The sequence below is a fragment of the Xenopus laevis genome, chromosome 1L (assembly GCF_017654675.1).
Source record: "Xenopus laevis strain J_2021 chromosome 1L, Xenopus_laevis_v10.1, whole genome shotgun sequence".
Classification (NCBI taxonomy): domain Eukaryota; kingdom Metazoa; phylum Chordata; class Amphibia; order Anura; family Pipidae; genus Xenopus; species Xenopus laevis.
The window spans coordinates 22,899,268-23,021,163 of record NC_054371.1 but is presented as its reverse complement, the minus strand read 5'-3'; the positions used below and the strand labels follow the sequence as shown (position 1 = coordinate 23,021,163).

Genomic DNA, 121,896 nt, shown 5'->3' with positions numbered 1-121,896 from the left:
GTTTTTTTTAAAGAGACAGTACTTCGACTATCGAATGGTCGAATAGTCGAACGATTTTTAGTTCGAATCGTTCGATTCGTAGTCGAAGTCGTAGTCGAAGGTCGAAGTAGCCCATTCGATGGTCGAAGTAGCCCAAAAAACACTTCGAAATTCGAAGTTTTTTTAATTCGAATCCTTCACTCGAGCTTTGTAAATGTGCCCCCAAATGTCAGGAAGGCTATTTACATTTCTAAATTGCTCAATGGAGCTCTGCCATTGACTCGACAGGTTTTAGGTGGCAAATATTCGAATGAGGACTGTTTCCATGGTCGAGGTGTGATAAATTTACATTTGAATATGGGGATTAAAATTCAAATGTCTGAATTTTGACACATGAAAATTAGAATTTACTATAGGACCCTTGATAAATCTGCCCCTAAATGTTTCATAAACATGAAGAAGCCAATCCTACACCTGGCCCACAATTTTTTTTGCCAGTGTCTTACCAACTTGTTGACATGTCAGACCAAAAAGTTGTTTTTTTTAAATTATAATTTGTTACAAAAATAACGACGAAATACGTCATTTTAGTAGAGAAAGCAAGTGATTGGATTTCTTAAGAAAAATAAATAAAAAGCCGATCTCTCTCTAAAGTCAAAGTCTCCACCATTCCCTGATGGCCTCGATCAGCAGTCCAGCCCATACTGAAGGTGATTAGCCATAAATTAGCCATTTCTGACAATGATGCGCCTGCAACTTGAGTTGGTTTATCAACGCAGTAATGTCAGCCTTTAACCGCTGCCCATAGTCTTCTGTTTCAGCATCCGGACTATATGCTCGGCTCATAACCGCCTGTTCAACTCCAGGACTCTTCCGTGCTCTCTTTGTGTCACCTGGGAAAAGAGCAGCCATAGGCATGCTGGAGAACCAGAGTACTGTGACTTGGTAACTTGTTTGTGTAGTAGTGTTCCACCAAACTCTCAACGTCTGGGAAAAGCAGTTCAGCCTCTAGGAAATATTTGGAGTCCTACAAGAAGAGAAAAGATTTTTATGGGACCAGTAAAATAGAGAAGCACATCTAAATGTCAATTGTAATTTCATTAAATTTCTTCTGTATTGAGCAATATGGAATCAAAAGCGGGAACAGACCCCTTCTTGGTTAGAAACAGAACTACAAAACTGCGGTAGCAGGTATGGAGCCTGTTATCCAGAATGCTAACAACATGGGGTTTTCCGGACAACAGATCTTTGCGTAATATGGATCTTCATACCTTAAGTCTACTAAAAAAAATCATGTAAACATGAAATAGGCTGATTCAGCTTCCAATAAGGATTAATTATATCTTAGTTGGGATCAAGTACAAGCTACTGTTTTATTATTACAGAGGAAAAGGAAATTTTAAAAAATGTGGATTATTTGGATAAAACGGAATCTTCTGAAGACGGCATTTGAATAATTCTGAACTTTCTGGATAACGGGTTTCAGGATAACGGATCCCATACCTGTACTACTAACTACAACATGGCAAAAAGACTTTACAAGCCTTGTACAGACCATGTAGATATTAAAGGGCTACCTTTTCCCAGCAGTCAGCTGTGCCTAAAACCCCTTTCAGTAAAGGTACTTGCATCCAAAGTACCCTCAGTCCTTCCTGCCTTTTGTTCCAGATCAGATGCTGCTGCACCTCTTGATACAGAGGAACCCTGGAGTTGCTGCCACCTCAGAACCATGTAATAGTTCCAGGGCTCCCTCAGCTCCCTGGGTCAATACTTACAGTACGTCTGCAAAGCTAAAGAATCGGCCACAGACACTACTTGCAAGCAAACACCACAACGGATGCCAGACAGACTTCGCAAATAGTCAGTGCTGCTGTGCCTGATTTGCAACAAAGTACATGTAAAGTTGCATCTATTTTGGTGAAACAGACGCAATTGCATTTTGCCAGGCCAATGGCCGTGTTGCAACTGTAATGTCGTGAGAATTCGGTGGAAAAAAATGCTGCATTGTGGGAAAAAGACATGGCGATTGTGCTCGTAATTGCTCACTACATGCCTATATATATATATATATATATATATATATATATATATATATATATATATATATATATTTATTTATTTAAAGGGGAACCCCATTCAAACATAACTTTTTGAAAGTAAACATAATTTCAAGCAACTTTGCAATATACACAATTAAAAAATATGCAGACTTTTCATGATTTTTAATGGTTTGGAACAGTTCCCTAAGCCTAGTCCCCTGCTCTTCTGCTGATCTGTCTGACTACTTTGCTGAGCTGGCTGACTACTGTTACTTTGTATCAACAGCCATCTGTCCTTAGCCTGTATCCTCCAAACCCCACAATTCCCTGCACACGTGATTTCAATAAGGAACAGAACATGACAGTGCAATGCATTGTGGGTTATGTAGTTCCTGCATGCTGTCTGTAAGCTGTGGAGAAGTGTTTAGTCCCTCCTTCCCTGCCAGGATTTCAAATGATGCAGAAAGAGAAGAACTGTTTAACAGCTGGATTTCAGCATAGAAAATTTTATTTTATTTATTCATACTTTTTGAAGAAATAGGTAACTGCGATTGATATATTAGAGGTTTTTTTAAGTTCTTAATCTAGCCCAAATGTTTACCAAATTTTCTTAATAAATGTACAGGGATCTGTTATCCGGAAACTCGTTATCCAGAAAACTCCAAAATACAGAAAAGGCCATCTCCATTTTATCCAAATAATCCAAATTTTTATAAATGATTCCCCTTTCTCCTATTGGGTTTATTTAATGTTTACATGATTTTCTAGCAGACTTAAGTTATGAAGATCCAAATTACAGAAAGATCTGTTATCCAGAAAACTCCAGGACCTGAGCATTCTGGATAACAGATCCCATACCTATATATTGTTTAGCATTGTCTGATCCCATGTTTTTGATACAGAGCAGAGAGCAGTGAAAGAACAGCTGTACTAGAGCACTGGAACATACAAGGGAACAAAAGGAAGGCTCAGTAACTTTAAAAGTTTATCGAAGCTTTCACTTTCTTTTCTTAATTTAACTCTGATTATAGCTGTCTCTTTAATAAGTATTTCTGTATGGTGTAAGCACCCCCCTTCCCCATGTTGAATTGACAGAGGCCCCTCTCTGATATTTCTACCCACCTTTTCAAATATCCTGTAGTTCCTTGTTTTCTCAGTGGCTGTATCCCAAACAACTAGAACCTTTGAAAGGAAAAACAAGTGTATTGCAATTATCTGTGAGATAGCAGATACTCTGCACTTAAAGGGATACTGTCATGGGAAAACATGTTTTTTTTCAAAATGCATCAGTTAATAGTGCTGCTCCTGCAGAACTCTGCACTGAAATCCATTTAACAAAAGAGATTTTGTTATATTCAATTTTGAAATGTGACATGGGGCTAGACATATTGTCAATTTCCCAGCTGCCCCCAGTCCCCTCCCTTCCCCCCCACAGCAGCCTAACAACAGAACAATGGGAAAGTAAAGAGATAACAGCTCCCTAACACAAGATAACGGCTGCCTGGTAGATCTAAAAACAACACTCAATAGTAAAAGCCATGTCCCACTGAGACACATTCAGTTACATTAAGTAGGAGAAATAACAGCCTGCCAGAAAGTAATTCCATCCTAAAGTGCAGGCATAAGTCACATGACTGGAGCAGCTGGGAAACTGACAAAATGTCTAGCCCCATGTCAGATTTCAAAATTGAATATAAAAAAATCTGTTTTCTCTTTTGAGAAATGGATTTCAGTGCAGAATTCTGCTGGAGCAGCACTATTAACTGATGCGTTTTGAAAAAAACATGTTTTCCCATGACAGTGTCCCTTTACAGGATCGCTGCAAGGCAATAACAATGAGACAATATTTCCAACACACAAACTGCCATGAAAATATGAAAACATGAAGTGTACTGGCCCCTTACTGTAATGACTTGATCTATGGTTGCCGTGGAACTTTGGATAAAAATAACACATGATACATATTTCAGTGCTGTCAGCAACAGTAGATATTTATTATTGGAGCACAGGCACTTCCCCTTTTTAGCAGTATACAGGAAGCAGTGCTTATATAAGCTCCAGTTGGTGTAAAGCCATGCAGAAAGGTGCATTTTAGTTCATAAACTGTAGGAAAGCAAACCACTAAAAGCTGCACAGCCTGTTGCTCTCCACGTCTAGGTAGGGTTGCCACCCGGCCGGTATTCTACCGGCCTAGCCGGTAAAACACCTGCCAGGGCCGGGGCCGGTATTACAAATTTACAGGCAATGTAGCTGCTGGAAATATGTAATACTCTTTACAAAAGCCCTTGCCCTCCAGTAAAAACATACATTTCCTTTGGCTTCTGCGATGTGGCCCTTTTGAGGCGCTACCCTGTGGCTCCGCCCCTTTTACGTCGCTGACCGCCGGCTCCACCCCCTTTTGCATCATGGCCCACCCCTTTATTATCCGCCCCCACCACTCGCCGGTATTTTTTTTTTTTTTAAAAGGTGGTAACCCTACGTCTAGGATGTGTCTTGCTAAACTACAACAGCCTAGTGTTAGACCTGGCACCTAGGGTCCACTCTCATTACACCAAGATGTAGATAGTGCTAAATGTTATAAGTGGTGTGGTGTCTTTATACATTGTTTCTATCATGGAAAGGGCTCAATTGTCCTTGGAATGGGTCCAGTATCAGGCCCAGACTGGCAATCTGTGGGTTCTGGCAAATGCCAGAGGGGCTGCTATAAGCTCCCATAGAAAGTCAGTATTTAGTGGGCTGGTGGGGCTGTTTGGGCCTCTATGTGGGCTGATTGGGCCTCTATGTGGGCTGATTGGGCCTCTGAGTACCTGAAATGCCAGGGCCTATTTTAATTCTCAGTCCAAAGTCGGACCTGCAGTAGGTCCTAAGCCCTTGGGTAGGCCCTGGCAGGTAGGGTTGCCTGATTAAAAGGATCAGTAATAAAAAGTAACAATACATTTGTAGCCTTACAGAGCATTTGTTTTTTAGAAGGGAGTCAGCGACACCCATTAGAAAGCTGCAAAGAGTCAGAAGAAAAAGGCAAATAATTATAAAAAAATAAATAATGAAAACCAATTGAAAAGTGGCTTAGAATTGACCGTTCTATAACCTAATAATAGTTACCTTAAAGGTGAACCACCCCTTTAAGTCATTACAATCCTTGGGGGAGCCCTAACATTTGGCAACCCCATAGCTTCGACCTTTCCTTCTCCTTTAAGATGGATATTAAATATCACAGAATGGCAGTTTGTAGCTTTTAGTCGTAAAGCCAATGGCATATAGATGTTTTCTCTGCTGGCATATATATACACGAGTAGAGAAAAGTCTGCTGCCCTCCCAGCTACATCAGCCTGTTTAGAAACACACAAAGCAGATTTAAGGCTGCAGAAAAAACAACCAATGTGCCATTAGCCTTATTCTTCATGACATTATTTTTGCCACTAACCATGTAGGACACTGGACAGCCCTGCAGCTTATTTATTATCTCATTTCACTCTCTTCCTTCCCCCACAGTAAATACAGGAAATAACGATGAGTATGAGCTGCTGTTTAAAAAACATACATGAAAAGGAAGATGCATGTGTGTGTATGTATGTATATATATATATATATATATATATATATATATATATATATATATATATATATATATATATATATGGGAAGAATTACCTTTCCAGCCTTAGCGGAGTTCCGTATACAGAATAAGCCATTCTGGGGGGTTCCTCCTGGGCTTGCAGCTTTGAATATCCTAAAAAAAGAACAATTCTCTGATTTATCTACAGAACCAAAATAGTGCATAAAGCAATTCTGTACATTAAGGGGCACATTTACTTAGCTCGAGTGAAGGAATAGAATAAAAAATACTTAGAATTTCAGAGTATTTTTTTGGCTACTTCGACCTTCAACTACGACTTCGAATCGAACGATTCGAACTAAAAATCGTTCGACTATTCGACCATTCGATAGTCGAAGTACTGTCTCTTTAAAAAAAACTTTGACCACCTACTTCGCCACCTAAAACCTACCGAGCACCAATGTTAGCCTATGGGGAAGATCCCCATAGGCTTTCCTACCAATTTGGGATTGAAGGAAAATCGTTCGATCGATGGATTAAAATCCTTCGAATCGATCGTACTAAATGCGGTAAATCCTTCGACTTCGATATTCAATAGTAAATGTGCCCCTTAGGGGCAGATTTATCAAGGGTCGAAGTGAATTCGAGGGAATTTTTGAAGTAAAAAAATTGGAAATTCTAACTAATTTTTTGGATACTTCGACCATCGAATAGGATACTATGACTTCAATTTTGAATTCGATTCGAAGTAAAATAGTTCAAATATTTGCCAAATGAAACCTGCCGAAGTGCTGTGTTAGCCTATGGGGACCTTCTAGAGCAGTTTTCTACGTTTTTTGAAGTCGAAGAAAAATTGTTCGATCGATCGCTGAAATCCTTTGAATCTTTCAATTTTACTTCGACCGCAAATGGCCAAATCAGATGAAAAAAAAACTTCAAAGTCAAAGTAATTCAATTCGATGGTCGAATTTCGACTCTTGATAAATCTGCCCCTAACTGAACCTATTTTATGCACAGAGCTCAGAATATCATTTACAACGAATGTTTATACATTTATATATTTTTACATATCTGCAAACTTGTAATAAACAATTGCAACTGGTCTTCATTTTTGTGGCTTTTGAGTTTTATTCATTTATTTCATTCAGCAGCTCTCCAGTTTGCAATTTCAGCAATCTGATTGCTAATATCCAAATGAGCCTAGCAACAATGCATTGATTCAAATAAGAGACTAGGATATGATTAGGAGAAGGTCTGAATAGAAAGATGAGTAATAAAAAGTAGCAATAACAATAAATGTATAGCCTTACAGAGATTTTTTTTAATGGGGTCAGTGAGCCCCCATATGAAAGCAGGAAAGAGTCAGAAGACGGCAAATGAAGGCCAATTATAAAGTTAATAAGAATTAACCATTCTATAACATACTAACATACTAAAATTTTAATTAAAGTTGAACCACCCCTTTAGTGGAAAGAGGGGACTCTGAACCTAAAAAAAATCCGAAAACCTCTTCCTTATGTGCTACTAACTAGCAGTTTTTTTTCTCATTTCATTGAATAGCAAGTAATTTGCTAGGGCCAGAACTAGGGATAAGCAGCAAAGATAACTGCCTAGGGTGTAACTATTCTTTGGATATATATATATATATATATATATACACACATACACATATAATTCACAAAAGCCATGAATTATATCCTTATAAACGGTGAGTACTGATGTCATCAGTTATAAACGGTGAGTAGTGATGTCATTTCTGTCACATGACTTGTATTATAATAAATAAAGTACCCCCTGTTGCAAAATATGAGGATATTAGAAGTAACCTAGTACTTTATTCACTATATATATATATATATAATATATATATATATATATATATATATATATATAGAGAGAGAGATATATAGAGATATATATATATATATATATATAGAGATATAGAGATATATATATATATATATATATATATATAGATATATATATATATATATATATATATATATATATATATATATATATATATTTGTAAATGTACACAGGGATTTACAGACAATATCCCATTGAGCAAACATAAAAAATTGCTCTCCCCCTTGAAGGAGTGGTTCACCATTAAATTAACTTTTAGTATGTTATAGAACGTTAATTCGAAATAACATTTTAATTAGTCTTCATTATTTATTTATTTTTTTACAGGTTTTGAATTTTTTGCCTTCCAACTTTATAATGGGGGGGTCACTGACCCCATCTAAAAACATATGCTCTATAAGGCTACAAATGTATCGTTACTACTACTACCTTACTACTACTCTTTGCTCATCTTTCTATTCAGGCCTCTCCTATTCATATTCCAGTCTCTTATTCAAATCAATGCATGGTTGCTAGGGGAATTTGGACCCTGGAAACCAGGTTGCCGAAATTGCAAACGGGAAAGTTGCTGAATAAAAATCTAAGTAACTCAAAAAGGACAAAGAATAAAAAAAGAGAACTAATTGTAAATTGTCTGAGAATAACTATCATCAACTATAAATACATTATATCAAAAGGTGAACCCCTTTAATATAAACAGCACAACACAGTATGTGCAAAACCAATATATTAGGGATGCACCGAATCCACTATTTTGGATTCGGCCGAACCCCCGAATCCTTTGTGAAAGATTTGGCCGAATATCGAACCGAATCCGAACCCTCATTTGCATATGCAAATTAGGGATGGGAAGGGGAAACAATTTTACTTCCTTGTTTTGTGACAAAAAGTCACGTGAATCCCTCCCCACCCCTAATTTGCATATGAAAATTAAGATTCGGATTCGGTTCGGCCGGGCAGAGGGATTCGGCCGTATCCGAATCCTGCTGAAAAAGGCCGAATCCTGGCCGAATCCCGAACTGAATCTATATAATATATACAGTTTATATCCAAATGAACATGTGCCCCAGTCAGCATCACAATTACCTTTCCACTTCCACTGAATCATTGGTGTCAACAAATACTGAGACAGGTAAGGGGACCTGAAAAAGAGGGTTACAGTTTAGAACTAAAGCAGAAACATAGTAAAGAAACCTTTACACTAATTCAGCAAAATAGACAAAGCTGACTCTCCAGAAGATGATTATGGACTTTTTTTAGTCTTGATGTAAACGATGGGTTAACCCCATGCAGATTGGTAATAACTAGAGAGTATCCCAGCTCAAGTTAAAAATCTAGTCTTGGAAAATGTTATATGTCATTGTAATGAACATTAGTGTCAGGCTTAAAGGGACTTTAAAGCTTATTATTTTAGACTTGTGTTTGCAGTGAGAAGTGTAATCTAGGTATGTTTTCCTTGTTGTCTCACTACACAGCAGTTCTGCCTTGCTTTACGACAGAGACATTAGATCATCTTTTAACAGAGCATTCAGACCACAATGGTCAGAGAGTGAATATGATGTCTGTAGTTAACAAGAGCACTGGGTTATGAGCCATTAACAGGACTAAATAACTAGTGAGGCAAAAGAAACAAAACCAGCAGCACTAATAAAAAGACAATTATTTAAAAAAGGGGAAATTGGGGCTGATGACATCTATTAAAACGAATGCATAAAAACAGCATCTGGTATATAAGGACTTTAAGGGGCCGATTCACTAAGGGTCGAATTTCGAAGTTAAAAATACTTCGAAATTCGACCCTCGGATTGAAATCCTTCGACTTCGAATATCGAAGTCGAAGGATTTAGCGCTAATCCTGCGATCGATCGATCGAAGGATTTTCCGTTCGATCGAACGATTAAATCCTTCGAATCGAACGATTCGAAGGATTTTAATCCAACGATCGAAGGAAAATCCTTCGATCAAAAAATCACAGGCAAGCCTATGGGGACCTTCCCCATAGGCTAACATTGACTTCGGTAGCTTTTAGCTGCCGAAGTAGGGGGTCGAAGTTTTTTTTAAAGGGGAAGTACTTCGACTATCGAATGGTCGAATAGTCGAACGATTTTTCGTTCGATTCGTTCGATTTCGTTCGAATTCGAACGAATTTAACCAATTCGATGGTCGAAGTACCCAAAAAATACTTCGAAATTCGAAGTATTTTTCATTCGAATCCTTCACTCGAGCTTAGTGAATCAGCCCCTAAATGTCCATTCTTAGACTTTTGGGTTGGTCTTTAGGGTTTCCCCAATAATTTGAGGCTTAGTAGTTGGGGGTTTTAAAGGAATTGTTCAGTGTAAAAATAAAAACTGGATAAATAGATAGACTGTGCAAAATAAAATAACATTCTAATATAGTTAGTCAAAAATATAATGTATAAAGACTGGAGTGATTGGATGTTTAAGGGCTCTTGCACACGGGCGTTTTTTTCTGCACTCTCTTGCTTTGCGCTTTCTTCCGTTCAGCCACAGGGGAGCGCAGGAGTAGACACACTCAATTATTATGAAGGGGGCTGTACTCACACAGACTCATATATGCGCCGAACACAGGTGAAATGCAACATGCTTCGTCCCAACCTGTGTTTGGTGCTTACATGCGTCTGTGTGAGTACAGCCCCCTTCACAATAATTGAGTGCAGGATTTTTAATAAAGGGTTGAATTCTCCTTTAAAGTCGCGGACTAGAGAGCTGAAAAGCAGGAAGTAGTGTTCTGTTCTATTATGTTACACATCCAGTCACTCCAGCCTTTATACATTACATTTTTGGCTAACTAACTATATTAGAAACAATTGTTTATTTTGCACAGGTTATCTATTTACCCAGTTTTTATTTTTACACTGAGCCTTTAATATCTATATTTCTACTGGTCTCAGGCTAAACTGCAAAAAGTTTCATATGCTGTAACTTAAAGGGCACCTATCACAGCCAAAATCAAAGACATATTAAAAATCTGACCAGTACAACATAAACACGTTTAATCAAACTACATATATAGTTTTTTGAAAAAAAATGCAGGTTTTAAAAAATCCTTTACTTTGTCAAATGGGTTCTTTCACTGAGGGAGGCCATACTGAGACTATAGTATGCAAATTTCAGGAGCATGCTCAGATTGTAACACTGCTTTGAGTATTCTACCCAGAATGCCTTGTTTTAGTAAACTCCTCCACTAGAAGTATCCACTAGAAGTGCTGCCACCTGCTAACTTCCAGCAGGTGGCAGCACTACTGTACAGCAGCTAACACACAGGTTTGGCTGATTTGAAAATAGCTTAGAAGGGTTGATAAGCAACAAGGAATTTGAACTGAGCATGTGCGAGATGTCAGAGCTACAGTTGGCTGGGAAGATATAGGTAGGAGGAGCCAGTGAAATCCAAGATGGCTGCCTCAGCTAGAACTGCAGGGGAGATAGGGGAGATCTTGCAGAAGGAATAGTGAGCTGATCATTTACATTATACAAACAATTCTAACTGTTTTAAAAATCGGATTTCTTGAACTTTCACATAGTGTATTTACTTAGGAAATGATTTTAGTTATGATTGGTGCCCTTTAAAACAAATAAGGAGACCTATATGTATGTAGAGGAGACTAGACCAATATACACAAAAGACCATTTCTGATTGATCCAGGGAATCCGCTGCATTGATGTCTCCTCGCCCATTCGTTCTATTTCTCTGTGCTGTGTATGTTTCACTAAAATACACATTCACTATAAAAATTACACTTGAGACACCAATATATATTTATAAATATTTTCCATGATCCCACCTTCTCATAGTCCTCATCACTGTCATTCCTAGTCAATTTTCTTTTAGGCTTTATTGGATGAGCAGGACCCTCCGTGCTGAGACCTCTGAAACTTTGCCCATCAGGTGGTGATCTCCTAGAAAAAAATATCACAGACTAAAACAGAAGCCGCACAATGGCAAACCCGAGGCATCAATGAAGACTTTTGATCACTTCTGCCTACTCTTACCACTATCTGTAGCCCTGAGAACAATACGTAAACGATATGTCTTCTACTTGCTACTGGCAAAAGAACAAGCTGTGGGGAACTGGAGAAGAGGGCCCAGCACTGGTGGTGAATAAGCATGGGGTGAGGCTGATAGGGGGTAGAGTTTACAGTGAGTAGAGAGAGGGTTGGTGACGGGATTAATAACATTGCCTCGGGTGTAAACCCTACTTGGTCCATCTCTGCCCTAGATGATGTGTGAAAGAATGCAACAAACAAGAGCAAAGCACAAAAGTAGGTGCTATTCTGCACACACTTAAATCCCGGCTCCTGCAGGATATCCCTTAATTAAAACATGCCCTTGTTTTTCCAAAGCAATTGATCAGTCCTGGACCTGCACTCAATGGCCCTATTGCCAGTCTTCTGCCCTGCTTGATTATTGTGAGAAATTCTCCTTAGACCACAGTTTCTTCTCTGTGTGTGTTTTCCCCTCCACTGCTTGTTCTGACTATTTGTACCATTAAAAACTTTATTGGTAGCCAGTTCCCTCTAGCGAAGACTTCTAGTTCCCAGAATGGCTTGCATGCTCTAAAAAAAATGAATATGTTTTAAAGTAATAAAAATATAATACAGTGGGGGAGATTAGTCGCCCGGCGACAAATCTTTTCTTCTTCAGGGCGACTAATCTCCCCGAACTGCCTTCCCGTCGGCGATTTACATTTTAGCCGACGGGAAGGCAGTTCGGGGAGATTAGTCGCCCTGAAGAAGAGGAGATTGGCACTCAGATCGATTCATTTTCCAAAGTTGCCCGAAGTTTCCTCGTCAAGCAACTTCATGCGACTTCGGAAAACGAATCACTCCCAGTGCCAACCTGCCGGCGATATACATTTTAGCCGGCGGGGAGGCAGTTCGGAGAGATTAGTCGCCCCGAAGAAGAGGAGATTTGTCGCCGGGCGACTAATCTCCCCGGATCTGCCTATGTGCCCTGACCCTAAAACTGCTGTGCTTGTTTCAGAAACAATGGGGGCAGCCATTCAAAGGAGAAAAGGCTCAGGTTACACAGCAGATAAGCTCTGTAGAACATAATGGTGTTATCTGTTATCCACTATTTAACCTGTGCCATATAGACTTTTTTCAATTTCCACCATTGCTACACAGCAGCTTGTTTATATGAACTTTACTAGTGTTTCTGAAGCAAACAAACCAGTTTTACCAGTGCACTTCCAACACTTTCATTTTTTGGTGTTACTGTTCCTTTAACTGACAGCAATTACATGTTCACATAACACATGCAAATTTAAAATAACTTTAAAATAAATTAACATTTTTAACTAAGGTATATTAAAACGATGCATTGAAATACACTTTTATTTTGGCATTATGCAAATAAATAATACAGTTTGGGCAGACAAGCCCTTTTTTTACAGAAAATGTTCAATTTACCTTCTTCTATAAATGACCTTAACTCAATGTCACTGGTCTCTACTTGATAATTGTCTGCTACTCCCTGCTTCTTCAACTGGGCCCCTTTGCTAACCTTGCTGCCTCCTCTCAAGTCTCCGCAGAATCTGTCAGGACTCGGGATCCTTCTGTCTATGTGAGCCACATTTCTCTTGGGGAGTCCCGTAAGTATTGCACTTCATTCTGTTTTGTTGCTTGTGCGCCTTCTATCTCCATTTTAGCTATGTGATCCAGTGCACTGAATACCCACAGCATCATTTGGCTTGCTCTTCGCTTACGACTTGTCCATTGACCTTTGTAATGGCTCTGCTAAAACTGTGTCGACTATTGACTTGATAGGAACTCTGATTACTCCAAACTACTAAGCTGCAACTCCATACTCTCCTAAGTTAACCCTTGCCTCTGCGTGTTAACTAGATACTCTAGTTCAGTGGCTTGGGAGCAACATGTTACTCACCAACCCCTTGGATGTTGCTCTCAGTGGCCTTAAAGAACAAGGAAAGTCTAAAATAGAATAAGGCTAGAAATGCTGTATTTTGTATACTAAATATAAACATGAACTTACTGCACCACAAGCCTAATCAAACAAATAATTTATGCTTTCAAAGTTGGCTACAGGGGGTCACCATCTTGTAACTTTGTTATACATCTTTGCAAGACTAAGACTGTGCACATGCTCAGTGTGGTCTGGGCTGCTTAGGGATCGTCATAAACAAAGCTGCTTGAGTTCTGCATGGCTGGGAAGTAAGGCGGGGGCTCCCCCTGCTGTTCATAAGTATGATTGTTTCCCTGCTCAGCAGTTAGGGACCGTCTGACAATTCCTATCCACAGCAGTAAATGAAGGGAGAATTTCACTGCATACAGTCAGGTTTCTTATAAAAACGGTACAAATTTTTTAATTAAAGTGTATTAAAGAAAGTAAAAATGGTATTTTTTTTTGCCTTTCCTTGTCCTTTAAAGCAGGTGCTTATTTTTGAATTCCTGGCTTGAGGGGAAGTTTTGGTCGTATAAAAAACAGATTTATGGACAAACAAAGCCTCCTGTAGGCTGCCAGTCCACATAGAGGCTACCAAACGGCGAATCATAGCCCGTATTTTGCACCAACCAGGAACATTTTTCATGCTTGCTTTGTTCGGCAAATTTTTTTAAATCTGAGTTTTGCTCATGGCGGGTAATAAAAGTTGGGGACTCTGTTCTAGTGTGTATGTGGCTGTAACAATTCTTTGTAATTGAATATTCAGGATTTCTAACTATCACTGTTGGTGGCTTCATACAAGGGTTGTAACAGGAAAGTGAGAAGATAAGGACACCCTTACAAGAAGATTAGGACTGATGTGGATTGCCAACCTGAAACAAGTGCTTACAAGAAACCTCATTGCTAGCATATAATAATAGGATGCATGATGAATGCTTATACTTACAGCTTTGGTGAAGGCTCAAGTTTATCACTCTCTGACTTTCTTCCTGGCTGTCGGGGTATTGGGGGTGGCTTCTGTGGTATCCTCTCTGCTTTCTGATCATTGAGCATTCTGGGTTTGATTGGTGGGACTGGAGGGCTTATAGAAGCTATTGTAACAGATGGAGGAGTAGACGGTGGAATGGAAGGTTTCACTGGAGGGGGAGGCGGTGGTGCATTGGAGGAAGAGCTTGGTTTTACAACTGGGCTTAAAAAAGATGGTTTAGGAGGTGGGGCGGGTGAGGGAACAGGCATCATTCTAAACTTGTCTGTAAGTTCTTTGCTCACAGTGTTAGAAATCAGCTGTGTACTGGGATTTGTCATAGGCTTACAGCTTGAACCATTTTTCTTTGGGTAAGAAACAGGCGGCGGTGCGGGTGGATCTACATGGCGAGCTCCTAGCTGTAGTGATGGTGAAGGTGGTTTAATAGTAGGCCCACACAGATCGTAACCTGGAACAGAATCTGATGAGCCAATTAAATCTTCCCTCCGAGGTGGCTCTTTTCCAATTAGGTCAAATGAAGTCTTTTTGTGAGGAGGAAGCTTTGGAGTAAACTCCTCTATTTTGTGAGGTGGTGGCCCACATGAAAAGCCTTGATGGATTGCCGATTCCTTCCTCGCCTGGTCAGAAAGATGAGGCAATGTCTTTATTAATGGAGGGGTTGGAGGAGGAGGTGGCCTATAGGGCAGTCCAACATCAGACATGGTTCTTGGCTTGACAGAATCATTGCCGTTTCTCGGATTCCGTGGGACGGGTGGTGGTGGGTATGTTGGTGCATTCTCTGCATAGCATAAAAACTAAGTTTAATTATTGTAATGTATAACAATATATCTAAGTTGCACTAGTTAGTATTTTGTCATTACATACAACAATGAAGTCAAATGATGTAATATAAGGTAGACATATATATATTTGTTACCAGCACCCAGGCAGACAATGGGGTTTTGTGTGCGTGCTCCTCCTTAGGGATCATATATACTGTATACCAAATCGAATTGGCGGCACTTCGCAGGAATTTGCACAACAGTAGTAATAAACAAAAATGGAGGTTTCAGTTTTGCACAGGAACCTTCCTCATTTTCCCAGATGAAGGTTCCCGTGCAGAACTGAAAGGTTGGACACAATAAACCTCAATTTTTGTTTGATTAATACTACTGTGCAAATTCCTGCGGAAAACTGCCATTTACAGCACCTCCACAATGATCTCAAATGAACTTACCATCCGCGCCATCGGGTTTTACATAGTCATCATCCTCATCGTCGTCATCTTCATAGCTATCTAAACGTACAAAAGCATTCCGCAGTAAATCACGTTGTTTTCTACATTTGGGAATAACACACGGGGGTATTGCTACAGTAGGGATCTACAGAGTTTTTAATGGCTTCCCCAGCTGAAGGCTCAAAGCAGTGCACCCAAGCCCTCCATCTACACTCGTGCGTTTCAGGTTTACACAGGGAAAGGTTAACAATTATTTTGACCAGTAGCTATGGTTGGATTCTTGTGCTTTTATTGGGCTACTTCAGGTACAAAATATTGCTCCAGCACAAATTACTTGTCAGGTAGAATTAACTGGTCCACTGTTTGAAAGCAAACCTGACTGTATTTATATTAAGGGGTAATTTAATAACAGAGCTGCAGTTTGCAACAGCTCTACTAACCGATAGTAGCCAATCGGGTTATATTGGATTAAAGCAAACATCTGGCTGCCATCGGTTAGAACAAGAAAAGGGCCACTGGTTGTATAGTCCTCCTCCTTATAAATAATGCCTACAAAGTCTGTTTTATCCTAGGCCATCACTTAAAGAGATTGTTCACCTTTAAATAACTTTTAGCATGATACAGAGACAATTTGCAATTGGTTTTCATTTTTTATTAGGGATGCACTGAATCCAGGATTTGGTTCGGGATTCGACCAGGATTCAGCCTTGCCAAACCCGAATCCTAATTTGCATATGTAAATTAGGGGCGTGCAGGGAAATCACGTGACTTTTTATCACAAAAGAATAATTTTTTTCACTTTTTCCTTTTCTGTCCCTAATTTGCATATGCAAATTCGGTTCAGTATTCGGCCGAATCTTTCACCATGGATTCGGGGATTCGGCCGAATCCCAAATAGTGGATTCGGTGCATCCCTGTTTTTTTTATCATTTGTGGTTTTTGAGTTATTTAGCTTTTTATTCAGCAGCTCTCCAGTTTGCAGTGTCCACATTACCCTAGCAACAATTTAGAAACTGGAATATGAATAGGAGAGGCCTGAGTAGGAAGATGAGTAATAAAAAGTAGCAGTAACAATACATTTGTAGCCTTACAAAGCATTCATTTTTTAGATGGGGTCAGTGACCCCCATCAGAAGAAGAAAAAGGAAAATAATTTAAAAATCAATAAAAAATAAATATTGAAGAAGTTGCTTAAAATTAGCAATTCTATAATATGCTAAAAATGTACTTAAAGGTGAACCACCCCTTGAATGTATCCCTGCAGGGAAATTACTCATAACAAGTCATGTTTGCTTTCATTATTCTACCTACGTGATCCTATGAGTTGCTGAAACACAGCAGACTTTGCCCATGATAACACGATCACCCCCAATGATATAGAATTCAGAGCTATTATATATTTTTTTTTACCATCAGCCGGATTGTGAGTGTAATTAATGGGCACAGGGCGTTCCACAGAGCCATAGAAGCTGTCAGAATCAGAGTCAGGGTCGCTGAAATATTAGGGAAGAACAAGTTGCTGTGTTTGATCATCATTGTGAGGAACAATACGTTTAATTTAATTTATGTAGACTGTACGTGTCATACATAGACTGTGCAGATATTACATCATCATTCTTTTTTTTAAAAAAAATATCTGCCTGGTATTCTGGAAGGTGAGCGTGAGATAGTTACCTTAAATCTGTCACCGTCTCCTTCTTCTCATGGTAATGATCGATTTCTTTCCTTAAGGACAGCATCCATTTCTACAAGAGAAATATTAAGGGGCAGATTTAACAAAGGTCGAGGTGACATTGGTGCTCGGTAGGTTTTAGGTGGCGAACTAGGGGGTCGAAGAAATTTTTAAAGAGACAGTACTTCGACTATCGAATGGTCGAATAGTCGAACGATTTTTAGTTCGAATCGTTCGAAGTCGTAGTCGAAGGTCGAAGTAGCCAATTCGATGGTCGACGTAGCCAAAAAAATACTTTGAAATTCGAAGAATTTTTTATTCTATTCCTTCATTCGAGCTAAGTAAATGTGCCCCTTAATGTACAGAATTGCTTTCTGCACTATTTTGGTTCTGTAGATAAATCAGAGTATTGTTCTTTTTTTATATTATATTCTTTTTTTTATATTTGATATTCAAAGCTGCAAGCCCAGGAGGAACCCCCCAGAACGGCTTATTCTGTATACGGAACTAAGGCTGGAAAGGTAATTCTTCCCCTAGGAAGAGAGTGAAATGAGATAATAAATAAGCTGCAGGTCCTACATGGTTAGTGGCAAAAATAATGTCATGAAGAATAAGGCTAATGGCACATTGGTTGTTTTTTCTGCAGCCTTAAATCTGCTTTGTGTGTTTCTAAACAGGCTGATGTAGCTGTCAGTGTCGAATGGTCGAAGAGTCAAACGATTTTTAGTTTGAATCGTTCGATTCGAAGGTCGTAGTCGAAGGTTGAAGTAGCCCATTCGATAGTCAAAGTAGCCATATTCGACCATTTGAAATTCGAACTATTTTTCCTCTATTCCTTCACTCGAACTAAGTAAAGGGGCCCCTTCATGTACCTCGACTAGGGAATAGTCCAAATTCGATTTGAATTTGAAAAAAACTAGAATATCGAAATTTATCATGTAGGGACATATTTATCAAAGGTCGAGGTGAATTTTCGAATTGAAAAAATTCGAATTTCGAGCTATTTTTGTGTACCTCGACTAGGGAATAGTCCAGATTACATTTTGAAAAAAATTTGTTTCCTTAAAAAATCGACTTCAACCATTCGCCATCTAAAACCTGCCGAATTTCTGTTTTAGCCTATGGCAAATTTGCACAGATGTAAATGCGTCCTATTTAGTTAGCTATTTCTAAGGGTAAGTTAGCCTAGGAGACAAGTTCTAATACATTCCAAACAACAAAATGATCAAAGCACTTCATTTAATGCGCCATGATGGTAAGGAAGGCTGGTTAAGACCAGTTTCATGTTTTATTCAACTTCAAGCCATTTACCTTAGGTTATTGGTGCACATTTTATTTCTCAGAAAAAGAACCCACTGCTTTATAGTCTTCTCCTTTTCCAGCTAGAGCAGAGTCATAATGAAACTGACACTTGGCTAAATGTGACATTTTCACAGTGGTGTCAATGGACAAGGCCAATGTAATGGTGCTACTGGACTTTGTATTTTTTTCATGTTTTTTTGTGGTTTGGTTGAATTATTCTCCTTTTGAGTACATCCCACATCTAGCAAAGCCCCATACCTTCCTCTCCTCTTCAGAGGCTGCAGAGAAGTACCATGTGCGCTGCTTCTTGCTGATATGGACCATTTTGAAGGGAAACACGTTATTTGATGTCGTCTCTTCTGCCGCCCTCATCACCCTACAAGGCAACAGGGGCATGTGTGAATGGAAGTGGGAGATTCCCAAGCAAAGTTTACATTGAATAAGAATATAAACAACAGAGCTGATCTGAAGAGAGGCAGGAGGTTCCACTGGAGGTACCTGGCAGCAGGGCCACCATTAGAAATCACGGGGCCCCGTACAACAACATTTTTAGGAGGAGGAAATCTGCTTCTGGATTGCTCTCCTCATTATCTTCAATTTATGGTTACATTAAAGACCAGCGGTGAGGTCTAAGAGGATAGAAGCATCGCGGCATTTAAAATTTGGGCAGTGCGCTAAAGCATTTAGTTTTGGCAAGTTAAAAAGAAACATTCGGGCGCCAGAGAATATATTTTTTTTTTTTTTAAAAAAACATTGGTGGCAGGGGCCTATAGAGTATTAAAATAATACATTGGTGGCCAGGGGTTTAATAAAATTAAAAAAAACACATTAGTGTTCAGTAGAACTGAACTTCGGCTCCTTTTGTGGCTTTGGGTCTTTTTGCGGCCATGGGACTTCGGTGGTTCGGGACTATGGAAGATGCGGCACGGTTTCGGCCAGGCTGTACTGCACTTTTCAAAATAGCCGGGCCCCCCTTGACAGCACCGAAACCGTGCCGCATCTTCCATAGTCCCGAACCACCGAAGAGCCACCCCTTTAGGCCCGAGCCCGGTACAGTAGTGCTCCCCTGATGGTGGCCCTGCCTGGCAGACAGCATTTACTACTGTCTAGTGGCATCAAAACTTGGTCTACCCAAACTGCCTTCTGCTGTGATCCTACATGGAAAGGGCATCTCATCAAATGTATTCAAAACTGAACTAGCCACCATATTTCTCCATATCTGACCAAAACACCCAGCACAAAGCTCTCCAACACCAGAGGAACCCCCATGAGCAATAACAGTGTGCAACCACACAACCTCTGTAAATTTAAAACTGGACTCCCACCATAAATGGAGTTGGTTCACTGTTGCCCACCATTCCTTAACCACTTATTTAGGATATTAGGGTTGTGTGTTGGCATCATTGTGACAATTGTGGGATGGAATAACACTTAGTTACCAACCTGTTGTAGCCATTAAGTGAGAAGGCTCCTTGCGACGTGGCTGAAGTGCTGGTTTTGAAGTAGTAAACACAACCCTTGTGGATGATCACAAACCTCAGGGGCCCTGGAGAAGGACAAGAAGACTCCAGCATTGGTCATGGATTCCATGTAGCACTGAGTCACGTGTTAGAAGATCAGTGTTACATGAGACATTGCAGTTATGATTGATAAATCCCTATAATATATATATAAGGACTCCAGCATTGTCGCTGGATAATAGTGTGCTGCTCCACAGTTCAAAGAGATCCCTATATGGAATGCCGCAGGTCCTAAGTATTCTGAACAACAGACCCCAGAACTAAATGTTAGTAAATAAGCATGCAATGTAACTGATACTTTCAGAATATAAATCAGTAGCGTAATGCACAGTGGGACAGAGTTTTCTGGAGGGTTTCTTAAACAAAGTGGCCACAGAGAGGCAGCAGGTGCTGTATGTGTAGCTTGAGTATCTGCACCTTTTCATCACACACAAGTCTGTAGTCAGGGGCGTAACTATAGAGGAAGCAGACCCAGCGGTTGCAGGGGGGCCCAGGCAGTATAGGGGCCCCATGAGGACCTAATTCATATACAATTTCAATAAATATTGGTCAAACATGTCAATCTCTAGACATTTTGGGGGCTGAAAAATAATTTGCTGTGGGGCCCAGTAATATCTAGTTACGCCACTGTCTGTAGTTTGTCAGTAAGTTCCTCAGGAACCTTTCTTACATGTCCATGCAAATATCCAGGGCTCTGGGCTCTGAAGTCTGGTGACTTACTGGACATCTTAGGGAGCGATGATAGGAAGCAATGGGCTACATTTAGTGGCTGACGAAGACGAATGGAAATGTTTTAGAGCAGACAGGACCTAGGGCCAAATAAAGGTTCCATCTCTGTGGCAGCTTGCTTTACCGTACCACCATTATCATCATACTCTGTTGCTGGTTTAAAAAAAAATTCATTCCAAGGGTCTTTCTAGGGTCGATTGGACCCTGCATGTGGGTGGCCTCATTATACTAGAAGATCTCCAAATTAATGGGCAGCTTTAATCCATCTCTGCCCTAGGGGTAGAAAGATGTGAACCTAATAATTAATCTGATAATGTTCTGTTAGGACCATTAAAACAGCATATGACAACAATCAAGGTGCTAGAGTTAATGGCATAATTAGATGAGCCCCCTAAACTTTGGCAATAAAGGTGGCCATAGATGCAAAGATCCGCTCGTTTGGCGATGTTGCCAAACGAGCGGATCTTTCCCCGATATGCCATTAACAGGCATGGCTATATCGGGGGTAATCTGATTGTTTGGCCGTATGGCCGAATGATCAGATTACGATGTGCCATGAGCTCCGGCGGGATCGGTCGGGTCAAAATCAAACCTGACCGATTGTCCACACGACCGATCTCCGCCGGACGAAAGATGTCGGCACACGCCACACACGATCCAAAAATCGTACGAATCCTCGATTCGTACGATCGGATCTGTGTGTCTATGGCCACCTTAAGACATATATTGAACCTGATTGTCAGCACCCTATTGGGCCACCTATTACTCCACAGATTGCTCCAGCATGTGTTTTGGAGCGACAGAAGCAGATGTGGGGAAATCCTATCCCACTGAAATAGATGCAATATGTGTGGTGTGATCACTGCCACAATCAACTGTTGAATAACCGCTTTGGTCACTGCCTCAGTCAACTGCTGAATGACAGTTTTGATCACTGCCTCAGTCAACTGCTGAATGACAGTTTTGATCACTGCCTCAGTCAACTGCTGAATGACAGTTTTGATCACTGCCTCAGTCAACTGCTGAATGACCGTTTTGATCACTGCCATAATCAACTGCCGAATGGCCGCTTAGATATCACTAAAGCTTGATAAAGGGCCCAGGTGGGCTGAAACTTTGCCCTTTTTGTATGTTTTTGGGTTAAATAAACCTTGTACTATTTCAATTTTCAGTGTGCTGCAAGTACTGAGTGTTTCAGGAATGCTTTGCTGACTCAGTGGTAGGTTAATTAGTGATATATTTAGGAAAATACCAAGGACTGAACAGGTTACTATATGCTGAGGTATTCGGCATGTGCCCATGTGGACTCAGAAATGCATTGAAAAAGCTCTGTAAATAATGGAAGGGAAAAACCCCTTCACCATCATGAAACATGGGTAATGTTTATATGGCCGACGGTGATGGGCTTTTTCTAAACATGTGATCATGATGCCCATAACAATCCAACAAATAAACAGAAACAGCCAATGCCTGGAAATCCCCAGTCCCACGGAAAATATGTTAGGGAAAAATAAAGGAGCGTTACTTGTTTTTTCCTGTATTTGTGCATTTCATGGCTAAGCATCACCGTTACTCACATTTCATGATCTGTAACTGCGTGCCTCCCTTTTTGTGCAGGTATCCTGAGATCGCGACTCCTCCCGGCATTGTCAGTAGATTCTGGGCCCCGATGGCTTTCATTGGAGTTGGCCAGCTGGGCTCGTCTGACGCCATAATTCTGAAACACATATTTAAACAGAACTGGAGATCAGGGACAAGAGAAGCTTGGTGAGTTGGACCATGTCTGCTGGAGGCTTATTCAGTGGTGGCAAGTCAGAAGACAATCAGCCATTCACACAACTGATTATCAATACTTTTTACATTTAAAGAACCAATTGTGGTTTTTCAACAGCAGAAGTGCCACAAGCTGCCTGTAATTTGGACTAGACAGTTAGGGCAGAGACACGCGCGAAGATTCAGGGAGATCGCCTCTTCTTCGGGCGACTATTCTCCCCGAACTGCCTTCCTGCCAGCTACAATCAAAATCGCCGGCGGGATGGCACTCGGATGTTGCCTCACGAGGAAACTTTAGATTATCCAGAAAGTTATCCAGAAAGGCAGACACACGCGAAGATTCGGGGAGATTTAGTCACCCGGTAACAAATCGCCTCTTCTTCGGGCGACTGATCTCCCCGAACAGCCTTCCGGCCGGCTACAATCTAAATCGCCGGCAGGAGGGCACTCGGAACGATTCATTTTCTGAAGTCGCCCGACGTTGCCTCACGAGGAAACTTCGGGCGACTTCGGAAAACGAATCGCTCCGAGTGCCATCCCACCGGCGATTTAGATTATCCAGAAAGTTATCCAGAAAGTTCCGAATTACAGAATGAACATCTCCCATAGATTCCATTATAATCAAATAATCCAAATTTTTTTAAATGATTTCCTTTTTCTCTGTAATAATAAAACAGTAGCTTGTACTTGATCTTAACTAAGATATAATTAATCCTTATTGGAAGTAGAACCAGCCTATTGGGTTTATTTCATGTTTATATGATTTTCTAGTAGACTTAAGGTATGAAGATCCAAATTACAGAAAGATCTGTTATCCGGAAAACCCCAGGTCCTGATCATTCTGGTTAACAGGTCCCATACCTGTACAGTAACTGTTGCCTTTAAAGGAGAAGGAAAGCTACAGAGGCATTTTATTGCCAATAGATTAGCGCAATAGTGCAAACTAGAATGCTATATTTATTCTGTAGAATGTTTTACCATACCTGAGTAAAAAGCTCTCTGTTTGTTTAGAATAGGAGCTGCAGCAATAACGTGGTGTGACATCACTTCCTGCCTGTGTCTCTCCCTGCTCTGGGCTCAGATTACAGTAGAAATGGGAGGGGGGCAGGGGAAGAGGAACAAACTGAGCATGCTCTTGCCCAGGGCAATGAGGTTTAAACTGAAGGCAGGAAGTCTGATACAGGAGCCCATGTGTACACAATAGAAGGAAAGAAATGCAGTGTTTCTTTTGACAGGGGACTCAGAGCAACACTACTTTGGGGGTTTACTGGTATATTTAGATGGACCTTTCTGATAAGGCTAACTTAGTTATAACCTTTCCTTCTCCTTTAATCAAGTTATGAGCTAGGAATGGTTTCTTTTCCGTTCTCAGTTGGTGCAACAGAGTCAGGCCTCAGGCCTAGACTTGTTACTAAGCTGTAACTACCTGATACTTGTTAGAACCTGTTCTATCATTTTCTGGAAATAAAGAAAGATGAAGTGCTGGCTAACAGATGTCCCGCGGCCATGCTCTGAAATAAAGACAAATCGTCTCGGGGGAAATATATAAAAATAAAACATACAATTTCTGTTATTCTGGTTTGGTAACTGCCATCTGGTTCTAACACATTAATCCTATTGTCAGAATAGCAGTAAAAACCTTGTATCCTGGTTGCTGGGGTCACCGTAACAATCCAGAGAAATTACTTGAAGTTTATTCCTGACATATAAATACAGGTGTTTGGGCTTGGCCGGGGCAGATTTGGTGAGATTTTTAGGAGTTGGAGTAGGAAAAACGAAATCACCAAACCTACAGGAGTAGAGCCTTAACTCTGCAAACCTGAAATAAGTCCTTATGAAACAGTAATTATACTAAATAATGCTGCCAAAGTAATGATGTGCCAAAATGACAAGTACAGAGGCCAGAAGATCTCAGTGATGTTACCCCAGTGACACCAGAGTCCCCCCACATCAGGAGTCAGTGTGAATCAGTGCAAATGGCACAAGTCAATAAGTGTCCGATTAGCCCCAAGAAGTGGATTCCTCTATTAATAATGAAAGCCATACTTGTGCTCTCCTGACCCATCATTAACTTTAATTCATGAACTCTGATTGAACTGACGACTGCGATATAAAACAAAGCTGAATTATCTCCCGACTTCTATCAGGCGCCAGCGCGATGGGAAGATTCCACTGTGTGATTCCATAAAATTATTCCCTGTTATCTGTTTTCATTAGAAGTGATTAGTGCAATTAGTGCGTGCCTTGGAACTATACGACTCTATCATTGCTATTCCTGTCATCCTCATGCACAGCTGCAAACACTAACGTTTCTAATATAGACTCAAGTACAGTGGTCCCCAACCACTAGCCCGTGAGCAACATGTCGCTCACCAACCTCCTGGATGTTGCTCCCAGTGAACTCACAGGTGTTTATTTTTGAATTTCTGGTTTGGATGCAATTTTTGTTTGTTTAAAGACCAGGTGTACTGCCAAACAGAGACTCCTGTAGTCTGCCAGTCCACATAGGCTACCAAATAGCCAATTACAGCCCCTATTTGGCACCCCAGAGACTGTTTCGTACTCATCTGATTGTTGCTCAAGGGTAAAAAAGGTTGGGGATCCTTGCTCTAGTACATAACCAACAATCTCTCCCTACTATACCTGCTATCCCACAGTCACACTCCCTTCCCAGAGACTATTATCCCACTGTTACTATAGGCACCATCTCTCCCTACTATACCTGCTATCCCACAGTCACACTCCCTTCCCAGAGACTATTATCCACTGTTACTATAGGCACCATCTCTCCCTACTATACCTGCTATCCCACAGTCACACTCCCTTCCCAGAGACTATTATCCACTGTTACTATAGGCACCATCTCTCTCTACTATACCTGCTATCCCACAGCCACACTCCCTTCCCAGAGACTATTGTCCCACTGTTACTATAGGCACCATCTCTCCCTACTATACCTGCTATCCCACAGTCACACTCCCTTCCCAGAGACTATTATCCACTGTTACTATAGGCACCATCTCTCTCTACTATACCTGCTATCCCACAGCCACAGTCCCTTCCCAGAGACTATTATCCCACTGTTACTATAGGCACCATCTCTCCCTACTATACCTGCTATCCCACAGTCACACTCCCTTCCCAGAGACTATTATCCACTGTTACTATAGGCACCATCTCTCCCTACTATACCTGCTATCCCACAGTCACACTCCCTTCCCAGAGACTATTATCCACTGTTACTATAGGCACCATCTCTCTCTACTATACCTGCTATCCCACAGCCACACTCCCTTCCCAGAGACTATTGTCCCACTGTTACTATAGGTACCATCTCTCCCTACTATACCTGCTATCCCACAGTCACACTCCCTTCCCAGAGACTATTATCCACTGTTACTATAGGCACCATCTCTCTCTACTATACCTGCTATCCCACAGTCACACTCCCTTCCCAGAGACTATTATCCCACTGTTACTATAGGCACCATCTCTCCCTACTATACCTGCTATCCCACAGTCACACTCCCTTCCCAGAGACTATTATCCACTGTTACTATAGGCACCATCTCTCTCTACTATACCTGCTATCCCACAGCCACAGTCCCTTCCCAGAGACTATAATCCACTGTTACTATAGGCACCATCTCTCCCTACTATACCTGCTATCCCACAGTCTCACTCCCTTCCCAGAGACTATTATCCACTGTTACTATAGACACCATCTCTCCCTACTATACCTGCTATCCCACAGTCACACTCCCTTCCCAGAGACTATTATCCCACTGTTACTATAGACACCATCTCTCCCTACTATACCTGCTATCCCACAGTCACACTCCCTTCCCAGAGACTATTATCCACTGTTACTATAGGCACCATCTCTCCCTACTATACCTGCTATCCCACAGTCACACTCCCTTCCCAGAGACTATTATCCACTGTTACTATAGGCACCATCTCTCCCTACTATACCTGCTATCCCACAGTCACACTCCCTTCCCAGAGACTATTATCCACTGTTACTATAGGCACCATCTCTCCCTACTATGCCTGCTATCCCACAGTCACACTCCCTTCCCAGAGACTATTATCCCCACTGCTACTATAGGCATCTTCTATCTACATTATTTCTTCTACAAGCACCACTGAACTATCTGCACTGTTTGGAGGTAGATTTTGATGGATTACTTTCCCACACAATTCCTTTCTGCTGTAATTGAGTAGAGTAAAAATGAGGTCTGATGCCAATGTGATGAATAGGGCAAAAAATACAAAACTGATAGGAAGGCCACAGGGTCTGCTATTCCAGGAACAAAAAAAGGACGGAGCACCGTGAGAATTCAGTAAAATGTTAAAAAATAAAGATTTTATTCAGTAGACATATAAAAACAGGTTACAGCAGCAGTGAACCCTTGGCTGCCCGCTTGACGCGTTTCGTGGCGTCCTGCCACTTCATCAGAAGCTTCTGATGAAGTGGCAGGACGCCACGAAACGCATCAAGCGGGCAGCCAAGGGTTCACTGCTGCTGTAACCTGTTTTTATATGTCTACTGAATAAAATCTTTATTTTTTAACATTTTACTGAATTCTCACGGTGCTCCGTCCTTTTTTTGTTCCTGGAATTCTTTTTGACCGCGTGGGATGGCGGCTAGCAGTGCAGCACGTTTGAATTCAGCGTCCGGTAAGTGCTCCCACTAAAATACATTTTTTCTGCACAGGGTCTGCTATATATGTGGTTCCAGCAGTTGAGTCCACCCACCCAGCACAGCTCTATTACTTAATTAAATAACCAGCTATGGGAAATCTCCATATTGCTCAGATAATCCAGAGAACTGTAAGACTTTACTACCAAACAAGGAAATAACATGAAGCATTACTTGGCACTCAATTGTTTCTGACACTGAACTGTCCAAGTACACATGAAAAACAAGAATTCGGAGCCTTTTTCCTGAATTGTACCTGAAAAGGTTAAGTCTAACTGCCTAAAACTTTATACTGCAGCCAAGGTCCAAGTTGCTGATTTTCTGAATTGTAACTCACATTCTCATAATAATCCACAGATGCAGGGAGGATAAACATTCATAGGAGCCATAGAATACAGGACTCAAAGCATTTGTACATTAAATTGAAATTGAAAGTAGAGTCTGATTGTCCTTTGCTATTGATTTCTCAGACTACAGAAACAATGTACAAGTTTGGGATCTCTTATGTGAGGTTTTAAAGTTTGAAATTCTTCTTGCATCACTAGCCCAAATGCTGACTAGTCACATGACATCTTGCTTCCACTTCACTCTGACTGACAGGCTCAGTTAGTTTTTTCTCTGTAATAATAAAACTGTAGCTTGTACTTGATCCAAACTAAGTTATAAATAATCTTTACTGGAAGCAGAATAAATTGTTTATTTAGTGTTTAAATTATCCTTTAGCAGACTTGTGATACGGAGATCACATTACAGAAAGACCCCCCATATCCAGAAAACCCCAGGTCCCGAGCATTCTGGATTACAGGTCTCATATCTGTATCAGAGATCAGCTCTACTATTGTCAAGACTCCAGTTCTCATAATGCCCTGCATACATCCGTTTTTCTCCTTCTCATGTCTGTTAAAGGGACGGTAAAAGTGTTTTAAAGTAATGAATATATAATATACTGCTACCCTGTTTGCTTCAGAAATACTACTATAGTTTATATAAACAAGCTACTGTATAGCCATGGGGACAGCCATTCAAGCACAGGATACACAGTAGATAACAGATAAGTACTACTATAGTTTATATAAACAAGCTGCTGTGTAGCCATGGGGGCAGCCATTCAAACACAGGATACACAGTAGATAACAGATAAGTACTACTATAGTTTATATAAACAAGCTGCTGTGTAGCCATGGGGGCAGCCATTCAAACAAAGGATACACAGTAGATAACAGATAAGTACTACTATAGTTTATATAAACAAGCTGTTGTGTAGCCATGGGGGCAGCCATTCAAACACAGGATACACAGTAGATAACAGATAAGTACTACTATAGTTTATATAAACAAGCTGCTGTGTAGCCATGGGGGCAGCCATTCAAACACAGGATACACAGTAGATAACAGATAAGTACTACTATAGTTTATATAAACAAGCTGCTGTGTAGCCATGGGGGCAGCCATTCAAACACAGGATACACAGTAGATAACAGATAAGTACTACTATAGTTTACATAAACAAGCTGCTGTGTAGCCATGGGGCAGCGGTTCAGGATGGATAAAATGAGAAATTTCACAGGTTACACAACACATACCAGATAAACCCTGTCCAATACAATGGTGTCTTATCTGTTCTCTGCTATGTTTGTTTATATAAACTATAGTAGTATAGTTATCTGTTATGTTTGTTTACATAAACTATAGTAGTATAGTTATCTGTTATGTTTGTTTATATAAACTATAGTAGTATAGTTATCTGCTATGTTTGTTTATATAAACTATAGTAGTATAGTTATCTGCTATGTTTTGTTTATATAAACTATAATAGAATTTCTGAAGCAAACACTTGAGCAAACACAGAGCAGCAATACATTATAGTTGAATTACTTTGATAAACTTTCATTTGTTGGTGTTACTGTCCCTTTAATCACAGAGCATGCAAGGCATTGTGGTAATTGGCTGGAGGAGAGCCAGGAAAAAGACTGGTCCCATGGGCCCATCAGACCTAAACTTCCCCGACTCAAACCAGAAGCAGCGATGCCTTATATACCCACTTGTAAATGAAAAAAAAGAAAGAGAATTGTTTAAGAAAGCAAAGTTGACCCTTGAAAAGCCACAGAGTGTTCTAAACAAGCAGAGGACGTGTTTCTTGTTGAGCAAACAAATAGGTCAGTGGGGTTTTTGTTTGACAAGTGAAGTGCGGCTTCCCACAGCTCTAAAATGTCAGGTATATGTGTCTAGAGAAAATCAACACTCGTCAGTAATGGGACTCTTGTCTGTTCCACAGACACTGCGAATAAAGCTGCAGATTTATTACCTTCCTATCAGACGAATGATCGTTTGGTGCCATCTCCCGACCTGCCACTAACCATACAGATCAAATAAAGTAGTTAAAGAACAGATCAGCCGATGTTCTGCCCCTGACAGCAATCGTACGATAGTTAAAGCTAGTGACAGTCTCTCACTGAAAATCATACGATCGGCAATAAACGCAGAGATATTATCAGCAGCCGACAGAAATTTTCCAACCTTTTCGATCAACTGAACGTCCGATCGCCATGGCATGAAAAATGTCGGAACAATCCGATCAAATCTGTGCATCTATGGCCAGCTTAAGTAGAGCACAGTATGTATAGTCATCTTCTCTGTGCTGTCCCTTGATTGAGGAGCCAAACATTTAGGGCACAAACACACGCTCAGATTAGGGGAGATTTAGTCGCCCAGTGATAAATCGCCTCTTCTTCGGGGCGACTAATCTCCCCAAACTGCCTCCCGCCGGCTAGAATCTAAATCGTTGGCGGCATGGCACTCGGATCGATTTGTTTTCTCCGAAGTCGTGAGGCAACTTTGGACGACAGGAAAACAAAAGTGCATTCCACCAGCGATTTACATTCTAGCCGGCTGGAGGCCGGGAAATTAGTCGCCCCGAAGAAGAGGATTTGTCGCTGGATGACTAATATCCCCGAATCTGAGCGTGTGTCTCTGCCATTAAGGGAGTGATTCGCCTTTAAAGGAAAACAATACCCCTCACACATTGTAGGTCTCTATAAAAAGATATCACATAAAACAGCTCATATGTAAAACCCTGCTTCATGTAAATAAACCATTTTCATAATAAGATACTTTTCTAGTAGTATGTGCCATTGGGTAATCATAAATAGAAAATTGCCATTTTAAAATATAAGGGCCGCCCCCTGGGATCTTTGAATTCACGGTGTACACAAACAAACCAAACATGTTAGGTCACATGAGCCAATTAAAAGACAGAATTCTGTGTTTTACTCCCACACTTCTTCCTGTTACAGTTAGAGCTGCAGTATTTCTGGTCAGGTGATCTCTGAGGCAACACACAGACCATCACAAAATGGTGGCTCAAGGCAAGAGATGTAAAAGGGCAACATTTACTTATATATATATTTTCCAGTTTGATAAGATTCTTTAATATGCCACTTAATTTGATATAAACTATCTGTTTCTCAAGTATTTATTGTGGGAGTTTTCCTTTAAGTGAAATTTTAGTATGCAATACAATGGCAAATTCTAAGCAACTTTTCAATTGGCCTTCATCTTGTCTTTTTTTTTTTTTATAGTTTTTGAATTATTTGCCTTCTTCTTCTGACTCTTTCCAGCTTTCAAATGAGGGTCACTGACCCCATCTAAAAACAAATAATAAAAACAAATAAAAAAACAAATGCTTTGTCAGGCTACGAATGTATTGGAGTTGTTACTTTTTATCACTCGTCTTTCTATTCAGGCCTCTCCTATTCAGACTCCAGTTTCTCATTCGAATCAGTAAATGGTTGCTAGGGTAAATGGGACCCTAGCAACCAGATTGTTGAAATTGAAAACTGGAGAACCGCTGAATAAAAGTGAAATAACTCAACAACGAAAATCAGTTGCAAATTGTCTCAGAATATCACTTTCTACATGATACTAAAAGTTCATTTAATGTTGCACATCCCCTTTAACATGGCTGGGTCCCAGTTGGCTCTCAGAGGTTTTGCTAGGAACCATACTTAAACATACTGAGCATACACAAAGGAATCGCGTTGAACCCTTTCAGGCCTACCCTAATACTGGCCCAGCCTTACTGGGTTATTTCAAATATGTTCCAGCTCACGTGCCTTTTATCACTCCCCAGAGGCACGAAGGTGACATCAAGGTAAGAATGTACTTCCTATACAGATATAAATTCATCATAAAATGTAGCAGAGCAAAGACTTTCTGCCTTTTATACAAGCCTTCCAACAGGAGGTCAGAAGCAGCCTATATTTCATAATGGCTTTTCAGTGAGAGCTCAGAAGCTGCTATTTCTTTATCAGGAGAGGAATTGACAAAATACAGAGGAATTTGGTGTATGTTTTTTGGTATAAAATAACAAGCGATACATTCCTGATAGCAGTCATATCTGGTTCCACTTGTTCCACCTGACCCCGTTACTTGGGAGAAGCTTGTAGCTGAGTTTCCCTTTCACTGATTTCTGTAGTTTTGTTCATTGTATATGTATATATTAGGGATGCACCGAATCCAGGATTCGGCCTTTTTCAGCAGGATTTGGATTCAGGCGAATCCTTCTGCCAGGCCAAACCGTATCTGAATTTGCATATGCAAATTAGGGGTGGCGAGGGAAATCAAATGACTTTTTTTCACCAAACAAGGAAGTAAAAAATTATTTCCCCTTCCCACCCATAATTTGTATATGCAAATTAGGATTCAGATTTGGTTCGGTATTCGGCCGAATCTTTCAAAAAGGATTCGGGGGTTCGGTCGAATCCATAATAGTGGATTCGGTGCATCCCTAGTATATATGTATACACTTCTCTCATACCCGACCTCCGCTCCCTGCCTGTGCCACACAGTTAACCCTGACATTACCTAACAGCACAAACACACGACACTGACATCATTTATATTTCATATTATATTTCAGCAGCTCTGCTCATCTTCTGCTTGTGAATATTTCTATTAGAGCCCATTTAGTGTTTAACACAAGCGTTTGTGCATTGGGGGGCTAAATTCATGCTCCCGTGTTTTGTAGCTCTACAGGAAGAGGACAAAATGCGTCAAATGGCCCGTCCCCTATTCTGTGCTCGAATGGCTGCCCCCATGGCTACACAGCAGCTTGTTTATATAAACTATAGTAGTACTTATCTGTTATCTACTGTGTATCCTGTGCTCAAATGGCTGCCCCCATGGCTACACAGCAGCTTGTTTATATAAACTATAGTAGTACTTATCTGTTATCTACTGTGTATCCTGTGCTCAAATGGCTGCCCACATGGCTACACAGCAGCTTGTTTATATAAACTATAGTAGTACTTATCTGTTATCTACTGTGTATCCTGTGCTCAAATGGCTGCCCACATGGCTACACAGCAGCTTATATAAACTATAGTAGTACTTATCTGTTATCTACTGTGTATCCTGTGCTTGAATGGCTGCCCCCATGGCTACACAGCAGCTTGTTTATATAAACTATAGTAGTGCTTATCTGTTATCTACTGTGTATCCTGTGCTCGAATGGCTGCCCCCATGGCTACACAGCAGCTTGTTTATATAAACTATAGTAGTACTTGTCTGTTATCTACTGTGTATCCTGTGCTCAAATGGCTGCCCCCATGGCTACACAGCAGCTTGTTTATATAAACTATAGTAGTACTTATCTGTTATCTACTGTGTATCCTGTGCTCGAATGGCTGCCCCCATGGCTACACAGCAGCTTGTTTATATAAACTATAGTAGTACTTGTCTGTTATCTACTGTGTATCCTGTGCTCAAATGGCTGCCCCCATGGCTAAACAGCAGCTCGATTATATAAACTATAGTAGTACTTGTCTGTTATCTACTGTGTATCCTGTGCTCAAATGGCTGCCCACATGGCTAAACAGCAGCTTGATTATATAAACTATAGTAGTACTTATCTGTTATCTACTGTGTATCCTGTGCTTGAATGGCTGCCCCCATGGCAACACAGCAGCTTGTTATATATATACTATAAACGATATATATATATATATATATATATATATATATATATAAATAAACTATAGTAGTCTTTCTGAAGCAAACATACCCATTTTAGCAGTGCAGTGCAACAGTATATTATATTTTCATTACTTATACAATTAATTTTTTTGGTGTCACTGTTCCTTTAAGCACCCGTTGCAGAGAAGTGACAATCCCTTATTGGTATTTAAGTGTTTGTGGATGATTCCATTCAAAGGGGATGGGGGGGGCAATTTGGATGATTTGGAGAAGTTATTCCTATTCGAACATATGCAAAAGATTTGGGCCGAAACAGTAGTTCTATGCGCTTGCACTCTCCCTGCGATATGGGACTCAGAGTTTGTATTAGCCCAGCCTCATTACACCCCCTGTTTCAGAAAACTTGCTCATAAGAGGCAACGCATCCTCTTTCAATCTTTCAATCAAGGGGAACCTTTCTGCACCCACAAGTCACCCATATGAATAGCCTATAAATAGCTGATGTTTCTCAAATCCTCCCACTCATTTGAGGCTGATACGTGTGCTAGTGAGTGGGCAGGATACAGAATCGAGGAGCAAGAGTTTGGGAAATGCAGAGTGGGCAGTAATGCAGAGAATGCACCGACCATACGAAATGTAGGGGTGGATTTCCTAAATAAAAACAACTCTCAGCCTGCTTGACATACACACATCCGCAGCCTGCTGGCTACCACAATCTGTGCTACAAAGTCAGCAAGAAAAAGTGGAGGTCAGACAATACCATTTCTCTGAGACCTTCCCTCTCCCCCTTGTAATCTGTTTTCTTATCAGTGAACTCCAAGAAAAAACAAATACCAGATGCTGTGTCAGCACAATGTTCTTTCAAAAAGTAAAACACTATATACGGATACTTTCTGGTTATTTATTTTCTGTACTGAACTTTAATTAGATTGCATATCTGAATGTATACACTTGAGTGGGAGCTGCCATATTGCCTGCTGGGTAAAAAAGAATATTCTTTATAAACCATATTATTAGAGGAGTGTATTAGTGAAAGCTATTGTTCATGCTTTTACATACAGAACAATTCTATGATATAGACTAACTATATATATACCCTACAACGAAGCAGAACATTAGTCAGACGTTACACCGACCAACAGGACTATTTTCATTGGTGAAAAATTGTTGGGTATAGCAGGACACCTTAGCCAATCTTTCCAACATACAGGTATTGGATCCTGAGTAATAGAAAGCCCGTCTCCCATAGACTCCATTTTAATCAAATCATTAAAATTTTTAAATAATGATTTCCTTTTTCTCCGTAATAGAAATATAATGCCTTGTACTTGATCCCAACTAATATATAATTAATCCTTATTGGAAGCAAAACCAGCCTATTGGGTTTATTTAATGTTTATACGGTTTTTAGTACACGTAAAGGTTCACCTTTAAGTTAATTTTAGTATGTTATAGAATGGCCAATTCTAAGCAACTTTTCAATTGGTCTTCATTATTCATTAACGAGCATTTGTTTTTATTAGATGGGGTCAGTGAGCCCAATTTGAAAGCTGGAAAGAGTTAGGGTGGTGACTAGGGTTGGCACCTTTTGCCAATAAAAATTCCGGCTGGTGGGGGTGGGTACACAAAGGGGGCGTGGTGTCAAAGGGGCGGGGTTGTGCCTCAACGGGGCGGGGCCACGGCACGGCCAGGACAAGAACAGAAGTACAAGGTAAGTTTACAGGGATTGGGGGCTGGCCGAGGGGGTCTTTTTAAGGGTATTACAAATTTACCGGCAGCTACATTGCTGGTAAATTTGTAATACCGGCCTTGGCAGGTGTTTTACCGGCTAGGCGGGTAAAATACCGGCCGGGTGGCAACCCTGGTGGTGACACACATAGCGTTCGGGGGAGATTAGTCATCCAGCGACAAATCTCCTCTTCTTCGGGCGACTAATCTCCCCGAAAAGCCTTCTGCTGGCTAGAATGTGAAACGCTGGCGGGATGGCACTCAGATTGCTTCGGGAAGTCATCCGAAGTTTCCTCATGAGGCAACTTCGGGCGACTTCGGAAAACGAAGCTATCTTTGTGCCATCCTGCCAGCGATTCACATTCTAGCCAGCAGAAGGCTTGTCAGGGAGATTAGTCGCCCGAAGAAGAGGAGATTTGCCGCTGGATGACTAATCTCCCCAGAACGCTACGTGTGCCACCACCCTTAGAAGTAGAAGGCAAAGAATTAAAAAAATATTTAGAAAAATTAGTAATGACAACAAATTGAAATGTTGTTTAAAAGTGATCTACATCAAAGTGGGTCTACCATATTAAAAGCATTACCTTCCACAGCAACTTATACCAGACCAGAGAGGAGGGGACAAAATCAAAAAATGACTTTATTTAGAAACTAAATGGATATTTAATCTGGTTACCAGATTCCCCAATGGACTCATTAATGAGTATGATGTGACCTGTTATTTTTTACCTTTCTTGTTTCCATTTTTAAGTTTCTAATCCTGGAAGGCATAGGATATTGATCATTATAGTTTAGAGAATGCATTTAGACCTATTAATCCTACTCATCAGTTTCTTGATTATATTGACGCAAGCCAAAAAATATATATATTTGTTTATTTTTTATTGTTTATCTTTATAAATATTTGTATATAACTTGCCATTTTTGTACTATTTTTTGATTTATATTTTTAAATGATCATACCGACCCATGTCCCCCTAAAGGTGTAGTTTGTGCTAAAATTACATTCATAGGTACTGTCACAACAGTTTGTAGGTATAAAAGACATAGTATCTACCAAAGTTTCCTTTTTTAATTTAGTGATAGACACGTCCCAAATTCCAGCTTAGGTGTACCAACATGGTCTTACATTAAAAAGGTGCACCAAGATGGTGTCGACTATCATTTGTGTCTATCTACACCTTAGGAAAGTATCCTGTAGAGGTGTACCAAAATGGCACCTATCAAAAAGAGTCATTTACCTTTTTAATTTCCCTAAGAGACACACCTGAGATAGTTGGACATAGGGTTGATCTGACGTGGGGAATTCAGGGATTGGATCACGTTTTTATTGATGAAGTGTTGTGATCGGTGCACTTTTGTTTAAATATTGGTGTTTGAGCTCCACATACTCCGCCTATGATTAAGTGTTTGTAACACAAAACGCGTAAGGCGGAGGACACAATTAATCTTTTCTACTATTTGATGGAAGATTGCCTTTATATGAGTGAGTGCCTACTCCAGATTCTTTCACAATTACCTTCCACATAACCTAAAAACCTTTCCACCAACCTGCAGATATTTATACACTTACTACATATCGCTATGCCGGGGGAATGGTCCCAACCAAGCAAACTACGGTTACACCACTCACTGGGCTTATAACCCACCAGGATGAAAACAATCCTTGCCTACTAATGCACATACTATTTCATTTAAAAACCTATTGATCCTGATTTACCAACAGAGGGCAAAGTGCTGGTTGCAAAATTGCACATCCATTTAAAAGCCATACAGACGGCACTTACTGGTGCATTTGTTCACCTGATTGATCTGCACCCACACACTATTTCTTTTGAGCCGATAGAGGGCCATTGGTGAATGATTTACAAGATGATGAGAATGTAGCCCCTCTATCCAATCTATGATTATTCCGAATTCCAAATACAAAGAGGCCCAAGCAGCCCCCCACCAGCCCAATAAATAGTGACTGTCTGTGGCAACTTACAGCAGCCCCTCTGGCATTTGCCAGAACCCACAGATTGCCAGTCCGGGCCTGGTGGGTGCTCATTGTTGTGGGCACACACACTTTGGGGCCATAACAAATGCCAGATGATGCCAGCTTTCACACACAGAGCAAAAATCCAAAGCATTTGTAATGTAATGATGTAATAAAATGTATTTATTACATCAAAAAACGTTTACAAAGAAAAGATATTTCAAAATAAATGTCATTAGCCCTTTTCTTTTCATTTTTGACTTACTTTTGGAAGACCACTTTTGGTCAAAACGTGGGTCTAATGACATTTATTTTGAAATCATTTTTCTTTGTAACCTTTTTTTGATGTACTAAATACATTTTATTTTTAGCCGGAGTGTGCAATCCTTCACTTGATTTTTGTTCAAGCTGCTCATGGGGAACCTCCTTTGGAATTGCACCTCAAGTTTATTTACTGCATGTGCGCCTCCTAACTAGGGTTGCCACCTGACCAGTATTTTACCGGCCTGACTGGCAAAAATGATTCTTCACCCCAATGTTATTAATAGGGAAAAAATCTAAATATACAAGAAGGCAAGTATTTTTTTCCAAAAAAGGTGGCAACTCTACTCCTAACTGTATATTTTTCTAAACTTTCACACACAGCACTTTGCCCGCTGTCAGTAAATGGGATCCATTATCCGTTGTCTGTAAACTGTTACAAATGAATACCCCACATAAGAGTAGGGTGACATTACTGAGCAATCGCTTACCTTGTGTCTCGCCGACACATGATGGTCCTCCTCTCAAATGAAACCGCCAGTGACTGTGATCTTTTTATATTTGTAGCCATTAGGTAAAAAACATGATCGGGAAGACCAGGCGCATGCTGAGTGAAGGGAACAAATACTCAGACTGATAGAGATGATGAAGATGATGAAGTTAATGTCCTGTGCACTGCCCCGCTCCACGCCTTGCTGAAAGCTTCAAGAAATAAAAGCTGAACTAAATCCGTATAAAGGGTGGACACAAGCGTCGGAGGTGCCCAGTGACTTATTTCCTGACTTGCGGCTGCAACTTCCTCCTTCCTGGGGTCTGCAACGAGTTTGTATCAGATGCAAGCTTCCTGGCCTACAGCCCACAGCTTACTATGGGAACCCAGCCCTGAGCCAATTGCTGCCTTTAAATGTTTTAAAAAAAAAAATCAAAGGGGGGTTTCCTGACAAGGGCCACTTTTATAGTGACAGAGCTTCCACATTTATACAAAAAGGGAAGAGAGTAAAAACACGCTCACCTGCGCCGGCTTCATGAACTTCTACCCACTACCGTTTGATTTCTTTTAAAGGGCTGGGTAACAGCAGGCACGTTTCCCTTCCAAATATACAGTATAATGGTACTGCTGAAATGTAGAAAAATCTTACTCTCGTTTTCTTATACTATATTGTTAGACTTGGTTTTAGAGGGGCTTTATTAAACACAGATTTTTTACTTAGTTAATATGCTATTGTACCATTTACAGCACATCCTCTAAGTCTGCATGCTGTCATGTTGATTTCTCTTGTTTATGTGAAAATCAAAAAAAATATTTTAAACAATAAAGCGAGGCGTGGGGATTAGCAAAGGGCTGCATTTTATACACCTTCCTGCACCCTGTTAAAATGGTGTTGAATAGGGAGCACCTCCTGTTAGAATTATACTGGATAAGGAGCAGCTCCTATAGGATGGTGTTGAATAAGGAGCACCTCCTATAAGAATGGTGTTGAATAAGGAGCACCTCTTATTAGAATAATGATGTATAATGAGCACCTCCTATTAGCATAATGCTGCATAAGGAGCACCTCCTGTAAGAATGGTGTTGAATAAGGAGCACCTCCTATTAGAATAATGCTTCATAAGGAGCGCCTCCTATAAGAATGGTGTTGAATAAGGAGCACATCTTATTAGAATAAGGATGTATAAGGAGCACCTCCTATTAGCATAATGCTGCATAAGGAGCACTTACTATAAGAATGGTGTTGAATAAGGAGCCCTTCCTATTAGAATGGTGTTGAATAAGGGGTACTTCCTGTTAGAATAATGCTTCATAAGGAGCACCTCCTATAAGAATGGTGTTGAATAAGGAGCACCTCTTATTAAAATAATGATGTAAAAGGAGCACCTCCTATTAGCATAATGCTGCATAAGGAGCACCTCCTATTAGCATAATGCTGCATAAGGAGCACCTCCTATAAGAATGGTGTTGAATAAGGAGCACCTCCTATTAGCATAATGCTGCATAAGGAGCACCTCCTATAAGAATGGTGTTGAATAAGGAGCACCTCCTATTAGAATAATGCTGCATAAGGAGCACTTCCTATAAGAATGGTGTTGAATAAGGAGCACTTCCTATTAGAATAATGATGTATAAGGAGCACCTCCTATTAGAATAATGCTGCATAAGGAGCACCTCCTTTTAGTATGGTGCTGAATAAGGAGCACCTCTTATTTGAATAATTATGTATAAGGAGCACCTCCTATTAGAATAATGCTGTATAAGGAGCACCTCCTTTTAGAATGGTGTTGAATAAGGAGCACCTCTTATTAGAATAATGATGTATAAGGAGGGCCTCCTATTAGAATTTTGCTACATAAGGAGCACTCACTGCTATGGGCTGCTGCCATCTGTTTTCCTGTATTATTGCTTACCTAGTACAGAGTTCAAACTCCAAAGCAGAATGCTGTTATACACAGAGTGACTGACATGCTTCACATTTCATAAGGATTAGGAATTAACTTGGGTCTGTTTTAGGTGAAACATATTGACCCCTGTCATTGTGAGAGTAGTTCACCTTTAAATGAACTTTTACTATGATGTAGACACTGATGATATTTGTAGACAATTTGTAATTCGTCTTTTTTTTTTTGTTATTTAATTTATTACAGAGATTCTGTGATGATTTTTATGGTGTAGTTTTTATTTCTAAATTACCCTTTTTACACTGCAAATAATTCACTGTACAATATAAAATTTCATTCTTGAACCAGCAAGTTGTAATATTGGTGTGTAGGTGCATCTTAGGTCATTTTGCCCTGGATTTTACTATTGAGTGTTGTTCTTAGATCTACCAGGCAGCTGTTATCTTGTGTTAGGGAGCTGTTATCTGGTTACCTTCCCATTGTTCTTTTGTTAGGCTGCTGGGGGGAAAGGAACTTACAGTACAGCAGTAAAGAGTGACTGAAGTTTATCAGAGCACAAATCACATGACTGGGGCAGCTGGGAAACTGATAATATGTCTAGTCCCATGTCAGATTTGAAAATTAAATATAAAAAAAACGGTTTGCTCTTTTGAGAAACGGATTTCAGTGCAGAATTCTGCTGGAGCACTATTAACTGATGTGTTTTCCCCATGAGCTTTCCAGTTTGGTATTGCAGCATATCTCTGATTGCTAGGGTCTTATTTATCCCTAGCAACTGGACAGCGTAGAGAGGGAAATATGAGTAGGAGAGGGTCTGCATATAAATATAAATAATACAAAAATAACAATAATACTGTAGCCACACAGGGCAATCATATTTTACTTGCAAGAGTCAGTGACCCCCCGATTTGAAGGCCGGAGAGAGGCAGAAGAAGAAGAAGGCAAATAATTCATAAACTATTAAAAAAATCATGAAAACTAATTACAAAGTTAGTAGGAATAGAGTATTGTATAACATACTAAAACAGGGGTCCCCAACCTTTTTTTCCCATGAGCAACATTCGGATATAAAAAGAGTTGGGGAGCAACTTAAGCATGAAAAATGTCCCTGTGGTGCCAAATAAGGGCTGTGATTGGCCATTTGCAGCCCCCATGTGGACTGGCAGCCTACAGGTAGGGTTGCCACCTTTTCTGGAAAAAAATACCAGCCTTCCTCTAAATTTATCTTTTTTCCCTATTAATAACATTGGGATCAACCATCATTTTTACCGGCCAAGCCTGTAAAATACCGACCAGGTGGCAACCCTACCTACAGGAGACTCTGTTTGACTGTACATCTGGTATTTATGCAACAAAACTAAGCTCCTGCTTTGAGACCACTGGGAGCAATGTCCAAGGGGCTGGTGAGTAACATGTTGTTTATGAGCTACTGGTTTGGGATCACTGTACTAAAAGTTAACTTAAAGGTGACCCATCCTTTTGATGGATTACAACCATCCGTTTACAGGGAGTTTGATGTGTGTTTGTGGCCATATATGGGCTAGGTACTCTCTCTGCCCAACCAGTTCAACTCTTCCTGATCTGCTTATGCACCATCAACTGACACATATGTTACATTGGCACATGGATTTTTCTAACCTGCAACAGCTACAGAACCGGCTAATAGCCGTAGTACATGGAAATCAGTCAGGCTCTGTGTGCAGGAGCGATCCTAGCCCCTCTCCTACTTTTTGCACAATCCTAGCCCCTCTGCACTCTCTGGCATAAAAGAGACTAATTTCCGGTTCCAAAACCAGAAATTCATCTCTTAAAGTTACCAGGAGCAGCATTTTTGTCTCCCCCCCCCCGGTAACCTGAGGGGTGCTGCTGTCTGAGGGTTTCTCAACTCATTGGTGCAGCTCCCCTGTCTGTGGGTACAATACATGTACCAATTCCAGTACAATAATATGGGCAGCTTAAAGGGGTCGTTCACCTTCTAACACTTTTTTCGGTTCAGTTGGTTTCAGACAGTTCACCAGAAATAAAGTCTTTTTCCAATGACTTTCAGTTTTCTATGTGTCACCGTCCTTCTAATTGAATTGAAGTGTAAAGTCAAATGTTTCACCTTCTAAAACAGCTCTGGAAAGAGGGGGTCACCGACCCTCTAAACTATTCTAAATTGATACATTTAGGTCGAGGTGACCTTTCGAATGAAAAAAAATTAGAATTTCGAGCTATTTTTTGTGTACTTCGACTAGGGAATAGTCCAAATTCAAAAATACAAAAATTCGAATATCGAAATTTATCATGTACTGTCTCTTTAGAAATTTGACTTCGAACATTCGCCATCTAAAACCTGCCGAATAGGGGAAAACTTTGAATCGAATTCAATTGAATGCACTATTCCTTCGAATCCCGAATTGGGACCTATTCGATTGAAAACAGACCTATTCAACCAAAAAAAACCTTTGACTTAATTTCAGTTGGTCTTTTTGAATTTTCGAAGTTTTTTCAATTCGACCCTTGTTAAATATGCCCCCATTTCTTATCCTTGTCCCTGCTGAGCAGAATCTCTGGGTTTCATTACAGGCAGCTGTTAGACTTGATACAATAGTTGCTGATACTCCAGAGATGCTGCTGAGAAATGTATCAACTAATGTGGCAAAATTGTAACAGTTCAGAGTCTGCACCTGAATTACTGAGCTGTCAGACTCACCAGAGACACGAACATTCAACTTTAAACTTAGATTTTGGAAAAACAGTAAAAAAGAACAAATGGTTTCATAAGCAGATGCCAAAAGGATGTTTTTACACTATAAATATTGAAAATTCTTTCCAAGAAGCAACTGTACTGGCAGATACAGTGGATAGTTTTAAGAAAGGGTTGAATGTCTATTTTGAAACCCATGGTTAGTGGTATACATATAATGCAGCACTTATCTAGGAATTGTCCCCTGGAAGACTCTTCATGTTTGTCCTTTCTTTGGATGAAAATAAACAGGCATTGTAGGTATGAGCAGAATGCACGGACAGCTACGTTATATTCATCAAGTTACATAGTTACATATGGGTAGGGAAAAAACAACCCAATACACATTTGCATAGTTTAGTATCATCAGCAAAGTGACTTCTATTACTGTATATATCATACATATAAATAAAATACACTAAACATTATTCTGTGCAAACAATAGCCAATATGCCATTATAATAAATGCACTATTATTACACTGATGCCTGACAATCCTCTGGCTGCACCTGGTAGGACCCCCTATTGCCCAAACTTGCACTAAAGTCTTTTATAAAACCCCTCTTGTATCTCCAGAAGTCCTGCCAAACGTGCGGCATAAAGTGCGGAGATACCGTGACGGAAAGGCAAGACCACAGTTCCTGTTTTCTAAATAAAAATGATGAAAAATACATTGTTGCAAAACCGAGGCTGGAGTAACCACTGTTTGGAATCAGCCAGGTTCACACGGTTTTATAGGTTTTTGTTTCCCACAATAAAATGTACCACAGTCGTCCCTAACTAACTGTTCTGAGAACTAATGCTGGTCTGTACAACTCACCTAATTAACCAAATAACCAACCCCTATGGAATGAGAATGTCTGTTCTAGTGTTTAGTTGGACACCAATGTCCCAAAAGTGGTACAAAAGTCCTTATCTAATGGCAATATCTGCACATGTACAGTCACTGAATGGGTTGGAACCAGTTATAAACCTGAATCTAGATGATGATGTGCTCCCCAAATATACAATGACTTCATTGCAGATTCCAAGAGAAACGTGTTCCGAGAGATAAAGAAATAAATCTGTACTTAAGTGACGCAGTCATTATGCAGCTAGTGCTACAATAACCCTCATACTCTGGAAATATCTCCAGGGATTCCAGGGTATTGATATAGGGGAACAGAATATCATAACAGGTATAGTAGGGAGAGATGGTGCCTATAGTAACAGTGGGATAATAGTCTCTGGGAAGGGAGTGTGACTGTGGGATAGCAGGTATAGTAGGGAGAGATGGTGCCTATAGTAACAGTGGGATAATAGTCTCTGGGAAGGGAGTGTGACTGTGGGATAGCAGGTATAGTAGGGAGAGATGGTGTCTATAGTAACAGTGGATAATAGTCTCTGGGAAGGGAGTGTGGCTGTGGGATAGCAGGTATAGTAGGGAGAGATGGTGCCTATAGTAACAGTGGATAATAGTCTCTGGGAAGGGACTGTGGCTGTGGGATAGCAGGTATAGTAGGGAGAGATGGTGCCTATAGTAACAGTGGATAATAGTCTCTGGGAAGGGAGTGTGACTGCGGGATAGCAGGTATAGTAGGGAGAGATGGTGCCTATAGTAACAGTGGGATAATAGTTTCTGGGAAGGGAGTGTGACTGTGGGATAACAGGTATAGTAGGGAGAGATGGTGCCTATAGTAACAGTGGATAATAGTCTCTGGGAAAGGAGTGTGACTGTGGGATAGCAGGTATAGTAGGGAGAGATGGTGTCTATAGTAACAGTGGATAATAGTCTCTGGGAAGGGAGTGTGACTGTGGGATAGCAGGTATAGTAGGGAGAGATGGTGCCTATAGTAACAGTGGGATAATAGTCTCTGGGAAGGGAGTGTGACTGTGGGATAGCAGGTATAGTAGGGAGAGATGGTGCCTATAGTAACAGTGGGATAATAGTCTCTGGGAAGGGAGTGTGACTGTGGGATAGCAGGTATAGTAGGGAGAGATGGTGCCTATAGTAACAGTCTCCATCTTAACCTACTGTCATTGTCTCATCTTAAGGTGGCCATACACGGATAGATCCGCTCGTTTGGCGATGTCGCCAAAGGAGCGGATCTCCCTCCGATATGCCCACCTTGAGGTGGGCAATATCGGGCTGATCCGATCGTGGGCCCTAGGGCCCAACGATCGGATCCTAGCGTTCGCCAAACGGGCGGTCGGATCGCGGGACCGCATCAACGAACAGATGCGGCCGCGATCCGATGGGATTTTTAACCCCATCCGATCGAGATCTGGCCGACTTTCGGCCAGATCTCGATCGGGGAAGCCCGTCGGGGGCCCCCATACACGGGCCAATAAGCTGCCGACTTGGTCTGTCGGCAGCTTTTATCGGCCCGTGTATGGCCACCTTTACTCTCAACATCTTTCCTTACTACACCTGCTAAACAGCTTTGGGGAGGCCACTACATTTGGGCCCAGCACAGTTCCTCTATCGACAACCCCTAGAGAGTAAGAAATACTTATAATGGACAATCATTGATGGTACATCTCAGAGCAAGTCAGGTAAGAACATCATTTCCATGTACTCTGTGTGTTGCCATGTCCTACTGACACAGATCTTTACCACACATTGTGCCACATATGTGAATGCCGTATTGGGTGGCGGAGCACTGGGCAACAGATATGAATACATCTATCTCTCATCTCCTGATCTCAACCCAGAACTCCTAACTCGCGTCTCCTCCTGCCTGTCTGCTATCTCTACCTGGATGTCGCGATGCTACCTTAAATTAAACCTCTCTAAAACTGAAATGGTTCTCTTTCCTCCAACTAACACCAGTAACATCCCAGTAGTATCCATCATAGTTAACAATTCCACTATCACCCCTCTCCCCAGGCCCGGTGCCTTGGGGTTATCCTAGATTCTGCCCTGTCATTCACTCCTCATATCCAGTCACTTATTAAATCATGTCACTTCCACATAAGGAACATATCCAAAATACGATCATTTATCACCCAAGACGCTGCCAAAATTCTTATTCACTCTCTCATCATATCGCGTCTAGACTACTGTAACTCTCTTTTAATTGGCCTCCCCCTCCAGAGAATGTCACCTCTCCAGTCCATAATGAACACTGCTGCGAGGCTCATACACCTCAGCAACCGCTCCTCCTCTGCCTCGCCATTCTGTCAATCCCTGCACTGGCTTCCGCTACCTTTCAGAATCAAATTCAAATTAATGACACTGAGATTCAAAGCACTTCATAACTCTGCCCCACCCTACATCTCTGAACTCATCTCTATATACTCACCCACTCACTTACTACGCTCCTCTACTGACCTGCTACTCAACTCTTCTCTCAAGACTTTGCAAGGGCTGCACCCCTCCTCTGGAACGCTCTCCCATGGTCTGTCCGACTTTCTCCCAACCTTTCTGCTTTCAAAAAATCTCTGAAAACGCACTTCTTTCGAGAAGCCTACCCTCACTCTGCTTAACTACCAAATGCAACACCACATACAGTACCACATTTCTCACCCACTTAATTCGATCTTGCCCACTCCCACACCTTGTGTATTACTCCCTTCCCTTTAGACTGTATGCTCCTTTGCATAGGGCCTTCCTCACCTTTTTGTACCTGTATTGATTGTGATGTTTGTTACTCCATATAGTCTATATATGTAATTCATGTGATGTAGTTGTATAATCACATTTACTTTACAGTGCTACGCAATATGTTGGCGCTATATAAATACATGTTAATAATAATACAGAATTGGGTGGCGGAGCACTGCGTGACAGATATGAATACAGAATTGGGTGGTGGAGCACTGGGTGACAGATATGAATGCCGTATTGGGTGGCGGCACACTGGGTGACAGATATGAATGCCGTATTGGGTGGTGGAGCACTGGGTGACAGATATGAATACAGAATTGGGTGGCGGCGCACTGGGTGACAGATATGAATACAGAGTTGGGAGGCGGCGCACTGGGTGACAGATATGAATACAGAATTGGGTGGTGGAGCACTGGGTGACAGATATGAATACAGAATTGGGTGGCGGCGCACTGGGTGACAGATATGAATACAGAGTTGGGAGGCGGCGCACTGGGTGACAGATATGAATACAGAATTGGGTGGTGGAGCACTGGGTGACAGATATGAATACAGAATATGGTGGTGGAGCACTGGGTGACAGATATGAATACAGAATTGGGTGGTGGAGCACTGGGTGACAGATATGAATGCCGTATTGGGTGGCGGCACACTGGGTGACAGATATGAATACAGAATTGGGTGGCGGAGCACTGGGTGACAGATATGAATACAGAATTGGGTGGCGGAGCACTGGGTGACAGATATGAATACAGAATTGGGTGGCGGAGCACTGGGTGACAGATATGAATACAGAATTGGGTGGTGGAGCACTGGGTGACAGATATGAATACAGAATTGGGTGGCGGAGCACTGGGTGACAGATATGAATACAGAATTGGGTGGTGGAGCACTGGGTGACAGACATGAATACAGAATTGGGTGGTGGAGCACTGGGTGACAGATATGAATGCCGTATTGGGTGGTGGAGCACTGGGTAATCTCATGAGTCACTGGGGCTATTTTACTTCAGGTTGCCTCATGACAGTAATGTCCCTGGGCCAGGAGAAGATCTCAGTTGTAGATGTGGCTGTGGGTTTATCAGACAGAGACAATCTGGATTATTAGTGTGTATGGCAGTAGTTGATGTGACAGAGCTGAGACGGGGAGAGGTTACCAAAGTGCAGCCGACTACAAGAGAAAACCACACATTTCCCCTCACGTACAGCAGCTTTTGCAGAGACAGAGACAGTGACTGCTGCCGACAGTCTCATGTACCGACCAGAAGTGACTCCTGAGAACATAAGTCAAAAATCTCACCCGAGCCTTTGCTTTAACAATGCATCCTTTAATCATGCTTCTTTATAGGACATGTACATGTTACTAGGAGGCCATATTGTGCATTAAATGCATTTGTTATATCCAGTTAAAGATGCTTGTGGGTACAGAGTTAGACTTGTAAGTTGCATGAGCAAAACAAATAATGATGTTAATACATTGCTCTTTCCATCCACTAGAGAAGAGCAAGTTTGCCCATGTTACATGCGCATAAATACTATAGAAATAAGCACAAAGGTTTATCCACCAGGGCCCTGTCTGTTAAGTCAACCTACAAGTGATTTTAACAACCTTTCCCTTAGCCTACTCACACCTGTTATTTTACACCATACCAACCTTTCCCTTAGCCTACTACCACCTGTTACTTTACACCATACCAACCTTTCCCTTAGCCTACTACCACCTGTTACTTTACACCATACCACCCTTTCCCTTAGCCTACTCACACCTGTTACTTTACACCATACCACCCTTTCCCTTAGCCTACTCACACCTGTTATTTTACACCATACCAACCTTTCCCTTAGCCTACTACCACCTGTTACTTTACACCATACCAACCTTTCCCTTAGCCTACTACCACCTGTTACTTTACACCATACCACCCTTTCCCTTAGCCTACTCACACCTGTTACTTTACACCATACCACCCTTTCCCTTAGCCTACTCACACCTGTTATTTTACACCATACCACCCTTTCCCTTAGCCTACTCACACCTGTTATTTTACACCATACCACCCTTTCCCTTAGCCTACTCACACCTGTTACTTTACACCATACCACCCTTTCCCTTAGCCTACTTATACCTGTTACTTTACACCATACCACCCTTTCCCTTAGCCTACTCACACCTGTTATTTTACACCATACCACCCTTTCCCTTAGCCTACTCACACCTGTTACTTTACACCATACCACCCTTTCCCTTAGCCTACTCACACCTGTTATTTTACACCATACCACCCTTTCCCTTAGCCTACTCACACCTGTTATTTTACACCATACCACCCTTTCCCTTAGCATACTCACACCTGTTACTTTACACCATACCACCCTTTCCCTTAGCCTACTTATACCTGTTACTTTACACCATACCACCCTTTCCCTTAGCCTACTCACACCTGTTATTTTACACCATACCACCCTTTCCCTTAGCCTACTCACACCTGTTACTTTACACCATACCACCCTTTCCCTTAGCCTACTCACACCTGTTATTTTACACCATACCACCCTTTCCCTTAGCCTACTCACACCTGTTATTTTACACCATGCCAACCTTTCCCTTAGCCTACTCACACCTGTTACTTTACACCATACCAACCTTTCCCTTAGCCTACTCACAGTTGTTATTTTACACCATACCAACCTTTCCCTTAGCCTACTCACACCTGTTACTTTACACCATACCAGCCTTTCCCTTAGCCTACTCACAGCTGTTATTTTACACCATACCAACCTTTCCCTTAGCCTACTCACAGCTGTTACTTTACACCATACCAGCCTTTCCCTTAGCCTACTCACAGCTGTTACTTTACACCATACCAACCTTTCCCTTAGCCTACTCACAGCTGTTACTTTACACCATACCAACCTTTCCCTTAGCCTACTACCACCCATTCCTTTAGCTCGTTGTTAGTTTTTCTTTCTTTTAGCCCATTTTACTCATTCCCTTGGGCTACTGACATCCTTTCAATTAGTCTGCTGATTCCAATTCCTTTATCCCACTGGTAAGCCATTACTTATCTTAGTGCCTCTCATTCATTTATCCCACTCAAACTGGTGCCACTTCAGTTTTCACTAGTGATGAGCGAATTTTTTCGCCAACCATGTATTCGTGGCGAAACTCCGCATTTCGGCATCTGCAAATATTTTGCGAAATTGCGGCAAAAATATGCTGCAGAAAAATTTGCCACAACAAAAATGTCGCTGAGACAAAAAAAAGTCGCCATACGAAAAAACGCCCACTGACTTTAATGCATTTGGACAAAAAAGTTGCAATAAGAAAAAAAAGCCCATTGACTTCAACGCATTTGGAACGAGAAAAATGATCAAGCGAGTAAAAAATTGTTGCGCGTGAAAAAAAAAATCACGTCCATTGACCGATGCGTTACGCAAATTTCCCCCCATTTCAGAATTTTTTTATTCGCAATTTCGTAAATTTTTCGCGAAGTGAAATGGGACATATTCTCTCATCACTAGTTATGACATTGTCATCCACTCCTGTACACCAATACCATCGATTCCCTTACCCAACTGGTATTTATTTTCCCTACTGTCACCAACTGCTTCTATTCTCTGCACTGCCGCTTGTAAAGTTGTCCCTACAGTCAGATTCGCTTATTTGGTGAGTCAGCAGATCTTTACCTAATGGGGCCACCAAAGTGGAAGGCCAAATCAGCATGATCTGATCTTTAGGTCCCTGGGCCAAGGACCAGATCATAATTGGGACCTATTGGAAGATGACCACCAAAACAATTATCATTCCTCATTTTTAAACCTGACCAATAGATATCTGCCTGATTTTTAGCCAAATAGCAGTTTTGACGGGTCCTCCAGAAAACTAAACTGGCAGCTTTTATCCCCCCAGTATGGAAAATTCGGCTGGAGGACAGTTCATTTTTACTGCAGTGTTTCAGGAGTCAGGAGAAGCAGTGCAGAGAATAGAAAGGAACGTGTACATTTTTTCTCAAGTTTGCGTCCTCATTCTTCATGCATTGTCCAGGACTCCTTCTCCTCAACTGCTTAGTATCATGCCAAGTATGGAAGGGACCACAAAAGTGAACCGTTAATCTAAGAGCCACTTCTCCTGAGAAAGGTGTCCCCACATCACTTCTGTGTAAGATGAGGAAACAGACCAAGTGAAATGTGCTGCTTTTTGTCTGTTGTTTCCTACTTCTAGTTTCACTGCATAACAGGTCATAGGGCCAAACAGTCGAGATAAATAAAACACCGAGAGTGCAATAACCTGTTATTCCGACTACTGATTTTAATGTTCAGCTGTCCCTGGAAAATGATATGTGTCCACTAGTTTGTGGGTCACCTTTATTACTGATACAGCCTAACGTATGATATGGGCCAAATATGACTCTTTGCCTTAGCTGCCCTTTAAAGGGATACTGTCATAGGAAAACACTGTCCTCACTGTGAAGAACCACCTAAACTACTTCAAATAAAATTGGGGGCCTCTGGTTTGAGAGTAATCATGAGAAAACAACAACAACCTTGACAGTCTACCCTCATAAATTAAATTTTCCATCCCCATTACCAGTTTAGTTGCTCGTAGTCTCTGCACTCTCTCCAGCTCATTAATATTTTCCTTATAGTGATACTGTCATGGAAAACATGTTTTTTTCAAAACGCATCAGTTAATAGTGCTGCTCCAGCAGAATTCTGCACTGAAATCAGTTTCTCAAAAGAGCAATCAGATTTTTTTATATTTAATTTTGAAATCTGACATGGGGCTAGACATATTGTCAGTTTCCCAGCTGCCCCCCAGCCATGTGACTTGTGCTCTGATAAACTTCAGTCACTCTTTACTGCTGTACTGCAAGTTGGAGTGATATCACCCCCCTCCCTTTCCCCCCTGCAGCCTAACAACAGAACAATGGAAAGGTAACCAGATAGCAGCTCCCTAACACAAGATAACAGCTGTCTGGTAGATCTAAGAACAACACTCAATAGTAAAATCCAGGTCCCACTGAGACACATTCAGTTACATTGAGTAGGAGAAACAACAGCCTGTCAGAAAGCAGTTCCATTCTAAAGTGCTGGCTCTTTCTGAAAGCACATGACTAGGCAAAATGACCTGAGATGCACCTACTCACCAATATTACAACTAAAAAAAATACACTTGCTGGTTCAAGAATTAAATGTTATATTGTAGACTGACGTATCTGCAGTGTAAACAGTGTAATTTAGAAATAAAAACTACATCATAAAAATCATAACAGAATCCCTTTAAGTACCTTTCTGCAATGAAATCCATAGGCTGATTACTAGGGTTTGTATAGGAAGCACAATACATAGGAACCATGCAGTGAATGAAGAACATGAGCCTCGTTCAAACTTCTCTTATTCTCACACAAGCTAAGCAGCTCTATAAACAGCTTTATTCAGCCCAGAACAGGCAGCCAGCATTTTTCTGCCAATTTATTCATTCCAAGCACGCCAGTGAATTGTTTTGGGTCATTTGTGTGTGTGCAGGATGACTTATATACAAAGTATAATATATATATATATATATATATATATATATATATATATATATATATATTATTATATACACATATAATGGTCCTTCAAGGGAAAATCCTTCTACCTGACACTACAAACACTGCAAATGAAACAAAAAGAAACTTCCTTTTAGAATACTTTGAAACACCGAAAAAGTGGAACAGCTCCCCTGCGTTTATATAAATACCGAGTGTGGGAATTTCACCTTTTTTTTTTTTTTAAAAAAAAATTCCTTAAGATTTAAGAAATAACCAAAAACATTGTTACCCTTTGGGGCAGAGAGGTCAGCAGTTGGATAGCAGATGCCGATTATATACCTGGGTTCCTGGTAACCTGGGGGTGGGGGGCCCAGGTTCTAAATAAGTGAATGAGGAAGATCTCTGCTAATTAACACAGTTCAGGAATCATCCATGGGCTGCTATATGGTGCCTTCTAGAATCCACAAGCTCCTATGTACAACTGCCACCTGGAAGTTCTAAGAAAGAACCTTAAGTGCCACTGAAATTTGGCATCATGTGACAAAAAAAAAAAATATTGAAATAAAAGGATTTAGTCTTCATTTTTTTATCTAATGGAAATATTAGCAGGTGAAGAAAAAAAATGTGTATATATATAAATATAGATATATATATATTGGATTTGGCCGAAACCCCGAATCCGAAGAAATATTGGGCTAAATACAGAACCAAAGCCTAATTTGCATCCGAATCCTGCTAAAAAAGGCCGAATCCTGGCAGAATCCCAAACCGAATCCTGGATTCGGTGCATCCCTAATATATATATAATTTTGCTTTTGTTATTGGGTCAGTTTGCAGTTTCAGTCCTGCCTAGGCTGCTGTTGTCTTAAGCTGGCCATAGACGCAAAGATCTGATCGTATGAATCGAGGATTCATACAATTTTCGGAACGTGTGTGGAGAGTCCCGACATTTTTCGTCCGGCGGAGATCGGTCGTTTGATCGATTTTCAGTGGGAGACTGTCACTAGCTTTGGTTGGACATAGATATCGTACGATTGCTGTCAGGGGCAGAATATTGCTGATCTGTTCTTTAACTAATCTGACTGGTAAGACTTTGATCTGAATGGTTAGTGGCGGGTCGGGAGATGGGAAAGTCCGGTCATACGGTGATTCGTACGATCGGATCTTTGCATCTATGGCCAGTTTAAGGGGTGCTAGCCACAATCTTTCAATCATGTCTCTTTGTCCTCCTGTTGTGTTATAATTTATTTCAGCCGTCTGCCATCGTCATCTATTTACTCAACTGGAGAGTAGGTTAAAGGCTCAGATTTTTAGCCAGAAGAAAGGAGGAGAATATAAAGTGTCACTTTAATGAGTAGTATCAAAGGCATCCTGTTATTTTTTAAAGGGGAAGAGACCATGGAGCAATGATCAAAACATTACGTGTCGCGTCCCATTGTCCTCAAAGTATTTCTAGTATTTTTAGAAGAATCGAAGAGTAGACAAATCTGACCTTACCTCTGCACCATGGCCTGTACAAACATTTATTATTTTCTACTTATCTATTTCCTTGTCCCTGCCCAATTACTGGCTGTTACAGCTCATTGAATAGGAAGTGGCAGAGCTGTTATTTATGCTGTTTGTCTAACCTGCGGAATTGACAGCACATACTTACCATAAAGCTCCGGGGAATCCCACTATTCTTGCCCTTGCACTGTAGAACCTCCTGTTTCTTGTGTATTAGGGGTTGCTCACCTTTAAATTAACTTTCAGTATGAAGTAGAGAGTGATATTCAGAGACAATTTGCAATTGGTTTTCATTTTGTAATATTTTTCATTAGCTTTTTATTCAGCAGCTCTCTGGTTTGCAATTTCAGCAATCTGGTTGCTAGGGTCCAAATTAACCTAGCAACCATGTATTGATTTGAATAAAAGACTGGAATATGAATAGGAGAGGCCTGAATAGAAAGATGATATAAAAGTAGCAATAAAAATTCGTACCCTTACATTGTATTTTTTTTTAAATGGGGTCAGTGAACCCCATTTGAAAACTGGAAAGAGTAAAATGGCAAATAATTAAAAAATGATAAAAAAGAAAAAACGAAGGCCAATAGACATACTAAAAGTTAAATTAAAGGTAAACCACACCTTGAAATATAAAATATACCCAGAAGGATTTCTTCTTTTACTTTATTTTACAATAAATGTTCAATGAAAGCATGTATATTTGCAATAGCAGTGGGGGCAGCCATGATAAAGGAAAAGTAATTAATTACTTTAAAACATTTAAAGGGGACCTGTCCTATTTTATCACGTTAGTCAAGCAAAATGAACTTTAATTACACTATATAAATTATTTGAATCTTGTTTCCTTAGGTCTAGCAAGCATGCAGGAGCCATTTTGCGGACCAGTAACATAATTTAAAAAAAAAAAAAAATTAGTTTCTTTTTAACGAAAATAAAACACCAAGACAGTTTTAACTTTTAAATCACAAAGCTTTTATTAGGAAAATACTTACCGATTTCTGCATGCGCTCCTCTTCAGAACCAGCAACACGGCGACGATCCATTGTGCGGCGCTCGATTTCTCCTCCCTGGCCATCTCCTATACAAGGCAGGGAGGAGAAACTGAGCGCCGCACAATGGATCGCAGAGAATCGGTAAGTAATTTCTTAATAAAAGCTTTGCGATTCAAAAGTTAAAACTGTCTTGGTGTTTTATTTTCGTTAAAAGGAAACTAGTTTTTTAAAAAAAAAAAAAAAATTATGTTACTGGTTCTTTAATAACAGTGTCCACAAAATGGCTCCTGCATGCTTGCTAGATCTAAGGAAACAAGATTCAAATAATTTATATAGTGTAATTAAAGTTCATTTTGCTTGACTAACGTGATAAAATAGGACAGGTCCCCTTGTTTTAAAGTAATTAAAACATAATGTACTGTTGCTCTGGAATGGTAAAACTGCTGTGTTTGTTTCAGAAACTCTACTATAGTTTATATAGTTATATGGTCCTTTAAGGCAAACTTTGCATCATCTCAAAATTTTGTTTGTGCACCAGAATGGGGGACCTGATGTCCATCCCCATGTCCTGGCTACACAATTAAATGGTGAAGAGAGAGGGGGAATGTGGGGAGAGCAGTGACATCTAGGAAGTGCTGAATGGAAAGTGAAAGTAATTGTCTGCCCCGCCTCTATGCCTAAGGCATAGAGGAGGGGCAGGCAGTAGTTGATTGACAGCTAAGATTTTTAATTGCATTTACAACAGCTATGAATGCTTTAATAAAAAAGGAATTTGAATTTCTTGTTTAATTTGAAAAGGACTTTTATTATACAGCTTCTTATGTCTGGGTGACAGGTCCCCTTTAAATTTGTTGGTGTTACTGTGCCTTTACACATATTATAAAGTATGTAAAGCATATTATAAACATTCTGCAGCGTTATAAATGGGTGGATACATTGAACATACAAATTACATACTCAATAAAACAACAGCGACCAATACCTGATTCAAAAGCGAGGAGAAACTTGCCTCGGGGAGCAGAGCCCTACTAGTTACACGAGGGGGAAACAATTTTGCTCCTGGTAACTTTAAGATCCAAATTTCCGGTTGTCAAATCCCATTGCCCATCCCTACCTGTCACTTCATGGAGTAAAATTCAATCCGAAAATGCAAACCAGAGCATTTTAATGTCTAAATCATGCAATGACATTACTTTAATGAATACTTTAAAATCTTACACAAACTGCAAAAGTGCACAAGAGAAATAACATTTCTTGGTGTTTTCGTGCCCTTTAATACACAGCTATGGCTTATGTTTCCATTTCCTGAGCCGGCTCACTGATCGCCGAGAGCACAAGCAGCACGTTCTGTGAGCATCCCATTTCCTTGCAGACGTTAACTGCTCGTTTTTTTTTTGTGATCGGAACACGCTCATTATCAAATTGGCACACGCAAAGAAGGAGATAGTTGTGGTTACGGGGTTTTTTCATTGTTGTTCACAGGAGGAAGACACATTTCCTGCGGGTTATTTTTATCCTTCTACATGTAAAAGTGAAACTATAAAAAAAAAACAGCCTATAAATAAACAAAGTGTTGACGCAAATTGCTTTATCCTCTTTAAATCAAGTTTATTATTATTTATTTTTAAAAAGAGTGTTGGACTGGAGACCCAGGGACCACCAGAGAACCTGACCTTCAGGGCCCCTTGGCCACCAACAACTCCTTTCCTTCCCACCACCCCTTCCCCCCCCCCCACTTTACCACCAGTGATCACCCCCATGCCTGCCGTAACTACTAACCCCCATCTGGAGCACAAACACCTTCACATAAACCCTGAGTGGTGGAGCCCACAAAGGTCCGCCAGAATATCTCCTGGTGTTTATTATTATTTATTGCTTATAAATCAGAACCTGGCAGTTGGGGATGACCCATGATTTTGCTCCAGTTGAAAGGGGAGTAATTCACATATAATTCAGTCTCGTTTTTCCTGCATCTAGTTTAGATCCTAATGTGTAAAATGCAGAGATAGGCTTATTTTGTACGTTTTATATTCAGCCCTCCTATTCATCATAGCGTCTGTCATTCAAACCACTACTTGGTTGCCAAGGTGAGTGGGCCCATAGCAACTAGTTGTAGTATAATAGTGCAAGGTGGGTAGCTATTGAATATGGTAAAAGGAGGAAAGGTGCAGGTTACATAGCAGATAATAGATCACCTCTGTGATAGAACACAATGGAATTCTATAGAGCTAATTTGCTATCTGCTTTGTGAACTGTGCCTTCTCTTCTTTTTCAGATTGAATGGCTGCCCCTATGGCTACACAAAGATATTTATATAAACTATAGTTGCATTTCTGAATCGAACCAAGTTTACCAATACTGTACATTATAGTTTAAAGGGGTGGCTCACTAATACTTTGAGTATTTTATAGCATGTCTTATTCCCTGCAACTTTGAAAATGCGCTTCATTATTTATTTGTTATAGTTTTTTTTAGATATTTGCCTTTTCTCTTCTACATCTTTCCAACTTTTAAATACCACAGCACCACTATGGGCCTGGATAGCTGTGCCTACCCCAATGCAACACAGTACAAAAAGGTTAAAGGAGAACTAATGCTTAACTAAAGAAGTAGGCTATAAATGTTGTACATTATGTTTTGAGCTTCTGTACCAGCCCAAGGCAACTACAGGCCTTTAGCAGTAAAGATCTTTGTCTCCAAAGATGCCCCAGTAGCTCCCCATCTTCTTTTCTGCTGATTCACTGCACATGCTTCTGGTTTGGTTTCTTGCCCCTTAAATAGTGCTTCCTCCGTTCAGTCATTGTCCAAGCTGGCTTCTGTTACTCAGATCCTACTAAAGCTATCGTGTGTTTGCTAATCTGGTTTTTGACCTTCAGCCTGACTACCGACTCTGATTCCTGCTGCCTGACCTGACTCTGGCCTGGTCCTGTGTTCGTCTTTGCCTGCACCTAATCTGTACCGCGTTTACCCCAGAAGTGTCCAGATGCCTTGTCCTCCCCACAGCAGAAAGTCCGGGGCCCCAAAAGGGCATCAGTGAATACCGGGGTCAATAGGGATTCTCCCTGTTACACGTAGGGTTGCCACCTTTTCTAAAAAAAAAAAAATACCGGCCTTCCTATAGTCTTGCCGTTTTTTCCTATTAATAACAATGGCATGAAGCATTATTTTTTTTACAAACCGGGCCGGTAAAATACCGGCAATGTGGCAACCCTAGTTACACAAAAGGGACCCTACCAGCTGTCTCTCCAGGGTTCCACTTTAACAAGATTGTTACACTATCTCTTATTTGTATTATAAAGCAGTAAAATGGGCCATTGTTTTCCTTTCACACACATTTGACCATTAGCTGAGTTAGTTTACCTATAGATAAAGAACTCCCCCCTTCATCATTTTTTGTGTTTTGGTGTCCAGATAAGTAGACATCCAGTATGCAGGAGGATTATGTGTGCACTGGGAATGATCTTCCTTGCAAGAGCAAACTTCAATTCCCCTGTTTGTCCCATTTAGCTCAAGAAATTAAAAAAATAGACATCTTTGTGAAAACAACAATAGGCAAAATGTATGTTTAGCACAATCCCTATTCGTTGAGTTCATGTTCAACAAGAGGGTATACTTTCCCTTTAATGCTTCAAAGCAGATAAAGTAAGCAGGTAAGGGGCAGCGGCAGCCACAGAGATGGCCAACCTGTGACCCATGGCAGACTGTTTCTGGGGCCTTAGTAACAAACCCTACAAAAAGAAACTGAACTGATTGCTGGAATGATGAAAGCACCCCCTACTGCACTTAGGCTTGCCACCTTTTCCTAAAAGTCTTAACTCTTGGTGAGGGGCGGGAACAAAAGCGGGCGGGCCGTGATGTAAAAGGGGGCGGGCCGCATTGCAAAGATCGCCAGAAGGAGGACAAAAGTTAAAGGGATACTGTCATGGGAAAACATGTTGTTTTCAAAACACATGAGTTAATAGTGCTGCTCCAGCAGAATTCTGCACTGAAATCCATTTCTCAAAAGAGAAAACAGATTTTTTTTTATTCAATTTTGAAATCTGACATGGGGCTAGACATTTTGTCAGTTTCCCAGCTGCCCCAGTCATGTGACTTGTGCCTGCACTTTAGGATGGAACTACTTTCTGGCAGGCTGTTATTTCTACTACTTAATGCAACTGAATCAGTCTCAGTGGGACTCGGCTTTTACTATTGAGTGTTGTTCTTAGATCTACCAGGCAGCGGTTATCTTGTGTTAGGGAGCTGCTATCTGGTTACCTTCCCATTGTTCTTTTGTTAGGCTGCTGGGGGTGGAAAGGGAGGGGGTGATTTCACTCCAACTTGCAGTACAACAGTAAAGAGTGACTGAAGGTTATCAGAGCACAAGTCACATGACTGGGGGCAGCTGGGAAACTGACAATATGTCTAGCCCCATGTCAGATTTGAAAATGAAATATAACAAAATCTGTTTGCTCTTTTGAAAAATGGATTTCTGTGCAGAATTCTGCTGGAGCAGCACTATTAACTGATGCGTTTTGAAAAAAAAAAACATGTTTTCCCATGACAGTATCCCTTTAAGTTTTCTGGGGATTGGGGGTGGGCCAATGGGTCTTAAGGGTTTCACAAATTGCCAGTAAATTTGTAATACCGACCATGGCCTTGGCAGGTGTTTTACTGGCTAGGCCGGTAAAATACCGCCTGATGGCGACCCTACTTAGTAGAGTTCAGTTAGAAAACAAACTCCTTCAGTCTGGGTTACCCCCCGTCTGTTCCTAATAAGGAGATGAAGCATCTCAGCCTACAGGAAACTAAATACAGGTAATTTATTTTGCCACGCCCACGACATACATTACCACACCCTCGCTCCACCCCCACCAGGGGTAGAAATATGGGGGACTCCTGAAAAATTTTTAAAAAGGTGACACTGTCTGCTTTTGTAGTACAGAAAGAAAGTTGGGTTGATTGTTCCAAACACAACAGCAACTTGCTCTGACTAATCTTAGCTGCTGCTGCTGGGACAGACTGGGATGAATGGGAGGATTCTCCAATCAATGCAGCTGAGGTCAGGATGATGGAATTCCAAGCCAGTGTCTACAAAGATCCTAGTTACAGGCAATAATAACCGGTTTTACTGCAGGGACTGTCTGCCCTGAGATTGGCATATTGGCAGTTCCTCTGCATTCTTCCTATAAACAAGATCAGAGTCCAAAGGGTAAGAATGCCTTAACTGGAGGATGCACATAGAGTTGAAGGGTTTTGGTTACGTGCTGATTGTGTGTAAGGGTGGCCATACACGGAGAGATCCTCTCGTTTGGCAATGTCGCCAAACAAGCGGATCTCTCCCCAGTGTGCCCACCCTGAGGTGGGCAATATAGGGCTGATCCGATCGTGGGCCCTAACGATGGCTAACGGGTGGTCGGATCGCGGGACCGCATCAACGAACAGATTTTTAGTCCCGTCCGATCGACATCTGCTCGACTTTCGGCCAGATATCGGTCAGGGAAGCCCGTCGGAGGGCCCCATACACGGGCCAATAAGCTGCCGACTCGGTCTGTCTGACCTTAAGTCATCCACATTTCACAACAAACATGTTTATATCTAATTAATCATATAATAATAAAAAAATTCTCAATTTGCATCCAGTGTGTATATATATATATATATATATATATATATCATATACAAGTTTCTTATATAAAGGGAGTCCTCGAGTTACATACACCAGACTTACATACAACTCACACTTACAGACGGAGGCTATTACAGTGACACTGTGGTTTGCTTGGCCTTTATTAGCATTTAGCTTTAATAAACCCCCCTGCACCAGTCCCCTCTGGTGTGTGTTATCTACTGCAGAGCACAGAAAGGTAAAAATAAATATGCAGAGAAAGATACAAAATACTATGTTAAGACAAATGTCTAAGTTGCATTTAATAAGTAAATGTATGTTTCAGCTTACCTACAAATTCAATTTAAGAACAAACCTACAGACCGTATCTTGTATGTAACTCGGGGACTGCCTGTATATGGTTATCTCTAGGGATGCACCGAATCCAAAAAAGTCATGTGACTTTTCGTTGACGCAAACAAGGAAGTCAAACATTTTCTGTCCTTTTGCCCTCTTTTCCCCCTAATTTACATATGCAGGTTAGGGTTCAGATTCAGTTCTGTATTCAGCCTAATCTTTCTCAAAGGATTCTGGGTTTGGCCGGATCCTAAAACAGTGGATTTGGTGCAACCCTGGTTATCTCCCTGACACCTGCAGGCACCTGAGCAGTTCCAAATGTAGGGTGTATGAGCCAGCCCTGAGTGATAGCGGCCTCTCTTTACCGAAACACTTCTCCGTTCATTATCTGTCGCCCCCTATAGGCTTCTTACAGGAACTGACAAGTCCATTTTACTGAAGAAGTCAAACTGTAATGAGTCAGAGCTGGAGCCTGTCTGCTTTAGTTCACTTGCCTCCAGGCACTTACATTATGCTGTGAATAGAGAGTTCACAGGAGCAGTTACAAACCGGCGGAATGAGCCCATTAGCGGGGAATCTGCATGCCGGTGTCCTAAGGAACTGGCCGCGGCAAACAGCAACTCACAAAATTCAAAGACTCTCTCCACCAGATCAGTTGACACGCGGATAACCAACGTTTAAAACTGTAAATGCTTTATTGGACATGAATTAAAATCACCAGCGGGCAGGGGATGTGCGCTCGACGCGTTTCGTGACCATTGTGTCACTTCATCAGAAGCATGCTGTGAATACCTAAGCCTGGAAGCCTTTCGTTTTATAAAATCCCTTTCAAGGAAGTATTACAATGTTTTTTGGTTGCTAGGTTCAATAATCCTACAAATCATATATCAGTCCGATTGTCAGCCTATGTTAACTAATAAACAAGCTCATATATATATAGATATATATATATATATATATATATATATATATATATATATGCACTCTTCCGCGCATGCGCATTTGCGTGGCACCAGCGATTTCACGCATGCGCACTCAAACAGGTTCGGCACTTCCGTGCATGCACAGTCACTCGTCCTCTTCTGCGCATGTGTGAACGATTGGGAGCGCCGTAGTCGGCCAGGTTGCCTAGGCGCCTGGTCGACTTGGCCGGCACTGATAATAAGTTACAGAGGAGTTTCATGACCATATAAAAACACAAGGCTGAAGGCCGCATGTTTTTATACAGGTCATGGATCTCCAAGGTAACTTCTAATATCCTCATATTTTGCAACTGGGGGTATGTTATGTATTACAATACACACGTTTCAGTGAGTCATGTGACAGAAATTATAACACTACTCACTGTTTATAACTGATGACATCAGTACTCATCGTTTATGAGGATATAATTTACAAGATATTCATGGCTTTTGTGTATTTTATATATAGATATATATATATATATATATAGATATATATATATATATATATATATATATATATATATATATATATATATATATATATGTGTGTGTGTGTGTGTGTGTGTGTGTGTGTGTTACATATGTACTGTGCATTGCTTCCTGCATAATGCTCTGGTCCCTGGGCTATTCTCTCCCCACTAAAAGGCACTTTTCCTTACTGAGACTGTGGATCAGCGAACCTCGTTAGAGCAATCATGGCTGCTCTCACTGATAGGGATAAACAATTATATGCTGATATATAAGGCGTCCTGTTCAGAAATACCTATAGCAATATGATTTAGTGACTGAATATGTATATATATATATATATGGAAATGAAGTGAACAGAAGCTCTACTTCTCTTGTGATGTCACTTTAAAGGAACAGTAACACCAAAAAATGAAAGTGTTTTAAAGAAATGACAGTATCGTTTACTGTTGCCTGGTAAAACTGGTGTGTTTGCTTCAGTAACACTACTACAAGCTGCTGCGTAGCCATGGGGGCAGCCATTCAAGCACAGGATACACAGTAGATAACAGATAAGTACTACTATAGTTTATATAAACAAGCTGCTGCGTAGCCATGGGGGCAGCCATTCAAGCACAGGATACACAGTAGATAACAGATAAGTACTACTATAGTTTATATAAACAAGCTGCTGTGTAGCCATGGGGGCAGCCATTCAAGCAAAGGACACACATTAGATAACAGGTAAGTACTACTATAGTTTATATAAACAAGCTGCTGTGTAGCCATGGGGGCAGCCATTCAAGCACAGGATACACAGTAGATAACTGATAAGTACTACTATAGTTTATATAAACAAGCTGCTGTGTAGCCATGGGGGCAGCCATTCAAGCAAAGGACACACATTAGATAACAGATAAATTATGAATAATCCCATTTTATACTACAGAGCTTATCTGTTATCTGATGTGTATCCTGTGCCTTTTCTCCTTTGAATGGCTGCCCCCAAGTGTCTCTGCGTCCAGTCCCTGTGTCCTTGGGATTGCGCTACTAATGTGCCCCACAGACCATCTAGAGCCCGTTAATTTAACAGGCTTAATGTCTAGTGTTCCATAAAGCCAGTTTTTTGCATCAGGCCCTTGGGGCACATTCAGAAAGAAGCGCAGCCTGTGCAAAACATCAAACTGCTGATTTATGAAGGTAGGGTGCAATTTCTTTAGTACCAAAAACAATGATTTTGCTCAGTATTTGGTACAGAATGCAATTAAATATAGATACAAAATAATGCAATTAAAATTACAACAGAAGATATATTGTGTTACCTACAGTCCCTGACACACTCCATAATGTACCAATAATTAAAGGCAGTCACCTCCAGACTCAGCACAACACCAATAGCCTAATATTCACTCTGGCAGCTGGATGGAAGCTGTAGTCCAACAACAGAAGTACAGCAGCAGCTTTCAGTTAGCCAGCAGCACTCTATACTGGCAGTAAAGTAAAGCAGTATATAGGGGGTTGGCAGTAAAGCAGCACTCTATACTGGCAGTAAAGTAAAGCAGTATATAGGGGTCGGCAGTAAAGTAAAGCAGCATATAGGGGTCGGCAATAAAGTAGCATATAGGGGTCGGCAGTAAAGTAAAGCAGCATATAGGAGTTGGCAGTAAAGTAAAGCAGTATATAGGGGTCGGCAGTAAAGAAAAGCAGTATTTACGGGTCGGCAGTAAAGTAAAGCAGTGTATAGGGGTCGGCAGTAAAGTAAAGCAGTGTATAGGGGTCGGCAGTAAAGTAAAGCAGTGTATAGGGGTCGGCAGTAAAGTAAAGCAGTGTATAGGGGTAGGCAGCAAAGTAAAACAGTATATAGGGGTCGGCAAAGTAAAGCAGTATATAGGGGTCGGCAACGTAAAGCAGTATATAGGGGTCGGCAGCAAAGTAAAGCAGTATATAGGGGTCGGCAGCAAAGTAAAGCAGTATATAGGGGTCGGCAGCAAAGTAAAGCAGTATATAGGGGTCGGCAGTAAAGTAAAGCAGTATATAGGGGTCGGCATTAAAGTAAAGCAGTATGTAGGGGTCGGCAGTAAAGTAAAGCAGTATATAGGGGTCGGCAGTAAAGTAAAGCAGTATATAGGGGTCGGCAGTGCTAGAGTGACAGCAGGTGTGTATCAAGTCCCCAGTAGGACATGTAGGTATATGAAAGCAGTACCTGGAGAGAGAAGCAGGACAGCTGCAACAGCAGGCTCAGTAGTGACACGTCTTTATCGCATCTCACACGAAGTCGCTGCTAATCGCCATTCTTCCTGGTCCAACGAGAGCCTACAGCAGAGTTACACTACGAGCAGGAAGGGCAAACTCTCCCCAACAAGCAACGCTGGGTGTAGAGCTCTAGCCCCGCCCACCGGCTGGAATGGGCGGTTCCCGGAGCAAGAGCCCCACCTCTACTGTGCGGTTACCTGTTCAACCTATTGCACTTGTTGCCTCTTACTGTATCCGCACACTCAACTCATTAGTCTCAGTCACACTGTACTGCACTTTATCCTCTTCTATCCTACACTTTCTGTATTGCTGTGCTGCTTACTCTACCCTCACTCTATTGCCCATTTTATCTTCACCTAATCCTCACCTTATGTACTACTGGCTTTACACTCACTCCTCTTACTGTATCCTCACTCTTATCTACTACTACTTACTGTATCTTTACTCTTCTCTACTACCTACTGTATCCTCACTCTTCTCTACTACTTACTGTATCCTGAGTCTTCTACTTACTGTATCCTCTCTCTTATCTACTACTACTTACTGTATCTTTACTCTTCTCTACTACTTACTGTATCCTCACTCTTCTCTACTTCTACTTACTGTATCTTTACTCTTCTCTACTACTTACTGTATCCTCACTCTTATCTACTACTACTTACTGTATCTTTACTCTTCTCTAGTACTTACTGTATCCTCACTACTACTTACTGTATCTTTACTCTTCTGAACTACTTACTGTATCCTCACTCTTCTCTACTACTTATTGTATCCTGAGTCTTCTACTTACAGTATCCTCACTCTTCTCTACTACTACTTACTATATACTCATTCTTCTCTACTACTAACTGTCCTCACTCTTCTACTTTACTGTATCCTCACTCCGCTATACTACTACTTACTGTATCTTTACTCTTCTGAACTATTTACTGTATCCTCACTCTTCTCTACTACTTACTGTATCCTCACTCTTTTCTACTACTTACTGTATCCTGAGTCTTCTACTTTCTGTATCATCACTCTTCTCTACTACTACTTACGGTATCCCCATTCTTCTCTACTACTTGCTGTATCCTCACTCTTCTACTTACTGTATCCTCACTCTTCTACTTTACTGTATCCTCACTCTTCTATACTACTACTTACTGTATCTTTACTCTTCTGAACTACTTACTGTATCCTCACTCTTCTCTACTACTTACTGTATCCTGAGTCTTCTACCTACTGTATCCTCACTCTTCTCTACTACTACTTACTGTATCCTCACACTTCTCTACTACTTACTGTATCCTGAGTCTTCTTTACTACTTACTGTATCCTGAATCTTCTACTTACTGCATACTCACTCTTCTCTACTACTTACTGTATCCTCACTCTTCTCTACTTACTGTGTCCTTTACTTTCTGTTCTACCCTGAACTGCTTACTGTGTCCTTAATCTTTTGTTCTACATACTGCATACTTTCCCCTTTTGTACTACTTTATGTATACTCACCCTTCAGTACGATTTACTATATCCCTAATCTTATGTACTACTTACTGTATCCTCACTCTTCTGAACTACTTACTGCAGGCATGTCCAAAGTCAGGTCCCGTATTCAAATTTACACTGGCCCTCAGCCTCCATCATGAAATGAATAATAATGTGGTTTGCCAGCTCAGGAATCACAAAGCCGTAGCAGTAATATTTGGGCACATTAGTGAAATGATCTGCCACTTGGTCTATACTGCTGCCTGTGTGCTGAAGGTGTTAGTAATAGACACTGACATGTAGTGATGCTCCGCTCTCACATACTTCTTTAGGGCTGAAGGTGCTATAGACATACTGACGTGCCAGTACAGTAAACTAAAGAAGTATGTGAGAGTGGAGCGTCACTATGTTCCAGTATGTGTCTATTACTAACACCTTCAGCACACAGGCAGCAGTACAGACCAAGTGGCAGATCATTTCACTAATATGCCCAAATATTACTGCTACGGCTACGTGATTCCTTCTTTAAATTAGTTAAATGATAATGATTCAAAGAATGTCGGGCTGAATGGTTGGACCCCACACATTTTCACCTCAGAAAATCTGGCCTTCGTTGCAAAAAGTTTGGACACCCCTGACTTACTGTGTCCTTAATCTTATGTTCCACTCCCTGCATCCTCTCCCTTTTGTACTACTTTATGTATACTCACCCTTCAATACTATTTACTATATCCCTACTCTTATGTACTACTTACTGTATCCTCACCCTTCTCTATTACTTACTGTATCCTCACCCTTATATACTACTTACTGTGTCCTCTCCTCTATGTACTACTTACTGTATCATCTACCTTTTGTGCTAATTGCCGTATACCCACCCTTCTGTACTACTTATTCTAGCCATACTCATCTGTACTACATATTGTATATATCCTCTCCCTTCTGTACAACTTACTGTATCCTGCCCCTCAGCTTATCCTTACTTTCTCATGCGACTCTCTTCTCTTCTATTTCCTTCTGCAAAATGTTGTTCTTTTTCTGGCATTTGGTTTCAACTCTTCCTTCCCCTAAAGTCTTTATTTGGCCTGTATCTGCAATATGGGCCCCTCCTTAAATATAAAAGTTCTATTTATTTACTGAGCGTGTTTCTGTATATCTTCCCCTTTCTGCAAGTGAAGTAATTTCTGTGCATTCTGAGCTGCAGGGAAATTTAGACAAAAATTCATTTTATATGCAACTTGTTTGCAGTGTTACTATGATGTTTAATAAATATAAAAGGTCTTATTTTATTGATTTTCTTTTCTATTATTTCTATTTTTAAACATTTTTTGGGGGGCAGGCCTATTAAGCAGAATTGTGATGTCCCGCCTGTTTTTTAGTAAATCTTGTGCATTTGCATTAGCTAAGTAAGTACTTTGGTGAAGTGTTAGTGAGGCACGTGGCAGTTGTTTTGCAGAGTTTGCAGTAAAAATAGAACTGGTTCACTAATTTTATTTATAGGAACAGTAACACCAAAAAATGAAGGTGTATTAAAGTAATTAAAATATAATTAGAACTTTTGCTGTGTGTTGGTAACACTGGTGTGTTTGCTTCAGGAACTCTACTATATTTTCGATAAATAAGCTGCTGTGTAGCCATACAAGCTGAAAGGGGGGAAAGGCATAGGTTACATAACACATAACAGATACGTTTTACAATAGGATACTGTTTATTCTACAGAGCTTATCTGTTATCTGCTGTGTAAGCCTGTGCCTTCTCTACTGCTACTATAGGCACCATCTCTCCATAGTATACCTGCTATCCAGGGCCACCATCAGGGGGGACAAGTGTCCCGGGCCCGGGCAATGAAGGGGGGCCCAGCAGTGCTGCAGTTTTGAAAAGAGCCGGGCCCCCCTTGAGAGCACCGAAGCCTGCAGCCATCCCGAACAGCCCAAATGCGGAAGTGCTGAGAACAGCCGAAGCACCCGAAGCTACGAAAATAGCTGAAGCCGAACTCCCGAAGCGGAGAAAAGACCCAAAGTCACTAAAGGCGGCAAAGTTGAAGTCCTGAAGCCACGATTCAATTCTACTGAACACCAATTTGTGTTTTTTTGTTTTTTTTTAATCCCCTGGCCACCAATGTATTATTTTAATATTTTATAGGCCCCTGCCACCAATGTTTTTTTTAAAAAAAAAAATTATGGGGCCCCAATTTTTTTTAACTTGTAAGGGGGGCCCCGATCTTCTGCGCATGCACACTGGCGCGTCCTCGGAGCTTGCACTCTTTTGCGCATACACACTCGCGCGTACTCAGCGGGGGGGGGGCAACGTAGTCGGCCGGGTTGCCTAGGGAACCTGGTCGACTTGGCCCGCAACTGGGTATAGTTATACTTTACTGACCAATTCAGCAAATTGTTGTCCAACCATTAACTTTTGAAGCCGATTAGCTCTACTACAGTACTGGTCGAAGATTACAGGAATACTGTATAGGTGTGCATGTTCTATTATTTTAAAAATGTATGGGTTCATTATCTGGAAACCCATTATCCAGAAAGCTCCAAATTACTGGAAGGTCATGTCCCATAGACTCCATTTTAAGCAAATAATTCTAAATTTTAAATGATTTCCTAATCAACATCAAGTGTGAACTACTATACACCCCCTGATTGGGCTTTGGGCCACTCAACTGACTAGGCTTTACACTTAAAGTTAATACTAGGGATGTCGCGGACTGTTCGCCGGCGAACTTGTTCGCGCGAACATCGACTGTTCGCGCTCGCCAAATGTTCGCGAACGTCGCGCGACGTTCGCCATTTTGGGTTCGCCTTACCTGGCGCTTTTTTTTGACCTCTCACCCCAGACCAGCAGATACATGGCAGCCAATCAGGAAGCTCTCCCTCCTGGACCACCCCCACACCCCCTGGACCACCCCCCTTCCATATATAAACTGAAGCCCTGCAGCGTTTTTTCATTCTGCCTGTGTGTGCTTGGAAGAGCTAGTGTAGGGAGAGAGCTGTTAGTGATTTCACTGATTTGAGGGACAGTTGATAGTAAGTTTGCTGGCTAGTAATCTACTTGATACTGCTCTGTATTGGAGGGACAGAAGTCTGCAGGGATTTGAGGGACATTTTAGGTTAGGTAGCTTTGCTGGCTAGTAATCTACCTTCTACTGCAGTGCTCTGTATGTAGCTGCTGTGGGCACTGATCTCATCTGCTGACTGCTGTAATAACCCAATAGTCCTTGTAAGGACTGCTTTTATTTTCTTTTTTGTTTTTTTACTTTGCTAGTTGCTACTATAAGAGCCCAGTGCTATTAGTCTAGCAGTGTTGGGGAGTGGGACTGGTGTGCTACTGTGCTGCTCCTAGTAGTTCAGCAGCACCAACCCGAGAATTTTTTTTTTTTAATATACATATAATTTTTTTTTTATTTTACTTATCTTACTGTTCTTTAACGTGTACAGTGCTGTTTGCTGTTCTTCATAGTAGTGCACCAATAGTAGTGCACTTGCAGGCATTATTTGCCCAGTGTGTTCTTCAAACAACTGCCATCTAGCTGTGTGAGCTTGTTCACATTCTGTCTAAATATCAATAATAATACCGTCTCCAGAACCACCACCTGAGTGACGTTTTTCAAGCAGCAATAATATATTCCGTATCCACTGCTGTAGTAGTGTATACGTTGACCTTGTAGGCATTGTTTGCCCAGTGTGTTCTTCAAACAACTGCCATCTAGCTGTGTGAGCTTTTTCACATTCTGTCTAAATATCAATAATAATACCGTCTCCAGAAACACCACCCGAGTGACGTTTTTCAAGCAGCAATAATATATTCCGTATCCACTGCTGTAGTAGTGTATACGTTGACCTTGTAGGCATTGTTTGCCCAGTGTGTTCTTCATTTTCAAACAACTGCCATCTAGCTGTGTGACCTTTTTCACATTCTGCCTAAATATCAATAATAATACCGTCTCCAGAAACACCACCTGAGTGACGTTTTTCAAGCAGCAATAATATATTCCGTATCCACTGCTGTAGTAGTGTATACGTTGACCTTGTAGGCATTGTTTGCCCAGTGTGTTCTTCATTTTCAAACAACTGCCACCTAGCTGTGTGAGCTTGTTCACATACTGTCTAAATATCAATAATAATACCGTCTCCAGAAACACCACCTGAGTTGTTGTTGTTTTAAAAATAATGCCAGGCAAAGGCAGGCCGCCACGCAGAGGCACTAGGGGCCGTGCTGCTATGCTATCCTGTGGCCCTAGGAAATTGCTCAGTTTTAAAAAGGCAATGACCCTGAACTCCCAAAATGCTGAAGAGGTAGTTGACTGGCTTACACAGCACACCCCATCCTCTACCGTTTCTAACTTTACCACAACATCCTCATCCTCCACTGCTATGGCCACCCACGTAACACTTCCTCCACCACCGGCGCCCCTTCTTCACTGGAGTCAGAGGAGTTATTTTCACATGAGTTTCTTGAACTGAGTGATGCGCAACCATTATTGCAGAAGAAGATGAAGGAGATGAGGACGTTACACCAGATTTAATTCTGGCAGAGAACACAACAGAGATGGACATAATGAGTGATGAGGAGGTCCCCGCTGCTGCTTCCTTCTGTGAGCTGTCAGAAGAAATTGATGCATCTGAGGAGAATGATGATGAGGAGATTGATGTTTTGTGGGTGCCCAGTAGAAGAGAGCAAGAGGAGGATAGTTCAGATGGAGAGACGGAGAGTCAGAGAGGCAGGAGGAGAATAAGACTTAGAAGAAGCAGGGAGGACAGCTCGCAGGGAACAGTAGGGCAACAACATGTATCGCCACCTGTGGTCAGCCGGCCAACGCACCCGCCATTGCCGCCAACGCCGCCAACTTCTACTGTTACCGCCAGATTGCCAGCTTCAAAAAGGTCAGCAGTGTGGGATTTTTTTAATGTGTGTGCCTCTGACAAAAGTGTTGTAATTTGCAATGAGTGCAGTCAGAAACTGAGTCTTGGGAAGCCCAACAGCCACATAGGTACAACTTCTATGCGAAGGCACATGAACGGCAAGCACAAAGCACTTTTGGAGCAACACCTCAAAGGCAACAGGCAAACTAAAAGCCACCCTCCTTCTGGTCCAGCATCTTACTGCTCTACCTCTGCTCTCCTTGACCCGTCTGAACCACCCTCCACTCCGCCTTCCACCTTGACCACCAGTTCCCATTCCCAGTCATCTGCCCCCAGCCAAGTTTCTGTGAGGGCCATGTTTGAGCGTAAGAAGCCAATGTCTGCGAGTCACCCCCTTGCCCGGCGTCTGACAGCTGGCTTGTCTGCACTCTTAGCCCGCCAGCTTTTACCATACCAGCTGGTGGACTCTGAGGCCTTCCGCAAATTTGTAGCAATTGGGACACCGCAGTGGAAGGTACCCAGCCGCAATTTTTTTTCAAAAAAGGGAATACCACACCTGTACCACCATGTGCAGAGCCAAGTCACACAAATAGGAGCAGTAGCACACCTGGTCTCTCAGAATCCTCACCGGTGCTTGGGGTTAAAGGAGGACGGCACCTCCAACCAATGATCAATAAGATGAAAACTCCAGCACACGAATGCTTAAGGGTTCAAAACCCGTGTTTATTGTCAATGCCAAACAGGAAACAACGTTTCGGGGGCGTACCTGACGAAGGGGTACGCCCCCGAAACGTTGTTTCCTGTTTGGCATTGACAATAAACACGGGTTTTGAACCCTTAAGCATTCGTGTGCTGGAGTTTTCATCTTACAGAGCCAAGTCACCGCATCTCTGTCACTTAGTGTTGGGCCAAAGGTCCATATGACTACTGACGCATGGTCCTCCAAGCATGGTCAGGGCAGGTATGTCACCTACACTGCCCACTGGGTGAACTTGGTAATGGCTGGGAAGCAGGGAATGTGTGGCTCAACAATGACAGTGGAGTTGGTGTCACCGCCACGGATTGCACGCGGTTCTGCCACCACCTCTACTCCTCCTTTGCTCTCTACCTCGTCTTCTTCCTCTTCTTCCTCCTCTGCTGCTGGGTCCTCCTCCTCCACACCTGTGCACCCCCAGCTCCCCCTAGGCTATTCGACGTGCCAGGTACGCCGTTGTCATGCTGTCTTGGGGATGACGTGCCTGGAAAGCAGAAACCATACCGGATCTGTACTCCTGTCATCTCTGCAGTCACAGGCCGATCGGTGGCTGACCCCACACCAACTGAAGATCGGAAAAGTGGTGTGTGACAATGGAAGCAATCTGTTGGCAGCACTGAGACTGGGCAATTTAACACATGTGCCCTGCATGGCACATGTTCTGAATTTAATAGTCCAACGTTTTGTCTCGAAGTACCCAGGATTCCAGGACGTTCTCAGGCAGTCCAGGAAGGTGTCGGCCCATTTCAGACGTTCCTACACAGCCATGGCACGCCTTGCTGACATTCAGCAGCGGTACAACATGCCAGTCAGGCGTTTGATTTGCGACAGCCAGACTCGCTGGAATTCAACGCTCCTCATGTTGGAACGTCTGCTGCAACAACAAAGAGCCGTCAACGAATACCTGTTTGAACTGGGTGGTAGGACTGGATCTGCAGAGCTGGGGATTTTTTTCCCCCGTTACTGGGTGCTTATGCGCGATGCCTGCAGGCTCATGCGCCCTTTTGAAGAGGTTACAAATATGGTCAGTCGCACCGAAGGCACCATCAGCGACCTAATACCCTTTGCTTTCTTCCTGGAGCGTGCCGTGCGACGAGTGACAGATGAGGCTGTAGACCAGCGTGACGAGGAGCAGGAAGCGCACGATTTCTGGTCGGAATCACGAACCCAGGCACCTGCTGCAACGCAGGGAGAGGTGTCCGAAGTGGAGTCAGAGGAGGAAGGTGGCTTTGTGGAGGAGGAGGACCAACAGGAGCAGGCTTCCCAGGGGGCTGGTGGTGACCTTTTGGGGACCCCTGGTCTTGTACGTGGCTGGGGGGAGGAGACCGTGGATGATGCAGTCCTTGATAACGAGGAAGCGGAGATGGATACCTCTGCATCCAACCTTGTGAGAATGGGGTCTTTCATGCTGTCATGCCTGTTGAAGGACCCCTGTATCAAGAGGCTTAAGGAGAAGGACCTGTACTGGGTCGCAACGCTACTAGACCCTCGGTACAAGCATAAAGTGGCAGAAAGTCCGAAAGGATGCTGCATTTACAAACCAGCCTGCAAAACATGTTGTACAATGCTTTTAAGGGTGATGTCACTTCAGGAACTCATCAACATTCCAGGGGCAGAGGTGCCAGTAATCCTGCCACGAGCGCACCTGCAAGGACAAAGCACTTTGGCCACTCTGTAACGTCAGACATGCAAATGTTTTTCAGCCCAAGGCAGCGGCAGAACCCTTCTGGATCCACCCTCAAAGAACGCCTCGACCGGCAGGTAGCGGGCTACCTGGCATTAACTGCAGATATCGACACTCTGAGGAGCGATGAACCCCTGGACTACTGGGTGCGCCGGCTTGATCTGTGGCCAGAGCTGTCACAATTTGCCATGAACCTCTTGTCTTGCCCCGCCTCAAGTGTCATCTCAGAAAGGACCTTCAGTGCAGCAGGAGGGATTGTAACTGAGAAGAGAACTCGCCTAGGTCACAAAAGTGTGGATTACCTGACCTTTATTAAAATGAATGAGGGGTGGATCTCGGAGGGTTACTGCACGCCGGAAGACTTGTTCTGAGTTTCTGACTCCCCATGCAGCTGTCCTTCTCTGCACGCCTCATGACTCCACACACAGCTGTCCTTTAGCGTCCTCCTCCCTCCGCCACCGTTACAAACTAGGGTGCAAACCCTACTGGTTTCATTTGAATCCAGGTAAATCCTGAGTTTTTCTGGCCTCTGTGCTTCAGTGGCTGCAACCAAAAAAATGAATATTTTCAGCATTTATATGGCATATTTTTTCTGGCCTCTGTGCTTCAGTGGCTGCGACAAATTTTTTTTATATTTTCAGCATTTATATGGCATATTTTTTCTGGCCTCTGTGCTTCAGTGGCTGTGACAAAAAAAAAAGAATATTTTCAGCATTTATATGGCATATTGTTTCTGGCCTCTGTGCTTCAGTGGCTGCGACCAAAAAAATGAATATTTTCAGCATTTATATGGCATATTTTTTCTGGCCTCTGTGCTTCAGTGGCTGTGACAAAAAAAAATGAATATTTTCAGCATTTATATGCATATTGTTTCTGGCCTCTGTGCTTCAGTGGCTGCGACAAAAAAAAAAGAATATTTTCAGCATTTATATGGCATATTTTTCTGGCCTCTGTGCTGCAGTGGCTGCGACAAAAAAAATGAATATTTTCAGCATTTATATGGCATATTTTTCTGGCCTCTGTGCTGCAGTGGCTGCGACAAAAAAAATTAATATTTTCAGCATTTATATGGCATATTTTTTCTGGCCTCTGTGCTTCAGTGGCTGTGACAAAAAAAAATGAATATTTTCAGCATTTATATGGCATATTTTTTCTGGCCTCTGTGCTTCAGTGGCTGCGACCAAAAAAAATTATATTTTTAGCATTCATATGGCATATTTTTTCTGGCCTCTGTGCTTCAGTGGCTGCGACAAAAAAAACATAATTTTTCAGGAAAGTACACATGCCTAATTTTTCTGGGTTCTGCAACAGTGGCAAAATCGCATCTTTTATGGTCACCGCAGGTGATCAATAAAGTAGACCAAAACTGGGCCCACACTGCAGAATCAGTGTTTTTTGGTTCACTTCACTGTACATTGAATTACCTCTGCCTGACCGTGCACGTGCGCACAAGCACGGTGACTGCTAAACACACCACTACAGAAATATTGCCACCAACAGGACGAACATCCTGGAGGTGACAAGCTCAACTAGTAATTAACAACTATTATTTGCTCACTTGACGGTATCATTCATTAAAGCTCTTTGCGTTTTTTTGCGTTGCAGTAAGCGCCGCGTTTCGTCTTTGCGTGTGAACAGGCTGTAACCTTTACATGTAGACGCCGGACGTTTTAAAGCAGTTTATTACACAGGTTTAGAAATGTAGTGTGATTTCTGCCCTTTACAGCACAAAACGCAGCGCTGTGTCAACAATGTATTTTTCAGATACATTTTTGCCCTTGATCCCCCTCTGGCATGCCACTGTCCAGGTCGTTGCACCCTTTAAACAACTTTAAAATCATTTTTCTGGCCAGAAATGTCTTTTTTAGCTTTTAAAATTCGCCTTCCCATTGAAGTCTATGGGGTTCGCATTTTTGACGCAAGTTCGCGAATATGTTCGCGAACTTTTTTTCCGACGTTCGCTACATCCCTAGTTAATACAGAAACTCCCAGCTCTCAATATCTATTATAAATAATTCAAAAAACTTTTGAAGTAATTCAAAAATTCCCAGCCCTCAAAATGTCTAGCACCTCACTTACTTTCACTCTAGGCACTCATCAAAGCTTTTATACTAATGATGCAGTCTCCTGACTCCATGCACCACAAGGTACTATAAAGGAAGCCATACATGTGCAGATGTGCTCGTTTGAAGAGGTTGGCAAATTAGCATATTTTACCCAGATATGCTTAACTTTAGTGGCCAATATCGGCTGATCCGATCGTGGGCCATCGGGTTCAGCGATTGGATCACTATGCCGGGAATACAGGCATAAGGTACAAGGACCGCATCTGACCGGATTTTTAAACCTGCCCGATCAACATCTGACTGATTTTCAGCCAGATATCAGATGGGGGAGCCCAACGGAGGGCCCCACACACTGGCCAATAGGCTTCTGACTTGGTCTGTTGGCAGCTTTTATCGGCAGCTTTTATTGGCCGGTGTATGGCCACCTTAACCCGACTAGATGAACTTACATTAAATCTGATGGGGCAGTAATAAGCCCTCCCGCCAGAGAACTCTACCCAGGATTTAAGTAGTGCAGACTTTACCACCCTCATTGTGTTCTTTTAAGTTGTTGGCCTTGTAAATCTCCAGACCCCCGAGTTGTGGGTTCTGTGAGAAATGTAGGAGCTCACACACAAGGACTAATAAAAGCCTCGCAGAGCCTCAAGCAGGAAGCTTGTCTGGACCTGAGAAAGAGCTGACATTGCTTTCCGGTATAGTAAAATATTATTGTCAGTGTCAGGAACAAGCAGTCATCATGGTAACATAGAAATTGAACGGAACCTTTAGCAGAGGAACTTTCTTGTTTTTGACTCTGTCCGAGAAAAAGCAACTTTTTGAGATGTTGAGATAACAATTAATTCCCTGGCTGGCAGAGAGGGCTACACACACACACACACACATATATATTAAGCTTGTGAAAAATACCGCACTCACAGGACTCACAAAATCTACAATTTATTTAACACAAAAAAAGGACTAATGTTTCAGCTGTAACAACAGCCTTTCTCAAAGTTTAATGTTAATACGTTATAGTACTTGCTAGGTAGGGATGCACCGAATCCACTATTTTGGATTCGGCCGTACCCCCGAATCCTTTACAAATGATTCGGCCGAATACCGAACTGAATCCCAACCCTAATTTGCATATGCAAATTAGGGGTGGGAAGGGGAAAACATTTATCCCTAGTACTTGCACCCAGGTGACTAATCACTTTTTTTTGCCGATACAATTCTCTGGATCAATATATATATATATATAGTGAATAAAGTACCCCCTATTGTAAAATATAAGGATATTATAAGTTACCGAGAAGTTTCATGACCGTATAAAACTACGAGGCCGATATTAACTTCTAATATCCTCATATTTTGCAACTGGGGGTACTTTATTTATTATAATACACACGTTTTAGGGAGTCATGTGACAGAAATGACATCAGGACTCACCGTTTATAACTGATGACATCAGAACTCAATGTTTATAACTGATGACATCAGAACGTTTTAGGGAGTCATGTGACAGAAATGACATCAGAACTCACCGTTTATAACTGATGACATCAGAACTCAATGTTTATAAGGATATAATTTACAAGTTATTCCTGGCTTTTGTGTATTATATATATTTATATACACAGTAGAACCCCCATTTTAAGTTTTTCAGGGGACCAGAAAAAAATGGTGTATAATCCAGGAAAATGTAGTGCAATACATAATATATAGTTGGGACCAAAAAACAGCAATAAAAAAGTAAGGGAAAACTTAAAATTGAGGTTCCACTATGTGTGTGTGTATATATATGTATATAATACACAAAAGCCATGAATATCTTGTAAATTATATCCTTATAAACGGTGAGTTCTGATGTCATTTCTGTCACATGACTCACTGAAATTTGTGTATTATAATAAATAAAGTACCCCAGTTGCAAAACATGAGGATATTAGAAGTTACCTCGGAGTTCCATGACCTGTATAAAAACACTCGGCCTTCGGCCTTGTGTTTTTATATGGTCATGAAACTCCTCGGTAACTTATAATATCCTTATATTTTACAAGAGGGGGTACTTTATTCACTATATATATGTACACTTGGCACTCAAGGAAACATAATATTCTCTAGAATCCTCTGTCATCGATTATTTTCACCATCTTCACTTACTCAGCATTATTCACACCACATCCTCTTTCCTTCTTCCCCTTCACTGTTTCCCTAGCCAAGCAAGCAACTGACCAGCAGTATGGGGCAGAGAGAGGGAGTGGGTGCACGAAAGTGGCAGGGGGTAGTTTGGCCAGGCCAGGTTGCCAGTAAAAAATTTTCTGAAAACAAATGTCTTCTATGTAAAGTTTATGAAAACGTAACATTATATTGGTTGGAGGGACAATATTATGAAATTAAAAATCAGGCCTGGACATATATGGCAGTAGGTCAGAATGTATGGGTCAAGGACATAAGGGTGGAGGGTGGAAGACAGTGGTGTAATGGAGTGAATCAGGTTGGGATTCAGATGGTAGTGGAGGGTTTTCACACTGCTGGGATAAGACAGCAACAGGGACAGGAGCAGATCCACTTCAGAAGTGTCAGGGGAGGAATAATTAGAAATGACAGTCACCTGGCTTTGGCTGCTGTTTCTCTGAATGGGCTATGAACAAACTAAGGAAGCTGATCCTGATGTTGAGTATTCCACTGGGCTCTATTCAGATTGTCCCATCCAGTGATGCCGATGCAGAACCCCTGAGCTGCTAAGCCACAAACATGTATGTTTCTTGGCAGGGCCATAACTAAATAGGAAGGTTATGGACCATGTCAGCACGCTACCTTTTTTACAAATTAAGCAGAAGGTGCAAAGTAAATATTGCTTTGTATTTCCTACTTGCTGCCTGGTTCAAGATGGTGGCAGCAGTATTTATATGCCTCGTGGATCTCCTGATGTCTCTTTGCCTTTAAGAAAGGTTGGTCTTGCAGAACTTGGATGTAGAAGCCCCCATTCTAAGAACTGAACTTAAAGATAAAGATGGAGCACACCTAAGGCGTAGGAAACAGTAAAAGTGTAAAAAGAAAACTTTAAAAAGAACTTTAACTTTAAATAGGCAAAACCACTTCCCCATCAGGGCTTTGCACATTAATACTTCTATTATAATATTATTTGGAACAAATCTTAACCAATATTCAAAAGCAGGATTATACTGTGCTCACGCTCAGGCAAACCTGGGAACCCACCACAAGAACACACAGGGCCTATGTCGCTAACTAGTATATCATAGACTCAGTATTCTCCCAAAGGTATAGGCATTGTAGTGCTCATTTAGATTGAAAGCATTTTTACAGTGTTGGCACTCAACAATCACTGCGTTGGGCACCTCCTGGCCATTATGCAACTTGGGGTTGTTCAACTTTAAATTAACTTTTATATTATGTAGAGACCGATATTCTGTGACAATTTGCTTGCTTCAGCAGCTTTCCAGTTTCAGCAATCTAGTTGCTAGGGTCAAAATGACCCTAGCAACCATGCACTGATTTGAATAAGAGACTGGAATATGAATAGGAGAGGCCTGAATAGAAAGATTAGTGATAAAAAGTAGCAATAACTATACATTTGTAGATGCATTTGTTTTTACAGTGACCCCCATTTGATGGAAAGAGGCAGAAGTGGGAGGCAAATAATTATAACACTATAAAAAAAAATATATAGTGAAGACCAAATGAAAAGTTGCTTAGAATTGGCCCTTCTATAACATACTAAAAGTTAACATAAAGGTGAACCACCCCTTTAAGTGAAATAAAAGCAGATGAAAAGAGCGGCACGACATATCTTGTTTATTCATTTAAAACTGAAGCCATTTCAAATGCAAGAAGCCAATAATATGCAAAGTGAGGTGCCAATCGGACAGAAGGAAATAGCGGCGAATAAAAGGAGTGGTACAAACATTTCATGAATGTAAATATTAGTGCATTCAATTGTGCTTTACCGAAATGTTTCAGATAAATATTTTGATGGTTAACCAAAACCACTCCTGAAACGTAAACAATATAGCTGTGTCTTAGTGCCAAAAAATATTTTATTTCATGTTTTTTAAAGGAAATGGGTGCCTGTGTTTTTTTAAAAACAATTCCCCCAGACTGCCAACACACAACGGGCAGCAAAATCCAGGAGAGGCCCATGTCTGTCAGTGGGGCGCATGGTGGGGAGAGTACGGCTCCCTAGGGCAGCACCAGACCTACATACAATGATTTTTACTGATCAAACTTGCTCAACAAACCACAACTATTTTAAAATGTGGAGTAATGTCCTGTGATTTGACACCTACAATATCTAAATTGTATCTAAAATCACTAGTGCAAGCACTTGTCAGGCAATTGTTGCACATTTCAATGCCACAAATTGCCCAAAGTCCCATTGTCCCCAAAGCGCCTTTTTCTGAAGGCTATCAGGATGTTTATACAGGTATGGGATCCATTATCCGGAAGCATGTTATCCAGAAAGCTCCGAATTACGGAAAGGCCACCTCCCATAGACTCCATTTTATCCAAAGAAACCAGATTTTTAAAAACAATTTCCTTTTTCTCTGTAATAATAAGACAGTAGCTTGTACATGATCACTACTAAGATATATTTAATCTTTATTAGAAGCAAAACCAGCCTATTGGGTTTATTTAGGGTAGGGGCACACTCAGCGATTCAGGGAGATTTAGTCGACGGGCGACTAATCGCCTATCTCCTGACAAAAAGAGACAATGAATAAGTGTTAAGTTATAAAAGTACCGCTATTTCCTGAGAGTAATTTCCCAGAGACAGTAGAGTTTGGATTGGATGAAGCATTAAAATTAGAATCCCTGCCCAATCAAAACACTCCGAACTACTGGGGAAGTCAATTACTGCCCTGCGGATGCCTTGAGACAATGCTTTGGTACAGTAGCAGGAAATTTGGGGGAAATAATAGTAATAAATAAGTCAATTAAGATGACATAGAAGTGGGACAAATTCTAAAAGACCTATTTTATCAAATTATTCCCCCAGTCACAGCCTCAGTGACAGCTCCGCAATGTTTCAAAGGCGACTAGTGGTGGTGTCCCTGTAACACATTTAATGTCTCAGCCTGTTGTTTCACCACAGGGCCACATTTAAACTTTCCACCACAGCATTGTGTATTCATGTAGATCAGTCTCATCTTCCCCTGTGGATAATACAACAACCCCCAACACATGATTTAACACCTTAGGGGCCCTTAACAACAATTTCCAAATGCTAACAAACCCCAAGAACAAACCCCTAACAGACTTACATCTCACAGGTAGTGTAGGGCAAGCAGAGAATGGCACACACAAGCAGCACTGGGCAAGCAGAGAATGGCACACATAAGCAGCACTGGGCAAGCAGAGAATGGCACACACAAGCAGCACTGGGCAAGCAGAGAATGGCACACACAAGCAGCACTGGGCAAGCAGAGAATGGCACACACAAGCAGCACTGGGCAAGCAGAGAATGCCACAAACAAGCAGCACGGGGCAAGCAGAGAATGGCACACACAAGCAGCACTGGGCTAGCAGAGAATGGCACACAGAAGCAGCACTGGGCTAGCAGAGAATGGCACACACAGGCAGCACTGGGCAAGTAGAGAATGGCACACACAGGCAGCACTGGGCAAGTAGAGAATGGCACACACAGGCAGCACTGGGCAAGCAGAGAATGGCACACACAGGCAGCACTGGGCAAGCAGAGAATGGCACACACAAGCAGCACCGGGCAAGCAGAGAATGTCACACACAAGCAGCACTGGGCAAGCAGAGAATGGCACACACAAGCAGCACTGGGCAAGCAGAGAATGGCACACACTGGTAGCACTGGGCAAGTAGAGAATGGCACACACAAGCAGCACCGGGCAAGCAAAGAATGTCACACACAAGCAGCACTGGGCAAGCAGAGAATGGCACACACAAGCAGCACTGGGCAAGCAGAGAATGGCACACACAGAGAGGGAAGGCAGAACAGAGCAGGAGACAGGGAAAGATCTCAGTCTAATATGTACTACATACAGTGACACAGTGTTGGTGCCCCATTAGTATTTTGAATAAGGTGTGAACAGGTGAACAATGTGGGCAGTTTCAGTCTGGGTCTCAAGTGGAACAGCACAGGCCTTTAGGGTGTGAACAATAGAGGTGTCACAAGTGTGAACAATGCAGGGGGATCACAGGTGTGAACAATACAGGGGATTAGTCTGGATTTGAGGTTTAAACAATGCAGGGGCCAATTAATCTCTGTAGTGATACCTTTTAAAGGTCACATATGGTAAACAGACACATTTTGTGGGGGGCAACAGAACAGCCCGCAGGCCAGTTGGACAAGCCTGATGTAAATGATGCTCCTACATGGTGTTGGTGTGTTGCTTTAGGCTTCCATCCACTAAAGTGTATATATACACACACAATGTATGTGGTTTTTGTGTTGGAGTTGACAGACCTCACCGATTGCAAACCAGATCTATATGCTGAATAGATATGCACAATATCCAGTGAATAAAACGGAATGCCTAACTAAACAGGCAGCATGTTATTTCCATGTATGTCCAGTGTTAGAGGAACGAAGTGGCATTTCTAATATACCATTGCACAGTCATTTTGATCAGTGGCAATATAAGAGATAATAGTGTACATTACCAATGCAACTGATAAGAGCTAAAATGGAGCACTCACGGGCAGTGCAAATCAATTCACAAAGGTAGTTGTTGCCTATAAGTGATGCAAAGGTTGATAAACTGATGATCAAGCCCACTTCAACCCCACACAACCTAGTCCTAACCCAGCCCCAACCTCTTCCAATCCAACACTAACCTCTTCCAATACAGCCCCAAACCTCTCACAAACCAGCCTCTCCCAACCCAATCCCAACCTCGTCCACCCAGCCCCAATTTCTCCCAAACCAGCCCTAACCTCTCCCACCCAGCCCTAACATCTCCCAGCCCTAACCCCTCACAACCCAGCCCCAACCTCTCACAACCTAGACTCTCCCAACCTAGCCCCAACCTCGACTCTATGAACCCAGCTCTAACCTCTCAAAATCCAGCCTCAACCCTTCACAACCCAGCCTCAACCCTTCACAACCCAGCCTCAACCCCTCAGGACCCAGCCTCAACATCTCCCACTCAGCCCCAACATCTCCCAGCCCCAACCTTTTGCAACCTAGTCTTTCCAAACCCAGCCCCAACTTTTCCCAACCTAGCCTCCACCCCTCACAACCCAGCCCCAACCTCTCCCACTCAGCCCCAACATCTCTCAGCCACAACCTTTCCCAACCCAGCACCAACTCCTCTCAATCCAGCCCCTACGTTTTGCAACCTAGTCTTTCCCAACCCAGCCCCAACTTTTCCCAACTTAGCCTCCACCCCTCACAACCCAGCCCCAACCTCTCCCACTCAGCCCCAACATCTCCCAGACACAACCTTTCCCAACCCAGCACCAACCCCTCTCAACCCAGCCCCAGCCTTTCACAACCTAGCCTTTCCCAGCCCCAATCACTCTGCCAACCAAGCTTCTCATCAACCCATCACCAACCTTACAGAACCCAGCCTCTTACAACCCAGCCCCAACCTGGCCCAAAGTTTCCTAATGATTTTAACTCTGCACAGGGGCAGGACCAATGTCTCTGCAGGGATTGATACAGGGGATTGGTTATGTAACCAATGGGGAAGGGTTAGGCCTGTTACCCACCCACGTAATCTGATGCACCATTAGTGCCTATACATGCTCCTTGGCATATAGAGTTATGAGCCTTTAACCATGTTCAACCTGATTATGAATTGCAAAGTGCTTGGCCTTATGGATGCAAAAAAGCCCTGAAAGAATCACCAGCCTTCACCTGTTAGTAATTCCAGGGTTGCCTTAACGGCTTGTATCTTCACATGCAACTGACTGACCAGTGAACTGGATGCTAATGTCATTATTGATACCACATGCTGGAACTGAGAGGGAGAAAAAAAAATAGTAAGAAGCATGTGTACCGCAATTTGCACATGGTTTACTAATGACATTCCTTTGCGCCCACTTTTGGCAAAGTTGCGATGCACTTTATTTAGTGGGGACTAACAATGTAGTTAGAATTCTGTGGAAAAAATGCAGCACTGGATTTGCTGTGTAAATAAGCCCTACTATCGCTGCTCCATTTGTTCAGGCCGAATGGAAAAATGGCCCTATACACTGCACAGTCAATGTACCTTTATACTCCTTTATACTAGCAGTCTGTTCATAGGCTGACCTGTAGGTACTAGAATAAGTCAGTAACTCACAGAGTAGCAGAATTATAACTGTAATTGTCTGAGGAAAATCAGACAATTGCCTATTTAGATCATCGTATATAAAACATTCCTTTCAATTAATTGTACAGAATTGCATAATGGGGTGAATTTTTGTGTGCGCTATTGCCCTTAGGGTGCAAATAGCACAGTATTGACCAACTTCCTAATTACTGCATCATGAAAAAAAATCCCACTTTTTTCCTGTTTCTGAAAAACTCAATATACTTTTGCTAAATTAGCAACCTGGGCATAAGAATGTAAAACCAATGAAAGGAACAGCAAGGAAACAGCCTGAAATGTAAATACAAAGAACTTATTGTCTTAAAGGAGGCACAGTAACAGCTACGAGGAAACAGCAGCAAAGGGAAATTCCAGCCTTTTCTCTTCAGTTTCAGTTCAAAATGCCCATTATTTAAAAGGGATTTTCTTGCATTTATACAAAAATGTGTGTACCTGCTAGTGCAACATGTCATTCGTTGATCCTCTCTTTGCTGATATAACAGTCTTTACCCTCTGATCTTGATATTCACAGTGTGCGACCCCCAGCATTTCATGATATTCACAGTGTGCGACCCCCAGCATTTCATGATATTCACAGTGTGCGACCCCCAGCATTTCATGATATTTACAGTGTGCGACCCCCAGCATTTCATGATATTTACAGTGTGCGACCCCGAACATTTCATGATATTTACAGTGTGCGACCCCCAGCATTTCATGATATTTACAGTGTGCGACCCCGAGCATTTCATGATATTCACAGTGTGCGACCCCCAGCATTTCATGATATTCACAGTGTGCGACCCCCAGCATTTCATGATATTTACAGTGTGCGACCCCCAGCATTTCATGATATTTACAGTGTGCGACCCCGAGCATTTCATGATATTCACAGTGTGCGACCCCCAGCATTTCATGATATTCACAGTGTGCGACCCCCAGCATTTCATGATATTCACAGTGTGCGACCCCCAGCATTTCATGATATTCACAGTGTGCAACCCCCAGCATTTCATGATATTCACAGTGTGCGACCCCCAGCATTTCATGATATTTACAGTGTGCGACCCCCAGCATTTCACTATATTCACAGTGTGCGACCCCCAGCATTTCATGATATTCACAGTGTGCGACCCCCAGCATTTCATGATATTCACAGTGTGCGACCCCCAGCATTTCCTGATATTCACAGTGTGCGACCCCCAGCATTTCATGATATTCACAGTGTGCGACCCCCAGCATTTCATGATATTCACAGTGTGCGACCCCCAGCATTTCATGATATTCACAGTGTGCGACCCCCAGCATTTCATGACAGGCACAATGTGGCAAAACCCCGTAAACAAACTTGGGCTCCCCCAGTTGTTATCATAGGAGATCATGTAACTGAGGCTTATGGGTGCATCACAATAGTGACTACTCCACAGCACCCACTGCCATCATTTTATGTCTGTAAAAATGTCCAAATACTTGCCCTTAAAAAAGTTTGGGTGGCTCATCATTATCATGCTACATTTTCCTTGCATGCTCGTGGGGTGGCTGTTTTAGTCAGGAAGCATGTTATGTTTGAACTGTTGAAAATTCATATAGATATGTATGGCAAATATGTATTGAAACCATGTTTACAAAGATTATAGATCTCCCTCCAGCTCCAGTTTGCATATTGGGCAACTTCAACTCTACACTTGACCCCCAGCTAGATAGACTATCAACTCAGTCAACCACCCTCACTCCACTTGCGCAATGGCCTAACTCCATGGGTCTAAAGGATAATTGGAGGTGGAAAAATCCAGATGGTAAGCAATTCTCCTGCCATTCTGCCACACACAAGACTCTATACCGCATAGACTTGGCATTAGCATCCCCGGATTTTCTACCCTTAGTTTCAGAAGTCAAATACCTTCCAAGAGCCTTTTCAGACCACTCCCCCTTACTGGTAAAGCTGCAGTTTGGTTCTGTTACATCTGACAGGTTGTGGAGACTTAAGGTGGCCATACACAGGCCGATAAAAGCTGCCGACCGACCGTGTCGGCAGCTTATTGGGCCGTGTATGGGGCCCCCCAACGGGCTTCCCCGATCGAGATCTGGACGAAAGTTGGCCAGATCTCGATCGGATGGGATGAAAAATCCCGTCGGATTACCGTACATTACTATTCGTTAGGATCCGATTGTTGGGCCCTAGGGCCCATGATCGGATCAGCCCGATATTGCCCACCTTGCCCACCACATCGCCAAACAAGCGGATCTCTCCGTGTATGGCCACCTTTAGTACGTTGTGGCTGAGAAATAATCAAGTTCCAGAAACTACCACACAAGAATACAAAGAGTACTGGCAGTCTAATACAAACACAGCTTCACCTGAAATATGCTGGGACGTCTCTAAGGCAGTGGCCCGTGGCTCAATCTCCAGGGCCATAGCAATTGCAAGAAACACCAACAAACAGTTAGTGGCCGAGGCTGCGGTCAATTTACACATAGCGGAATCTGATTTTGTGGATGACCCCACAGATAGTAATCATGGTCAGCTATGCAAGGCGCAACAGGCCTTAGAACTAGCCAATACCTCTCTTACAAGAAAGAAAATGCTTTACACCTCCGAAAAATTGTTTGACCAAGGGGAGAAAGGGGGGAAAACTTTGGCCTACCTATCCAGAATCACAGCACCCAACACGTTAATTCCCAGAGTAAGGCTCAATACAGGAGACATAACTACATCCCCCAATGAAATTATTACTGTCTTTAGAAACCTCTATGCCAAACTGTACGAGTGACAAATACATTGCCCACAAGAAAATATAAGCAGTTACCTAGAAGAACTTAATTGTTCTCAACTGGATCAGCAACAAAGAAATTATTTGGATAATCCCATCACGGCAAAGGAAATAGCTGAGGCGCTCCAGTCTTTTCCCAGTAACAAAACTCCTGGCCCAGACAGGCTACCAGCTGAGTGGTACAAGCAAGTGGCGTCAGACTTGAACCCAAATTATTTACAGATGCTGAATCTGGTGTTGGAAAAGGTAGACTTCCACCCTCCCTATGTTTGGCTCTTATAATACTAATTCATAAAACAGGCAAAAACCCGGATTTATGTGACTCTTATCGTCCGATCTCGTTGATCAACACTGATGCAAAATTACTGGCCAAAGTGCTCGCCACAAGACAATAATACATCCTGATCAGTCAGGCTTTATGCCAAATAAGTCCACTGCCATCAATCTACGTAGGTTATATACAAACTTACCAATTGAACATGACAACACAGGCTCAAGGGTGATAGTGTCTTTAGACTCCGCCAAAGCCTTTGACACCGTAGAATGGCCCTATCTATGGGAGACTCTCAAGGCCTTCGGATTTGGACCTAAATTTATATCTTGGATACAACTGCTATATGCAGAACCCACCGCACAAGTTTGCATCAATAATAACATTTCTAAACCCTTCAAATTACATCGAGGCACTCGTAGTGTTGGACTGGGACACCAGGGGCCCACCCAAAAATCTTAGACATGGGGCCCACCAAAAGACCTTAGATCAGGGGCCCACTCTCAGTACTATTATAATTCTTCTGCTGACTTAACCTCTATTCTCCAAGTCTCTTTTCTTTACATACTATAATCTATTATTCAACCTATTTAGTCTCTTTGTTCTCATAGAAATAGGGAATAACCATGAAATAGGCCAAATGTTTTGAAGCAGGAGGGCCCACTGACACCTGGGCTCACCGGGAGTTTTCCTGGTATCCCTGTGGGCCAGTCCAACACTGGGCACTCGGCAGGGCTGCCCGCTATCCCCCCTGCTATTGGCTGTAGCGATAGAACCCCTTGCGATAGCGATACGTAAGGTAAACACAATCCATGGTCTGCTACAAAACTAGTGAAGAGCGTATAGCTTTGTATGCGGACGATATATTCCTGATTTTGGCGGATCCCAGCCCATCACTTCAAGCAGCATTGGATATTATTCAAGACTTTGGTAGATATTTTGGTCTAAAGATCAACTGGGACAAGTCCCTTATAATGCCAATTGACAGTATTCCCTCTCAGCAGCGAACAACAGATACCAACCTTAAATGGGTATCCAAAATAAAATATCTGGGAATCCAAATATCCCCAAATTAATCAGAGTTTTGAGATCTTAACCTATCTCCACTATTGGCGAAATTCACAGCAATCACACAGTGGCAGAAACTTCCACTCACCATGTGGGGAAGGATCAACATTTTTAAAATGATTTATCTCCCAAAGTTTCTGTACTACTTCAGAAACGCCACAACAGCTATATCCAAAGAGTTTTTTAGAAAGATCAACACGGTGCTATTAACCTTCATATGGGCTGGGAAACAGCCTAGAATCTCTTGGAAATCTCTTACAGCTCCTAAATCATGTGGGGGTCTTTGTCTTCCTGATCTATGGATGTACTACATAGTGGCCCAACTGTCCCACATTCAAGAGTGGTTTAATCCAAACCCTGAAAATCCTAATATGCTTCTACACACATTATTATTAGGAGTCCTTAAACCACTGTCCTATGCGTAAACTGAAGGATTCAAACCCACTGCCTCCTGTCCTTTGAACGCCATATATGGCCTGGCAAATTGCCCTGCGGATGTACAAAATCTCCCCATTTCTGATTTTGCCATATACCCCTCGTTGGGGCAACTCACACACTTCCGTAATATCCCAGATTTTATTTATTGGCCCAAGTTACAAATCAGAACTCTAAGTGACTTACTGGAACAAGGAGTCTTTCCATCCCTTCCCCAGCTACAAGAGAAATTGCTGGGTACTCCCAAGAAAAGAAAAGTTATCATTATGCATTCGATCCAACCCAAACCCCCCACAATTAAACAGTGGATTAACCTGGTAAATTGTACGCTTCCATTAATAAAATTAACCTACGAGCCAAGAGGGCTTCCCGACAAATTTGAAAAAATTTGGTGTCAGTGGGTGGATGTGTTTCCCCTGTCAACAGATGAGTAAGGTTCCAAAGATATTTGGATTGTGTACTGTCATGGTTCCACTGTTTGTAAACGGAATGATATGCTATATGACCATTTGTGTGATTGTAATGTTGCGCTGATTTGATGTATGGCCAAGTGTTAAATAAAACTTTAAAAAAAAAAGTCCATTGGAGAGAGAAAGAGAAACATCTATTTCTGTGCTCCTGAGTAATGTACTGTGCGTGTGCAAAATCATCAGATTTTTGGAATCTGAGGGGTATGAGCCAACTCTCCCTAGAGGTGCTGTGCTCATGTGTGTGGAAACGTAATATTAATCTATAGGATATATCAATACATACCTACACTAGCTGCAGATCTTAAGATCACAATAGCCTTGGATATCATTCCAGTAAGTCACCCTAGCCACTGTTTAAGACATTAACAGAATGAGCCATCACAACATCATTCCCCAAACTCACTGTCCTCACTGTGAAGAACCACTTACACTACTTCAAATAAAACTGGTGGCCTCTGGTTTGAGAGTAATCATGAGAAAACAACCACAACCTTGACAGTCTACCCTCATAAATTAAATCTTCCATCCCCATTACCAGTTTAGTTGCTCGTAGTCTCTGCACTCTCTCCAGATCATTAATATTTTCCTTATAGTGATACTGTCATGGAAAACATATTTTTTTCAATCAGTTAATAGTGCTGCTCCAGCAAAATTCGCAACTGAAATCCATTGCTCAAAACGCATCAGTTAATAGTGCTGCTCCAGCAAAATTCTGAACTGAAATCCATTTCTCAAAACAGCAAACAGATTTTTTTTAAATTTAATTTTGAAATCTGACATGGGGCTAGACATATTGTCAGTTTCCCAGGTGCCCTCAGCCATGTGTCTTGGGCTCTGATAAACTTCAGTCACTCTTTAATGCTGTAGTCCAAGTTGATGTGATATCCTCCCTCCCCTCCCTTCCCCCAGCAGCCTAACAACAGAACAATGGGAAGGTACCAGATAACAGCTGCCTGGTAGATCTAAGAACAGCACTCAATAGTAAAATCCAGGTCCCACCGAGACGCATTTAGTTACATTGAGTAGGAGAAACAACAGCCTGCCAGAAAGTAGTTTTCTAAAGTGCTGGCTCTTTCTGAAAGCACATGACCAGGCAAATGGCCTGAGATGCACCTACACACCAATATTACAACTAAAAAAATACACTTGCTGGTTCAGGAATGAAATTTTATACTGCAGAGTGAATTATTTGCAGTTTAAACAGTGTAATTTAGAAATATAAACTGCACCATAAAAATCATGGGACTGGAGCCCACAACAGCACTGCATACTCAAGGGGAGGTCTTACCAGGGATCTATAAAGAGGCAGAATTATATTTAATTATGTTAACATGTACCTTTTAGTCAGGCCTGGATTTGTGACAAGGCCACAAAGGCCCGAGCCCAGGGTAGCAAGTTTTAGGGGCGGCATGCCACCCTGTCACAACCTACGGAGCACTGGGCATTATGAGTACACACATGCGGGGGGAATGTACGATTGCACGGGCGCAATGTTAGGACCCAGCGTCACTAGGGGCACTCAATCCCAAATCCGGGCCTGCTTTAAGTGGATAACAAGCATGTATGTTATTGTTTATGTACGGTTGAAAACCTGTTAGTTAAAAGCTTGCCCTGGTGTGCTCAGGAGAAGTCATACATATAGAGGTTATATGCAAAAACAATATGAGGTATGCAAAAGTAATGGTAAGTCATTTGCCTTGCCATTCTCTTTTTTCAGGATTACTCAGGAAAGTGTGATGTATCATTATTTTATAACAAGATGCTTATTGTTCATGGTTGATGTTGTCAGATCAGAAGGGATATTCCAGGGGAGAATGTAGGGGATGTAAAGTATCAGCATCCACTAGTGATGGGCGAATTTGCGCCGTTTCGCTTCGCCGAAAAATTCACGCGCGAAATTCGCGAAACAGCGAAAAATTCACAAAACGGCGCCGTCATCTCGTTTTTGATGCCGGCGCCCATTTTTTTGACGCGGGCGCCCGTTTTTTTGACGTCGGCGCCCGTTTTTGATGTGAATTTTCGCGGGTGTTTTGCGAATTTATTCGCTGGCGGCGAATCGCGCAAATTCGCAGCAAATTCGCGCCTGGCGAATAAATTCGCCCATCACTAGCATCCACTACTGTGTTTAATGCAACCTATGCCCTGTAGGAATGACGTGTTCCTGTTGGCCCAGGGCTGCTATGGGTATTGCCTATAAGGGAGGAGAGATTCCTTAGTTCTTTCTCTTTGGACTCCAATTTTAGTCAGGGGATGGATTTGCTTGAAAGCCTGATGACAGAGGCCTCAGTAGAGAGAAGCTTGTCTTACACCTTAGCAGGTGGGGACCCTGTGAACGAGGGGCTCACTTAGGGAGTTATTTACACAAACTCAAATTAATTATATTATTAAAAAAATCGTACGTTTGATGCTCCATAACCTCAACTTTATCAAATTGTCACAGCAAAAACTCGACTTTATCGGGTTATCAGACAAAAACCACAACTTAATCGTATTATTCAGGGCAGATCATCATATCTGCCATTGACCTCTACTTCTACATGACCTCGACAGGTTTGAGATGGATTTTTTGGGGATTTTGATTTTTAGCAGCTTTGAGGTATAATAAATCTCTAAAAATGTGATTTCTTTTTTCTATAAATTAGAGTTTTCCCCGTTCATAATTTGACCGGAAAAAAATTGAGGTTTAATAAATGGGCCCCATAGTGTTAGACTAGCTCCATTAGTGTGAGATAGTAAGGGTAGTTGGTGTAAGCAACTTGCTGCTCCCTCTTTGATCCGCCCCCATTCCACCAAGCCATGTCCCCTGACTAATGTAAGAATTCAAGAGATACTTCAAAACATTTCAACGGTAAGCTGAAATTCAGGTGCAAATTGATGGAAAAATGACATGAAGCCATGTACTACCTTGATAGCGGCAGGATTTCAGTCAATTCCCCTACAAAGGTGTTACAGTCACATCTGAAGTTGGCAAGTGTGCAATAGCAATAAAGTAGACATTATGAAAAAGGTTGCTGTTAAAGGAGAACTAAAGCCTAACTAAAGAAGTAGCTAGAAATGTTGTACATTATGTTTGTACCAGCCCAAGTCAACCACAGCCCTTTAGCAGTAAAGATATGTGTCTCCAAAGATGCCCCAGTAGCTCCCCATCTTCTTTTCTGCTGATTCACTGCACATGCTCTGTGCTGCTGTCACTTACTGAGCTTAGGGACCCACTCACAATATACAGTACACATAGAATAGAAATGTCACAATATAAGGATGATTAGTAATTAATACAGATAATTACTACATGGCAGCACAGAAACCAGTGCAATTAGCATCAGAATTTAATAATCAGCAAACCTGTAGCATCAACTTATATTACAGCCAGGGAAGCTCATTTTCTGCTGGATAATTAGTGACGAGCCCTAAGCTTAGCTTCTCAACAGCCAATCAGAGCCCACTGAGCATGTGAGTGTCACAGACACTTTCCAAGATGGTGACCCCCTGTGACAAGTTTGAAGTCCTGGATCATTGCTGCTATTGACAAACTGAAACTTTAAGCTGGTGCAACATGTGCAGTATATAAAATATGGTATTTTTTGTCTATGGCAGCCAGCCTTTTCATAATTTGGACCTTTCTGGATAACAGGTTTCCGGATAACGGATCCCATACATACCGCAAACATACGAGAAAAAAAATGTTCACAAAAATAGAAACATTCCAGCACAATCCCATATAGCTAAAGTCAGTTATAATTCATTTTATCATGTATAAAAATAGCAAAAGTCATAGCAAAAGCTCACTTTATTCATAGTGTCCAATAATGTAGACAACCGCCATATAACAGCCTATTCAGATATAGATCTTAAGGAATGAATAACTCCTTAAATGGTCTAAGTCTAAAATAGAATAAGGCTAGAAATGCTGTATTTTGTATACTTAATATAAACATGAACTTACTGCACCACAAGCCTAATCAAACAAATCATTTATGATTTCAAAGTTGGCTGTGGGGGGTCACCATCTTGTAACTTTGTTATACATCTTTGCAAGACTAAGACTGTGCACATGCTCAGTGTGGTCTGGGCTGCTTAGGGATCGTCATAAACAAAGCTGCTTGAGTTGTGCATGGCTGGGAAGTAAGGCGGGGGCTCCCCCTGCTGTTCATAAGTATGATTGTTTCCCTGCTCAGCAGTTAGGGACCGTCTGACAATTCCTATCCACAGCAGTAAATGAAGGGAGAATTTCACTGCATACAGTCAGGTTACTTATAAAAACAGTACACATTGTTTAATTAAAGTATATTGGAGATAGGTTTCTTTTTCATTAAAGAAAGTAAAAATGTGATTTTATTTTTTTTGCCTTTACATTCCCTTTAAGAAGATATGTTAATAGACTGAATTACAGATAATACAATAAGGGTCAGGCCACACTGGGCGTTTTGTGGAGATTTGGTCACCTGGCAACAAATTCCTCCCCTCACTCTGCGCCAGCTAAAATGAAAAAACGCCGGCGCTAATCACATGCGGCGATTCATTTTCCGAAGTCGCCCGAAGTTGCCTCGAGGAAACCTTTGGTGACTTCGGAATATGAATCGCCGCTTGTGATTAGCGCCGGTGTTTTTTCATTTTAGCTGGTGCAGAGTGAGGGAAGGCGTTGGGGGAGATTGGTCGCCGCAAAAAGGCGACCAGATCTCCCCAAAACACCCAGTGTGGCCTGACCCTAAATGGTACTAGTGGGGGTATGTAGTGGGATAGAGAAGAATCTCTATCCCACTACATAAATCATTTTATTGGCCTCCTTCTCTAGCTATGTAAAGGATATAAAATAGAAAGTTGATGTGCACCTATCACCCAAAAATTGTTTTTCCTGCTGGAGGTGTGGCCTAATACAGCCCACAATCCGGTTGGGGAAAACAATATTTTTTACCATAACTTCTGCAAACGCTATGCTACGCACACCAGTAGTTTTACCATATCGCCCTTTTAATAGAGTAGTTCACGTTTGAGTTACTTTTAGTATGATGTAGAGCAGGGGTCCCCAACCTTTTTTACTTGTGAGCCACATTTAAATGTAAAAAGATTTGGAGAGCAACACAAGCATGAAAAAGTCCATGGGAGTGCCAAAAAAAGGGCTGTGATTGGCTGTTTGGTATCCATTATATGGACTAGCAGCCTACATTGAGGTTCTGTTTGGCAGTACATCTGGTTTTTATGTAACCAAAACATGTCTGCAAGCCTGGAATTCAAAAATAAGCTCCTGCTTTGAGGCCACTGAGAGCAACATCCAAGTGGTTGGAGAGCAACATGTTACTCACGAGCTACTGGTTGGGGACCACTGATGTAGAGAGTGATAGTCTGAGACAATTTGCCATTGGTTTTCATTTTTTATTAATTGTGGTTTTTGAGTTATTTAGCTTTTTATTCAGCAGCTCTCCGGTTTGCAATTTCAGCCATGGTTGCGAGGGGCCAAATGGGTAACCATAAGAAGTTCACCTTATTCCTACTCATATTCACGTAGATTGTAATCTCTATTGTTATTGTGTTGATGTATTTTTTTTTAATGGACAGTGCTGTGTACACAAGTAGCATATTCATTTAAATGTTATGCCTTGTGCTGTATGAATAATTGTTTCCCTCTATGATAGTGACATCTTATGGTGTAAATGAGGAATTGTATCTTTTTCACATTTAGTTACAAAATGATCATGTATTGTATATAGTGAATAAAGTACCCCCTCTTGTAAAATATAAGGATATTATAAGTTACCGAGGAGTTTCATGACCATATAAAATCACGAGGATGAAGGCCGAGTGTTTTTATACAGGTCATGGAACTCAGAGGTAACTTCTAATATCCTCATATTTTGCAACTGGGGGTACTTTATTTATTATAATACACAAGTTTCAGTGAGTCATGTGACAGAAATGACATCAGAACTCACCGTTTATAATTGATGACATCAGAACTCACCATTTATAACTGATGACATCAGAACTCACCGTTTATAATAGATGACATCAGAACTCACCGTTTATAAGGATGTAATTCACCGGATATTTATGGCTTTTGAGTATAATACAGGTATGGGACCTGTTATCCATGCTCGGGAACTGGGGTTTTCCGGATAACGGATCTTTCCGTAATTTGGGTCTTCATGTCTTAAGTCTACTAGAAATTCATTTAAACATTAAATAAACCCAATAGGCTGGTTTTGCTTCCAATAAGGATTAATTATATATTAGTTGGGATCAAGTACAAGCTACTGTTTTATTATTACAGAGAAAAAGGTAATAATTTTTAAAAATTTGGATTATTTGGATAAAATGGAGTCAATAGAAGACAGCCATTCCGTAATTCGGAGCTTTCTGGATATCGGGTTTCCGGATAAGGGATCCTATACCTGTACATTGATATTCACTTCAGTGCCACCAACAGGCCATTGTCTATGAATACAGCATACAAACTGGGATTGTTATCTGGGTTAAATCAAGTCAAGCCAATTCTTGTGCAGTGTAAGGTACCAAAGGATTCATGCTATAAAGGTAAGTCGCTTTTGTAAGATAACATTCGTACGGCCTATTGGGATCATGGGTGTAATAGTTACTTTGCAGCCTGCTGTGCAGCTGCTTGGAGGGAACATAAAGGCTGTGCAAAGCAGCTCCAAGCAGAGACCAAGTGATCAAAGGTCGAATATCGAATTCATGTGAGTTTTTTTAACTCTAATAATTTTTGAATATATTCGAAATTCGATTGGGAGGTTATTTAAGAAAAAAAATCTAATATCTGAAAAATCTAATATCTGAAATTGAATATTACTGACCCGAAAACTCAGAAATAAACTCGAATGTCAGGAAGGCAACTGTTACAGGCACACGGTGTGTGTTAAAGAAAATGAATAGAGACACTGAGCCAAAGTTACAGGTCTGCTGCTTCTTATCAACTGACAAAACAGCAGCTCTCTGGGGCAAATTCAATAAGATCCGAAATTGCACCAGCGACAGCTTCACCGCACTTCGTCAGGCGTAGTTCCACCAGCGATACGCAAATTCACTAAAATGCGAAGTTGCTCTCAGGGAGGCGAACGGTAGCAAAGTTGCGCTAGTGTTAATTCGTCAAGCAAAGCGAAGTTACGCTAGCGATGCCTAATCTTTTGCAGCCTATCACCCTTAAAAAAGGAAAAGACGCCAGCGTTTTTGGGACTTAGAAAAAATGTCAACTTTTTTTGAGGAAGTCCTATCTACTCAATTGCACTTCGCCTGGTCTGAGGTGGCAAAGGCAATTCTGGCGCAAGCGGTAACGTTTAGTAAAATGCCCAAGTTAGTCAATTAGCGTAGTTACGTCCCTTCGCCATAGCGCAACTTCATCTGGCGTGAGGGTGCGAAGCAGCGCTAGAGTAGGTCCACTTCGCTAGCGAATTTACGCCAGCGCCCGTTTGTAAATCATCGAAGTAACAAAAAAAAGAAGCTGCTTCTCGCTTTTACTGAATTTGCCCCTCTGTGTCTAAACTCCCTCACAGTGTGGGCTTATGGGTAACCGCTATTGGTGGGAGTGTGACTGGATTACCATACTACACAGAACTATGGTCTGATCCACAGATACAGTATAAATTCACATAAATATATTTTTTCACGTAAATGTCACCTCATATTTACTGGGGTCACACTAATAACATCTTCACTGTACCTCTCCCATTGACTTATACATGAACTCGGCAGGTTTTAGGTGGCGAATAGTTGAATTCAAATTAAAATTTGAATCGAGTTTGGATCATTCACAACCCAAATTTGAGAGTTTTAACCAAAATAATTAGAATTCAAAATTCGAAACCCTTAGGGGCAGATTTATCAAGGGTCGAGTACAAAAAACTTCGAAATTCGACCATCGAATTGTAAAACTTCGAATTCGAATACCGAATTTGGCAATCCTACGATCGAATAAAAATCGTTCGAATCAACGATTCGAACGATTTTAGCGTTCGATCGAAGGATTTTTATTCGATGTGTAAAGACTTTAAAAAAGTTTGTAAAAGGTCCCCATAGTCTAACATAGCACTTCGGCAGGTTTAATTTGGCGAAGTATTGAAGTTGAAGTTTTTTTAAAGAGACAGTACTTCAATTATCGAATGGTCGAATATTCGAACGATTTTTACTTCGAAGCAAAGTCGAAGTAAATTCGAAGTCGTAGTATCCTATTCGATGGTCGAAGTATCCAAAAAATTACTTTTTTTTACTTATAAGATTCCCTCGAATTCACCTCGACCCTTGATAAATCTGCCCCTTTGTGTGCTTTTGCATAAACCTTAGGCGCAATTAAAGTCCTATTCCTCTCCGCTCCTGTGTTCCAGGTCCAGCACAAAAAATGCACCAAAATCCTGCTGATTATAATCTGCTTTAGGACAGGAACTCAATTCAAGTGTGCCCTAATTGATCCAAATTGATATTCTAAATAGGCCTTATCATTTTAGGTATACAAAGCCCAAAGAACCCCCAAAAACTAACTACTAATTGGCGGAGAATGCCACTGCCTATATCAGGCTAAAATTAATTTCAAGGTGAAGTTCCCCAGACTCCGTTTTTTATTCCACACTGAGCATAGTTTAGCCCAAATGGATTGCAAGCAATAAAAACAGTCCAATCTGTTAGGAACAAGGAACCATCTGAGACTTTAGCCAGGGTGACGATTTGCGTTTGTTTTTAATTTGGTGGGTTAACTGGTGGTAGAGCTGGGCAACTGGGAGGTTTATCTGCCTTATGATTGGTCTGCAGTAAGGGGGAATAGCTTTATAAATCTGAACCTGGCAGTTGGGGATGACCCATGATTTTGCTCCAGTTGAAAGGGGAGTAATTCACATATAATTCAGTCTCCCTTTTCCTGCATCTCGTTTAGATCCTAATGTGTAAAATGCAGAGAAAGGCTTATTTTGTACATTTTATATTCAGCCCTCCTATTCATCGTAGCGTCTGTCATTCAAACCACTACTTGGTTGCCAAGGTGAGTGGGCCCATAGCAACTAGTTGTAGTATAATAGTGCAAGGTGGGTAGCTATTGAATATGGTAAAAGGAGGAAAGGTGCAGGTTACATAGCAGATAATAGATCACCTCTGTGATAGAACACAATGGAATTCTATAGAGCTAATTTGCTATCTGCTTTGTGAACTGTGCCTTCTCTTCTTTTTCAGATTGAACGGCTGCCCCTATGGCTACACAAAAATATTTATATAAACTATTGTTGCATTTCTGAATCGAACACCCAAGTTTACCAATTTAGGGTAACATTATAGTTTAAAGGGGTGGCTCACTAATACTTTGAGTATTTTATAGCATGTCTTATTCCCTGCAGCTTTGAAAATGCGCTTCATTTATTTGTTATCGATTTTTTGAGATATTTGCCTTTTCTCTTCTACAGCTTTCCAACTTTTAAATAGGGGTCACTGACCCCGGCAGCCTAAAATCTATTGCTCTGCGAGCTTACAATTTTATTATTATTGTTACTTCTTATTACTTATCTTTCAAATTAGTCCCTCTCCTATTCATATTCCAGTCTATCATTCAAACCACTTGCAGGTGGTTAAAGGATAAGTAAACCTTAAAATAAGTGAATGTAAAATTGATGAGGGTGCTATTCTAAGCACTTTTGCAATGTACATTCATTTTTTTTTAATTCCAAGATATTATGGGATGTATGTACTGTTAATATGAATACATTTTGTTACAACAGCGCCACCTGCTGGTCATTTTCTGACCAGTCTCACCACCAAGTAGTCAAGGAAGTTGTCAGGAGAAAGAAAGAGGCTGCTCTGATGTTCTTCTGCTTAGGAAAGATTTGAGAAAGGTTTCTAATTTTTATCCTAAGCAGAAGAACATCGGAGCAGCCTTTTTTATCTCTCCTGAAAACTTCTAGTGACTTGATGGGGGCCACATGGGTTATAACTGTTGCTTTTGAATCTGAGCTGAATGCTGATGATCAATTACAAACTCACTGAACAGTTAAATCCCATGTGCCCCCCATTAAAGTCGCTGACTAACTCAGAGTTAGAGAGCTGAAAAGCAGGAAGTAGTGTTCAGGCTATTATGTTACACATCCAGTCACTCCAGCCTTTATATATTACATTTTTGGCTAACAAACTATATTAGAAACATTTTTTATTTTGCACAGCCTATCTATTTACCCAGTTTTTATTTTTATACTGATCTGTTCCTTTAAAGGTGGACTACCCCTTTCAATTGTTGCATGTTGTTTCTCCATAATACCACTAGGTGTCACAATGACCATTTAACTATAAAAACTGTACATAAGGGCTCATTTATGACCCAAAACCATAGTTGAGGTAATGCAGTCGCTGGGGGTCATTTATAAACTTTGCGCAGGGCAGAATGGTTCTCAAAGTGAATATATTTGCCCTGCGCATGGTTATATTTATAAAGCTGAATAAGTGTGGTGCAAATAGAATTGCGAATTTTTTTCACAATGCGAATGTCTATGAGAGCTTTTTAAATATGTCAAAAATCGCAAATTGCGAATATTTATGCGCACACTCTGAGACTGAATTACGCCACAACTTTGGTGGCGGAGAAAATATTCGCAAAACAGTTTTGCAAAGTGCGAATTTAAGTTACTGTCAAGGCTATTTTCGCGCGCAAGAGCCTCGCACATTGTGTGCGCTCGCGCAAACTTCCGTCTCATTTGCGCGCCATTTGTGAAAATTTATTCACAATGTGAAATTCGCAAAAAACGGAAAGACGGGCAGAGCAGTGCAATATATTAGCGTTCAGGAAAAACATGGGCGATACAACAATTTGGGAAAAATATGCAATGCGCAAACTTTATAAATGACCCCCGCAGTGTATATCAACACCATTAATTGTTGTCCAAGCTCCTCCTTGTGTTCTCTTCTGAATTGTGCTCAAGTTTGCCCGTTGTGGCTGCGGAACTCTGGAGATATTGCCACCAAACAGCATATGTAATTGTGTAGAAGACCCTTGAGTTGTGTGAATAATAGTGTGTGACCAGGACTATATCTGTGTGTATTGTGCTTCATACCCACTTGTACCCGAGCAACTCTCAGCAACTCCCAGGACCTTGTAGACTCTTTGCATCAAAGGATCCAAATCACTGAAAGGTTTCTTTGCAGCAATAACTGGTTTATTAACAGTAGAACAGTTCAATAAATGAAATGAGCCATCACTCATTGAAGGCAAATTCAAATACAATAGTGACAGATCCCTTCCAGAGGTAAAGTAGGCAAAGTGTAAGTTACTATACCTTACCTCCCAACTGTCCCGTTTTTAGAGGGACAGTCCCTCTTTTGACAACTCAACCTGCATTTGTACTGGAAAGTCCAGTTTTTTTTTTTAATTATTATTTTTAAAAACAGTTCTTACAGAAATAACATCGGTGGCGTTCAGCATATTATTACATTAACCTTGTCATGACAAATCATAAGAGAAAATAACAATTCTGCAGTTCTGCAAAGTTCACTGTTCGTTGTCTGTGCGTCAGGTCTGGATAGGGATTCGTCATAGAGAAAAACAGAAATACAAGAGAAAAAAGAAGGAGGGGGGAAAAGGAAGGGGAGAGAGACAGAGGGGTCACAGGCATCATAGGGGTAGCGCATTGAATACAAGTAACCTAGCGATTAAAGATAGTTACAATTTACACATGTATATATATGTATCAATTACATTGTACACACTTCAGGACAACAAGGGTGGTAGTATAGAGCCATTTACTCTGTTTCTATTACAAGGCCTAATACTAACTCATTGAATTTGCGTATCTCTTCCATTTCCCTTATCCAGTCGGTTAGTGTGGGAGATATCTCACCCCTCCATTTGCGGGGGATCAGGATTTTAGCCGCATTCAGAGCGAATTTTGTCCGAGATTTTTTGTAGGAAGATACGGACTCCATATTATGGTGAAGGAGGGTTGCAGCTGGTTCACTGGAAATATCAAGCTGTAGTTTATTTGTGCAGACCTCAAGTATTTGTGTCCAGAATTGCTGGATATTGGGGCAGTCCCAAAATATGTGTAGTAAGGTGCCTGGGTGTTGTTTGCACCTCCAGCATCTGTCTGTTGTTCCAGGGGAAAGTCCAGTTTTTCTCTGCACTGAACAGGCAGAAAAAGAAACAAAGTTTCTAACTTAATTGGCTTTTGGCAGAGAGCCCAGAACAGCCACAGCTGCAGATAAGATACTTTTGTAACAATTTCAAGATAAGCAAATAAGTAATTGTAACAATGTAAGATAACAGGTCCCTTGGGAAAAGTTAGACTCACAGCTTAAAGGGCAATTCACCTTCATTAGCAAAACTGTAATAACTGGGAAAAACACAGAAATATGTTCAAACTTTTATAACTTGCCAAATTTTGTAAAATGAACATGGTAAATAGGGGGGTGTGGCAACAAAAATTGCTGTGGTCAAAAAATTTCCCAGCGCTACGCGAGACAACTTTTTATCCCTCTTTTTATTTCCAAAATGTTGGGCGGTATGCTTTACTCATGAGACACAACTCCTCCAGAGTGGAGCACTGTGCTTTAGGATCCTCAGCCTGGGGTCTGGTCTGGTTGTATCTTGGCACCCTACCTTGTCCTCAACTCACCCACTGAAATCCCTGCACTAGTTGCACACAAAACCACCGGGTCCTAACCCCACTATTCCTCCTTATTTGAGCAGAAGATGCTCACTATCTTCCCTGAGCCTTCCTCTTGCTCCTAGAGAAACTATGACAAAACTTAAAAAATGCACTGGAAGCATAGGAAAAAATGCTGCATTGTGGGTACAAAAACAACAAAAGTCCCACGACAGGTTGATCTTATGGGGAACCTTATTAATATGATGTACTGTTAAAATTACAGCTCTGAAAAACTTGACCCCAGGCCCAGATTTGTCAGCAGGCCACAAAGGCCCAGGCCTAGGGCAGCAAAGATCTGGGGACTACATGCCACCCACTGGCCACATTTGAACTGTCCAGGTCCAGTAACACAGGCAAACAATCAAAAGGTAGGCGGCTGCAGTACACTTAGGGAAAATCTGGAAAGGACTGCACACTCAATTTAGAAAAACTAGGAATGCACCGAATCCACTATTTTGGATTCAGCTGAACCCCCCGAATCCATCACGAAAGATTCGGCCGAATGCCGAACCGAATCCGAATCCTTATTTGCATATGCAAATTAGGGGTGGGAAGGGGAAAACATTTTTTATTTCCTAGTTTTGTGACAAAAAGTCACGCGATTTCCCTCCCCGTCCCTAATTTGCATATGCAAATTAGGATTTGGATTTTGTTCGGCCGGGCAGAAGGATTCGGCCGAATCCTGCTGAAAAAGGCCGAATCCTGGCCGAATCCCGAACCGAATCCTGGATTCGGTGCATCCCTAAGAGAATACAAATCATATATTTATTATATAAGAAAAAAAGAAGAAACATAAAATATACCAAAAAATACAAAAACAAAACATGAGACCTTTTCGACCATATTGATCTTCCTCAGGGGCACAAATAACAAAAAAACTAAGAAAAAAAGGCCTTTTTTCCTTTGTTTTTTTTGTTATTTGTGACCCTGAGGGAGACCAATATGGTTGAAACGCGTTGGGTTCACTTTTTGTATTTGTATTTTTTGTATATTTTACGTTTCTTCTTTTTTCTTATGTAATAAATATATGATTTCATTTTTATAAATTGAGTGTGCAATCCTTTCCAGATTTTCTATATGTGAGATTTGGAGACCCACATGGGGAGTCTCCCTTTGGATTAGCACCTCACATTATATACTTTTAAGGGTGTGCACCCTCTTTTCAAATTTTTAGCAGTACACTTAGGGGCAGATTTATGAAAGGTCGAAGAGAAAATTAGAATGAAAAAAATTCAAATTTCAATCAAATTTTTGTGCACTTGTATTTGAAAAAAAAATCAGAACGTTCGAATTTTGAAATTTATCATGTACTGTCTCTTTAAAAATTCGACTTCAACTATATAAAACCTGCCGCATTGCTGTTTTAGCCAATGGGGACCTCCTAGACTCCTATTTGGAGTCAATTGGTGAACTTTGAAAAATCAATGGTTTTTTGGGGAAAACTTTCAATTGTTCGATTCGAATACGCTATTATTTTGATTGAAAATGGACCTATTAGATCGAAAACGGACCTATTCGGGCAAAAAAAAACAACTTTGATTTAATTTTGGTTGGTCTTTTTCAAATTCGAAATTCGACCCTTGATAAATTTGCCCCTTAGAATAAGGGAAGCGAATGGTTGAACTGGAAATGCCTTATTTGTTCTAATTAGAATTTTGAAGGAATTTTAGGATGAATGAAAATATTTTCACTCCGGCACTTCCGTAAACATGTCAGGCTCGTGGTTTCCCAGTTGAAGCACACAGCAGGTTAGGCCTTCCTCCGGAGAAAAGCATCATGTGGGGATTTTTTTTTTCTTTCGCTCGTAAATAGCTTTTTTCTTTTCCTCAGGTAAACGGAAATCTCAGCAAAAGGCCAAAGAATTCTGCCCCCGGGTTGAATAAACTCCTATAACCTTAACATGAAGCTCGACCTGACTAACAGCTTTCCTGGAATTGTGTTGCCTGTCTCAACACGTGCCATTTTCTGCCTGACGTTCGCTAAAACACACCTCCACCTGCAGCTCCTGTAGCGTTGCCCTAATTATTATTATTATTATTATTATTATTACTACTGGTTTTATTATGAACATATAACTCAGTGCTGAAAAGTTAAAGAAAAAAACTGTTCTGACTGACCGCTTAACCAACAGATAACGTAATTACCAGAGGATCTTATCAAATTGTAATAATACAGGTACGGGATCTGTTATCTGGAAACCCATAGTCCAGAAAGCTCCAAATTACGCAAAAGGCATCTCTCATAGACTCCATTTTATCCAAATAGTTCAAATCTAAAAATGATTTCCTTTTTCTCTGTTATAATAAAACAGTAGCTTGTACTTGATCCCAACTAAAATTAGAATTAATTCCTATTGGAAGCAAAACCAGCCTATTGGGTTTATTTAATGTTTACGTGATTTTCTAGTAGACTTAAAGGAGAAGTAAAACCCTTATTAAAAAAACCCTACCCCAATTTTCATAACCTGGCAAATTTTGTAAAATAGCCATTTTAATTAGGTGGTGTCAGGGCCAGAACTAGGGGTAGGCAGAAGAGGCACGTGCCTAGGGCGCAAAGGTAGAGGGGCGCCTTCCCCTTGTTCCAGAAGTAGTGTTAGCAGTTCTTCTTCTGCCCGCTCACTTGTGTGTCCGTCCTCTGCGTATTGGCTGCGCATGTGCACTTGCGCATCTCGGGCGCATGCGCACTTGTGCATCCCTGACGCATGCGCACTTACGCTTCCTTGGCTCATGCGAACTTGCACGTCCTCGGCACACGCGCAAACGGTGGGGGGAGGTGGCGTAGTCACTGGGCTGCCTAGGGCACCCGGACAACTTGGCCCAGCAAGGGGTGGTGTGGCCACAAAAAGGTGCATGGTCACATTTTTTTTATCCCTCTTACCGTTTCCAGATTGTTGGGAGGTATGCTATGGTTGATTCATTTTCATGAATAAAATATGTTTTAGATTAAAATGAAAAAATCCACCCAACAAACACTCCCTGTTTCCATGACAGATTTTGTGACATTTAGATTGAGCTAAAAACAAACTAGAAATGATACAGTGGAAGGACCAAAAACGGAATAAACTGTATGGATCATACCAGTGATCCCCAACCAGTAGCTCCTGAGTAACTTGTTGCTCTCCAACCCCTTGGATGTTGCTCCCAGTGGCCTCAAAGCAGGAGCTTATTTTTGGATTTCAGGCTTGGAGGCAAGTTTTGGTTGTATAAAAGCAGGTGCACTGCCAAACAGAGCCTCAATGTAGGTTGACAATCCACATAGGGGCTACCAAATGGCCAATCACAGCCCTTATTTGGCACCACAAGAACATTTTTCATACTAATGTTGCTCCCCAACTCCTTTTACTTCTGAATGTTGCTCACGGGTTCAAAAGGTTGGTGATGCCATGGATTATACTTTTTCAGCAGTTGCAAATAAAATCTTTATTGGCAGTACCACCTTATTTTATATAAAGCTGGCCGTGTATGGGTAGAGCCCTAAATCCCAAGTGGTCAGCCAAATCAGACTCATCCAATGAGATAATACAGGGAACGACATTTGCGGTGTGCACACCCCCAACTGGATATTCCAGTCTCCCTGATCTGATAAAATCCAGGGCTTTATGGGAGCTGTCGTTTAGCAACATACCGGTTGATCTATGCCATTTTTAGCTGCATTTTCTAGAAGCGCCTGTCAATTATTCCCACCCTCCGATAACATTATATTATGGTGAATCACCAGAAAAACTGACGTTTTTGTTTTGATTTTCTCTGACACCGATTTCATGTAATACAGTAGATTTCAAAGCAAAAGAAAAATTAAAAGGGGTTTTCTTATTGCTCAAACCCACCCTCCTCCGCCCTCCAAATCTTACAAACCTGGGGTGGCTGGAAACAAAACACAATGATGAGAAATTGTCAGTCAGAAGGGTGATCCCTTTTTGTTACAATCAACAGAATGACAGAATGGAAACACGTCTGCCGATATTAACTAAAACCTTTGAGAGCTGTCACACAGCTGGGGTTAAAATAGAACTGAAATTCAGCTTTCCCTGACGTGGGCAATCTTGACCTAATGATTCAGCAAGCTGAAGTTTGCCCCTTTTTTTCAGTGCTCAAAACAAATACTGAAACATCCAATTTTCTTTTCTGCTATCATTTTGATTCAGTTCTGGATGGGAAGTGCGAGAGAAAAGGTCAATGGAACATAAACTCTTACGAGCAGCCTGACGCCTTGGCAGCTGAGCGTCTCACAAGAGGAAGGAACGTTGAGTAACACTGACTGTAACTTAGTCTACAGTAAAAATGCATTTTATGTTGGGAATTTCTCATTGCCTTTGGTGGTTGAAATGTCAGTACGACAGGCAGACAATGGGAAAATATAACATTTTATACTGTAGCTTAGGTGCCGATCTCTCAATATCAGCTCTTTAGAGAGGAAATAGGATATTATCACACAACCTCCAGAATTCTCCTTAGAGGGGCCACGAAAGGGTGACTGTTGTGAGCACTGTATACATATAGAATGTATAGTGGAGCTTTGCAGAAAAGAAAAAGAAAAATTAGAATACAGTTTTGGAAAGCTCCACAAATTTACCTTTTGATGGTGCAGTGTTGTGGTGCCTATAGTAACATTGCAATAATAGTCTCTGGGAAGGGAGTGTGACTGTGGGATAGCAGGTATAGTAGGGAGAGATGGTGTCTATAGTAACAGTGGGATAATAGTCTCTGGGAAGGGAGTGTGACTGTGGGATAGCAGGTATAGTAGGGAGAGATGGTGCCTATAGTACAGTGGGATAATAGTCTCTGGGAAGGGAGTGTGACCTGTGGGATAGCAGTATAGTAGGGAGAGATGGTGCCTATAGTAACAGTGGGATAATAGTCTCTGGGAAGGGAGTGTGACTGTGGGATAGCAGGTATAGTAGGGAGAGATGGTGTCCTATAGTAACAGTGGGATAATAGTCTCTGGGAAGGGAGTGTGACTGTGGGATAGCAGGTATTAGTAGGGAGAGATGGTGTCTATAGTAACAGTGGGATAATAGTCTCTGGGAAGGGAGTGTGACTGGTGGGATAGCAGGTATAGTAGGGAGAGATGGTGTCTATAGTAACAGTGGGATAATAGTCTCTGGGAAGGGAGTGTGACTGTGGATAGCAGGTATAGTAGGGAGAGATGGTGCCTATAGTAAACAGTGGGATAATAGTCTCTGGGAAGGGAGTGTGACTGTGGGATAGCAGGTATAGTAGGGAGAGATGGTGCCTATAGTAACAGTGGATAATAGTCTCTGGGAAGGGAGTGTGACTGTGGGATAGCAGGTATAGTAGGGAGAGATGGTGCCTATAGTAACAGTGGGATAATAGTCTCTGGGAAGGGAGTGTGACTGTGGGATAGCAGGTATAGTAGGGAGAGATGGTGCCTATAGTAACAGTGGGATAATAGTCTCTGGGAAGGGAGAGTGACTGTAGAATAACAGGTATAGTAGGGAGAGATGGTGCCTATAGTAACAGTGGGATAATAGTCTCTGGGAAGGGAGAGTGACTGTAGAATAACAGGTATAGTAGGGAGAGATGGTGCCTATAGTAACAGTGGGATAATCTGGGGAGGGACTGTTTCTTGGAAATGACAATATAGCAGCAGCACCTCCAAGTATTCCATGCCATTATTAGCACATAAATGATATTAGTGTGACACTAATAACCTTTGTCAAAATGTTAATGTAATTTCTGAGCAGTACAAAATGTACCCACACACAGTGGTATTTAATAAACTGCACACTTAAAGGCATATATTGTATAAAATACAACTCAGCATTAGGATAAAATAATGTTTCCTGAAAAAATTCCTTCAGTGTCTGTAAATTCTTCCTGTTTCTGACATTAAATACATTATTACACCAATCTCTTGACTTCAGAAAGGGATAATGAGCGGTGGGAAATCCTTGGTTTAGCTCTAACCTGCACCACTAGAAATCCCTTGGCTCATAAAGGAGGAAATGACAGAACAAACCAAGGCACCTCGGCTAAACCGAAGCATCTGGTATTCTTTTGTGATTCCCTGTTCCTTATCGCTCTGTAGTTTTCAAAAATATTCCTACTTTGCTGCACATGCCAGAAAAACACGCTTGTGATGCAATTTGCTAAAACATGTGGTATTTCATGTAGTTGTACCACTTGAGTGGCCTAACCACAGGGTTACAAGATCCTGTATGAATCCCATTATTTACATCACTCTGGGAATTTGAGCCCTAAACTGTCTTAATCATTCTGGTAATTAGTCTAGAAATATAAATGTTTAGTCATTGGCACCAATTTTGGGACACCATTAGGTGTTTTGTTCCCGCGTCTGGGCTGCTATGAAACACAGTGGACTGAACATTAAAAGCACTGTCATAAGTGGCCACATTACTGAGCACTCATGCAGGGTTGGACTGGACCAGCAGGACACTGGGTAAAAACCCGGTGGGCTCCACTAACCCAGACTTGCACCTGTCTGCTGCCTGCATAGGTGTTGCCCCCTGATTTCTTTCCCAGGCCCCAATCGAGAGAAAAGGTGCGCTAGGGGCCTGGAGGGGGTTGTGACTGGGGCGGGGGGCCTGGAGGGGGATTACGGCCAGGCCCGGATTTGTGGCGAGGCCACATATGCCCGGGCCCAGGGCGGCACATTTTTGGGGGCGACATGCCGCCCAGCCGCCTGTGCTCCCCACGCTTTTGCGCCAGCGTGTGGTAGTGTGGGCGTGTGGTAGTGTGCCTAGGGGCGCCCGCCCAGCGAATCTGGCGCTGATTACAGCTGGGACAGGGGGGCTCAGGAGGGGGCCCTGTGTCGTGGCCCATGTGGGCCTTGGACCCTCTTGTCTGACACTGTCAGGTGTCTGGGATTTTAGGTCACTCTCATAGATGCCATTGGAGGGTCAATATTGGTGTTTTCTCCTCACTCCTTTGCTCTACTTAAACCACTCTGGACAAATAGCTCAACATCTCCCCATATGCCGTTTCCCTAGTCCAAAAGCATGTGCAAGCATATAAGGCGCCTATGTTTTCTGGTGTCTAATTCCAACGAGGCAATGTTCCAAGGCTCCAGGGCGTCAGGCAGTAGGTGTAGGGCAATGCATCCGCAGGGTGTGGTGACTTTTTAATTAGGCTGATATTACAGGGAAAACCCCACATTGTGGGTAAAAGAAATAGGAAATTGTGTTGATTTATTGCACTAATTACATTGCCCAAACTAGAAAATGAGAATAGAAGTGTCATTTATTAATCCCACGGGTCCACATTTGAGAGCAAAAGTGTTTCCAATAGGATCCATCCACTGGGTATTTGAACACATGGAATTTTAGTGAATTCCACACCTTCCACTGAACCAGACAATATGTAAAGTGCTCCCAAGCACCTTGCGTCCATTTGCATCCTTAGCTTTCACACCCATGTTCAGTCACAGGCAGCACTGTATTCAAGAGAATGAGGGGTGGTGATGTCACAGGATGGAAAATAAGCGATTGGTCGATCACCACATCAATCAAGGAAAGTCCTGTTCCGATTTCATAATTTGGAAAACCAGACAGGAAGTTTTGACCCGGAACAACTCTTCCAAAATTGAGCTGTCCAGGTCAAACCCAGACATGTGACAACCCTATTTCATACTCTGCATCTGTTCTGGATCACAAAGGGGCAGGATGGTGATGTCACAGGGTGGAATGTGTGAAGTCAGGGCAGGACTATGATGTGGCAATTGGCGATTGGTTGATCACTGCATTTATTCCCACCCTGGCAATGGTAATTGGGGCCTCCAATGCCTAAAATGTCTATATAGAAAGGGTTCTCTATAATCACGGTTTACTAAAATGTGTCAATTCCGGGGACAAATTCTCACCCAATATACCCCCCCCCCCTCAGCTCAGTGACAAGATCAAATTTGAAAAAAACACACAATGACCTTTCTGGCAACTTGTTTGTTCGTTTGGCTTGTGTTTTCAGCAAATAATCATTAAGAAGCATGTCTTTACAACAATAAAGTCCATGGCCAATGCACTGGGACCTGTTTTTAATTTTTCCATCTGATTTCTGACCCGTGGCACACCTGACAGTTGGCCACAGAACAACTGAGGCCATCAGAATTCTCTTCTCTAGATGTCCCGATTTCTGATTCAAAAGCATGGGAAGCTCTCTGATGATGACATGTACCAGGGGGACAGCTTGAGAACGCCAACCACCCAACCACCATTCGCTGATGAGGATGATTCTCTAACTTCCCATTTTGGCAGTTTGCGCGGGCATGATCATGCTTTCAGTTCTGTAGAGGAACTTCCTCCGTTGCACAAAGTAGGAGCTCGAGCGCATTGGAGGATGCACTTGTCAATCAAAGCTGTGACCAGAATGAACGTCACTGGACTTGTGGGAATGATAATTAGCCAGCACAGCATCATTTAAAATCAGGGCAATCTGTGAAATGATCAGCAGATATCATAAAGCAGATATAAAGAGTTTTAGAGATATGGGCTTCACCCAGTATATACGTAGGTTACTTCTGGGTCCTCTGGTTTCCTCCAACAAAAATATTCAGGCACATTTACTGGCTCCTGAAAGGTTTGATCATAGTGTGTGTGAATGCAATAGGGACCTTAGATTGTAAGCTCCACTAGGCCAGTAAATGTTGTAAAATCTCTGTAAAGAGCTGCATCATATGTGACCACTTTCCAGCTTTCCCTTGACCGCGTGGGCAAACTCCATCCACCTCTGCAGGCCCATTTCCACTAGGGATGCACCGAATCCACTATTTTGGATTCAGCCGTGCCCCCGAATCCTTTGCGAAAGATTCGGCCGAATACAGAACCGAATCAGAATCCTAATTTGCATATGCAAATTAGGGGTGGGATGTGGAATTTTTTTTTTGCTTACTTGTTTTGAGACAAAAGGTCACGTGATTTCCCTCCCAACCCCTAATTTGCATATGTAAATTAAGGATTCGGATTTGATTTGGCCAGGGAGAAGGATTCAGTCGAATATGAATCCTGCTGAAAAAGGCCGAATCCTGCCCGAATCCCGAAACGAATCCTGGATTCGGTGCATCCCTAATTTCCACTAGTCTATGCCCAGATTGCTATCTAAACAATCTTCCACTGTATTTTTCACCATCATCATTGAGGTGCAGCTCATTCCTGGAATGAGCATGAAATTAACAGAAAATTCATCCCTGTTTTCTTCCTCCCTACAACAATGTCTTAGTTCCTCGTTCACCTTAAAGGAGAAGGAAAGGCTAAAACTAAGTAAGCTTTATCAGAAAGGTCTATATAAATACACCAGTAAACCCTCAAAGTAATTCTGCTCTGAGTCCTCTGTCAAAAGATACACAGCATTTCTTTCCTTCTATTGTGTACACATGGGCTTCTGTTTAAGACTTCCTGTTTTCAGCTTAAACCTCCACGGCTAGGGCTTGAGCATGCTCAGTTTGCACCCAGAATTATGGGTGAGCAGAGAGAGACTCTGGCAGGAAGTGATGTCACAACAAACTAATATGGCAGCTGCTATACTAAACAAACAGAGAGAGCTTCTAGAGCTGTTTACTCAGGTATGGTAAAGCATTCTGAAGAATAAATAGTGTCATAGCTTGCACTATTGTGGCTGATCTATTCGCAATAAACTGCTTCAGTAGCTTTCCTTCTCCTTTAATAAATAAGAATGTTGGAAGGTGCACTTGGGGCTGTATGTGAGCACAGACGTATCCTTCTTTATCTAGGAATTTTTAGATTTGAGTGTCAGTTGTTTCCTTCATGGTGTGTGTTTAAAGTCAACCTGCAAAACACATTACCTATCCATGAGGTTATTTTTTTAACATGTCTGGAACATGTTTAGTTAGGCGCATTCTTATTATTCATATTCAGACACGTGTCTGAGTCACCATAACTTATATTTAGAAGACTCAGATGACTTGGGGTGAAATTTTCAAATTGCGAAATGTATTTTGAGGACACTATGTCCAATTTTCACCCAAGCTGAAGCTGTGGAAGGGCCACACTGCTGTGTCTGACACTATATTAGTCCCACAGTCTCTTTGGTGGGGCTTGCAGGGCAGTAATTGAAGGTAGAAAGACTGGTTGTGTAATAGGACAAGACAGTGACAACAAGGTGAGGTGGCTTTCAGTGGGCTGCGAAAATCATTTAGAGGGGCTATTTTTTTCTGTCCACCCACATAAAATAAAATAAAAAATTGGGGGAATTTCTAGGGCCTCCCTAATTCCTTCAGCTATGACTGCCAGAACCTACAACATAAAAAGAGTGTCTTCGGATGCTGGTCATTGTGTCTGAACAACTACAATAAATACACACTTGTGCACATTAGGGAAGGAGAGTATAATTTTACCTGCAGAGAGTCAGTTACCCATGGATATCTGGGGGTCACCAGCCAAAAGAGTGGGTACCTTGTGGATAGGATTTTCAGTTGCGGATTTAGATGCGAGTCGCGAGTACATTTGCTGGTCTAATATATATTTCTTCTCTTATAGTATCTATATTATCTATATAATACACAAAAGCCATGAATATCTTGTAAATTATATCCGTATAAACGGTGAGTAGTGATGTCATCAGTTATAAACGGTGAGTAGTGATGTAATTTCTGTCACATGACTCACTAAAATATGTGTATTATAATTAATAAAGTACCCCCAGTTGTAAAATATGAGGATATTATAAGTTACCTCGGAGTTCCATGACCTGTATAAAAACACTCGGCCTTCGGCCTCGTGTTTTTATATGGTCATGAGACTCCTCGGTAACTTATAATATCCTTATATTTTACAAGAGGGGGTACTTTATTCACTATATATTTTACTCCTTTAAACATTTTATAATTCCTTCTGACCCTGCCCACGTCTAATGATATCACTTCCAGTTTGCTGCAGGTGTGCGGATTAGTTTGCAGATATGGCAGTTGCGGGATTGTTTGGGTAGCGGGTAACATAATGGGTTTCGGGTCACGGTTCTGGTCCAGGGCTGGCTTTCAAAAAATTGTTTCCGTGTAGGACTGTCAAGGGCCTCTTCCTGAGTGCGCAGAACAGTTTTAATCCCAAAAAAATGGATATTCTGAAACTATAAAATCTAGAGAAGGAGCAATACATGTAATAAAAAGAAAGAGTTTATCTTTAGTTTCACACTCAATGTGTTTTTAACGTTTACTCCATAAATTGATTGTAATGGCAGATACAAAGGCTACTTCTAAGAAAGACCTGGATGCATTTTTAGGTAATTGAGAAAAATACAAAGTTACTGGTTTAAGCAATATTTATTTCACAACACTGGCTAAGGGATTAGATAGTTTGGGATTTGGAAAGATTCCCCTCCCCCATATTAAAGAAAGATTACGTTTTTTTCTGCATCTGGAAGCTGAGAAATAATGATTGGAGGGAAGCGATGAACTTGATGAACTTGTGTCACCCCTAAGTACTATGTTACTGTCAGTAATAATTATGATGTTCATTTATTTTTACCTGTAGTCATTGCGAAACCTGCCACATACAGGTACAAATCTGTCGGAAGAATGACAATGCTGTGAGTTGGCATGATATGCGGTCTTAAAATAGTAATATATACTAAGCACTTTCTAATGCATTCATAAGGTATTTCCTGAATGTCAAAAATCTACCTAGTATGTCAAAATATTCACCTGTGCCAAACGTGACCTCACTATTTATCATAGTTTCAGCTTATTACTTTAATTATCTACCCACTTCATATACACACACGGATCAATATACAATGCCAAGAGCTGTAGTTACATAATTACATAGTTATATAGTTAAATTGGGTTGAAAAAAGACAAAGTACATCAAGTTCAACCCCTCCAAATGAAAACCCAGCATCCATACACACACCCCTCCCTACTTTTAATTAAATTTTATATACCCATATCTATACTAACTATAGAGTTTAGTATCACAATAGCCTTTGATATTATGTCTGTCCAAAAAATCATCCAAGCCATTCTTAAAGGCATTAACTGAATCAGCATCACAACATCACCCGGCAGTGCATTCCACAACCTCACTGTCCTGACTGTGAAGAACCCCCTACGTTGCTTCAAATGAAAGTTCTTTTCTTCTAGTCTAAAGGGGAGGCCTCTGGTACGGTGATCCACTTTATGGGTAAAAAGGTCCCCTGCTATTTGTCTATAAGGTCCTCTAATGTACTTGTAAAGTGTAATCATGTCCCCTCGCAAGCGCCTTTTTTCCAGAGAAAACAACCCCAACCTTGACAGTCTCCCCTCATAATTTAAGTCTTCCCTCCCTCTAACCAGTTTAGTTGCACGTCTCTGCACTCTCTCCAGCTCATTTATATCCCTCTTAAGGACTGGAGTCCAAAACTGCCCCCATACTCCAGATGAGGCCTCACCAGGGACCTATAAAGAGACATAATTATGTTTATGCCTCTTGAGTTAATGCCCTTTTTTATGCAAGACAGAACTTTATTTGCTTTAGTAGCCACAGAATGACACTGCCCAGAATTAGACAAAGTGTTATCTACAAAGACCCCTAGATCCTTTTCATTTAAGGAAACTCCCAACACACTGCCATTTAGTGTAAAACTTGCATTTATATTATTTTTGCCAAAGTGCATAACCTGCATTTATCAACATTGAACCTCATTTTCCAGTTTTCTGCCCAGTTTTCCAGTTTAGACAAATCACTGTGCAAAGTGGCAGCATCCTGCATGGAACCTATAGTTCTGCACAATTTAGTATCATCTGCACAAATAGAAACAGTACTTTCAATGGCACCTCCAGGTCATTAATAAACAAGTTGAAAAGCAAGGGACCTAGTACAGAGCCCTGCGGTACTCCACTAACAACACTGGTCCAATTAGAAAATGTTCCATTTACCACCACTCTTTGTAGTCTATCTTTTAGCCAGTTCTCTATCCAGGTACAAATACTATGTTCCAGGCCAACATTCCTTAATTTAACCAGTAACCTTTTGTGTGGCACTGTATCAAATGCTTTAGCAAAGTCTAAGTAAATCACATCCACTGCCATCCCAGAATCTAGGTCTCTACTTACTTTCTCATAAAAAGAAATTAAGTTAGTCTGGCAAGATTTATTACGCATAAAACCATGCTGGCACAAACTCATAGTATTATGATTTGCTGTGAAGTCCAGTATCTTACCCACTTGTCACTCATGATTAGTTCAAGGATAAGTAAACCTTTAAAATAAGTGAATGTAAAATTGATGAGGGTGCTACTCTAAGAACTTTTGCAATGCACATTTATTATTTTTTTTTTTTTTAGTTTCAAGGTATAAAAGGATACATGTGCTGTTACTATGAACAACAGTGCCACCTGCTCGTCATTTTCCCACCACCAAGTAGTCAAGGAAGTTGTCAGGAGAAAGAAAGAGGCTGCTCTAATGTTCTTCTGCTTAGAAAAAAAAATTAGAGACCTTTCTCAAATCTTTCCTAAGCAGAAGCAGAACAGCCTCTTTCTTTCTCCTGACAACTTCCTTGACTACTTTAAAGGGCATGTAAAGTGTAAAATATAGAAATGCTGAATTTTGTATACTAAATATAAACATGAACTTACTGCACCAAAGTTGGCTACTGGGAGTCACCATCTTGTAACTTTGTTAAACATCTTTGCAAGACCAAGACTACGCACATGCTCAGTGTGGTCTGGGCTGCTTAGGGATCGTCATAAACAAAGCTGCTTGAGTTGTGCATGGCTGGGAAGTAAGGCGGGGGCTCCCCCTGCTGTTCATAAGTATGATTGTTTCCCTGCTCAGCAGTTAGGGACCATCTGACAATTCCTATCCACAGCAGTAAATGAAGGGAGAATTTCACTGCATAAGTCAAGTTTCTTATAAAAACAGTACACATTTTTTTAATTAAAGTATATTGGAGATAAGTTTCTTTTTCATTAAAGAAAGTAAAAATGGGATTTTATGTTTTTGCCTTTACATGCCCTTTAATACTGTATCTTGGAAAAAAAATAATGAATGTACAGTACATTGAAAAGCTTCTTAGAATACCCCACTCATCAATTTTACATTCACTTATTTTTAGGGCTTACTTATCCTTTAAGTAAATTCCCATTTCTGGCTATGAATACTACAGTAAGTTAGTTTAGAAGTAATCTTAGCCACTCAATTTCCTGCATGTTGTTGTTTGACCTCTAGGGGGCAGCGATGTTAAACAAAACTACAGATAGGATAACTGTGATTAGGAATTATGGGGGAGTGGGAAGGATTTCAGAGCATGGGGTGTGACTGCAGTGGGTCATAGATTTTGCCATTTTTTTCACTGGGAATCAAAATAATCGAATAACTTCAATTTTTTTTAAAACTGATTTAATTTTTCTCGGTGACAATAAAACAGTACCTTGTACTTGATCCCAACAGAAATATAATTAATCCTTATTAGAAGAAAAACAATCCTATTTGGGTTTTTTAATGTTACAATTCATTTTAAGTAGATTATCGCTGGAAAACCTAAGGACCCGAGCATTCTGGATAACAGATCCCATGCCTGTACTATTAATTTTATTATGTGCCTGGGCAATAACTGGTGCATGTGAGATACTTCTACACACACACACTAACAGCAATGCACCTTGCTTTCAGTTTTTGCAGGAAATCACATTTTCATTATTTGACTGTTTTCAGTAAGTGCAGCTATTTTTCTCCCTTCTGATCACAGAAATAACCAAGTTCCAGTATATGTGTGAGATTCACCCTTTGCTCATGTGCTTGTCTTAGAGCTTTTGGGTGTTGTGGGTTTCCCATTTGGTGAGTATTTACACGTGACTTCCTCTCGCCTATCTGTGATTGCTACAAAGTGTGTTTAGCAATAACTGAGATCTAATTAATGTGCCTGTGAATTAACCTTTCATTATTTATTTAACATTGGACTGTTTTATTTATACAGCTATACTACACAGCTGCTACAGTCCCTTCAAGATCTTTTGTTCAACCTATAGGCTTTTCTCCCTACACTCCCTTCCCAGAGACTATTATCCACTGTTACTATAGACACCATCTCTTCCTACTATACCTGCTATCCCACAGTCACACTCCCTTCCCAGAGACTATTATCCCACTGTTACTATAGTCACCATCTCTCCCTACTATACCTGCTATCCCACAGCCACACTCCCTTCCAAGAGACTATTATCCCACTGTTACTATAGGCACCATCTCTCCCTACCATACCTGCTATCCCACAGTCACACTCCCTTCCCAGAGACTATTATCCACTGTTACTATAGGCACTATCTCTCCCTACTATACCTGCTATCCCACAGTCACACTCCCTTCCCAGAGACTATTATCCCACTGTTACTATAGGCACCATCTCTCACTACTATACCTGCTATCCCACAGTCACACTCCCTCCCCAGATTATCCCACTGTTACTATAGGCACCATCTCTCCCTACTATACCTGCTATCCCACAGTCACACTCCCTTCCCAGAGACTATTATCCACTGTTACTATAGGCACCATCTCTCCCTACTATACCTGCTATTCCACAGTCACACTCCCTTCCCAGAGACTATTATCCACTGTTACTATAGACACCATCTCTCCCTACTATACCTGCTATCCCACAGTCACACTCCCTTTCCAGAGACTATTATCCCACTGTTACTATAGACACCATCTCTCCCTACTATACCTGCTATCCACAACCACACTCCCTTCCCAGAGACTATTATCCACTGTTACTATAGGCCACCATCTCTCCCTACTATACCTGCTATCCCACAGTCACACTCCCTTCCCAGAGACTATTATCCACTGTTACTATAGGCACCATCTCTCCCTACTATACCTGCTATCCACAGTCACACTCCCTTCCCAAGAGACTATTATCCCACTGTTACTATAGGCACCATCTCTTCCTACTATACCTGCTATCCCACAGCCACACTCCCTTCCCAGAGACTATTATACATTGTTACTATAGGCACCATCTCTCCCTACTATACCTGCTATCCCACAGTCACACTCCCTTCCCAGAGACTATTATCCCACTGTTACTAAAGAATACAGGAAAATTAACAATAACCATTGATCTTTCCGGGGTTGTTGTCCCAGTGTGGACTATTACAACTCCCCACATTTGTCTGTATTTATTAAAATGCTGGTTTTTATTCACTTTTTATAAATAGTGAAAAAATTCAAGTGATCAGTGCAAAATGTTTCTTTTTCCTTCACCAGTTATTCTTTTCCAGAATTTTCTCCTGAGCGAAGAGATGCCAATACAAATCATACAGAGCTGCACGAGCTTCTTATAGACTTACATTGTGTCACTGTTTGAATCAATTTTCACAACTTCTCACTTTGGTCAGTTGAATTTGGAGCAGGTGTTTGGACCATAGGATTTGGCAACCAAATCAATCAGAAAAAATTGACCTGCAGAAAAAATGCAAATCATTAACAGGAAAGTAATGTTTTCTTGGAATGTTCAGATACAGGTAAAATTACGGAAAGATCTATTATCTGGAAAATTGATACACGAACAGGAGGACGGCACTCCGGTAAAAAAACAGGTTTTTATTGCTGGGTACTGTAGGAATACATAGGCCTTACGCGTATCGGGAACACCGTTTCGGGAACACCTTCCATAGGCTTGAAGCCTATGATTAAGGGAAGGTGTTCCCGAAACGCGTAAGGCCTATGTATTCCTACAGTACCCAGCAATAAAAACCTGTTTTTTTACCAGAGTGCCGTCCTCCTGTTCGTGTATCAATTGTTGGCAGTGGTCCTAATTGGTTTTATGGATATTATCTGGAAAACCCCAGGTCCCGAGCATTCTAGATAACAGGTCCCATATCTGTACAAGTTGCATAGGGGCTGCACTGGCATGTTCTTGCATACAAGCTTCCACAGCAAAAATGTAAGGGCTTCCACGCTCATGGTTTTAGGGTGGGCCAGAAAGGTACCTATTTGGGTGAAAAAGAAATACATAGCCTGAGACTTCCCTGAGGAGGAAATACAGGTAGTGATGGGCAAATTTCTCCCATTTCGATTCGCTGAAAAGTTTGCAAATTTCCTGCGAAAATTGCGAAATGGCAAAAAATTCACAAAACTCAAAAATGTATTCCCGCGTCAATTTTGACGCCGGCGTTAAGGTCAATTGGCGTCCGAATAGTGTTGATGCGATCGACATTTACGTCGTGCGTCCAAATATTTTTGGCGCCAACTAATTTTCATGAGAGTTTCATGAATTTATTCTCCGGCATCGAAATGCGTAAATTCGCCACGTATTTGCGCCTGGCAAATTTATTCGCCCATCACTAAATACAGGTTAGTTCCAGAACAGACAGTATGCCACGGTTTTATAGGAATACTCCTACAGAAGTGAATAGAGGCCCTGGAAAATGTTCCAGGGGGAAAGGTGCAAGTAAGCTAATATCACATAGCATCCCACTGGAGATGAACATATTCATGACAATGCAGAAGATAACCAATTAAGGCTTCATTTGGGGCGGGAAGTTTAAAAAACTGTTGTGGTGTTGGGAATTTACAAACAATTTCTTGGAAGTAGCTGGAGAAGTCAGGGTGGGCAACTGCCCCCTCTTGCGGACACCCATGAATAAAGGTGTTCTCCGTGAACTGTGGTGAAAGGAGAACTAAACCCTAAAAATGAATATGGCTAAAAATGCCATATTTTATATAATGAACTTATTGCACCAGCCTAAAGTTTCAGCTTGTCAATAGCAGCAATGATCCAGGACTTCAAACTTGTCACAGGGGGTCACCATCTTGGAAAGTGTCTGTGACACTCACATGCTCAGTGGGCTCTGATTGGCTGTTGAGAAGCTAAGCTTAGGGGTCGTCACTAATTATCCAGCAGAAAATGAGCTTCCCCTGTAATATAAGCTGATGCTACATGTTTGCTGATTATTAAATTCTGATGCTAATTGCACTGGTTTCTGTGCTGCCATGTAGTAATTATCTGTATTAATTACTAATCAGCCTTATATTGTGATATTTCTATTCTATGTGTACTGTATATTGTGAGTGGGTCCCTAAGCTCAGTAAGTGACAGCAGCACAGAGCATGTGCAGTGAATCAGCAGAAAAGAAGATGGGGAGCTACTGGGGCATCTTTGGAGACACAGATCTTTACTGCTAAAGGGCTGTGATTGCCTTGGGCTGGTACAGAAGCACAAACCATAATGTACAACATTTCTAGCTACTTCTTTAGTTAATATTTAGTTCTACTTGAAGTGGGGTCAGTTGTCTGTTTACCTTTCAATAAGGTTCCCACACAAAGCAACTGGTTTATCATATAAACATATAAAGATGAGACACCTACCTATTTTTAAACAAAATCCACCATGCCAGACAGTTGATGCTAAATCCAGTGAAGAGACTGAAGGGGTACTGTCCTGTATATGTTCCCAAAGGGGGAAGTCTGGTTCCTAGGGTGGTGCTGTACCCTACTAAGAAGCCAGGAAATATCACCTGCAAGGGCAGCTTAATGCACAGGCTCCCAGGGACCCAGTGTGGTCAGGTAACCATCTAGCTTTTTTCAATTATTGTTTCAATTTTCTTTTAATATATTTATTTTTATTTGCCTTGGGGTTGGTCAGGTGCACCTGCTGGTAGAAGTAGGCTGGCAAAGCATGTGCAATTGTGCATGTAGAAGAGTTTGGGTGCAGGGGTGCCTGGATCTACACACAGCCGGACCCTACAGTTGCCTAGAAGGGGACCTGTGGATGTAGCCTGGGGGCCTCACACCTCATTAATTCACAACTGACCACTTGCTCAAGAAAGGTGATAATTCCAGGGCTTTCCAGGCTCACTTGCACTTGGCCTGGAGCTTGCATAGAGTGACATATGCATCAAATCAGCAACAAGCAAATCTGTGCTTGAGGCACCTTTAAAGACCTGCATATAGGCCTAAGCACCCTATTAAATGAATTATTTTGGGTACCATTGTTGCGCCATCAGCTGGACCAATGGCAACCATTGTGAGCTCTCAGAGAAAATGAGTAAAGGGAAAGGAGTAGAGGCACTTTAATCTGGGAGGGGGTTTATATAGTGCATAAAGTACCCCCTCTTGTAAAATATAAGGATATTTTAAGTTACAGAGGAGTTTCATGACCATATAAAAACCGAGTGTTTTTATACAGGTCATGGAACTCCGAGGTAACTTCTAATATCCTCATATTTTGCAACTGGGGGTACTTTATTTATTATAATACACACGTTTCAGTGAGTCATGTGACAGAAATGACATCAGAACTCACCGTTTATAACTGATGACATCAGTACTCACCGTTTATAAGGATATAATTTACAAGATATTCATGGCTTTTGTGTATTATATAAATACATCCCTGCGAGACTGTTCAGAGCACATAGGAGCCTCCATGTAAATTAGAAATGAACGGTTCCATCTCCAGATGCAGAAAGCATTTTCTTTACTTGAAAAGCAGCAACGTTTTTGAATAAAATAAAATGAAATGACTGCAGAGAATTTTGGTTTTGCTTGGTACTTGCCAGACATGATTTATAGTTGTCTCTATGTTTATCTGCAGAGGGTTGTCGCTTTTGCATATCTTTCTTCATCTGATGTATTCCTTATCTATGTTTTTCCCCTACCAGGAAGGCAAGTTCCTCTTTACTTAAAGGCCACAACACTGCCCATGTACTGCAGAAACTGTTATTTAACCCTATTATGAAATATGGCCTTCCAAGTAACATGGCATTAAACATTCATGTTATTTAAAGAGGAGAAATTTCCCACAAATCAAGTTAACAAAATGTGAAATTTGGAAATTGCATGTTTTCCTCCTATAAAAAGAGCTGGGCTGAGGTTAGAACAGAAAATGTGTGTTCAGTAGAGTTTCAGTTTTTAATCTTTAGGTCTGGGCCCAAAAATGGATCACAATGATCTTCTCTGACACATGGATAAATCCCAGGATATTAAATAGATGCAAGTAATTGAAACGATTCACATGAATAATCCTTGCCAAACACTTTGAGGTCACCAGAAGAGCAGATGTTTGCCAAATCTGACCAGAGCACTCTGCCAAATCAGGTTGATGTGAATGTTGGCCTTGGGGTAAATCAGGCCCTGCCATTTCAAGTACACAGAGGCCCAAACAGCCCCCCACCAGCCTAATAAATAGTGACTGTCTATGGCATCTTACAGCAACCCCTCTGGCATTAGTCAGAACACACAGATTGCCAGTTTGGGCCTGGGGTAAATGATCAAATCATACCATGAGCCTACAGAAACCCCTTTAGATGAGGGCCGCATCAACTTGCCAGTGCCAAATGGGGTTTTAAAACCTGCCTGATAGGTATCTTGACAATTTTCACCAAGGTAAGTGGTAAGGTTGGCCTTCCTCCATCCAAGTTGGGGGCATCTATCAGCCTTAGTGTGGCCACCTTAATAATTAAAATAATCTTGGTGCACAATCTCACTATATTTTATTTGGGCCCTGTTCAAGAAAGCGCAAAACAACCCAGTCACTACCCAGAGACTATTATCCCACTGTTACTATAGGCACCATCTCTCCCTACTATACCTGCTATCCCACAGTCACACTCCCTTCCCAGAGACTATTATCCCACTGTTACTATAGGCACCATCTCCCCCTACTATACCTGCTATTCCACAGTCACACTCCCTTCCCAGAGACTATTATCCACTGTTACTATAGGAACCATCTCTCCCTACTATACCTGCTATCCCACAGTCACACTCCCTTCCCAGAGACTATTATCCCACTGTTACTATAGGCACCATCTCTCCCTACTATACCTGCTATCCCACAGTCATACTCCCTTCTTAGAGACTATTATCCCACTGTTACTATAGGCACCATCTCTCCCTACTATACCTGCTATCCCACAGTCACACTCCCTTCTTAGAGACTATTATCCCACTGTTACTATAGGCACCATCTCTCCCTACTATACCTGCTATCCCACATCCACACTCCCTTCCCAGAGACTATTATCCCACTGTTACTATAGACACCATCTCTCCCTACTATACCTGCTATCCCACAGTCACACTCCCTTCCCAGAGACTATTATCCACTGTTACTATAGACACCATCTCTCCCTACTATACCTGCTATCCCACAGTCACACTCCCTTCCCAGAGACTATTATCCACTGTTACTATAGACACCATCTCTCCCTACTATACCTGCTATCCCACAGTCACACTCCCTTCCCAGAGACTATTATCCCACTGTTACTATAGGCACCATCTCTCCCTACTATATCTGCTATTCCACAGTCACTTCCCAGAGACTATTATCCCACTATTACTATAGGCACCATCTCTCCCACTGTTACTATAGGCACCATCTCTCCCTACTGTACCTGCTATCCCACAGTCACACTCCCTTCCCAGAGACTATTATCCACTGTTACTATAGGCACCATCTCTCCCTACTATACCTGCTATCCCACAGTCACACTCCCTTCCCAGAGACTATTATCCACTGTTACTATAGACACCATCTCTCCCTACTATACCCTGCTATCCCACAGTCACACTCCCTTCCCAGAGACTATTATCCACTGTTACTATAGACACCATCTCTCCCTACTATACCTGCTATCCCACAGTCACACTCCCTTCCCAGAGACTATTATCCACTGTTACTATA

General features: G+C 41.5%; 2 protein-coding genes across 4 annotated transcripts; one reads left to right on the top strand and one right to left on the bottom strand.

Moving 5' to 3' along the window:
* Window positions 1–333: 333 nt before the first annotated feature.
* On the bottom strand, window positions 334–64,129 carry sh3bp2.L (SH3-domain binding protein 2 L homeolog). Of its 3 annotated transcripts, none has more exons than XM_041587617.1 (13): window positions 37,698–38,666; window positions 22,366–22,505; window positions 19,983–20,085; window positions 18,798–18,915; window positions 17,240–17,310; window positions 16,976–17,058; window positions 15,567–15,626; window positions 14,312–15,128; window positions 11,246–11,357; window positions 8,530–8,585; window positions 5,670–5,748; window positions 3,141–3,200; window positions 334–1,006 (listed from the first exon to the last, which is right to left on the bottom strand). In XM_041587617.1, exons 1-13 carry the CDS (start codon window positions 37,775–37,777, stop codon window positions 869–871), a joined length of 1,917 nt encoding a protein of 638 aa, XP_041443551.1. In that variant the 5' UTR covers window positions 37,778–38,666; the 3' UTR covers window positions 334–868. The 3 variants fall into 3 exon arrangements, with proteins under 3 accessions (XP_041443551.1, XP_041443548.1, XP_041443552.1); XM_041587614.1 differs by having other exon boundaries at window positions 11,246–11,360; window positions 37,698–38,664; XM_041587618.1 differs by lacking the exon at window positions 37,698–38,666 and adding an exon at window positions 63,508–64,129 and having other exon boundaries at window positions 335–1,006; window positions 11,246–11,360.
* A 16,926-nt stretch (window positions 64,130–81,055) lies between these two features.
* LOC121400521 (early nodulin-75-like) lies at window positions 81,056–84,052 on the top strand. Its single transcript, XM_041583747.1, has 3 exons — window positions 81,056–81,093; window positions 83,199–83,958; window positions 84,041–84,052. Exons 1-3 carry the CDS (start codon window positions 81,056–81,058, stop codon window positions 84,050–84,052), a joined length of 810 nt encoding a protein of 269 aa, XP_041439681.1.
* The last annotated feature ends 37,844 nt before the right edge of the window (window positions 84,053–121,896 follow it).

Bases quoted from the DNA above. Each gene is read 5' to 3' on its own strand.
- sh3bp2.L (XM_041587614.1), bottom strand. From the start codon at position 37,777: ATGGCTACAAATATAAAAAGATCACAGTCACTGGCGGTTTCATTTGAG. The intron at 8,586-11,245 runs GTGGGATCATGG...CCTCTTTTTCAG, and splicing joins GTGATGAGGACTATGAGAAG to GTCCCCTTACCTGTCTCAGT. The intron at 3,201-5,669 runs GTAATTCTTCCC...TTCCTTTCAAAG, and splicing joins ACTCCGCTAAGGCTGGAAAG to GTTCTAGTTGTTTGGGATAC.
- LOC121400521 (XM_041583747.1), top strand. From the start codon at position 81,056: ATGGAGCACTCACGGGCAGTGCAAATCAATTCACAAAG. The intron at 81,094-83,198 runs GTAGTTGTTGCC...TGATATTCACAG, and splicing joins GTGCAAATCAATTCACAAAG to TGTGCGACCCCCAGCATTTC.